The sequence below is a fragment of the Python bivittatus genome, unplaced genomic scaffold (genome assembly GCF_059951505.1).
Source record: "Python bivittatus isolate LINGU-HERP-01145 unplaced genomic scaffold, Pbiv_v1 ctg000330_np1212, whole genome shotgun sequence".
Taxonomy (NCBI): domain Eukaryota; kingdom Metazoa; phylum Chordata; class Lepidosauria; order Squamata; family Pythonidae; genus Python; species Python bivittatus.
This window is the reverse complement of record NW_028277058.1, coordinates 17,109,672-17,253,850: the sequence shown is the minus strand read 5'-3', so window position 1 is coordinate 17,253,850 and position 144,179 is coordinate 17,109,672. Positions and strand designations below refer to the sequence as shown.

The window sequence follows — 144,179 nt, the reverse complement described above, 5'->3', positions numbered from 1 at the left end:
TGAACTTTGACTGGAAAGGGACCCTTGTCAGGTGACAGATGTTACAATGTTCTTATAAAAGATCAAAATATAAGTGGTATATAGAGGATCCCAGAAACAATCAGATTTTTATTTTATTTTTTTACTGATGGTAGCATAACTGCCCGGCTTCCAAAATTCCCAGTTGATAAAATTGCCAGAGAATGGCTGATCTCAGTGGGGACGCAAACCCTTCTGCAGCCAGAGGCAAAGCTCCAGATGGTCTGCCCAGATTGGCAATTGTAGGATATCACAACTAAGGCAACAGCCTAACCTTAGGACAGAATATGTATCCTGCACTGCTCAGCCCACCAATATAGAGAATAAGGAGATCTCCAGAAGAACCATCTGAGGTGTTGCTGCCTATTATGAATCACCCAAGGGGGTAGGTCCAGTCTGCCCAAAGCAGTGTTTCTCAACCTCAGCAACTTTAAGATGTGTGGACTTCAACTCCCAGAATTCCCCAGCTGGCTGGGGAATTCTGGGAGTTGAAGTCCACACATCTTAAAGTTGCTGAGGTTGAGAAACACTGACCTAAAGAAGCAGACTCCTTAGAAAGTGCTTTGACTGACAACCTTCCCTAATTGGCTTAGATGGCTAATTCTTTAACAATTACACAGGAATTCCCTTACAAACAGTAATTCTCTACAGAGAACATTTTTTGCAGCTAGAGTACACATTTTTGTTTATTTTACTTCCTTTCTGAGGTGAAAAATAGGCATCACTGCAATGTGTTGTTTTGCCTCCAAACACTGAGAGCACACTCTCACAGGCACTAAGGAGGCATTGAGTTTCACCCATAGATTGCCCATCCCTGTCTTAGCTCTATTGTTATGAAGAGTAGTGATTTTATTGTCCTCAAACAGGAACATGCTATGTACATTTATTCAAACGTAAGTCACCCCATGTTGAACAGAATTTACTGTTGCACTTGTCCACCTGAAAGGCAGACTCTTGTGCCACCTACATCATTTAAGTATGGCTTGCCCCAGATAAGGTATTGGTAAACTTTGGCCTAAAGCTGTAGGATTGGATTTAAGATTTCCTTTGCTCGACTGCGTAATGTCTCAGTAGTTTTCCATCCGATGAAATAAAAACCCTTTGTCTTGAAAAGAACCACAATACTGGCAATTACAGATTCCTGTGTGACAAATACAGAGCAGCATAAATACGGCTGATAACAGCAGTTGCTATAACTTCAAATTAGACTAGTAAATCAAAGGAAATCTAAAACAATTTCATTTGAGGAAAAGTAGCAAATAAGCAAATAGGTCTTGAGAGTTAACAGTTCATAGGGGAAAAATGTGGAATTTGTCACATCTGATTTCCTTAAAAAGACTTTTAGGAAGGTTGCCATTGATTTATCACAATGTCTTTAAACAGCTCATGGTGCATTTGTCAAATAACTATAATAAAAGATGTCACTTGTATTTGTAAATACACTCTGTCTTTTACAATAGTCCTAATAGTAACCTTGAGATTCCTGCTGTCAGTTGATACATGGAAAATTCTACCACTTGCTACATGTAAAGATGCAGTTAAGCATGCAGTTTTATGTGAATAAAGGTAATACCTTAATAAATGTGGCCATTCAGACAAAATACAGTGTATGAACAGAGGTATGATGCCATCCTACTAGGAATATACTGAAGTCATTTACTCCACTCAGTTTGGGAGGACAGGCAAGAGGAGAAAAAAGCCAGAAGGTCAAACAGTTAAGAGGAGGATTCAAACCTCTGACCTGTTCAGATGTCAAACTAGTAAATCTTTATAGGTGTTAAATGATAAAACTTGACCCACTCTATCATTGTCAGCAGGTTCCCTTTTTGTTAAGTTCAAAGATCAAAGTAGTTTTAGATAGATTGAATTCTTAGTTACAGCTAGTAACATCCCATCCAAAGAATTATTTGAGTTAAAATTGCATCCTGCTGGTAGTAGGATATGGGATTGGAGCTGTATCACAGATCCTGACCCATTTATCTTAATGGGCGTCTAACTAGTTACTTGTAAAATCTTTGCATTATATTAATATTTTACAGCTTTACATATACGATATGATTTGTCTGAGTATGTTACAATATTGGTTGCATTGTTTTCAAGGGTGATTCTAGAATTCCATTTCTCATTTGTCCAATGAGGCACGTGGAACTGCCATCTTTATTTTTCAAAAAGCATTGTGTTTGGTAAAAGAAATGGTTAGAAATGCTCAGATATTATCAGTTATATGGACTCAAGTATTTGGCTTGTCAGTGTTGACTGGAACATCAGACTTTAACACTCTAGTAGATAATAAGCCGTCCTATGTTTGTTTTTAACGGGAAGATGAAATGTGCTATAAAATAAACTAATACAGCCCTATCAACTGAAATCTTCCCAGTTAAGACTAGTCAGGAATGCTTTGCAAATGAAACCTATGGTGTGGATAAACTTATTTTATCATCTGTATTTATAAATATCTCCCAAAGCTATGATGAAAAGATGTCGTGGTACTGAGGAGCCTTCTCGCCCCCATTATATCAGCCTGCCCCACTCAGTCTGGCAGAAGGGGCATGTTGTGGATCCCACGAGTCAAGGAATTTCAACTGGTGGTGTCTAGGAAGAGGGCCTTTTCTGCCAGGGCCCCTGCTCTGTGGAACAACTTACCACCTGAGGTGTGGTGTGCCCCCACTCTCGTGGCCTTCAGGAAGAGTGTGAAATCTTGGCTATGCCAGATGGCCTGGGGCTGGGTGGGGGCTCACACCAGTGGAAGTGGCTTGTGGAGTAATTGATTTTACCCCCACCAGTCATCTTGAATGTTTTTAGTTTTTTTTATGTATAGGGTTTGTTTTATATAGCCTGACTTTTAATTAATTAATGTGGATATTTATATTTTTAACTCTTTTGGGGTTTTATTTTAATTGTGAGCCACTAAAAGTCATCCTCCAGGGGAGGTGGGCGGCATATAAATTTAATAAATAAATACTACCTCTGTATTAGACATTGTATTAACATTCTTTCTTGTTATCTAATTTTAAATAAATACAATAATTAAAGCAGAGTGATTTGGTGGGGGTAAAAACATCCCATCTTTCTTCTTATATATGGAACTGATAGTTGGTTGGAAAAAAATTTCTATATGTGATATATTTGAGGGCAAAGATGACAGAAGCAGCTTTATATTACATTCAATGGCATGGCTATAACACAATAACTCTTGAAAACTGCATCAGAAAATCTTCCTTATATTTGCTTTTTCACCTCATTACAGATCAGAAGTGACTTCAGGTCAAACATATAAGAAGTATTAAAATTTGTGAATTGGCTTGAGCACACTGTCCTCTTAGTATGCCTGTATAGGGCAGGCATTATACACCTGTTCTATGAAACCCAAATTATTCACCCCCAATACAAGGAAGGACAAAACATTTTGGCATAACTCCCTCTGAGGGGCTGTAGGGCCACTGAAGATATGCTGGCCTAGAGGCTTCCTTTTTTAAATATGGTATTATCCTTTTTTCCCTAAAACAATAGGGTAATACTATATTAACTCACAACATAGCAGCCAGTCACAAAATATCAAAAATAAAATAAAATAAAATCAGACTCTAAATACCATTCAAATCATATCATCTTAACAACCACTTTTTTTTACACCTCAGTTCTTATATGTCCAAGCCTATCTGTAGTGAATGGATTTAATAAGCAGATAGGGTAGCTTAGCAGCTGCCATTGTGGTGGAATTATTATCTCAAGCTGTGTAAGAAGATGACATAATGTAGCTGCAAGTATTTATTATGATACAGTTATCCATTTGGTAAGAGTTGTTCTCTGTAAGATTCACAAAAATAAACAGGATACATTAAAATAAACAAAACTGCTATAAATTAAAAAAAAATGCAATAACATGCTTGAAAACAGGTGAAGAAAATATCCAGCACTGAACCCATTAAACTAAAGAGCAAAAAAAGAAAAATTCTAAAGGAATAGAAAGCTGTAAATAAGTTTTTAAAAGCTTCGGAGAAATGAAATATTGCTTTGTTACATATGAACATCCAAGTCAGCTTCAGGAGAACTTCTCTATTGTGATTTTCTATCAGGTCTCCGTTGGTAAGGCATTCAAAGATTTGAGTTGGTATACATTAATGTATTTATTTACGAATTTTAGACTTATATCCTGCTTTCCTTTCTAGAAAGGCAACTTATATAATACTTTATAATTCAGTATTAGTCCCACAATATCCTGTGATGAACAGTGAGCTAAGGATGATCCAAAGTCACTTACTTAGTTCCCATTGTTAAGAGTAGACTTAAATTTGGGTTTCTCAGTCCTAGTCCAACTGGTAGAGCTCATCTGCATTTACTGCTTGCTCTAGTGCAGTGTTGTCCAAACTTGGCCACTTTAAGATGAGTGGACTTCAACTCCCAGAATTCCCCAGCCAGCATGCTCTAGTGGGAGAGCGTTGTACTAACACATCCACAATGCCATCCTCAATCCACTCCCATGGCAACCTCCACATCAAAAGAGGTGTTTTCTGGCTTCTGCTGGTCCAAGCCACGGTCATAGTCCAACTAGCACGTGTCATTCCATTGCAGGCAATACTTACCTCCAATCGATTAGAATGTGGTGTGGTGGGAACACCCTCTCTCTGCAGTCCTGGGTAGGTGCCCTCCATGGCCATTTCATACTGAGTTGCTGGGCTTCATGCTAAGTAGACTGGTAAACCTTTGCTTGTTGTTGTCTTTTTCCTCTTCTAGCTTTATTTCAGCAGTAAAACAGCACATCTTGATTTTCTTTCTCCACTGGCCCACTGATGCAGTGATGAAAAACTGGATATTTGCTTCTTTCTTCTTGTTTTTAACAAGGGAATGAATGCTGAATTTGTTTTCTTTAACATATCCGGCAGGGGAAAGGTGAAACAGTGGACTTTCCTTTTTCTTTTTACCAGGTGAACTTAACAAGAGTTCTGCCAGTTTCCCATTTTAGCCCAAGTTCAGGAAGAAAAATAAAACTGTGGTCCAGTCTGGTGTTTAACCCTTTCAACAAGAGAAGAGTGAAATGGTCAGCCTTTCTTTTTCTTTTTGCTAGTAAAAATTCACTTTCTAGACAGAATAGTTTCCAAGCAGCCCCAAATAACAAAGGTATTTGAGCTAGCAAATTTGAAGCAGAAATGACATCCTGCTTAAAATGTTTAAACTTTCTTAAATTTTTGGCACCGTTTTCACTGTATAAGTATGCTACAGTAATGCTGTAGGCAGCTTATTTGTTAAAATTTATAGAATTCTGTGCATGTCTATTCAGAAGTGGGTCTCACTGAATTATGTAGATCAGGCCCATTCAAAGTATGGTTTAATAGTTGAAGTGATCAGAAGAATCTGTCCTTTTCGTTCAAGGCCAATTAAAATACATTTCCAAGAGTGATTCAGTATTTTGTGGTATGCCAATAGATCAATGCATTACCCATGTATTGAAAACATGGGGAGGGAAAGTAACATTGACAATGGATTTAACGAGAGTAATTTGTGTGGGGAGGGGGGCTCGATGGATATTTCGTTACTGAGTGTCTCAAGATTTCAGATGTATACAAGGTTATAATCAGATTAAATCAGACTAAAGGCAAAAGTCTTAAGAGATCTTTAGGGTAGCAAAGTCAACCAAACAGAAAATGCAATGTTATATTTAAATTTAAAATAGGAGGCACAAATAAATCCCTCCTCACAGATTACTAAAACATTTAAGATAATTTCCCTAATCAAGCATGCTGCATTTTCTTCTGCAAGTGAAAAGTGGCAACTTAGAAACCAGCATCTCTTCTCAGCACGGTTCTAACCTTCTGAGCTATGAGCAATTAATTATGTGTTTTGCTCTGGCACTAAGGCACCATTTTTTGCTAGGGAGGAATATAGAGGTGCTGTTTCTGGATGTACAAACTGAGCAACAAATTGCCCAGTGGAATTCAGTGAGACATTCCTGGCATCCAGAGAAGACCTTTGATTGCTGGTGGATGTTACCCATATTCTGCTTGTGTCTGCCAGCGCTCCTCCTCCTCTTCAATCTGCTTATGGTGCTTCCTGCTTTTCTCCCACTGCTTTTCCAGTCTTGCACAAAAGCTGCCAAGCTTCTGCCTGAGACGAGGAGGAACCTGGCACACTATGAAGGAGAGACATATCTAATCCTGATTTAGGAAGCAGATTGCTGCAATGAATCTAGAAACAACCAAGAGGAAGTATGGTGTTATGGCAACAAGCCTGAACGAAGGCATGACTTGACCATATACATGGTGAAGAAATGCTGTTGAATTAGTCTGAGAAGCAGAATTCACATTTTTTTCTCAGTTAAAAACCACAAATTAACAGATAAACAACAGAATTAGAACAATGTTATGTAGGCTTGCTCAGCATTAATTCTGCATTCAGTGGAGTTTATTGTCAGCTAAGTAACCTAGCACACTCACCCATCATTCTATCCACACATGTAGTCTTGTCTTTGAGTCAGATCAGTTCAGCTCATCAAATTGATCAATGGTTTGAATCAAATCTTGTGTGACTGGCAAATATCTATTAATAGCAATTCTGTCACCAAGCAGCTTCTTGGCCCTAGACATAGTGCCAGTATTTTCCTTTAAAGCCAACAAAGGCAGTGTAATGGAGTCAAAGGCTATGTTCTCAGCTGCACCTAATAAGGGTACAATTGTTCCTTAATAACTGCAACTTCTACCCTTATTCTCATGATATTGCCTTTTCCTCATCCTCATCCTGTTAGTGAGACAGCCTTGTCATTAGTATCTTACTCCTTATTCTAACACCAAGGATAGAATCATGATATGTAAAATTGTTAGGCTTCTTCACCAATTATCTTACAGGGAAGTGGATTGACTGACTTTGATGGGAACCACAGAGGCCAGATAGGATCTGTAGTAGAAACAGCAGGTTTCATGTTGTTTATTGTTTTCTGCTGACTCAAGGCTAGGAAGATAGAATTTCAATATAGTTGTAGAGAAAGACTCTAAGCAATGGCCACAAGAATAATATAAAGGCTAATTATACTTTAACAGAAAGCCAACATGTCTGAACATTTCAGTAACAAACTTCAGGAATTAATTCCTATTTAATGTTTGGTCCACATGCATATGCATTCTTCAGTTTTTATCCCACATAAACAATTTTAAAGGAATAAAGTCCATTGCATTTGTTTCCATTTTCTCTGTTGAGGTTCTTGTTAAACCATAACTTTAAAAATATGGAGGAGAAGTTTACCAATAACAAAAACTTAAAAATAGTAAATCTGGAAACTATTTACTTAAGGTTTAAATTCAAGTGCTTATTTAAAGAAAGCATAAACAGTTTACAATATAGACAAATATCAGGTGTGGAAATGCAGTCTGATTGTGACTTGGGTTCCACTTAAAGTTTCAAATGATCAATATTCAGATCTAACCAACATATACCAGAAAAGGAAACAGTGGTAGTGCTGGCGGTGATAATGATGAACTTGTTAGAGAGATCCTGTTGTTTTGTTTAAAAAAAATGATTCTAAGACAAAGCAAAGGACTTATGGACAGCATAGTAGCTTCTTTCATCCCAACAGAATGCTAAGAATGCTTCACAAATCCATACCCTTGGGGAGGGGGGGAACCTTTAGGCATAATACTAATCAAGCTTTTTGTGCGCAGGTTGCCAAAGCAATTTTTAATTGTTAGACCATTGCAGATCTTCCATGGTGCAGTTAAGCTTTCTCTGTTTGTCAACAAGTGGATTCTAAAAGGAACAATTTTGACTCTTAAGCTCTGCAAAAAAGGGCCAAATTATTTGAGTCCAGCTGTTTTGGCACCACAAAAGAGATGCTGAGTGGGCTGCCTAAGGCTCATGTGCTATACCTTTTGCACCACTGTCCTACGTATCAGGGGATGGAACAGACAAGGTTTCTGTTATAGATGTATGAATTGACCAAAAATACCATGACATGGTGCTTTGCCTCATGGAGTTACATCACTGCACTTTGACAAAGACTTGAAGGCAGAATAGTGAATGAAACGAACACTCCAGCTTGATGAAGAAAGTAGGATCCTGCTTCCCTTCAGAGCTTCCTTTCAATGACACAAAGAACCCTTTGAAGACATGCCCAGCTCTGGTTTCTATAAGTACCATGAATGTATACAGTGCAAGTGATCCCTCTTTGAAGATCTATTGATAGATTAACCAGATGAACCAAATCAATGTGGGAAATAAAAGTGCATGACTAATGAATAAATAGCATGAAATCTTAATTTATATAGGTATGATTCATAAGCCACAATTAATGGATTGGATTATATGTGGTCTATTGGATCCAGCTTCAGATGCTCTGCCTGATATTCCATTGTTAATCAGGAATTAGGCATGCAGTGTCAGAAGCTGGAAGAGAATCCAGAGCTGGAAGATGTGCAATTCCCTGATTTCCTCCCAACTGATTAACAATAGTATAATTGTTAATAACAATAGTATATCTACCCAGCTTTTGGCCAGTAGTCTTTTTTATTTTGTAATAATTTTATTAAAGTTTACAAATACAAAGATAAAAGACTAATACAAACTAAGACAAATATAAAACATGAAGAAAAGAAAAAGTACAGAGATAGGAAAGGAAAGGAAAGGAAAGGAAAGGAAAGGAAAGGAAAGGAAAGGAAAGGAAAGGAAAGGAAAGGAAAGGAAAGGAAAGGAAAGGAAAGGAAAGGAAAGGAAAGGAAAGGAAAGGAAAGGAAAAAATAAGAAAAGAAATATAAAAAAATGACTCCCCCTCCCTCCAGACAAGTATAAATAACTTGAGTAACTTAAACCTTTTCTAGTATTTCAATAATAATAATATTAATCATCATCATCATCATCATCATCATCATCTCTTCTTCCTGTATCTCATCTCTTATCAGTAAACAAATTGTAAAAACTCATTATTCAGTCCTATTCCGCAAAATCCATTAAGAGCTATCAGAATAATAATGTACACACGCGCGCGCACACACACACACACACAGTATGTATGTATATATATATATATATATATATATATATATATAATCAAATAAATCCATTTTGTATTCCAACTTATCAGTTTCTCTGAAGAATAAAGCAAAAGATTTCTCTCCCCATTTATAAACAAATCTTTAAAGCCACTTTGCCAAGAAAAAATTCCATTAATAGCTATTTGAAACTACAGAATATACATACATACATACAAACCCTGATCAAATTAATTCACTTTACAGCCCTTCCTTGGACTATAATCCCCTGAAATAATATCCCTCAAGTGATTTCTTATCATTTTCTCCTCTAAGGAACAGCTTCAGTAGTTTAACATGTCCGTTTTGTAAATCCAAGATAAGAAAGCTATCCAAGTCACTCTTCTGATTTACTATTTGTATGTCACCTTTAGGTATTAAAACATTGGCCATTTTCATTTGTAAATCCATTTTGTCATCTTTTTTCATATCATTCTTATAATCTGTCATTTTCAAATTCGTTTTCAAATCCATATTATCTTTTTCCATATCACTCTTGTAGCCTGGCATTTTTTAAAAATCCATTTTCAAATCCACATTCAAGTCAGCCTCAGTCTCTATTTTGTCCAGTAGTATCTGTTCCTTTTCTGTAGCCTCTGTTAGATCCATTTTTATAGTGGCAGACAGCTTTGAAAGTAATTTCTGAATACATTGTTTTAAGACAGCCCTAATTTCTTCTATAGTCAAATAATATTGCTCCGTTGTATTAATAGATCTCTTCTGCTTTAATTATAATCCTTAGTTCTCTCTGGTTCCCTCTAAGTCCCTCTTATCATATGTTTATTTTTTCAATCAGCAAAACATTCCCACAGGAGGATTTCTTACAGTTAATTTCAAAATCTTCAAATATACTTTTATAAAAGTGTAAACAACCCACAGGAAATATTCTTTCAAGTCCATCTGGTCCCTTAACTTTCCAAAATTAACATTCTAGTCACTCTTTTGATGCTTCCCAAAAATTAAAAATTATCTTTTAAATCCTTAAACTTACATGAAACTTATTTCATCCCAGGATAGAAGAAAGCTCTCCCAGCATAATGAAACTTGCCCTTCAGAAGGTTCTTAACATCCAAAAAATTAATATCAAGCAATTTCCTAAGGTAGCAAAGAGAGGAGGTGGGCAAACCCAGTGTCTGTTTGAAGGAGCTGAACCATGGCATAGGCAGGATGATTTTCCCCTGGCTCCCAGAGCTCTCCAACCTACTGGAGTTCACTAGTCTGCAATCTCTTCACTGGTGAGCCTCTGTATGGAGCAAACTTGTGAGTGATCCTAATCCTCTCCTTGATCTAGAGAGGGGTTCCAAGGAGCTGATCCATTCACTGGCTCTGCTTTTCTCCACAGCCATCGGCTCTGCTCTTGCGGAGCTATATGCAGTCTACCATTACTTCCCCAGAAGTGAGCTTTTGGCCAGTAGTCTTGAAAATGTATCATACAGCAGGACTGCCCTAACCAGTGGACAAACTCAGGCAACCACCCTAGGTAGCAGATACAATGAAAGATCAGCCTCTTCCAAGTTATACATCAACAGTTCTGATACCTACAGGCTGCTGGATTGAACTGAAGAGTAGCTGTCTTTGCTAGTGAAAAAAAGGTAGAGAGAAAAGTGAGCTACTGATGGCCAAGTGCTGGGCAGTGAGACTGAATATGAAGTCTGTCCCCTAAGAACATATTTTATTTACTCTACATGGAAAATGTGGGAAAACATCTTATTTTTCATGCCAGGCAGCAATTGTCTTAAGCTATCCCTAACACACGTGACCAATATTCCCTAGAACATATCAAGTGATTTGGGCTATGATTGTTAGCACTAATTTTGTTTTGTTTTTGTGGCCCCTAATTTGGAGGAAAGTGTCCTGTTTCTCTACAATAAAATCTTGTTCCTTTTCTTTGCCTGACAATTCACACATGTTTTTCTCCCTAAACATTGCCTCATTTGGCTTAAGTTGTTCATTATAGCCTTTGAAAGCATTGTGACTGGAAAAACACAGCTGTTAGCAAGATTTCCTAAAATGTCCATGAAACTCTTTTCCCAGGCATTTCTCCCAAGGACCCTGATGTATCTAATGGGGAGATTATGCCAAAAGGCATTTCAGTGCAGCTAAATACAGAAAAAACTGTAGCTATCCATATGTACAGTTGTACATGTTGTTATTCCAGATGTGGATTGTATATGCTGTATCTAAATAAGAAAATCAGAGGCAAAAGTACTAATGAGTATTAATAAACCATATCCATGGATTCTTAAGGATACTGGTTCTATATGTCATCTTATAGAACAATCTTGTTCTTTAGTTACTCAGGATATCTCTCATTGAGTTCCCTGTGGCTTTCCTTTGAGAAATTATGCATAGGATTGCAGGTCTTAGTTATTCTGACACATACTAAATTATGCTCTCATTCTGATTCTCGATTGGGGAATAGCAGCAATTTGCTGCTATTCATGTGTATTTCTAGAATGAGAAGCAAATGCTTATTCTTGATTCAGCTTATATATCTTAGTTAAAAGATCCATAATCTGCCTTTTAGCAAATTACACACAGATGATAGTACTAAATTAAGGACAGATGATAGTACTAAAATGTATAATCAATAAAATAATCTAATAGTAAACATCCGAAGACAGCAGTAGTGAAGAAAAAACACACACAAGAATAGAATCAGCCACCCTTTCCAAGGTTTGAAAGAACAAAAACATGTTGATATGAGATTCAAAAACCATAAGAAGGTGCCAGCTAAATATTTCTAGGTGCATATTCCACAATTTGAAATACCACTGAAAGGGTCTGCTTGTTAGCTGTCACTGGTATGAAAGTGGTGACACTTGCAAGTGGACCCTCTACCACAATCTAAAGATTGAGTAGTAACGTGTGTGTATTCTAGCAAAGTTCAGTTGCATGCTCAAATTTAAATAATTAACTTGGAAGCTGATCTGTTATGTGTGTGTGTGTATATATGTGTGATATGCGCATATGTACACATATATATTATATAGTCCCCTCTCACCCCTATGGGTGGTATGTGTTTTTGTCAATCTCGAGTCCTCTACCAGAGGCCTGGGAGTTTGAGGGTTCTGCTGAGTATCTTAGCTGTTCCTAGCACTGCACTCTTCTGCACAGAGAGCTCTGATGTTGTTCCTGGGATCTGTTGGAGCCACTCACCCAGCTTAGGAGTTACAGCCTCAAGTGCTCCTACTAGGACTACTTTGGCCTTTACTTTCCACATCCTCTCTAGTTCTTCCTTCAGGCCCTGGTACTTCTCCAGCTTCTCATACTCCTTCTTCCTGATGTTGCTGTCACTTGGCACTGCAACATCTATCACTACTGCTGTCTTCTGGTCTTTGTCTACTACCACGATGTCTGGTTGACTGGCCAGTACCTGCCTGTCTGTCTGAATCTGGAAGTCCTACAGGATCTTAGCCCTGTTATTCTCTACGACCTTCTATGGAATCTTGCATCTGAACCTGGGAGAGTCTAGCCCATAGGCTGTGCAGATGTTCCTGTACACAATACCAGCTACTTGGTTGTGCTATTCAATGTATTCAGTGGTTCTTGCCTGAATCTTATACCCTGCCATTATGCATTGGACTGTCTCTGAGGCCTCTCTGCACAGTCTGCACCTTGGGTCCTGTCTAGTGTGGTAGACTCCTGCTTCTATGGATCTGGTGCTTAGTGCCTGTTCTTGTGCTGCTATGATCAGTGCCTCAGTGCTGTCTTTTAGTTCAGCCCTTTCCAGCCACTGATAGGATTTCCCAATGTCAGCCACCTTAGCTATCTGTCAATGGTACATCCCATGCAGGGGCTTGTCTTGCCATGGCACTTCCTCTGCTTGAAGTTCTTCCCATGTCTGGTGCTGCCTCAGGCATTCTCTTAGGAGCTCATCTTTGGGTGCCATCTTACTGAGGTACTTCCAGATGTTCTGGGTTTTGTCCAGGAGCTTCCAGGTCTTCACATCAGCAGCCTCCATGTCCTCCTTTGGCCAGCTCATTATACTGGCAGGGTATCTGATGACTGGGAGGGCATACATGTTGATGGCATGGATCTTGTTCTTCCCATTGACCTGCCTTATGCTTTGGTGGTGCTTGGATGTTGCTGTCTTCCTTGCCTCCTCACTGGTTCCCATGTGACTGTGGGATACCAAGGTACTTGTAGCTGGTCTGTATATCTACTAAGTGGCCCACTGGTAGTTCCACCCCATCAATATTAACTACCTTCCCTCCGTTTACTACCATCTGGCCACACTTCTCTAGTCTGAATGACATCCCAGTGTCCTCACTGTAGATCCATGTCAGGTGGATCAGCGAGTCAATGTCTCATTCACTCTTAGCATATGAGCTTGATGCCATCCATGTAGAGGAGGAGGCTGATGGTAAGTTCATTCTTGAGCTTGTATCCTTAAGCAGTCCTTGTGATTATCTGGCTGACGTGTTCAAGCCTATGCAGAACAGCAGTGGGGACAGTGCATCACCTTGGTATATGCTGCACTTGATGGCCACTTGGACAAGCTGTCTTGAGTTGATTTTGTGTTGTCCTCCACAGCTCTATTGAGTTCTTGAGGAAGGTCTTTAATGTCCTGTTGACTTTGTATAGTGTTCAGGCATTCACAGATCCATGTGTGTGGCATTGAGTTGTAGGCTTTCCTGTAGTCAGTCCAGGCTATGCTCAGATTGGTCAGTCTAGACCTTGAGACAATGTTGTGGGGAGGCAGGTTATTGGCCAGTAGTTGGATGATGCTGTTCCCTTGTGGGGGGTCTTTCATGATCAGCATGGTCCTTCCTTGTGCTAGCCAGTCTAGGTGAGAGCCTGCTGCTAGCAGCTGGTTCATCTGTGCTGCTAGGCGTTCATGCACTGCTGTTAGTTTCTTTAGCCAGTACATGTGGATTATGTCCTGGCCAGGTGCTGTCCAGCTCTTCATGTTCTTGACCCACTGTTGGATGTCTGCTACTCCGATGGTGACCGGTTCCTGTTCTGGGAGATTGCTGTGGTTTGCTCTCAGGTCCTGCAGCCACTTTGCCCTGGTGTTACATGTCTTCTCTTTCTCCCATATGTTCTTCCAGTACTGTTCAGTTTCTGTTGTTGGTGGCTGTGCTGTTACTGTGTTGTTGCACTGCAGTTGTGAGTACACCTTGGATGGTTCTTTGGAGAACGGGGCATTTATCTTCTTGGCTTCTGCTTCTTTAGTGTATCTAGAGTGCTATGAGCCTTTGTTTAGCAGTCTCTAGAGATTCAGATGGAGTCAAGCCCTTGTATTTTTTCAGTAGCTGAGTCTTCTTAATCTCCACACCCTTCTGTAGTTCCACCGGCTGACTAACTTCTCTACACAGAGAGAGAGACAAACACAGACACACATAGACACATACACAAATATACAAACACAAGGCAGTCATTAAAAAAAAAATGTATGTATGTATGTATGTATGTATGTATGTATGTATGTATGAGATCATTCTTGGGACCTTATAGGTCTGGCTTAGATCTACCACAAATAAGGTGCATTATACATGCGGAATGTTGTGAAGTTTATCCAATATTTTTTTAAGTGTTAAAACTAGAACACAGTCCTCACTGTGTTTAATCAAATAAACTTAGATGTGGTAATAAATAGTGTTGCGTTCACTTAAATCAGCTTAAAAGAATAGGAATATATGTATGTCATTATTATGAGAACTCATGTGGACAAACACATTGGTCTTAGTGACAAATTTATTGTGCTAAATTAGTGACACAAAACCCTTCCTACATCAAAGATCTTTCTTGCTTCTGAACTTGCAAGAGAAAACTTCAGATGTTAATTATGTCTTCTTTATTTTGTTGCATAACTATTTTTTTCAAAATATGTTTATTTTATTTTATTTATTTTATTTTTGGTGAACTCAAGGCAAGGCAAGGCAAGGAACCTACAAGTTCCAGAATTGCTTGTGTTAATTTAGCATCTCTGTAATTGCAGACCCAACACCAGTGGAGGGGACCAGGATGGAGAAGATCAGCAAAAGCATTGTAAGTGCTGCAGACAGGGCCGTGGGCTTGGATAACTCCACATGGGGTCCATATATGTACCAAAGAAGTTCACCCATAAAACCTTTTGACCTATGAGGGGTTGCCAGAGGCTGTACTCCAAAAGGTACTACATAAGGCTGGAGCAAAAGCCAAATTTTATTTTATTGCTGTTATATTTAAAATTAGATACCATTAATATGATTATTCTCCATTGTATATTTAATAATGTTTTCCATAATGTTGGGAATGTCGGTCTGGTAACAGCTTTTGTGGCTCTCTGGACTACAGTCAAGGCTTTTGGGGCTGCAGGTGGACCTGTCTTCAGGTTGTACATCTCTCCCCATATGATGTGAGGAAGTACAAGAAGCTGCAACTGGGGTTGCCGTTGGGGAAGCAAGTGTGAATTAATGGCTAATATCATAGGGTTAGATTCAAGCTAGGAATTCAAAAGTAAATGGGAAGAAAATAATAGTGGTAATTTTCAATAATCCTGTATCATTCACCGTCCCCGCTTTTAAAAAAACAAAAAAATAAACCTGGGACATAGCTCAGTGCTTCAGTGAAGCATGCAGCTGACTTCTTTGGAAACTGAGCAGTTCAGGGCTGACTAGCACATGGATGGGACATAGTCAGGGAGTACCAGGGCTACAGGCTGAACTGAAAAGTTAAATAAACTTAACAAAGAAAAATCCCAGAAGGCCATTCAAACTACTTCCATATTGTTGCAAACAAAACTGCATGATCATGTCCATGATCTAGAATTGTGCTCAACTTTACTTTCTTTCTTTTTAAACTGTAGCTCATTCTCACTTTTCTGTGTGTAATTTGCAACCAATCTTTAAATCATGTCTTATACTATGTATTAATATCATTATTCATGTAATGACTGCGTTAAGTAACCATGGATATCACCTGTAGAGTGTCTGTGGATTGGTGTTCAACTTATGAGGAAGAGCCCACAGATTTTTTATTATTATTTTCTTACAGAACAAAATAATCTGATCTGCCAATGTAGATTTTATTTTATCCAGAATAGTATATAATTGGGGAAAGTGATATAAGAAAGCATATATTATTGACAGAAAGGGGAAATAATACATTACAGGAAGTTGGGTACAAACAAGCCTATTTTAGAGATAATTGTATTAAAATAATGTATATTTAGAAAGTTTATATAAAACATCTATGCTAAGAAAATAAAGCTGTGTAAGAAACAAATGCAGATTTTTTTACACAGATGACAGAATGTTAGAATACATTAACCATGTAAAATCTTATTAAATCAATGGAAAAGTATCATGACAAGTGAGAAAAGTGCCAACATAGACTGGCCAAGCTTTGATGGATTGGTTAAGCATGGTTGGAAGTTATAAAGAGAATGGGAACTGTTTTCCTTGGAAACCATTATGTAGAATGACATATACATAGAGTGAAGGACCTGCCTCAGCTCTTCTGGAATTGAAATTTAGCCTGGCTAGCTAGATTTTGATTTGGGTAGGTATACATTGGTAGGTGAATATCTGTGTAAAATGAATAGTCTGCTGAGACACCAGATACTGACATGATGCTGGTTAGTACTTGGATTCTATTGCACTGAATCTGATGAAATATTGCCTGAACATTGTAATGAATGAAATGCATTTCTGAAGTATTACAATTACTGTTCTATGTGAGGAGCGTAGTTTAATTGGTCAAGTGGACATCTCTATGATAAGTTTCACTTTCAATTGCCTTTGTTCCTTTTGTATAGGATTCATTTTTTACTTGTTCATGAGTTTATAAATTCAACAGACTTTATCCCATCAACATTCAATTATTTTAAGTACCGTATTAATGAAATCATATGCATCTGTGTGCCTTTCCATATCATTAAAGCCTGATACATATGATATGTGTGTATGCGTGTCTTTAATTGAAATACTAACACTGAGACATTCAGATGGCTGCTTTCTCTATATATTTTCATTTGTTGTTGTTGACTGACTGTTTTTACTTTTAGCTATTGATATTTGTGGTTGGCGATTTTTTTCCCTTTAAAATCTTAATTAAAAATTTGGCCTTGTCACATCATATATCCCGATTCTTTGTTTTGATTGATAAGAATCTTTGAAGCAGTTATTCTAACCTTGGATCATTTTGCTTCCGATTCATCCCCAGAAGGAGTTAAAATAGAACACAACAAAAGGAGATTAATTCACAACTTCTCTGATGCTCATATCTTCAGAGGATTAGCTTTCATGGTGAAGTCAATCAATTTACTACATTTACAGTATTTCTTTATTTACATTTGACAACCAGATGTACTTTTTTCTTTGACCAATGAAATCTCTTCCATCAGTCATGCTTCTTTCATTCTGTAGACCAATCAACAAGATTGTTTATGCTCCAAGTGTCTAGAAGTAATTTAATTTCAATCATTCTTTGTCTTGTTTTGTTTTGTTTTCATTGTTAGGTATTGGTACTTTAATTATCTGGACAAGTGTTTTACCTTTTATTCTCCTGCTATTAAAACCTATGGGTTGTGTTGGCTCAAATAAATAGCTAATTCATTAACAAGAGGATTTACAAGCCTTTGCAAGCCTTATGGTTCAAAATGACATGTTGTCAGTTGTCAGTCAGTTTACCCATTCTTACTTTGTATCTTATTCCCTAACAATTTTGGAGGCTGAATTTCTACCAGGCATTTTTAAAATCAGAATATATTAAAAAAAACAGCCTTGGGACTGCCAACAGCTACAGTATAGGGTTTTTTACATACCTGAGAACTTAAATGATTTTCAGTGGATATTTTGTCCAAGCAAGATGTTTTGTTCCTATACTAGGAGTTGGCGAAAAGGTCTTCCTAGCGTATCACAGAGGTAAAGAGCTTATTGTCATGGTTCTGTATGTATCTATTAAAATCAACAAAGATAACACAGAGATAACAAGTCAAAAGCTATCCTGAACAGTTTATTAGGGCTGTGTAAAGCTTCTAGTGGGTAATTCAATTTAACAAAGTTTTGGTTCAACCATGCCTTCAAAACAGATTTGTGAACTAAAGTGAAGATTCTTTCAAAGCAACAAACCAAACTGGGTGGCTTCAAAGTGCTTTCAATCCATCCACAGCACTTTAGAGATTTCTTGGGGGTTTTGCTGCTTCTGGGATGATGACAGACAATATATAGCATTATGTAACTTCAATTTGGTACATGGAGAAAGCTGAGGGGGAGTTTGAGTGGTATGATGGCTTCTCTGACAATGACACGAGTAAACAGGCAATGAGATTTATCACCGCATTAAACTCTCTGCCTTTCAGAGCAATTTTGGGGTGGCAAGGTTAACATCACTTTGGACTTCATTCACTTTTTCAGCTCTCACCTTCAGTTTCCTGATGATCTGCAGGAATGTGAGGATATCAAGCCAACACCTAAAAACTATAAACAACATTTATGTATGCTTGGATTTTTACTGTTTTCTTATTGCTTAGAATCTTTTTACAAAAAACCCTGAAATGGTTATTTGGGGGCCAAACATGCTCAGAAGCATTTTCCTGATAAAGATTCCTAAATCACCTGATTCTTATCAGAGAGATGACAACAGATATTCTAAGGTGCTGTTTCAATATTAAAAAACCAGACACCTGTTCAACTTTATAAAGAAAAAAAAAACATTGATGAAGAGGACTTTGGTCAAAATTTCTTCTTAATAAGAAGTTTCCCAGTTGGGTAACTGGCATATGCAGAAGCTGAAATGTTTCAGTGAAGGTTCCAGGATTTTGAAAGCAGAAGCTGATATTCCATGGTGATTTATTTATTGTTCAATTTTCTCTGTGCGATAGCCATTACAATATAACTTAGCACTTAGACATGATTTGCTTCACACCACAGAAGTGCAAAGTTAAGGTCATGCTGACCCTTTTTACCTATCATTGTGGTAGACCCATGTAGTATGTGAATGGCTAATTGATAAGATAGCCAAGTAATTGTGGTAGCCACTTGGAATGAAAACAATAATTTCTCCTCATGGGATACAGATGGAATGTGCAACCCAGGGCCTGTGGACAAAAAGCATTGTCCCCCAAATCTTCATCCTGTATTTCATCCTCCTTCAGAGGTTCATGTAGCCTTTCCTAGGACGGTAGAAGAAATGAGGATCTCCTCTTTCCTCCCAGCATAACAGCTGGAAATACCTATTATTCTGTGATTTATAACAGCAAGACTGCAGCAACTTCCCTTTAGTTTAGCAGCCATGGAAGAAAGGGAAAATCAAATGGCTTTCTCTCCTCCCAGAAAATGGGCTGAAAATCATTGCATTTTTCTCAGAAATCTCTCTCTCCTTCACTGGGACAAAACCGGAAGCAGGTGAAAATGACCGTTTGCATGAGTGAAGGAAGTGTGTGTGTTTGAAGAGGCAATTGTGTGCATTTATGAGTGTGGTGCATGCATATGGAAGATAGATTGCATGTGCCCATGCATATAGACTCATGTTTAGAGAAGATAGGAAAGGGCGAGGGAAAGTGGGGCAGGGACACTGTTGGAAACAGCAGGAACATAAATAATGTAACAATTCTCTGAGGAAATAAAGTGAATTTAACATATTGATCTCATTGGGGTTTTGATGTAATTTTATTAACTGTAATAATTTTGCTTTAAAACTGACTGTATTTCTTTTGCCTTGCTCAGAATGGAGTGACAAACACCTCCCTAGACATTATATTTATATTGCAATGATTATTTGTAGGTAAAGAAAAACAATGCTTGATTTTCTCCCTCCCTCCCTCCCTCCCTCCCTCCGGGTGGTCCCATAGTATGGTTGCTTCGTGAAAAAGAAGAACATTTTCTCAGGGCTCCTAATTATCTGCAATGCATGTTTTCATTTTAAAAACAAGTTTGTAATGAGAGATCCTCAGCAGGAACAATGGGGAAATGCAAATTAGGTTTAGATTTAATTTAAATGACAAATGCAAAGTCTGAAAATGACTTTGTTAGAATGTGCAATCCTCACTATAAGTAGATGCTGAATAACCCTATTTCATTCTTCAATACCAGTTGTATAAAATGGCTTCCAAAAATTCACTGATCCAACTTAACCTGGACCATTACAAACATAGAAGCTGCATTCACACAACATGGTATATGAACACATCCAGTGTGTCAGCCAACTGATGTGTGATCAACATCAGTCTGTACACATGGATGATTTCATCCACTGAACAGTTTACCATTCATTGTATACTAGATGTAAATACAGCTAGGATGTGATTGTGTGTCAATTTCTGTGGGGTAGGAGTCGGAACTGCTGAGGCATATTGAATACTTCTTGCACCATGATGATATATATATTCAGTCTAAACTTTTTCATTCCAAACCTGGGAATGGATATAGTTTTATGACATCTTTTCCTCAACAGATTCCTAGGCACCTTGAATCCAGTGTGAGCTTTCTCCAGTTTTTTCCCGTTTCCTTGGGCTGCATACAAAATGGGGAAATGTTTTCAAGCATTCTTCAGAAAGATCTGAACACTCCTCTCTTGCCTGTTTCCTTATTTTGCTCCCAGCAATGGCATCTGCAGCAAAGCACAACGATGCCAAAATGATGACATTCACATTGTTAAGTTGTCATGCAAATTCTACCATTATGAGCTTGGCTCCTGATGTTTAATGCAAATGCTTAAGTCACAACGTTGTTATGATGATGACATCATGCTTTTTCATTATTGCCCATCCACCCCACCCTTCCTTCAGATACCCATGGCCACAAGCCTCTTCTCTTTGCCTATGGAGAGGGGATAACTGGCAGCAATCAGTCTGACAAATACTGTAGGTATCAATCTAAAGGCCCAAATTCACATGACAATGGATGTTTAAATCAGACAAGTTTTGAATTTGAACTTACATTTAAATGTATTATTGGATTCAAACCATCAATCCAATTTGATTTGATTTGTATTTTGATCTGCTAAAAGTATGCATTTATATGTGCAACTGCTTCAAGTAAGAATTGCAGTGGAACCTGAGAAGTATGCCTTCAGGAGGAGTGCAAAGAATGACCAGGTAGATCACGTTTTCTAAGGATAGGACGTGCTATTTGAAGAATCATCCAGAAATCCACATGCCAACAATGGTTCATAACCTGTTTGAGAAATATACTGGGTATGGGAGCACAGCATTAGCACTGATGGGTGCTGGGATGTCCCATACCATAGTTTGGAAAAAGTCAGAAGAGTTCAAATAATCCAAAATGGAAAAAGAAAATTGAAAGTGCTAAAAGCAGTGGTAGTTGCAAAAAAGGGTACCTCTAGCCTACTCTTTGTCGTTCTGGTACAGGGGACAGTTGTAAGAACTTAAGATTAGGTAACAATGGATCAGAGATAGGAGGCATCATGTATCTACTGTTCAGGATGCCTGAGTAAAATAGTTTTCTGTCTATTACGCCTTGGGATCTTTCCCATTAAGAAATCCCAACTGAGATGTCATCGTCATGGCCCCCTGTAACACGGCTATCGAGTCTTTCTTATCCCTGCCAATATGAAACAAGTTCTCTTTGTCTTTCACCTTATTCTGCATAGCCCCCCAGGTTTAATTGACCTGACTCTCAATTAAATGGCAGCACATTAGGGCTCCAGACAGAATTTCTTTCAAATATGACATTTACACTAATAATTCCGAATCATGGCATGTGACAGTAGCTGAATTAATGACAGTGATCACTGTCTTAAGGCACACAAACTATCTATCCATTTTCACTTCTACCTTCATTTAAGGATTTTTATTCTTAACAATTGATTGTTTGGTTTACTGTTGTGAACAGCTTCCAACAGAAAGGATATAACTTGGAGGCTAGAGTGGTCTGTTTTTTCCATGTATTGTGGTTGAACCCAATAAAAGCAGATTTTTTTTAACCAGCCAAAATTTATAATGCTCGCCTTGGCAGCACATATAATAAAATTGGAATGATATAGAGAATATTAGCATGGCCCCTGCATGGGGATCACACACAAATTCATGAAGCCTTCCATAACTTTACCAAATTTGTGACTATTTTATTCAGAATTTCATATCCCAGTTATACCCATATCTTACTGCCTGAATTTATTGGTCATTCTTAGGTGCTTTTGAAAGTGTTTCAAATGTAATCCTTTCAGTATACAGTATAACTGAGTTTGTAATGCTGTAAATCACCATGGGAAACCTACATATAATTATATGTAAGCTGCAAGATCCAGGGAGTCCACAACTAAGATACGATAACACTTATGGCTTTTTGGATATAAATCTGAGGTCCCCAGTGTGGCATCTAGGAGGCCAACCTTCCCACAGACACAACTCTTTCTTGCAGTTCTCTGCTAAGCTAAGCTCCCTGTCTCATCAGACCTTTAATACGTTTAAAAGATATATTTAATGAACAATATCTATTTATCTATCATCATCATTATAATCCATCCATCCATCCATCCAGAATCCCAGCAGTGAGATGGGCAGCTATATAAAATACACACATGCGTGCACACACATTCGCATGAATCCCAGCAATATTCTTAAGGCAAGTAGCTGAAGTTCAGCCATTTGTTTGGAAGTGTGCCTCTTCCAAACTAGGGTAGTAGAGAACATCTCATGGGACTAAAGGGAGACCTGTGGTAACTGGCTGAATTTTAATTGACCACCATGCTACCCATTATATGACTTGCCATGTCTACCATGACAGCCAGTCTTTTAGGGCACTTACAACATGCATTTGAAATTCCAGACATGCCCCTTGGTTCAGTGACCTGAAAAAGATTGGGTAGTTCTGGTAAATATGACATTCTACAGAGATTGCATGTTTGGCTTTACATTTAGAAGTTCCCTCATTCAATTGTTTATTTATGCATTTATGTAATTATGCACTGATGTATATTTTTATTTTTTTAATTCTTTTTATTACTTTGATTCTACACAGTGATAGGAATTTTCCGCTCAATTATAGCTAAAAGGAATTAATGCCATTGAGGCTTAAGACTGGGATCACCTTGGGCTGGAAATGTTGACTGTATAAGGTCATCTTTATCACCAGCTATTACTGTTGGGCAAACATTTGAGGGGGTCTTGTATTAGAGTCACGTCCCACCTTTCCTTTAGGACAGTGTTGTGCAAACTTGGCCACTTTAAGATGAGTGGACTTCAACTCCCAGAATTCCCCAGCCAGGATGGCTGGCTGGGGAATTCTGGGAGTTGAAGTCCACTCATCTTAAAGTGGCCAAGTTTGGACAACACTGCTTTAGGAGCTCAAGGCAGCGAGGCTAATACGATGCATTCCTTCAAAGCATGTATTCCTTATGCACTTCTGGAAGTGAAGTGGCCATATTGCTTGCCATTTTGCTTCACTGGTGGTTCCAACAAAATGTTTTCTATGCCAGCACATTTACATGCACATGCAGGCACCAAGCATTTAAAAGGGGTGCTTTGCATGCCCTCACTGGCATTGTGCAAGGAAAAACTTAAGCTATAGGTATGGTGACCATATTTTCTTGGAAAAAATAAAGGACAAACCTGAAGAAAGGGCAAATCTGAAAGAAGATAAAGGATTGTTTATATTTATAACTTTGCTTTATAAAGGAAAATTCAAGAGAAAAATCAAGAAAAACTTTACAAAAATACATATTCTAATAAAAATATCTAAAATCAAACAGTACATGAAAATTTATATAAAAAGACAATTCAATTTTCATGTTTCACATGAATATGAATTTCATTTTCATATGAATATGAAAGACTGTGCATTATGTGGTACCACGTGTACAGTAAAAGTTGAATGACCAAAATAAAGGATAAAAGTGAGTTTGGGGAAATGAATAAATCTAAAGGATGACTTTCTGAAATAAAAGACTGTCCTTTATAACAAGTGACCATACAGTATGGTCACTGTAGCCATAGGAGTTGCTCTATGAGGCCTCAAAGCCCTGATGAGATCAGTTTTGTTACCTTCATGGCATGAAGCATCTCACTGAGACAAAACTTGGCATATTGCTGTATGCATCAAGTCTTCTGATACTCAGGCTTATCTGAGATTCTGATATCAAGTAGAGAGAAAGCTACACAGATTTTATACTGTAAGGCATTTTCTGACTTCCACTGTAGGGGAAACATGGATCATTGTCTGCCATGGCTACTTAAATATGTAAGCTTCAGTCATACGTTCCAATCTCTCCCTCTGTCCCTCTCTCCTTCCCTCCCCTCTCTCCCTGTCTTACACATTCAACTGCATCCAAGCACATTATTCCTGTTCCTAAAAAGTTATAGACTGAACATTTAACAGATGTGTAAGGTTACACATTTCTATTTTAAGGCAGTACAGTTGACATATGTCCAGTAGTTTAATACTGCACGGAAGACCTGAAAATAACTCTATGTTGGCCTTCCGTGGTAGCCTTTCCAAACCCTTTATTTATTTGTTTGTTTGTTCAGATAAATGCTGTTATTCTTAGTTTCTTCATGCTGTTTTAAAAGGAGATAGAATGATGTGTATCTAAGTAAAAATACTTGGCTGTTTTGTTTTTTAAGGTAAAACAAGAGAAGGAACCAAAGATGGGGAGAGAAAGAAATAGGAAAACCATTTGCGATGAATACTTCTTTTCAGAGTTCATGCACATAATTGAACTTGGCACTAAAACTGTTCTTAATTCAATCCATCTGCACCCTACCCATAGCATTTCTCAGTGCCAGCATTCAGCAGGAACAGAATAGAAATTGTACCTTGACTTTGGAAGAAATGTGGGAGCCTCAGATGCATTCCTTAATGAAATATTCAGTCTCTACTAGGTAAACAAATAATTTCAACTACCTCAGGTTTTAAATGTCTTGCCACATACCTCCTCTTTAGGAAATAGTAGCTGTAGATTCCATAAGATCATAATTTTATGCAGTAGTGTCATAACTTTATGATGAGAATGCTGACTTTGTAAGAGTAGGATTTCTGACAAATTTATTTTAAAAATAACTTCAGTCATTATAGCCTGTCTCCAAGCTAACCTCCAAATTTTCTAGAAGATAGTCTTCCTCAGATGGTTTGACTCAGAAGGACATGTATATATTTTGATTTGTTTTGTTTTCTCTTGACACAGTGCAGAAGTTATTTGACATTGCTTTCTTCTGGGGTGTTTTCCAACTTCCCAGTCTAACCTACAACTTTGTATTTTTTGGTGGTCTTCCAAGAACTAACCAGTTTTGACCCTGCTTAGCTTTACTGGGATTGGTCAAGCTTAGCTAGATGCTGCCACCTGCTGTGATCCTATCTTTTTAGCTATATTAAAAACAAACAAACAAGCAATGACCTTCCAGGAAAATTAAGATATTTTCAATCTCACTTTTTTATTTTCATATCTCAAATTCTTTCTGGCCTGTTAATTGGCAAATTTTAGATAAATCTTTATTTTATAACATTGAATCAAACATAAATCATACTCATCTCTAGTCAAATAATTATTCATAAGTCTAGCCAGTGCAATGTAGTAATTAAGGTGATGGACTAGGAATGGGGAAACCCAGATTCTAGTCCATCCCCAGCCATGGAAACTCATTGAGGGACTGTTGGCCAGTCATTCTGTCTCAGCCCATCCACCTCACAGGGCTGTTGATGTGGGGAAAATTAATTAATTAAATTAATCAAAACTAAGTTTTATTAAAAATTAATTAAATTAATTTTTAAACATTAAAATCATACACTACTTTGAGCTTGAAAGGCAGGCTATCAGTCTAATAAATAAATGAACAAACAAATGCATAAATAAAATTGCAATAGGGCAAGGTTATGCTAATGGAAGGATTGTATATAATGAGGAAACTGGAGAGATTATGATTAGACATGGTACAAGTAAAGTGATTTTAAGACAGAGTTTTGTGTAACTAGTAGAAACAAATTGAACTGAGAATGTTTAGCATTGAGCATCTTGTTTATGTGTCATATCAGTTCAACAAGATGATAATTTTTGGGGAGGGGGCCATGTGTAATTTTTTTGTGAAAGTATTTCCAAATGTAGTGAAAGAAACATGGGCACTTATTTTTGAAGGTCTATTCAGGAATATATTTCTACTATTGGGGGACTTCCAGTGAAGAAATGGCAGACTGAAGATGGCTCTGTGAAAAGTGGAGCTGAGGACCATGGAGGAATGAAGAGCCAGTGAATAGACCAACTCTTCAATAATTTCTTTCCAGAAGAGGAGAGGACTTGACATCACCCACAAGTGTTCCAGACAGCTGCTCCTCATGAGAGACCACAAGACAGTGGTCTACAGCAGGTTTAGAATTCTAGGAGACAAGGGAACCATCTTGCTCAAGCCACAGTTAGCCCCTTTGAAAGGATACTAAGTTTGCATACTTCTTTTTCTAATCATTTTCAGAAAATGCTTGTTAACTGCTTTTCAGCTATTAGAATTCTTTGGATCAACAAGTCTGATAGCACCAGATGAGTTTCCTTCAATCCTTAGCAAAAGAAGTTTAAACTACAAATTTAAGAACTTAAAAAAATGGAATAAACAGCAAAAGAGTGATTAAAACTTTGATTTTAGAAAGTTACAAACAGACTAAGGGTCCAGAGAAATTTGAAATAAGATTTTGGAATTAATTATAAAGAATCCTTACTATGGGAAAATGCTTTTGTTTTGAATTAAAAAAAAAAAAGAAACATAACAAGATCAGATTTAAAAATTGTACAGTAGAGGGAACTAAAGATTACAATTAAAGGAAAAGAATGCTCAAACTCGACTTACAATTATAGAATGAAGCAAAATATTTTAACATTGGACATATTGAAGGACATTTTTGAACAATGGACCCAGAAGCTAATTTGACAGTGTCTGCCTTAATAGATAAGCTGTGTCTAAAATATGTTATGGAAGAGGAACAAGTTTTACCTGACAATATTGAGGCTGAGTTGAAAATGGATTTAAAAATGACAGGCTAGAATGACATAGAAAAAGATTGTACATACAGAAGAAATTGGCTGATGTCTTAATTAAAAGTGATATACAAACAACAAACCAAGAGAGTGACCTGGATAATTTTCCTATATGGGATTTACAAAAGAGGCTTGGTAAAGTTTTGAACAATTTTGTGACAAGGAAGGAAGGAAGGAAGGAAGGAAGGAAGGAAGGAAGGAAGGAAAAGAAAGAAGAAATCAAATGCCTCTATGATAATATTTGAAAGGACTAAAGATTAAGATTGTTAGAAGTAACAAGAAAGAATATAAAGTTGGTTTATAAGTTCAAGGGTTAAAATAGATATGTTGTTATCTCTGGTAACCCTTAATGGACTTTTGCTGACCTCAGGACTGAAATGACGATGCTTTATGGATTTGTTTATAGATAAGAGATGGGATATGGGAAGAAGAGTTCATTTGTTGTATTTTAAGAGAAGGTGATAAGTTACTAAAGTTACTACTCATACTTGTTGTAATGAAGGTGGGAAGTCACTTCTTTATATATTTCTTTTCTTTTCTCTATACACACACACACAGTGTCACGGTCTAGGCTCAGGACTCAGATTCTGAATCTGACGCTGAAGAAGCTGCACCAGCTGAGCCTGTGGAATGTCCGCCTCAGTAGAAACAAAGCCAGGACTCACATGAGGCTGATCAATCACAGGCACCACCTGAGCAGCTGAAGAAGTCAGATGAGGATGATGTAAGGCCTTCCTGCCCCCGCACCCAGCAAGAAGATTGCAGAGCGGCAAAGGTCTATTAGGCTTCTCACCAAGCAAGGGAATAAATCTCCTGATTAGTGACAGCTGGCTGCAGCCTTATTTAAGAAGCAGCTCTGACCTATGCTCTCTTTGCTGGAAACAGCATGTGACTTTCAGCTGTTGTGTAACTTTCCTGCAAATCCTGTTTGTGTTGAAACCTTGAACCTCTGAGCTCTGGACTGGCTGACAACCTTGATCTGACTCTCAGAACCCTGGATTTGGATTTAGATTACTCTTCTGGGCACTCCTATTTAGAAAGCAAACTCTTCAGGAAACCCTCAGTTTTGCTTATGATCCTTTGTTTGTTTATGATCCTTTGACCTCTTTAGCCTTGGAGTAAAATTGCTAAACTCCATCAGCAACTCTGTGTGAGTATGCATAGTTGAAATCTGAATCAGGATATACAGGTAGTCCCCAGTTTAAGGATGAATTCTGTTCCCAAGGTCTGACCTTAAGTCAGATTTGTATGTAAGTTGGAACAGTATTATTGTATAATATTGTATAAGTAATATTGTGTAATGAACTTGAACCATTGTGTTTTTAACATGAATCACTGTGTATTTAACTTGAATTTTGCTATAGTAGATTCTGTTAACTATGGGCTGTGTATCACCTGGGTGTTCTTAACCTGGGGACTACCTGTAGGGCTGTGTGTGTGTGTATATATATATATACACACACACACATTTTCTCTTGCACTGCATCTTTCTCAAATGAACATATGAATGAACACATGGTAGTATTTCTGTCTGGTTATGCTGACCTTGATAATACCTTGCTGCTGGGAGAGTTAAACATATGCTTATAACCTATTTAAACAGTATCAAAACATTTGAACTTGCTGCAGAATGCCTAGAAATATGTTCAATCTCAAGTCTTTAGGGAATATCTCCAAGGAGGGTATGTGGGGGAAGAAAACACTTTACCCCTCATGAAGCTCTTAATCCTAATCTTTTATTCTGACCATCAGTTTACAATATATAACAACATATCAAGAAAACATAATTTGTGACTCATGTTGCATGCATGATGCCCTCATACATTTCTCTGTTCTACTTCTATACATTGCTAGAACAAAATATAAGTTCCACAGGTCTTATATGCAACAAGAATAGCCAGTGAACATTGCAGATGGGAGGCAATTGTCAGGTTGTGCTTCACTGAGATAAAGATGTTGACCTGACCCTAGGAAGAGCCAGCCTCAAATCCATCCTCAGTCACAGACCCTCAATGAGTGACTTTGGGCCAGTTGCTCTCTATAGGGAAACATGGAGCAAGGAGCACTATGAGCACCATATTAAGCTCCTAATCAAAAGGTGGGGAATATAAATCTAATCTCTCTCTCCCTTGCAGCTCTTATAAATAAGGCAACTTAATGCTGTCTAATAGAGAGACTAGATCAGTTTATACTATAAATGATCTTTTTGATCACTAGCAGCTTACAAGATATTTTTGTATGTATGTATTTGGTTTTATTGTATTTTTATACTATTTTTATTGTATTTTAATTAATATTTGTTTTCATTGTAAACTTCCCAGAGTTACTTCCTTGTGAGATGGGTGGTGTCCAAATTTGAAATATAAATAAAAATAAAGAACAAACATGAAGCACCATTTCATCCAATGCAATTGTCCGCAGAATTGCTTGGAAATGACGTCTCTCTAAAACAGATTTATTTGAAATCTAGGTGAATGACTTAAAATTGTCCAATAGGCTTCCTAGAGAGATGAACCTGAGTCCCAGTCCCATGTCAGTACTTACCTTTTCTAACAATACAGTCTTTATCTCCCTTTCTACCCCTCTCTCTCCCCACCTCTCTCCAAATAGAGGGCAAATAGATAATTCCAGCTAGCTATGTGTTCTACTGGTTGAAATACATTCTTTAATATCCAGAATTCATATATGAATTTCTGTACTTGTACATCCAGCTTGCACAACTCATCCATTACTAAAACAGGATAATGTAATAAACAGTGGATTAGCTATTAATTTTTTTAGAAGACTGGTTCTGTTCGGAACTCAAGGCCAGCCTATGATCAAACTAATAACATTGTCATAATTAAAGCTGATTTATCTTTTGAAACAAATACGTTTTACATTGTTCTATTACAAAGTCAGTATGGATTTGTTCTATTAGAAGAGATGTCCCAAAGGCAGTTCTCTACTTTTCACTTGAATTCTGAACCATCTCCAGGAAGTACTGTTATTTCTCAATGCTTGTTCATTTTCTGACCTATGATTAACTACAGGTAAAAAAATACAAGGAAAAACTTTTCATAGCACTCATTATCTTGTACCATTATTCCTACCCCTGCCCCAGACCCTTAAGTAAATGCTTAGTTCATAGGGCTATTTATTTTATTGTCAGTGATTAATGCGCCTGCTTGATTACATTTGGTAAGTGTTTTGTAATTAGCTATTATGTTTTAAGACTTATTAAATAAGGATGCTCCCCTGTTTTTTCCCCAAAACTCTAAGGATTTTGTCTTTGCTGAGGGACCATAGCATTTTTTTTCAGAAGTCAGTTTAGTATTAGATTAATAAAAACATATTTATGATTAACTCTTTTCTTCCTTGTTTTGTATTTTGTATTTTGCAAGATCAAAATGTTGCATTTAGCCAAAGAAAGAAACCCTGAATTTAAAACAAACCAGCCCCATATGAAGATTAGATAGAAACACGGATTATAATCACATTATACGCAGTCCGGCTTTTCTACTTTGTCATCAAAGACTGCCAACTACCACTGAAACCAAACCTGGACTTTTTTTTCTTCCTCAAATTGTGCATGCAGTACATTTGTATATGTATGTGTGTATGTATGTGTGTATGAATGGATACTTATGACTCTACTTTGGACAGTTATTCTAGCCTAGCATTACTTGGCCTGAGTTTTGGCAACAGATTGCAATGAGCCAGGAATTAAGCATCAGGACCAATGTCAGGACATAAAAGGGGAGGGAGATTGGCTGAAGCCAGCACGGAGTGAGGGCGAAGAATAAACCAGAACATAATATAGCATTGTCTTTTGAAAAGTGGATTATATGATTTAACTCAATGCATTTTTATGTTGCATTTAATTCTTTGCTTTAAATACCACTTGGAAGCATTTGCATCATAGGTAGACTAAAATGGTTTTAAAAAGACATGAACCTTACCAAGTCACAAAAATGAGTGCCCCTTTAATTCCATTCTTCATTTTCAATAAATTTGATTTGCCTTGGAGAAATCTGGCTAGATCGCCTTAGTTCTGTACAGAACAATTCTCATGCATATTTTTTCCTACCAGTTTGATGAAAGAGACTTTGCTTTTCCACGTTCTTTCAAAGAGAAGAGAATGTTGGTGAAATTCTCAAGAGAGGGGTGGCGTCTTCTTATACTTATTTAGTTACAAGACGGTCAAGGGGTGTGTGCATGTGTATCAATATCTTGTTTGTCATGGCATAATCCTTTCACAAAGATCCTGTTCCTCTCAAGGAAAGACTTCATGAGGGAACTCCTCCCATTTTTATTGTAGAGTGGAACGTATGGGCAGCCAAGAAGTGACGGAAGATTATAAAAGAAATTAATAGCAGCAGCACTAGCACTCCCAGCTCAACAATAAAATAGGTTTGAAAATACTACCAACATAAATGCAGTTCTTAGCAATAATAAATAAATGCAATTCTGACAATAAAATGGAAAAGCAGAAGTGTCTTGGACAGGCAAAGAAAACTTTTTGAAAGTAAGGAAGTTTTGGGCTCAGTAGTAGATCCCACAGAAGCAAGACTTCTCCCAATGAGATGAAACAGATTCAATAAGACCTCTTTTGGGTTGCAAATATAAAAATGGTTGGAGATGCTACCATCTTATTCTCTGTACTGTTTTCAAACAGAGCTCATTTGTCTGTGTGTGTCCATGTATGCAAGCATGTGTTTTTTCTCTGTGTTTCCTTATCCCATTTCTTATTTGCAGCTCAAGCATTCCAGTTTCTACTTCTGCCTGTTACCCTGTTCACATCTGAAGTCAAAAGACCACCACAGTGAACAATTAAATTTGGAAAACAATTGAGACATTTTTGCAAGCAAGATACTATGACTATCAGTGTAGACATGCATGCTCACTCTTCTCCATTAGGCTCCCATGGTGCCATTTCCATCTTGTATTATTCTGACATTTGAGCGGAAATTAATCTGCATTAATGTTTTCTAAATGGGAAGACAGCAGGAGATCAGAAAATGTAGACGTACTCCAATATAAAATTGCACTGCACCCTGTTCCATTGATGATTCATCTACAAAAGGAATTTTTTTCATGTATTCCATTCTTCCACACAGAATCGAATGCATCTCCATGGAAAAGTGTTTTTATGTTTTAGTTAGCAATATGAAATAGGGTTGCTTTCGGTCCCGTCATCCTGACCTAGTCTGCATATTTAGGGCGAGGATTACATGCACAAAGGACCTGTTTTGCTTACCTGGCAAAATAGTTCAAGAATTTCCATGCTGTTGAAATTAGAGGCATTAAAGCAGCAGCTTTCTGCCTGCGGACATCTTCCTTGTCAAGATAAAGGCTTCTAATACCCATTTTGTTCAAGTGTCTTTGATATAGGATTAAAAACAGGGGACATGGTGTCCTTGGGTGTCAATAGACTGCAGATGCCTCATTTGGCATCCGTGCAGCTTTTGGCTTTATTTGCTTTTTTCATTTTTAAACCCTATTTTAATGAATGATCATGAAATGGGGAAGTGACATGCTGCAAAGCAAAGCACAGCACCAATCTTTAGCATCATTTTATTTTCAAGAATGCTTCTGGGTTATTTATTAACCCGATAGACATTCCTAGAAAATAAAAATGAAAGTGTACTTGTGTGTCCAGAAAATACTAAGTTCATCTGGAGTTGTAGAAAATATTCTGGGAACCTAAGATCTATGTTGTGAAAATACCCATTGCCTGCTCTAAAACTGCAAATGTGTCCACTGTATCCCAAAGATTGTTTCTTTATATATTAAGTTATGGTCTCTTACATTTCTCCCTAATGGAATGGACATATCAGGCATGTATTCAATCATAAACATCCCCCTCCCATTTTTGCAATTAAAACACACAAGCACATTCATACTGCAATTTATATGCAATTTTCTTTAACATGATTTTTGTAAACTGTACATATTACACATATTCATATGATTTCAGGGAGCTATATTGCTCACGTATGCATGTTAATTCTGCTGTCGCTCATGCTGTAACACTGAAGCTAGTCCAGGGTTCAAGAAGCGATTTTCCTTGAAATCTCCTAAAGAGGAATTTCTTGCAGCCCCTCTGTATTTTATTTTAAAGAAGCCTGCTGTCCAACTTCAGCAGGAAGCTCTAGGCAGTGATTTCCCACACTTCTGGGGCATTCAGAAAAACATAAACCTTTAGTTAGGAGCAGTCTTGAGCTTTCTATTTGCATGATATGAACAGCAACCATATAGATATACAAACAGTATCACAGACACAGAAATAACTTTAAGCAACTCTAAGCTATTGAATATATGGGATAAACCTTGTCCTGAGAGCGTACATACAACACTTTTCTGCATACAACAGAGCAATCTCCTTAAACAGGATTCCTCAACCTTGGCAACCTTAAGACGGGTGGACTTCAAGTTGCCAAAGTTGAGGAACCCTGTCCTTAAAGATTCAGTACATATTAAAACAAACAAATTCTCCCTTCTTCCTTCTTCCTTCCAATTCTCCTCATTTCAACAGGTGTCCTGCAAAAAGTCTTAGGTAGGCAGCATTCTGGCTGCTTGATCCCTTCTTCTCACTCAGGTCTCCAATCTGCTGTTCCTTTTCTCAGTTCTCCAAGCTGATTCACTGGGTGATTTCTTCAGTGACAAAACTGCCAACCTCTCTCTGGGCTGGCTGAGCATGTCAATCAATCTCCAAAATCCTCTATATCCTGTTTCTCCATTTCCTTGTTGGCTGCAGGGAATGGAATTCCAGCTGGACCATGTGCTGTCGGGAGAAAAGCCTCATGCTTCCTTCCTTTTACCTCTTGCTGGCATGGTCATATCAGCCGGGAATTTTTGTAGTTACACTCCCCAAAGAGCAGAACATTAAACCTAGGCTGCATGGGCATCTGTAGCAAACCACAACACCAACATGATGACATACATATATATATAAAATGATGTATCACATGACTGCTGAGACTTATGTTCTTCTCCATGCAAGCATGTGATTGTAGCATTTGTGTGATTTATTCGTTACATGTGTCCTGTCATCTTGCTTCTGACATCTCTGTGGCCAGGATGATCATTGTGATGTCCATGATTGCAGTATTACATTGTGGGTCTTTCAGGTTGTAAAGCCACTATGGATGAATCTGATATAATTTCTAGTTCCTACGTTGCATGGTTCCTTCCTTCCTTCCTTCCTTCCTTCCTTCCTTCCTTCCTTCCTTCCTTCCTTCCTTCCTTCCTGAAAAGTTGTAGGGCTTTTACCTGCTTTCAATAGGTTCTAAACCAGCATTTTCTGACGGAGGACTTTTTTATACATGAACAAATGAAACAATTATGTGTGTTTAGACCAGACTGCCCATTAACCTACTCAATTGAGTAGCAGCCCAAAGGAGTCTTGGCACTGAATGTGAACATCTGAAGCCAGAGCACTTAACTACTTCCCCCTCTTCAACAGGATTATTATTTCCCCAGAAAGACCAAGGATACAAAGAGCTCATACAAGCTTCTTTGGCTTCACGATAGCTTTGCTTTGCTGCCTGGCTTCAGAGTTCAGGTCTGATTCATTTTGCATTAAGATGGGAAAGGGCGTTTTTCACTCCCAATCGGGCCAATAGCTCTCTAGGTGCAGGCTCATTCTCTATGCCTTCCTCAGCAATCTGTGCTTGCTCATTTGGACTATTGACTCTGTAATCAAATTTTCACAGTTTATTTGTCCTCTTCTTGAGCATTAGAAGGCTTTCCAATTTGTCTTATGGCATGTGGTAGAATCCAGTGCCTTATTGAACAGGTAGGCTATTAGATTCTAAGGCAGCAGGTGCAAAAGATCCAATGTTTTTCTGGGCAGAGATGTATGTCAACAATCCCAAACCACTTGGCTTCAAGGCCATGCAGTTCAGGGTAAAGAGCCTGATGCAATATGCGAAAAATAGGAAGAAGCTTTAGATGTAAGTTGCTATGGATATAGAAGGGGAACTGAATCTAACACTGACTTAAGGCAACCAACTATTCAGTATGATGCCATTCTAGATTTTTAGTAAAGAATATTATTTGTTGCATCTTGTTGCATACCTGAGAGACTTCAGCCAAGCCCAAGCCTAGAGGCCATGTGAAGTTGGGGGACTGAGATTTATTGCTACATCCTGGTCTGTGGAGTCTGAGAACGAATGGAATTCATTGACAGGCTACAACTCCCAACTAGTTTCACCACTGATCACACTGACTGAGGCTGCTAGGAGCCTAGCAAAATCTGGAAAGATATATATTCCTCATCTAACAATCTCTCTTCTAAGACTATTTTGTAGTAAGTCCCATTTAAATTAAGGAGACCTGTTCCAGGCAAAAATATTCAGAGTTCAGATAGATATTTTTGGTCTAAGCTGTAAATTTTTAAAAAATAGACTACATGCAAATGCAAACAGTGATGTTTTGCTCCTTCAAAAAAATATTTGAAACATAATTTACAGGGCTTTAAGGCCACGCATTTATTTAAGAGGATTATGAGATTTTAAGAAGTTTGTGCATTTCAGATGGATTATAACACACATACACACACACATTTATTTATTTATTTGGTTATTTATTTATTTATGGGGAAATATTTCGCCTGTTCTGATATGGACCATCAGCTTCTTCTAAGCCCAACCTGTTTCAAACTGGTTCAGTCTATGATCTAATACTTTAAGCCATGAAACAAAATAAACAAGAGTGATAGAAAACATGCCCAGGCAAACTATTTCAGGCTGTGAAGGCATGAGCATAAGAAATGACTAACAAAGGATTCAATTTGAAGGCTTGGGGGAATTAAATTAGAAAAGCAATGAAAACATTTCTTCGTAAGAAATAAACCACCCATATGAAACACACACACACACACACACACACATTGTAGATGGAAAAAGTTTAGTTATTCAAGACTAACTAAATAAGATACAAATGGGAAGTATGAGCAAGAGTTTAGCACTGATGACTTATTCACAGATGTACAAAGGTCTGTATACTCAAGGGCTCCCCTTCTGATTCTTTGTCAAGGAACACTTGGCCATCTAGTGTCTATCTTTCCTCAATCATATCATCTTCAAATATAATACTTGCAACATTTCACTATAAAAGTAAATATTACTTGTATTGGGGCAGGCTAACTTGCCCCCTGTCCCTAGGTCAGGAAGTTTCTTAGCTCAAATTACAGGTCTCTATGTGGTAGCCCTGCTTTTTTTAGGTTTAAAGGCCTTGAGCTCTTAACTGGTCCACCATCCCAAGCTGATTATTGGACGCTCCTGCACTAGAAGGACAATGAGAGCATCATTTTCTGCAGGTTTCTGTACCCAAGAGAAAGGAGAAACCATCACAAATAAACAAAAACATTGGAGTAGAGAAAATCATTCTAAGGATCCTCTTTCCAGAGAGGATTTTCCCTCTGAAGCAAACTATCATTTTTGGCTAAAGTATTTTCCTTCTATTGAAGTGAGTGAAGCAAATCAAAGCTCCAAGCATATTCAAGTATAGATACAGTCATTGACCTACACAGTCTCAAATGCATGCCTCCATTCACCCACACAAATTACTCCTGTTACTCCTCTCACATACGTACATACATCTGAAGTGTTGAAAGATATTTTTTCTTATCAATTATTTTAATCCAGCCCAATCTGGTTTCAGACCCTTTTAAAAATAGAAACAGTAATGGTTAACCAGTTGGATGATTTATTCTAGCAAATGTCTGAGAAGAACTCAAACTTCTGTTTCCACCTACTCATTCTAGAAAGGCTACAGAACTCTGAGATCAGAATCAGAAATCCTATTAGTATGATAGGATGTTTTCATTAACAGTCATTTCCCTTTCTTCCAAAAGATGGTTGCCAGGTCCCATTACCTCAGACATAAAATAGGTCATAAAGTTTCACTGTCTACCGTGACCTATAAATGAATTAGAACTTTACTGGAATTATGGTCTATGGTTTAATTTGGCTTTTTATTAGTAAATAAAAATGAATAGAGTGATTCATGGCTGCTTTTTTCTCTTTCATAGCTTTTGCCAGATCCATTGATCAGTGGTGCCATTACAGTAGAACTTCAGACACAGAGTTCACCCTTAGCAGAACAGAACAGAAGGTCCCCAAATTCAATAGGCTGGCATATCATTATTTTGAAAGAAGTGAAATGGTGGGTCTAAGAAAATTGAATACAGTAACTAAAATTATCTGATTTTACCATTGCCCCAGATTGAGCTGGGTGGCCTGGGAGAGGTCTCCAAATGAAACTGCCTTCATGAAGTCATCTTTAGAGCAACCTTTGTCAAAAGAAAGGGAAGAACAAACTATTCTGTTTGCTTCTCTGTGCCCTTCAGATTTTCTGCTTGTTTGGAGCAAATTATCCTCCTGGTAAAGGCAGAAAATTAAAGCAGAAGCACACAGACGTGCCGCTCCCTCGTGAGGACTGGCTTCAGGCTGTTGTTTTAAAGCCTTTGAATAATTAAAACAACAATAAAATATTTTCCGTGACTTAACAAAAGGAGGAATTATACTTGTAGCTGGATAGTGATATCAAACAAGATGCAATCTAAACGGCACTTCCACAGATCAGTGGGTGTGCGTGTCTGTGCATAGTAGCATAGCTGAATTAGCTGCCATTCATTAATATGACACTTTTAAAGCCATACAATGAAAAAAAGTTGTGCTGCTCCATTATGCTAAACAGTCAGAAAAAGAGTCATGCTGACCTATCTCAGTTATTTATATATAATATGGGCAGACAGTCTGGTACAGATTGCACTTCAGAGGGTTGGAAACTCAGGCTACTGTTTGCATACTGTGTGGTGTATGCGTGACCCTTTCAAGCTGGGCAAATTCACTGAGCCAAGCACTAGTGGAATAGTCAGGGGTACTGAAGACAGTGGAGTCTCAAGATGATGGCTGCATCCATGTAGTCAAAGCCCACCTTTTTTTACATGTATTGTGTGTGTGATGTACATAAAACTGGAAGGGGCTTCAATCATATGGTTGTGTCCCCATCTTGACTTTCTTGGCCCATCCTACAGCTACCTACAGCCCTAGCTACAGCTAGGAAAGTGTTAGTCCTAGGTTCCTGGACTGCTATCTATGAAGAGAACCACATTTATATAAATGGTAGTTTCATAGTACCCATAAATGGTAGTTTCATACTACCCAGTTCCTTGAAAACAGCTTGATCTGCCAGCAACAAAAAGCAAAGAATCATTTCCCTGGCCTAAGGGGACACAATAACAAAAATCTGCTGTGTGTAAATGATGAAGAAAATTTACTTCATATGGTGTGTGTATGCCTGTTTATATGCAAAAATCCTGGTCAGTCCTATGATGGAGGTGCTGAAAAAGCGTCATGCTACTTTTCCCTTTACCTGAAGCTCAAGAGCTGAGAGCATGGTGAGACAGGAATTCTTGAGAAAAAAGCTGCAGTTTCAACTCAGCTGGAAATTAATTAGCTCAGCTTTCAAATGCTGTTTGCCCTATGGGATCACAAAGTTTTGAAGCCCAAAGAATTTATAATAGGTAGATGACTACAAGGGTAGTTTTTGTTTCTCCATTTACAGAGTTACAAAAGTACACTTCCCATCTTGTTTGTCTTCAAAATAAGCATGTCTGAGCTTTTTCTTGCAAAGGAAACTGTCAGGTTCAGCCCAAAGAACTCCAAGAGACAATACAGTTCTGTTGCGTTTATTAGCTACAACTTCCAGACAGAAAATCTCCCCAGACTGAACCCTAGTTCCCAAGCCAGCCAGCCACAACACCGTGAATTCCTTAGGGAACTGCCAGCCTCATCTTCTTGAACTTCCCACACTTCTGCTGGGGGCTAAGAACACGCTTATCTCCCTGAGCCTGGCCTTCATAAGTCCATTCCATCACAGAAACTTCATCCAGGCTTTATTGTTGAATCCCTTGGAGATCTCTTCTTTGCTTTTTGTTTTCCTACATGTTTGTTTTCTTCCTGTTCTTTTACATGCATTTGTGTTGCCTCTTGTATCCTACAGGTGTCTTGATACATTACCTGTAGGACAGTGCAAAGTAGCCAGGATCTTATCTGAATTTGTAATTTAATTCAAAGTGTTACTCACTAAACGAATGTCCACACATTCTCAGAAGTCCATTGGGTCTTTAAATGGATCAAGGGCATCTGATTTGCCTCAAAACAAGTTGACAATTAGATTCCAAGATTCAATTTGGTCAAATCACATATGAATGGAAATGTCAATTAGAAGTTTTAAGGAGGCCTAATTTGGAGCTGTTCTTACATCATAGGCTTCCTCTGTGCAGGTTTAAATCTTTATTACTTGTTTTGGGGGGATGGGGGAATCGAAATTTAAAAAGCTGAAAGGCAGAGTGGATATATGTATGTGTGTGTCCATGTGTAGGTATATATGTATGTATATGTATCCGCTCTGCCTTTCATCTTTTTAATTTCCATTACTTAGTTTGCCTCTTATCTTTATGTTAGACTAGATATAGGGATATATTACAAGTAAACAAATAAGTTGCTTTCTTTTTTAAAAATATTTTTTATTGAAGAAAACTTTAACTAAGTAAAAACCATAAAAGAAAATACAGATAATAAAGAAAAATAGCAAATAGTGAAAAAAGAAAAAGAAAAAAGAAGGAAAAGGAAAAGAAAGTTTATGAAGGAGTGGCTTCTGATCTTCTTGACAGTGGTTATAAATACATTTATATTTTGCCCTCTCTCTCTAAAGTTACATTATAATTTCCTTCTTTCCATAAGCTACCCTTTCTAATCTTCAAATTCATAAATCACAAGTTCATTTCCTCTTTTTTCCGCAAAAAGTCCATAAGGGGTTTTCAGTCACTGATAAATGTTCTTTGTATCATTATATGTATTTGAACCCAGAAATTTTTGGCTTTTTTACAAGTCTACCAGGCATGATAAAATTACCCTTCACGTTGTCCACAATTCCAACATAAATTTGGAGTACCTTTATACATTATAGACACTTTTTCTGGAGTCATATACCAACAGTACATCATTTTATAAGAATTCTCATTTAGATTATAACATAATGTAAATTTTAATCTTTTTAACCACATATTTTCTCACTGTTCCATCAGAACTTTGCAGCCAAAGTTCTTAGCCCATTTTATCATACAATCTTTCACTTGTTCTTTTTCTGTTTCAAATTTCAGTAAAAGTTTATACATTTTAGCAATTACAGGTTCATCATTTGTACATAGTTCAACTTCAAATTCTGTCTTCTCCTGCTTAATTCCAAATGTCGTATTATGTACCTTAAATCTTAACTGTGCCTACAAAAACCATTGAAAACTAAATCCCTCTGCAGCCAATTGTTCTTTTGTTTTCATCTTATATTCTCCCTGTTCCTGTTCCAACTTCTGGGTGAGGTTCTATGGCAGACTTGATGTCTCCGAAATAGCAGAGATGGTGCAACAAAGTGAATGCTGGCCAGTGGTGATTTCTGGCTAGTGAAAGTCTTTCTGGATAAAGGAGAGAATGAAAGATCACCCACCTGTGCCCTGAATAGCTTCTCCTTGGGAGGAGAGTGTGGGATGGAAGTCTTGCAGTTTTCTTGTGAGTAGAGCAGCTGGGGGTCACAAGAGAAACATCTTGCTCACACTCACAACACACAGCCTTTTAAAAGACACTAAGTTCAATCTTCACTTTCTAAATCACTTTGGGATATAATCAATTTACATTTGAAAAGAGGTCTTTGAAAACAGCAGGATAAAGAAAACTTCTCAGTGAACCAACCTTCCTTCTGAAATAAAGAAAGTAAAATAAAGAGGAAAGAGCTTAATCAAGTTTTAACTAAGAAAGTTATAAATGGATAAAGGGGACAATATTAATTTGAAAAATAAAGATTTTGGCCAAAGTCCTTTTGGCATTACATGGAATTGATTTATTTTACTTTTGGATTATAAATTTAAAAAATGGCGACCATCAGAAAAGCTGCAAAGCAGGGTGAAGGAAGAAGAGATTTGTTAGAGTAACTGACGGAAAAGGGAATTACTCCAGAAACATTACAAAAATTATTTGAAAAGATGGAAAAGCAGGTATCTGAATCTGTCAAATCTGTTAAAAGTGAGCTGGATTTGTTTGAAGGGAGAATGAAAAAAAGGTTTGTAAAGATGAAAGAGGAAATGAAAGAAGTTACCAAAAAATTGAAGCATCTATAAGACACCTTACAGGAGAAGTTAAACAAATTAATGACAAAATGGAAATTTTAGAAAGTAAAACAGAAATAATAGACAGATGCAAAAGAACTCAGACCATCTGGCATTACTGGAATTGAGAAAAAAAGAATTCAACTTGAGGCTTAGAGCAGTTCTAGAGGATCCTGGAGAAGACACTAGAGAAAAGGTTGTTCAGTCTTTAACAAATTTTCTGGAATGGGATGAAGATGACATGGAGGGAGAAACTAATAAAGTTTATAGAATTAATATGTAATTTGCAAAATTAAGAAATGTACTGTACCAGGGGTTATTCTTGTGTACTTTGTCAGAAAGAAGACCAGAGATCAAGTTTTGCAGCAGCACTTTACTACCAGACTGCATTACTGCACAATGCAGATGTGATTGTACTTCAAGAAATTCCAATTAGAATACTGTGCAAACGGAAAGAGGATTTCTTTTTGATTGAGAAACTTAAACAGAAAAAGATACTATTTCAATAGGATAAATTGGAAGGAATGATCTTTACTTTTAAACAATAGAGGTTCAGACTGAACTCAGTCCAAAAAGTAAGAGAATTTTTAGAAAAGGTTAAAGGGGAACTGGAAGAAATGCAAGTGAAAATGACAAAGGGCCCTTGTGCACTGGACTCTGAACAGCTACAATAAGAAACTTAGGAGGAGATCACCATGCTAGGTGCTACAGGAATTGACTTTTCTAAGTTTTGGCATAATATGGATTATAAATGTCTCACATGGAATCTAAATGGAGCAAATGCTCCTCAAAAAAGAAGAATATTATTTCACAGTTTAAAAAAATATCAACAAGATGTAGTCTGTTTGCAAGAAACACGTATTAGAAAAAAGGATGTAAAATATTTGATTTGCAAAAATTTGGGTGAAGAATTTTTTCAGCGGAATTTAAAAAGAGAAATGGAGTTATTTTGTATCTAAACCCCCAGTTATAACCAGAACTGATACTGACTGATGATTATGGTAGATATGTGGGGATGGAAGCTACTTTGCATGGGGCCAAGACTTTGATAATGGGAATTTATCCTACAAATGAAGACAAAGTTACTTTATAAAAATGACTTATAGATAAATTAATGGACTTACCATATGAAAATTGGTGTTTAATGGGAGACTGGAACTGAGTAATCTGTCCACAAAATGACAGAGCCTCTGAGAAAGATATTAAAACAATACAAGGGAAATTACCATAAGTTGATTTTTTTTTTTTTTTGACATGATGGACAATTTAGAGCTGGTAGATGCATGGAGATCCAAAAATGGTGATGCAAAAGAATATACTTATTTTTTTGAAAGACACAGATCTTTTCCAAGAATTTATATATTTTGGATATCTAAGAATTTGGCTACTAATGTTCACAAAGTGGAGATATCGCCAGACATTTTCAGACCACAATCCAGTAACTTTAGTATATAAAAGGAAAATCAGTTCCTTCAGATGGAGGTTAAACAAGACATTGTTGCAGAAAGAAACAGTAATGGAAGACTATACAAAGAAATAGGTTGCTTTAAATCACTCTTTCATTCTACTCCATTTCTGCACCAGTCTGCCATTTTTTTTCCAAAAGTAACCTGATTATTTATTTGCATTTTTGTTCACTTTTCTTCTAGCATGCATATTTTTTGTTCATCTTATGTGTACTTTTGTATATACTTTTTTTGCAATTTTTTTTCTTTTTTTTGGCAAACAATATTTACAAATATGCATAATGTTGCCCTGAACATGTGTAATGGAAACTGCTTTGCAAATTTCTGAAAACGTAAATACTAACGTATGATTGGGGGATTCATTATGTTTGTCTTCAAGGACAATTATATTCTCTGAAGAGATCTGGCAGGCACTCACAAGATTTCAAGTGAACTCCAGTCTAACCCATTCTCAATACCACCCTGTAGTCATTCGAATATTTTACTGGAATTTGTAAGCCGTTGTCATTTATTTTGAAAGAATATGCAACATAATAATAATGCATATACCATGAGATTAGAGTGTAATTTTTAAATTGTAAAGTAAGTACCAGAAAGTATGAGACAAGGAAAGTGCTTTATAGATTAAGATCAGTCCTAACATCTAGGTAAAAGCAATTTTATCTATTTTCTTTTTTCTTCTTAAGTATTAGAAATTGTCCCATCTTTTAAAAATTTAGGAGTTGCATCCTTCGGACAGGCTTGAACAAATGTCCAGCAAAGTTACTGAAAAAAATAAAAGTCTTGTCAAAAATCTGAGGTGTCCCAAAGAAAAAGATTCTGTATACAAAAGACAAGAATTATAAATAGGTCCATACGTTTAGAGGCTTCTACAGGGTTCAGAGTCAAAAAAAGTCAAGATAGTGTCAATGAAAGTGTGATTGAAGCCTTCGCACATACTTGAAGCAAATAAAAAAGAGGTAGGGCTTCAAAATTGAAGGCAAAAGGAGAAGAGGATGGCAGAGAATGAGATGGTTAGATAGCATCACTGAAGCAATGAGCATGAAACTGAGCAAACTCAGGGAGGCAGTGAAGGACAGGAAGGCCTGGCGCAATATGGTTCATGGGGTCACGAAGAGTCAGACACGACTTAACGACTGAACAACAACAACAAAGGGCTTCAAATGCAGGGTTGCAACCACCATCCTGACTTTTTGGCACCCCTCTCCCCACTGCAGATGTCCCTGTTACAGTATGATTCAAAATTATCCTGTAATGGTATGTGAGGATGATTTTGGGAGACAGGACGAAGAGTCACAGAATAGACAACTGTCATGCAAAAGATAGCTGACAGAAGCAGAGGAGATATGGGAAGTGTTTCAGAAGGGACCCTCCCTAGTTTTCTAGAAAGTAAAAGTAAAAAAGGGGAGAAATACTTTCAGACTTGCAAGATTCTGTTACTGTAACCTTACAATAAAGATAGAGCTAATACTCATAGTTGTGCTTCTTGTCTGGAGTACCTTGAAAAACTAACAAATCCTGAGGCCTGGGACTGAATGAACTCTTGTTCAAACATTTCTGCTTGCTTGAATAATGGAGCTTGCAGGCTTAGTAGAATTTCAAAACTGCAGAATTAAATATTACAGATTTAATAATTGAAAACCAGCCACTTCGACCCATAACTCCCTCCATCTTTAAAAGCAACTTTAGCATTATGGTAATCCCTCAGCACCTCTAAAAGCCATCAATCCTCTTTGTTCCATGCAGTATGAAAATCACCCAAATGAGGAGTTAAAACGATTGACTTTTGGTAAGGTCTATGTTTTAAATCTAAAATAGTTGGAAGATCCTTGGGAGTAATTTTTATGTTGTTGATATTAGTAACTATAAAGTTATTTAAATAAGAAATACAAGCCTGGCATCCATAAAAACTTACAGATAAAAATTTAAATGTCTAATTTCAGTCAAAATTAGTTTGATTTAGTATAAAATGATACTATGGACTATCACCTTGAAGTTGGGATATTACATAATCAAAATGGAATTCTCATTAAGTTGTTCAAAATAGTTGTGTAAAACAGAAACGTAAGAGATATTCTTTGTTAATTAGCAGATGCCAACATTTAGCCAACATTGTCTGGGCTTTGAAGCTAAGCAGGGTTGGCCAAGTAAGTATTTGGATGGGGAACTTCTAAGACATATCAGGGCTAGAATGGGAATTTGGGGGAACAGAAAACAACATCTTTTTTTCTGAAAGAAGGCAATGGCAAACTACTTTTGTATTATTACCAAGAGAACTACATGTCCTCGTAGTGACTCAACTTGCAGAGACTTTACCTTTTCATTAAAGCTGTAGCCAAATAACTGTTCAACTGTATTTCATGAATCTTTGCACTCTTGTGCCCTTCACAAATGACCCCTGACACATTCCAAAGCTTATATAAGGCCCTCAATCCCCCAAAATCTGTGCACTTGTGCCCTTGAGATTGGATTTAGAATGAAAAAGCTAACTATTGTTTTAACAAAAACTAACAAAAATCTGAAATGAAGACATTCCTGGGCCAGGGGAAAATCCAGATTTTTTTACTACCTTCAAAGAACCAAAATAGTAGAGAGGAAGAGGCTATATTAGGAAAGCTAGAATTTCTGAACATTCAGATATGAAATCTGGATACAATGATAAACATTCAAATGGATTTGAAAAACTGAAAAGGAAAACTGGATTTACATTTTCTCGTGAGATTTTCAGAATACCCTACATCTACCATAATAACAGATTCTTTCACATAAAGTTGGCACTTTCATGATGTCACTGCATGTTGGAACATCAGAACAGCTTGGATTTCATTCAAGATCTGAGGAAACATTTGGACCACATTTCCTTTTGTTAGAGGTGCTTTTCCCCTATCAGTGCACTACAAGCAGATGTTCTTGTAAAACCCTGAACTATGTTGTCATCTCTGAAGTAATAATTGTTTAAGCCATTTCTCAGTCACTGCACATTGTTGTTTGGGAGCCAATCTAATGTTTCATATCCGTTCCCTTTTGGTTTCTTCCAAGCATCTTCTGTTTATGAAGATTTTTTTTTTTCTGGGTGAATTTCTTTTTAATGCTTTCCAAGCACAATCTACCACAATATTATCTATCTGTAAAACTGTATCTATTTCAAATTTTAAAAAAAAAATCAGGAAAGAAAGGCCGGCAATGAAATCATTGTCATGTCTACTATGCATAAGCTCCATTGCTTCCTTTCAGAAAAATGCAGCTTAAGAATGTTTCTAAAGCAGTGGTAAATTTTTTGATGGTGGAGATTACAATAAAATAAGTTTGTTTGAAGAGAAGTTGAGATCCACAGTGGATGAAGCAAGGATGCAAAGAGGACAGAACTGTGTTACACATATGAGCAAGGCTGGAATTTTGTTTAGGTTTTCTTTTTTTTTTCAATTTTGGGGGTGGGGGATAGAAGTGGGGGTTTTCTTTGCTTTTAAACACCATGTTAAGCCTATTTTAACAATGCGATTTGCCAAAATAAAATGCATCATGACCAAAACAAGCACAGAGTTTAGATAACTGCATTCATTGGAAAACATTTGGGCAATGTTGTGTACAAAACCGCATATATTCGAGAAAACGGGTACACGATGCACATTCCAGGAATAGATGTGCATGAAAACCAATGTGAATTTATATATCTTTTTAAAAATTGAACAGAGCAAGCTGAAAACTGAATACAAATGAGGCTATACATAAGCAATAGGAAGTCATGCACACACACATAACTATCACCTCCTCTAAAACTCTAGGTAGATTGCAAGTGGTGAGACCACGTTTCCCCACTGACTAACTTTGAAGCCCAGAGCTACAGTGGACTGTTAAAGGAGTTCTATGGGAGCTCTGTGCAGATATAAACATGTCGGTTGTGAGGTAGCTGGACAAAGGAAAGCAAGTCTAGACAGCAGCAGGCACAGGGAAGCTGAGAAAATGTCTCAAATCTCCTTTTCTCCTCTCCTTGAAACAGCAAAAGCTAGTGGACATCATCTTATTTGGAAATATTTTCTATATGTTCAGGAGTGTCCACAGGGAATGTCAAAAACCTCAAGATGGCCACCACAATCATGCAATCAAAGCCCTGACCCTTTTATACGTGTGCCACCATTCTTGTCTTTTTTGACCCCCTCCTCGCAGAGACCCCTTCTATATGTTTTGGTGCTGGTCGTCAATTCCTCCCACAATTTTAGTTTCAGGAAGCATCAAGGTGATGCAACATGGTGGTCAAGGTGTTGATGTTCCTTCTCCCACTTGCAGCGCCATAAAAAGGGAATAACAATGACAAACCTGCCCTAGGGAGAATGCTGGAGAACATATTGCTGTGTTAAGTATTTGAAATGTCTTCACAAATAGGATACAGAGTTCTGAGATTCTCAGATGCTCTTTGCTAAACCCCTTCTCTGTAATAAAGTCCTCTGAAGATAATTGGCAATAGTGGCTCACCAAAATATTGGTTAATTGGAAGCATCATAACCACACTGTTTGGGAAATGAATGTGATGGGCAAATCATCAGTATGTAAAAAATGCCAGCCCAAGCAAAGGATATTAAGAGAGGACTATTAAGAAGAGATATTTTCTTAAGGAAGTGAATATAAGTTCTTGGCTCATTGTTTTCCTGTCCACACATGGTCCATTTGGTTGGGGACAGATCAAAGAAACTGAGTAATTTTCTCCCTCCATATAGAGACAGACTTTGTCAATTGAAGCATGTATGAGAAACCATTACTTCACAAACTGGCCAATAGCATATAAAGATCTGATTTCAAACATACCCAATTCTAAATGGGTAAAAACAGAGCCAAGGGATAACTAGTTCCAGTGCCTACAAGAATTTTGTTTCTTCCATATTTTAAAGAAAAGTGATGTATTCTCTGATTAATACTGCAATGCCATTTTTGGCTCAAAACTGCATATAGATCCCACCCCAAGTTAGTCTTTCCCCCCTGAACTAGATAAGTAGTATGTGTTTCCATATTTCCATCTCTGTGAGGATTTAAAATAGCATCAAGTTTGAAAGCAGGCCTTGAACAAAGAAGTTTTAATGAGGCAATGCTAGCATTTCTTCAGTAAATATGGTTCTGAATGCTCAGATATTTGATAGTATCTCATGTATCTGAAGAGATATTCAAATATACAGTGAAATATTCTAATTCTATCCTATGTAGTAAGTGTGGTGGGACTTGTTATGTACTAGATAAACATCTTTTTGGTTTTGATTTTATTTTCATGTGCAATCATTCACTTTTAATATCTCTGGACTTCTTAGTTTTCATGCACCTACATGTTAGACTCTTGTTATGTTAACAAATCATTTCTTACCCTCTGTTTGATTCAATCTACAGAAAATATTAAGTCCAATTATTAATCAGCTTGTAACTACATTGAAGAATATATTAAGTTATATTTTTAGCAGGGCAGGCTTATGACAAAAATAATTGATTGCAAGTTTTTTTCTCATGCCAAGAGGCCTGGAAATATTCTGTGATATTGATTAAAAACTCAGCTTTCCTATGTGCAAGGGAGATTGTCTGGCAACTTGCCAGCACAGAGTGCCAGGGGCTCAAGATAAACTAACAAGTTTATTTTTAAAATTAAATATTTTATTGATTTGTATTTTTTATTACATTTATCACAGTGAGTTGGAAGCAGGCTGCTCCATGTTTTTCTTCCACTGGGGAGGAAAAAACCCTCTTGCTTAATATGTTATTTGAAATAAATAAGTAACTAACCACACACAAACACACACACAAACATACACTCAACAGTTAATAGAACCATATGAATATGCTAGCATTTGTTAATTTTCAGGATGCAAACAAAATAGATGCATAAACATTGCCACTGTAATTCTGAAATAAAACCTTTACCATTTTGGAATAAGATAAACTCTCCTGAGGAATCTGCAGGAGAACTATTCATGTTTAACAAGTCTCAGCCCTGTTCTTCCTCATTTCAAGACAATTTAATTTTGTTTTTCCTTCTATAGTTGCATTTAAACCTCCCACCTTAATTACATCATAATTACTGGGGGAGGGGGGAGAGGGAAGAGTTCTGCAACATTTACCTTTCTGTTTTGTCAATTGATCACACTGACCTGGGGAGCCAAACAAGTAGTATCAATCTTCTAAGGATGTGAACTAAATGTTCTCATTGTCCAATATGGAAACTTTTCCTTTGATTTGGCCTTCTTCCTGTATCACTCAGGTTCAATCAAAGTTGGCTTCTTTGGAAAATAATTTTTTTAACACAATATAGTCCTGATCTGTAGAGAACCATAGAGATGATCTTGGAGAAACTAATGGGGTTGGTAAAGCAAAAACATGCTTTAAGCTCAGGAAACAAAGAAAATATTAGGAAAAAATTCAGACTGGTTCCACTCTAATTCCCTGGGGTATAAGAGGGAGGGTAGAGAAAAAGCAGTCACACTTTCAAGACTCTGTTACTATAGCCCAGTGTTGTGCAAACTTGGCTACTTTAAGATGAGTGGACTTCAACTCCCAGAATTCCCCAGCCAGTATGGGGGATGGCTGGCTGGAGAATTCTTGGAGTTGAAGTCCACTCATCTTAAAGTGGCCAAGTTTGGACAACACTGCTGTAGCCTATATCAATAAAATATAGTTCCAGTCAAATGTGGGGACTCAGTTTCATGATCTGACCCACCTCAAAGGGCTGACTGAATCTCATAGTCTCTCAATAAATATTTTACCCTAATATTTGTCCATTGTATTACTAAACAACCCAAGCCACTGCAGTGATACAAATTATGTTTAATTAGAAATTATTTCTTATTTAAAAATTAAATTGAAAGCTGGCACCCAATCACCTTCCTCTCACATCATCTTTATTGACAAAAATGACTCTGGCATCAAAGCATTCGCTCCACAGGCCTTCTTAGGCTGCCTGCAGGGGATGGCAGAAAACCTTTTGGGTAGCTAGAGGATACATAGTGAGAAATATCACCATTTACTTGCTAAATTCTACCCAGGTGATACAAGCAGTTGTTGAATTCCTCACACAAACCATCTGTTTTTCCTCTATAAGTCACACTCTGATTCATCAAAAATATAATGCAACTACACACATATCTAGACAAGAATGATGTAGGTAGTTTCCTTGAGTTGTACTATTTGAAGGTTTCCATGAGGATCAAACCTAAGCATGAAACATAAGCTTCAATGGCTTATGAGCCATTAGATTTATATACATGCCTTGTTTAATTGTGACTACAACAGCAGGTGTTGTATGTGGTTATCATTGAAAAATGTGTAGAAACTCCCATTTGTGCAAAGTGCAGCAGTTAGTCTCCTAATCCGGGCACATTACAGCATAACATGTTAAAGAGTCCATGTTAAAAGATCTACACTGATTTCTTTGTTCATTTTACTATGTGTATGCCACTCTTCCAAATACGTGGTTAACAATACCTTAAAATCACAATTTGTTTTAATAACAACAATTCAATTTAAAACACGCAGGTAAGGAAACCAATTAATCAAAATAACAATAGTAAGCAAAGCTAGAGTAGCTGGCAGTTGTTTCCCGGGCACAGTTGAAGATTTTGGTATTCATCTTTAAAGTCCTAGGTAATCTAGGTCATGTACATGAGGGACTACATTTCTGTCACTTTCCTTGAGCATTTAATGCAAACAGAAATTCAGAATATAAATAGAAGGAAACCATACAGGCAGTTAAAGCACCAGGGGAAAATAGGAAGAAAATATATATTGCTGTTGTAATATTAAAACTGGGTCAAAAGATGGAATTTGATTGTCAATAGGAAAAATAGACAAAAGAAAGTTTCTCTCCATTCAGGTCTACAGGGGCAAGCTGAAACACTATGCTCCATGATGGCCCAAAATTCTTTTTTTTGTCACCTTCATGTCCCCTCCAATCACAAATGCCCAAAGTTGGTGGCATGGTGCCTGCCATTCTGTGGTGAAAAACAAACAAAAACTGAAGCTCAAGTCCTAAAATAAGATTTAAAAGCAAAACCAAACCCCAAACTCCTCTCCCCAATTCCAGAGAAAAAGAAAGCCCCGGCCCATCTCATATACCTATCCATATATTTACTTTAGATTCTCCCCTCCTGTTCTCTTGTTCCCAAAAGGTTATCCATTTTGGTAAAAAAAAAAAAAAAAGTATTTTGAATTTGTAACCCCTTTAGCAAATTATTAAATAGGTTATAGAAAGAGTTCCAATAAAACTTCCAAAGAAAATGACGTCATTCAAGAAATAGTTCTTTTGCTGTTACATTTGACTACAATTTTTCTTGATCAAACTGAGTCCTGAAGAAACAGATCTAAAGTAGATAAAACCCCTTTAATCTCTAGCAGAAAGATGGATAAAACATTTTTATTTTCTGAAATATACCTGTGAGTTAACTACTATTGGAGAAACGATAATAAGATTTTTAATTATTTCCCATCTTTTAATTAATCAGCTATTCAGAATGGCTAGTTTCTATAATAATTTTATCTTGTATTTCTTAGAAGACTGCCTAGATAGATAGATAGACAGATATCAATATAGATAGATGCCCACTGGTTTTATGATGTACAGGCAATTTCAAAATTCAGGAAAATCATAAAGTATGAATCTCATTGGGTATTACCATTTCAGGATAAGTAGTAGAACATGGGAGATGGACATTTTCTTGCACATGCAAAAGATGATGGAGAATTCATTTTAAAAAAATATATTGTCATAGAACTTATTTCAAACAATTATTGTCACTGGAGATGGCCCAGATTGTACTACAGGTCCTATTGAACATTTAATGGATCTACTCAAAACTTATTTTTCTTTGCATACTTATCCTTGATATCACAGCCTCAGAAGTTATAATATGCATAAATTGTGTGCTATCTAAAGGAAATACCAAAGTATATCAGTGTTTTTCCCAGGCTTTCGGAATACTTCCATCACAGACGGCTAGTTATATAGATATGTGATCAATACTGTTTTTTTTTTAATTTTTAGATAAAAAACAGGGTGAGACGTGCAAACTAGATGTGATATTGCTTGCATGGTGGAAGGGAAATATAATTCTCCCACATCTGAAATGGAAAATGATCATTTTGGAAAATTGAAATATATGAAGAAATAATAATTTTAATACCTTTAATAGATATAAAGTCACTGTGATATTTTATAAAATATATTATGCACAACTTTGGTTGCTCATAAACATATGTTTGAGGTATAAGATTGAAAAGTATATTTGTTCAGGTAACAATTATGAATCTATTAGCTGACTTTACTTTAACATGCTCTTAAACTTGACATATAGGTTTTACCTTTCAAATGTATTTTTTTTAAATGTGGTGTTTTTCCAAACATAAAAACTGTATCTATTATATGTTTCATTTGAAAAGAAATTATAACTTATTTCTTTCTCTCTTTCTTTCTTTCTTTCTTTCTTTCTTTCTTTCTTTCTTTCTTTCTTTCTTTCTTTCTCTCTTTCTCTCTTTCTCTCTTTCTTTCTTTCTTTCTTTCTTTCTTTCTTTCTTTCTTTCTTTCTTTCTTTCTTTCTTTCTTTTTTGCATTTTCTTCTGCAGAAGTGGGGACAAAAAGTCCTTGGAAGAAAACAGAGAAAAGTCAACAAAGTGAAAACTCTCAAGTATTTTCATTTATTTCCTGGGCCTTCACTAAGTATGTAACAGAAAGAACTGGGAATTTTGGTAGGCCTTCTAACATATTCTAATTTATGCATCAACTGCAGTTAAAATGCCGACACAGTATCACATTTCCTCACAGGCTAATAAGATTCAGCAGCAGTAAACCAGAGCAAGCTATAACCTTATTTCAAGCAAACTGACATTTCTTGATATTTTATGTGTCTTTGAAACTATGGAAGCACGTTCAGCAGTAAGGACATGAAGCAAAATAAAATCTATATAATCTTATTCAGTTTTTCTGAGCACTCTTCAGGAAGACAAGAAGAGCCTCAGGTGACACAACCTAGGCCAATTGTTTCACTTATCAAAACCAGATAATATAAGCCCTAAACAAATCTGGCTGTGTGGTTATTTTGACCTCTTATTGAGCTGTTGTCAATTGTCACTTCGACTCACATTTTTATATGAAGAAGTCTAGACATTATTGCATTGCAAGTGGAGGTTTATAAGGCTAAATGTCCCATATGTCAGCCTTTAGATTACTGTACAATATCTGGAACACAGAACTTCTCTAGTTAATTATCAAATGGAAATATAGTCCATATGCAGGAGAGTAATATATCATGAACTTTTTTTGTGTTGTCAAAAGTGGGAAGATTTATTTATCTGGAATACTTATAGCAACTTCTTTTTAAAAACAATTCATTAAACCCTTACATAAAATAATTAAACTTACCCTCAGACAAGAATTGAGGGCAAGATCTTTCTAGGTTCAGTAGTAGATTCCTGCAAAACCACACTCCCTAAGAAGAGCTGCTGGCACCCTAGCTGGCCCCATGCCCATTAGAATTTGTTTAAAAGCAAATAAAATTGTGTGAAATTTTACAATAGTTTAGTAATGCCCCATAATGCCTTGAGCTCTCAAATTAGAATGCTGAATGCAACCTTTAATGAATATATCAACATTCATGTATGTCATGTAAAAACACCAACTTGCCCAGTGTAAGGGCTGAGCCTGGTGAGGCAGGAAGTTCTCAACTTCCTACTTTCTCAACTCAGATAGAATCATTACAGTCTACTTTTATCAACAAGGTTGCAATCCTGCTAATTTCTCATATTTTCTTTAAAAAGTGTAGAAATTCACCAGATTACTTGGGGATAGGATAAATGTTGCATTTAATTTTAAGGTTTATAATCTGAGTATAGAGTCCATTCTAAGTAATCAGCAGAGCCAGACATTTTGAAGAGTGTAGCCATTGTTTCAGTACTTCTTAAAATGGCCATATGGCTACACATCTAATCGTTTTACCGTAAAATGCCTTATATCTTTTTACCCATCTTTTCATTACTAAATATTAAATGTTTAATGATAGCCTGGGATACAGTAGAGGGATAATCTAGATTTAGGTCATGAAATGAGAGATGAATTTATTAAAACCTGACCAAAGAAATCATCTTGCTTAGCCTGGAAAAAATGAATAACAACGTGATCTATGAAGAGCTGAAGGTTTGACTGCCAGAATATGATTAATCTAAGATATACAGGAGAGACAGGCCCAGTCCTGCAGTTAGGTTAACTGAGATAGTAAACTTAGCTGGTACCTGCTAGAGGTAGAGACTGGAGAATTTGGAAGATGGAAGAGATATGTAACTCTAAAACTAGCCTTATGGTTTCTGGTGCAGTGGGGGACACTGCCCCATTGCCATTATTTACTGATCCAGTACAAGAAATCGGATTGCCATTTTTGCCTTTTGCCTCTGGCAGCATAGGATCTTGGACCAATCCTAACTGGAGACAAATCTTGATAAATGGAAAGGAACAGTTGTTACTCAGATGAATAGTTGTATATAAGAAATGGGGAAGCTATTTCTCCTGTAAGCAAACACCAAACTTAAGCCAAGTGCACTTCATGTATATTAGGAGAAAGCAATTACAAACAGATCTGTGATTTTAAATTGTTAAAGCATAGTCATGTGCTGTTTGCATTCACTGCTGGCACTGTATTTTAAATGTAATTATACTTCAAAAATACCACCATACAGCTGCTTTTGCTGTCTGAGCTACATTTTTACAATTCTTTCCATCCAGTTCAATGTTTATTCCGGGAGACGTGTAAATCCTGAAATCACACTTGTGCTGGAAAATGACTAACAGTAAATAAAACTTTTTTTGAGGGCAGGGAGAATAATGTGTGCTTTTGCTAGCTCCAAGAAAGATTCATTTAACCAATGCTATGACATAAAATAAGAGAGCCACCAGCCTAGTTAAATTGGTGGCTGGAGGATAGGCCTAGATGGAGGCTGCGGCTTTGATTCTCTGCCATCGCTGAGCAACAGAAAATCTCAGAAATACCTGTTGCCCAAGTGAGAAATTTGCAAGTGTTTGAGTGCCATCTACTGCCTAGATCCTTTCAAGATACGCCATTTGTTTAATGAATTCACAAAACGTAAGGACATATTTCTTGGTGGAAGGAAGGAAGGTAATGTTCCTCATCCAGTGTGCTTTAACATAAAGGGTTGACATGCCAGTAAATGCAAACTGTTTTTACAGAATGGTTTGCTATGGTAAACTGGTTTCATTTATCAAAAAAGAAAAATGATCTCACACAGAAATGCCCTATTACATGTAGGAGCCTATCTGCAGAAACACATTCCAGGAGCTTCTACCAGGAATATTATATTTCTTAATCCAAATATATAAATCTGATATTTGGGACATCTCATAATTTGATAGAGGAATAAAGACCAATGCTATGTTTGTACCAAAAGGGCTTAGGGATTTGATCATATTCCAAACATTATCCCGAAAGCTAGTCCTGTTAGTTTCTTGCAGCGAAAACAAGAACATTTCTTTTAGGCAGTTTTGAGACTGCATGGTTTTCATAGCCTATTGTGGACAATAGTTCATTTCATCAGATGCATGCTGTAGATTTTATTCAAAATGAACATATACAAAGTATGGTGTGCACAAGAAGTGCTCAAGGCCTGCTTCTCTTCCCTTTCTCCAGGATTTTAAAAAAATACTTTGGGGAAGATAAACAGGAAGCAAAAGTAATATCTTCTGGTCTCAGGGTTTATTTGTTTGCTTCCTGTTAGGACCTGAGACATAGAACAATCCTTTTGTCCTGTTCACTTTGTTCCTGTTCATGAATGTTTAGAAAATGATGTCTTCCTGAGAAGTGTCTCTTCTCAGACATTGGAACATCTGAACATCCCTATATTGGGCTGCTTGCATTAATACTAGGGATATTTGTTTGTGTAACGTCTAAGGCCCTTACGCCAGGAATCCTCAATTCTTTTTGCTAGAGCTGACCTTTGAAATTTCATGAGTGTATTGTGGCTATGGTGGCGGCCATGTTTGCTTCATCCATTAACGAAATGATAGGTATACTGGGTGTGACCACGCAAAAAAGAAATCAGATGGGGCAGAGAGGCTGGTGTACTCCCAGCTATGTATAGGTTTAGTATATCCACAGATACCATATTAAGGGCTTTCACCCTAAGCTGTCAGTGATTCTTATTATTTGTGAAACAATGAAGAGAGGAGAAGGACAAGACTCTGTATAATCTTATCTATGTTCAGATGTTTTTAAAATAGGAATTTAGCAGAATGTTAAATGGAATATTCCTTTTTTTTTTTCCCCATAAATGGGATGAGATGGACTTGAGCTTTTTAAAAAAATTAATGAAACCCTCAGTTTGTTTATGTAGACAGTCTGGTAACCAGTCTCCTACCAAACTGCCATTAAATTTCACCCTTCTGCCAGTGAACTCCAGCCACTTAATTGCGGATGATAGCTCCCAATTATGGGCTGATTAGAATCACTCACAAGCCAGCCAGCACTTCATCTTGACCACATCATAGCAAAGTCATCTTGGGTTCTTTAAGTGACATAGAACTCTTCCCTGCTTTCCCCCAAATCTTCTTGCCCTTGAAAAGGTGTATTGTTCCCAATAAGTAGTGCCATATAATCTACATTCTTTTTATTATGTCAATCTATTCCTTCAACTCATTGTTTATCCTTTTGGTGATCAGCAACCACTAGTACCACTTTTATCTGATTCATAGGGACAGTAACTTGCTATACAGATTTCAAAGTCTCTGTTTTAATCCCTGAGATCTGAAAGAATCCCATTTGTCTTGTTGCCTGTATGGAATATATGGCTGTCATGGGACATCAAACTCCACTGGGTTTTTCAGATCTTGCAAGGTGGCACTACAGTTCTCCTTCATAACATCACTTATGGGGATAGTCATTATTGTTGTGTAAGCTTTTGGAAATATCATGATAGGGACTTTAATAACCCCAGCAGCTAAGTCTATATCACCATAATCTACAATTTTTCCATCAGTTTGCCCCCCTCTGTCTGCTTCCTCTTCTATTTTGCCAACTGGAGCTTTTGTGTCCCTTTTAGCTAGTTATTAAGTTTCCTGTCACAAAGGCAGTCATGCTACCCTTCTCCTGGCAATGGATGCTGCTGGCAGTCTTATAATCATGGTGTCCCAGAGGTTCAGATCACTGACTTTCTTCCATCTCTTATTTTCTGAATGTTGAATAATAAGTGCCCCAATATTAACTTCCTGCCCAGTGTAGAAATTCACAAAAATTGGAAATTTGATGAATGTCCATATTCACCATGTACTGTAGTTTGGGTGTTAATTTTTAATCAGACTTTAATCACTTTAAGCTTGTAGGCATGATACTTTTCAAATTCTGTCTAATACTAATTATAATAGAAAATTACCATCCAGTTTGATGTACTGGATCAAACAGGTTTTTAAAACAGGTTTCCAGAGAACCTTGTATCTTGAAAGCTTGTCAGGAATTTCTTAATAGGAAGATCAATAATAGCAGATCAACTTTTCCAAACTACAGCTTTTTAGACTAGTAATTTTCCTTTGTATCACATGGAAGTATGCTGTTGTTTACACATTAATACATTCTCAATAAAGCATGTAGCTTGCACAGAGCTGGCTAACAAAACAAATCGATGTGGGAAAGATTCAGTCTTACGCAGGCAGTAATCACCTGCAACTCACTTTTTGAGATAGATAGCCCTGCCCCCAGTATTCCAACGTGCCCAGCTGCCTACAAAACCTTTGCTTTGAACATGAAAATCTTCTCAGGGATCTGTGAGTATGTTTTGACTAATGTGCTTACGATTTCTGCCATCAGGATGTCTGCTTCATTAGGATTTCTTATTGCAGGAAGTCAGTGGGTAGATTCAGCCAAAGACTTTACAGAACCCTCTGTCTATTCCTGCATTCAATAGTCGAAGATCAAAACCTATAGATAGAAGATAGAGCCGGGAAGGATTTGGAGTGGTGTTTACATGTATACTCACATCCCTCCCCCATCTAGTTAACAGTATTTGCCTCCACAGAAATACAGAAAAATCTAAAAACATTTACTTATTAGCCACTAGCTATCATAACTGTCAAATATTAAATACTGACAAACACAGATACTGAATACTCAGTGGTTATTTTTAATTCAGAATCACACGCGATGACAACATTTACAAAGGATATATTTTTTAACAAGAATTGTAGAGGGGGAGAAGGATTACTTCAGTTCTGAAATTCTATAGGTTCTAAAGTAAGATCTGCTCTGCAGTTTCTTAGACCTGTAAGATTATTCCTTGCACAAGTGCATTTCACCCAGATTGTGATAAAATGAACCAATTATGGCATGCTGTTAAGTGCAGCTACAGAGAACATTTATGGCTATATTCAGAGAGCAATCTTTTATTCAGTCAGTAAAAATGTCAGGGAATTGTTATAATAATTTGTAACTCCCAGGTATATGCATACGATTATGCTGGATATTTAGAACAAGTTTATAGTATGAGAATAGGGAAATAACCTTTGTTCCAGTGAAAAGTCATTAATGTTATATCTACGGAATAAAGTCTGAAAGTCCTTCTTCTCCACAATGAGATCAACTTGTATAGAGTGTCCTGAGAGATAGAGATTTCCAAATAATCTCTTTCTCAGTGCCTTGCCTATTTATGTGCTAAGCAGAATGCTCTTAGTGCTCTGATTTTCTTCCAATGTATTTGTCAAGGCATTTTTGAAGACTGGGTCCTTTTTTTACTTTTTTATAGTTTCTAATCTTCTAAATCAAAGGTAAAGTGGAGAGAAGCAGCAAGGGCCAAGGTTTCTGATATCGCTAGTGGTAGAGATATATCCTGCTTTTGGGTAAACTCTGTGAAACCAGTTGTCAATATTTCCCTTCACTCTAGCTGCTACACGGAAAGACCATGAAGTGGAGTGGCAACTGATGGTTTTCTTCAATTCCAAAGCACTTTAATCATATTCACAATACTGTACTTTTTCATCATGGCAGGAGATGACAGAATGTTGTGACAATTCTAGGAAATGTTTTCTGATAGCCCTTTCTATAAATTATGAATGTTTCACAAAGTATAAAACTAAGCACAGTTGTCTTGCTTTGCTCATTGTCAACTGTTAGTTAGCTATTAGAGTCTTTGATTCTGACCTGATCTTATTATAAACTTTAAAACAGAATACTTATGACCTAAGAATGCAAATTTGATTCAAACTGAAACAAAGCATAATAATAATAATAATAATAATAATAATAATAAAAATTCAAACAGCCAAGCACTTGCCACACACCCCATGCTTAACAACTGATGATAAGAAAGACAGAAAAATCTGGATAGTGGACATTGCAATACCTGGAGACAGCAGAATAGAAGAGAAAGAACTGGAGGAAATCACAAAATACAAAGACCTACAAACAGAAATAGAATGACTATGACAAAAGAAACCAAAGATAGTACCAATAATAATAGGCGCCTTGGGTGCAATCCCAAAACATCTGGAGCACCGCTTGAACACCATTGGCATTGACAAAATCACTATCAGTCAATTGCAAAAGGCAGCTTTACATGGAACAGCTTATATCCTCTACGATACCTTTAACATCATCAAACAACAACATCTGCCTATCCCAGGTCCTTAGAATGGACTCGATAGGACATAAATGCCAAATCCAGTCTAAACATCTGGCTGTGTAACCAACCATAATAAATCTACCCTTATGCCTACTTAAGATCTATGGCAAAATGCATTTTCTCTGGATTGTCTTGCTAGATTTAATAGATGTCTGTCACACTGTGAAAGGTGTTTTCGGGAGCAGGGCCACTGACCCATCTTTTGCTTTGTTTGAATCTTTTGATATTAAAGCGACCAGCAGGGGGTCCATGGTGGGGAGAATCAAAAAAATTAAGATAACATTTGTCTATGCAGTAGAAGCCCCCACTCATTTTTTAATGTGTGTTGATTTTTTAAACGGCCCCTCTCCTCTGTAGATGTCCCTGGCCACCAGTGACATAACTTTTAGTGACTCCAAGTGACAAAGTGAACTAAATGAACCTCCTTTTTATGCTCATATCTGAATATTCATGCATAACTAGATGTATACTTACAACATTAGCAATCAGCACAGGTAGTAGTGATACTTATCCAAATGTTATAACTGTGAATTGTAGTATGAAAGGCCATAGAAGGCCAAAAATGGACACACACAAACCCCAGAAAAAAATCCTTTAAAGTATCTAGTTCAGCTTCTACCTCCTGGCTCCCTTTTGATAAGTTATGCCTACTTTTAATCAGTCAATAAAGTAAGCTTTATTTGAACATGATTTTCATTCAATATTGCTTTCTTAATCTTAATTTGAATTTCAGTTGTTTACTTTATAAATCATAGTTCTTGTTGCAGTATATTTGCTTATTATCTTTGTATTATAACTTTGTTATTATTGTGATAATATATTTTTCATTCATTGTGAACAACCCTTCAATTCTTTATGATATATAGTATAACTATACTTAATACAAAAACAGATGCATAAACAGTACAAGGGAAAGCATTCTTTCCTCCCTATCTCCTCCAAGGCCTGACCAAAATAAATTCAGACTATAATCAGCTATTAACATCTCTCTTTCTCTCTCCCCACCCCCCAAAAATGGTGGTGGCATGGTTGGAATCATACCTTTTTACAGCCATGGCATTACACTGTTTTAACTCTATCCCTAATAGAGTTTGCATCCTCTGCATACTGGAATTTTGGTTCTGATTTCCTTATCAAAATTGCATGTATCTATTAAAATAAATAAAGGTAAACATCAGGAGTGCCCACCTTCTTGCCAGGCTAAAGGCCACATTGGGCTTTCAGTTGTATATAGGGGGTTGCAATCTCATAGATGGGGCTAAGACAAAGAAATAGGTAGAGGTATGACAAAATTTGATTTAATTTAATTTCAATTAAAATGAATTACATACTGTCGATAAATTTACTCCCCATGTAACTAATAATTTTCTCCTTTTGTCCAAAAATTAAAAATTATAGTTTGGTGGTAAGATCTGGAGAGACTCAGCTTGTGCCAATCCTGTTGCAAGATTCTGTTAATGTAGTTGAAATAGAATTAGCTTATCTGATTGTGTTTCCTATCTGGTCTACCTAGTAAGGCTGACATCAATCTTGTGAGCCTGACAGTACAATTCTCCCACTGTCTCCTTTACAGCCCAAGAAAGTAGGGAGGATCCCTTCTGAGCCTCTTGCCCTGCCCACTATCCAGCTGCAGGCTATGATGTCTCTCATTCGTTCCCTAGGCAGCATCTCTTCACCCTGTCTCCCAAGGTCTTTCCCATTACAGTGCATTCATATATGTATGTGTTATGTTTTGTGTTTATGTGTGTCTGTGCACTTATGTGTTTGTATATATGGACATGGTTTAAATAAAGACTCCCTAATGCTTATTGCACCCCAACCACCCAAAACAGATGAGATACTTATGTTGGGTTATGCTGATTGTAGGTGGTGCCCCAAAGCAAAGTAGCTGACTGTAAATACAGTGATAGTTATGAGTAAATGGTGGAGCTCATGCTAGCCAGGTGGAGAAAGAGGATGTAGATGAAAATCTGAGGATTACATCACAAAAGCACACCTTTGATGCCACAACAGAATTTGTAAAGAAAAGTAAAGTTCTGACCTAGTCTACACACAAAAATGCTCCTTTCAATCTACTGTTTTCTGCTCTCACTCCCAGCCAATAGAATCCTCCTGCAAAGAAAGGCAAACAGAGGCAAAGCAGGAAGTAACTCTTTGATTGAGACCTTGGATGCAACCAAGGATAACAAACACTTTATGAACACTTCTTAAAACTCATCACAGGTAGTCCTTGTTTTGTAACTGCCTCAGACAGTGACCATTTGCAGTTACAACAGTGATGAAAAAGTAACTTTGCAACCATTACCCGCATTTACAACCTTTGCAGTGTCTCTTAGTCACCTGTTCACCATTACAGTCAGTTAGTAGCTTTGTCCTGTGCCTGACTTTATTTTTCTTTTTTCCCCCCTTGCAGAGTGAAAAAATTGCCTAAACAAGCTATCACTTTCTGAGCTGCTTTTCTCCACAGCGTAACACATCCTAAAAAGTGCTAGCTGCAAGTTAACAAGCTCAGCTCTGTGACCTTAATTAGTTAATTAGAACCCTCAAGACCCTAATCAGTTTCACACTGAAGGCTTTTGTTTGTCTCCTAAGGAGAGCTGAAGTGCAATCATAAGCATGGGCATGGTCACTGATTTTCACTTAGCAACCACTCAGCTTAACAACCACACTACCAGAATCAATTACAGTCACTAAACAAGGACTACCTGTAATAGGAAAAGCAAAAAGCCAAGTTAGTTGACCAAGCTTTTGAGGGATGAATAGTTTATTTATTTGTTTGTTTGTTTATTATTACATTTATAGGCTATCCCAATCTGTACAACTCTGGGCAACTTACAAGATACAACAGTAAAACAATAAAAATAGGATATATAATGCACAAAGAAGGTCTGGAGAAAAACAATCAATTAGCAACCAAACCACCCCACAAAGATCCTATCACCCATTATAACCCAGGGCCTATGGATAGAGCTAGGTTTTTAAGGGCTTGTGTAAACCAGGACAGGGTGAGGGCTGGATGAATCTCAGCAGAATTAAGTTCCAGAAGGAGCATGTTGGTGTGCCTTAGTATGTCAACCAGTAAGAACAGAGGAAAAGAAAGTATAAAATATAGTAAGTGCTAGAAATCAATGGAAGGAAATAAATTAATAGAAAATAAGGGGGGGACCTATATTTGTAATGTATTTGCACATCTATTTTTATTTTTATTTTATTATTTTTTATTTTATTTATTACATTTCTCACCCGCCCATCTCCCCCCGATGGGGGAACTCTGGGCAAGTCACAACAAACATTAAAACATAAATATATATAAATACATAAAACTTCAGTTAAAAATTTCCTTGTTTCTCACCAAACTTTGGGGTGGACTGTTTTGTTTCTCCCTCCTTTGGTTTGAACATGTAACAATTGCTTGAGTCTCTACAAAGAAAATATGCACAAATACATTACCTCTCTCTTTTTCGTTCTCTCCTCCCTTTTTCCTAATAAAATAAGACTTTATCCTCTACTGCTGTGCTGAGTGAATGTTCTGTGTCTCATGTTTTAGACCAGCCTCTTCAGTCTTTTAGAAGATTTCTATTGCACAAACCCTGGGATACTTTAAAAAAAAGTGTCTGGATTTGTGGTGGTCTGATTGGTTGAAGACACCAACAAGGATGAAAATGGAGAATTAGGAAGAACCTTCTTTACAGACAATCTGCCAAAGTTAATGTCTAGGAGACAGAATTAAGTTTTGGAAAGATCCTGAGCATTCACAGCAGAACAGAATTTTCCTTGAATACGCTTTCAGATGGATTCTTCCATTCTTGATCAACCATACAGGCCCTAAAGTCTTGACTTCATTTAAACAGGCCATAAAAATCTGTTTCTTCCCCCAGAGCTAGGGTGTATAGTGGACCTCTAATGGAAATGTTTTGTGTTAAACTTTGTATTTTATTTTTTTCTGTCTGGACATTTATCATTCTTTCCTATTATTAATAGTTTTGAACTATTTGTAATATTGTACTCTGCCAGAGTCATTACAGAGTCAAAGAAAAATAGATAAACAATAAGCACTTTTCTGTGTACAACTTTCCCAAGTATATATTCCTTTTTGGATACAGGTTCTCAGGTTTACAGTACTTTGTGTGAATTTTTGAACAAACAGTGATAGATTTTAGAAGGCATTATTCACTGCTCACCTGTGTGATGGTATCTATTTCTGTGCATTGCACAATTTTAATCCCATTGATATCTATAGCAGGTTGGTTTAAACATCTCAAGCTGTCCATTCAAAGGCCGGACGGAATGTGGGGTGTCAACATTCCCACAGCAGGCACTTCAGAATAACTCAAAGTATATTGAGTTATTATAACATACAAAGCATCACATGTTCAAACAAGTGGAAACTAAAAATAAAAATGACTTTCTTTCTTAAAGCAACCACCAAAATGAGATTGCCAGAAGTCTCCAAATGATGCTGTATTCTTTAATCAAATTCATACTGCCCTGCAGGGATTAGCTGAGGTGCCACAACTACAAAAACATTTTTACACCAGTAAACATGGCTTGAAGAGCAGATGTAAAAAATCCTGCTGATTGTCGTGCATTTAGGCCCTCATTCATAAGAGCGATTGCTACTGTGCTGGTGTGGGACCAAAAGCTTTTGCTCTGCCCAAACTGAATTGTCATGCTGTTGAATTTATGCATGTCCTGCTGCTCCTCAGAAACGCTTGTCTGAACGTGCAGGCAGGGGGAGAGGCATTCTCTGTGGAAAATGCTTGTCTTCTCTTCAAGTCAAAAGGTCTGACTGGTATTTCAGTCCCTGTTCAGTGGTAATTTGTTGCCCCTATTTGCTTTATCTGTGGGAGGGCGAGGGGGGTGGTAGCATTCAGCAGAAAAGATTGTAGAACTAATTTTTACTCAGGAAGACTATGAGGAACATGTTAATACAAATGGAATAGAGGGATAAAAACAAAGAAAATAAAACCAAAGCTTCACCAAGATAAATGCAACATCCTTCCTTACCCTTAGGAAATGAAATTATTCTGACAGGGTCGGGAGGATTCTGCTTGGCAAACCATCTTAAATTAATTACCTTCTTGACATTTTAAAGGAAGGTTTCAGATTGTAAATTTAACCCAGACAAAGCATTCTTTTTAATCTTGTCAGTATGCAAACTACTTGCCACTGCAGTCCCTGAATTATTTATCAGAGAAACGACCCCAAAGGGTAAAAAGCAAAATCATGAGTATTTGATCTACAATTCCACAGCCTGATGTCATTTTCAGCCTTAGGTATGTACCTGTTGCAATGGCTTAATTTTTTTTTCTTTAAACAGACATGCCAGGTCTTTCATCCTTGCAATTTTTTCTCAGAATTCCACTTGTGTTGCTTTGTGGAGGTTTAACTTACATTAATGCAGATTTCTCAAACAGATATGACCAAATATACTGGGGGTCATTTTTGATCTTGATGCAGTTGTATATCTGATCTAAATCTGGGCGTATGCATTTTGTTTGTCTTATTTTTGCCTTGAAACATGGTGAAGACGTTCTAAATTAACACATCCAGGTACAAAGGAAGTGTTACCATTTTTCACCTATTACGTAGCCTCTAAGACCAGATGGCTTGTAATTACTAAAAGGAAATTGGGAATCAGGAAAAAAGAAAACTGAGTTCAAATTCCAAAACATTCATAGATTATTTCTTTGGGGTTATGATATTTCCCACATCAGTGTCATAATAGTTCTTTTCTAGCAAGCTACCTGCTAAGATTTACAAGGTTACACAAATACAAATGCAGGTTATATTAGTCTTCTTCCTATATTTTAAGCCCAAGGCTCAGAACATTAAATAATTTTTTGGAAATATTTATTTATGTTTGCTTAAAAAGTCTGGGATGTACACATGCAAAAAATCCCTGTCCATATTCAGTATGAACTCATGTATTCATTTAAAAGAGTTCTAGACTGCTGTTAAAGACCGAAGTCTAGCTAATGCAGCTAAGCAACAGCATTTTTTTCAATACACCAGCAAAAATTGGTAAAATCCACAAATCCAAACAAAGAGACAACTCTAGAATATGAAACACAATGCATCTGAAACTAAAAGGAGTCCAATAATTTTTTTTTAAAAAAGCCAAAAGCTTGGGGATTTCCAAAGTATTTACCATGATGGAATCTGAGCTGTGTTTGTGCAAATATAAAGGTTATTATTGTTATTTGGAGCCATGGTTGGCATTCTGTTCATGACCACAGAGTACCTTTTCCCTGCTCACCAAAGTTCAGAAGTTGGTATTTCATAATTCCTTCTTCCCCAGTGTCCTTCTCTTTTTGACCAAAACAAAAAAAAATCTGTTCTAGAGTAATGTGAGTTCTGTAGAACAACCTGAGCAATAGTACAGAGGTTGAAGGGGGGAGAAAAAAAGAGGTGTAAATTGTTTTTTCTAATTCCATGAGTGAATCTTCTTAAGGATAGGCACATCTTGTGAACATAAAATTTAGATCATTTACAGAAAGTCTTTACTAGATTCAACCAATCTCTATCGTTGAGCTCTTTTTTTTTAACGTATAACAAGTATAACTTATGGTCTTTAGTCTGACCTTAGCCCTGATTAAACATATTCATGGGATATAAGAATTAATGGAATTCTTTTGATCCAGAGAAACCTTTCCACTGCATTTCAAGGTCAAGTTTGTAGTATAAATACATCAATCAGAATTATACTACTTTATGCTGCCATTTCTCTTGAAATCTTTGGTGAACATCGAAACGACCTTTTTTTAAAAAAAAATTGATTTATTATATTACTATAAGACATACATGTCACATTATATTATTTCAATACAGTGTATCTATACAGTATTGACTAGAGATTATTAACACTCTGACAATTAAACCTCTAAAGGTAGAAAAAAAAAGAAAAGGTATATCAGTGTTAACTATGATTTGAAATGTCGATATTTATAAACATAAAACTGTTTAAATTTTTACATCTAAAGCTGAATATGACGTTAATAAACGGCTGAAAATTACATCAAAATATTTGTTTTACAATAAAGGTTTCTGTCTTAAGCTGAATACTGAATACTAAGGTCTCCACTCCATTTACTTATTATTGGTTGTGCATGTTGAGAAAAAGATATTACATAGACAAAGCAAAATAGGATCCAAACAATCTTTGAGATGATAGATATAGATATAAAGACATATACACATTTCTTTTTGTGATGAATCCAGTGGTTTGAGCTGGGGAGGAGGCAGGGGAAGTTCCTTTGACAGCACATATCACACTTTCACAGTTCCCTGTTTGGATTCTTCTTTTCTCATTTTACCTGTTTTTATGGCTTTTAGTTCTGTAACATCTGTGTTGACTTAGAAACTTATAGCTATGGTAATTAGTAGCAGGTGGCTAAAAACCTGCAAACAATTTATCTGCTTTTTAGAAGTGTTCCTATTAAGTGGACCTTTCTCCCTCTCTGTCTGACTTTAAATTACAAGTAATTTGTCCCTGCTATGCTGTATTTATTATCACATAAGGCTGGCCTGAAGATTCAATTAGCATAGGTATTCAAGCCACTGTAGGTTAGAGGGAAATAGCTGCAACTACAATAGCCATTATGTCTTTCATTCTGCTCAAAGAATTACAGTTTCTGGTATCACTTCTCAATCAGTTAGCAGCCAATAAGGTTTTTGCACCTTAAATAGGGTAGTCCTAAGACCCATCTTATGGTGCTCACACCCTGTTCAGTTATTTTTACAAACCTTGAAAAATTATTTCAATTTTAAAAAAAAATAGAAAGCTGTGAAGTGCTTGCAAAGTGCCTGTCTTCAGCTCTGCCTTAATATTCAAGAATACTCAAATGGACCTCATAACCTTGAATGGCTGGTTATAGCCCAGTGCTTTCTTTGGTAGATGTGCTCACCTACTCAGGAATAAAGCAGGGATTAGCATGAGTGGCAGAGAGAAGACTGCAGGAGCATCCTAGTATTGCATTTACTCCAAAGGAAGACAGTGTTGCACTTAAGGCAATCCCTTCAACAAAGAAATATTAGACAGAAAAAGAATTATAAATGTTCAAAAACCCAGTGGAATGTCCAGCTTCCCCATATGGTCAACCTAGGGTTGCCATCTTAACCTGAAACTGTAAGATTGACTTAGACAATCAGTGGGCAGAGCAGTAAATGTCTGTATATAATGAATCATATATAGCCATGCATTTATGAAAGGACATAAATATATTGACTAGAAATCACAATGCAATAAATATTAACTGAATAACTGTTTAAAATTAATTGCCTGTAATTAATTGATTCCCCATCTGTATGGCGCTCATCAAACCACTTTTTCTCTTGCATGGAGAATCACATAAGTGTATACACATTGGACTTTAGAAGTGAGACTTTTTTTTTTTCCTCCCAAGATTTACGTTTGTTCCTTGAAATTTGCTATGGATTTTTTGATAGAGGTAGAAAGTGTTTTCTTCCACTCTTCCTGTTCAGCCCTGCCCAGTAGGCAGGTACAGACAAATCACTTTGGCAGACATCTAGTTAATTATTTGCAAGTTGAAATTAGGTTAGAACTATATGAAATTAGATCAAAGGATACAGATTGCCCAGTCTGATCCAGATGTTGGTTGTTGTACTGTAAGTACATTTTTATGAATATACTTACAGTAAATAATTAATTCTGTAACAAAAATATCAACACTTTTATAAGCAATGCTATGGTAATATATCAGATTCAATTTCCAAAGCAGATATTGCAGTTTCTCTGGTATGGACAAATAGCCCAGACCTTCCTGTGTCCAGTTTGAGTTGAATTCAGGATATATACAGGTGGCTAGAGACCCATTCATGCATGACATCTTGCACAAGCTGAGATAGCTCAAGGACTGCAAAGAGCGAGAAGGAATCTATGAAACTTTCCCACCACCATTGCAATACGTTTGGAGAAACAGCAGAAATGGAAATGTAGAATTGATAAGGACTTTCAAATCCCTAGTTAATCTCACACCTTTGCTGAAAGAGCTCCTCTGACTCAAACAAACCTGAGTTACCGGGAAGGGCTATATATATAGGAGTTGAGGTATTTAAGCTTTTCTCCTCTGGTTACAAAAATTAGTCTCACTCCACCCTAACATGCAATGCTACTATTTGCATTAGGGAAAAACTAATGCTAGTTCAAAGTGTAAATTCCCACTAAGTGCAAATAACATCATTGATAGTGTTGTTGGGAATTGGAATTTTCATTGGATTGATATAGAATGATTAAATATGGCTCAATCTTGTTTCTTCTATTTTTAAGTGTATGTTGAATCAATAAAACACTTAATTCACTTCAGCCCCATTGAAAAGATGGAAAGAAAGCTTGTCAGATTTTCTGCTTGCATAGCAGTATAAATAATATGAGAGGTATTGTTTTCTTTCATTTCTCAACCTTATACCACTATGCTATGTTTCTATTGCTCTGTGTATTGTCCCAGGGTCTTTCAAGAGAAGATGATGATGACAACAATGACAATGATGTAATATAATGGACATCATAGAAGCCATCAAAACTTCTAAAACTGTGTTCCTTTTGGTGTATTCAGGAGCAATCACCTGGAGTCACTGTTTGTGAGTTGGGCAGCCATATAAATTTTCTAAATAAATAAATAAATAAATAAATGAATCACCTTATCTGTCACAGAATGGCCATCATAAGTTAAATCAGATTGTCAGCTTGTTCAGGCTATTCTGTCTACATTTCAACTTTAGAGAGAGAGGTTAAAATATAATTGTACTTGCAACTGGTATGAAGAATATCGGAAGCCACTTCTTTATGTCTTTATGTCTTTATATTTTCTTTTCTTTTCTATTTTCCTCTATTTTCTTTTCTTATTGCACTTTTAGCTTTTTATGTTATTTCTGTTTTTTATATATATATATATATATATATATATATATATATATATATATCTGAATGAATGCTTTCAGGTGAACTTGGGAGCACTGATGGATATATGGATACATGGATACATTCCCTAAATAATTTACAACAGGAAGTAATTGCTATTTTAAAAAGCCCAGAGATTGGGCAAATTAAAATAATTCTCAGCCATTTTGGCCCACCAAGTGCAATATATGTGACCTCCAATGATTTTTCAACAATATTTTCAGATAACTGGGATGTTTTTAGATCTACCAAATGGCATTATGTAGATTTTCTACCTTTTTCTCCTTGAAAACTGTATATTAAAACTGAATATTGGAATGTTTCTGTTACCTAAAATTTAACTCAGTTATTTTTATACCAGAGAGGCCCAAAGCGATCTATTCAGTTAATAACATGAAATAATTTCAAAACTGCATGAAGATAATTAATTAAGAATAATAGAGAAGCAAAAGCATAAAGAGCTAATTTATTTTCAAATGTACCACTTTTCAGGCTAAAAAAGTATCATATGCTCCCTGATGGTATCAGCAAGAGATTTCAAAGTTATGTAAAAAAGTGGAGAATATGCAGCATTTCTGCCTAAGTCCACAATATATTTTAAATCAGGACATTATATCAAATCTTGTGTCCAATAGCATATTGTGTTTGGAGACCAAAGTAGCAAGCAATGCCCGACAGATTCTATTCCTTATCAGATCTCTTTACTACTAAAATTCTCATGTCTGTAACCTTCAACTGGGTGAAACGGTGCATCATAGGATAACAATTTTTGAACCAAGGTACCTCAAATTGGCTAACTTACAGAATCCATGCAAAGTCTCGGACCCATTCCTCCTGAAATTTGTGGCTGCTTCAGCACTGTTGTGCTATTGCACTGCTGTCCAGGTCATGTGATCGTCATGGGCATACCCCCGACCTCTTTCCCACCTCCTTTGTCCCCTGTGCCCAATCAGCTGGTGGCAAAGCCTGTCAGGCGAGTGGCGAGTGGCTACTTTGGAAATGAGGCAAAAAATAAAATCTCTTAATGGCTTTGGGCATTGAGGGAAGGATGAGGGAGCAACTTAGTTGCCTCCTGGTTAGGTAGGGCTGGCTGGAGGCACCAGTGGTTGGTGGGGGGAGCCCTCTTCCTCCCTCAAGGGAGGGGCCCTTGGAGACATGCCAGAATGGGGAGTGGGGGTGCAGTTTTCCTCATGGTCCACAGCTCCCTTTGTTCCACCTCCCCCCAGCAAAGTGGCAGGCAGTTCCGTGGGTCAGTTGAAGAGTAGGAGGAGGCTTCACCAGGGCTCTCCTGAGGGTCATCGGGATGGGGGTGGGGCAAATGGCACAAGCCTATATTATATGTGGGAAGGAAGGAAGGAAGGAAGGAAGGAAGGAAGGAAGGAAGGAAGGAAGGAAGGAAGGAAGGAAGGAAGGAAGGAAGGAAGGATTTGTAATGCTCCCTGCCGCTTCCCACAAGCAAAGCCAGCAGCAAGTCGCAAGTTGCTCACACTCCCACTGCTTTTTTGCCCTTGGTCATTCTGTTTCTCTGTTTAGGTAAGGAAATATCTCTGAAACAATGACCCAACAGGCCATGGGTTGTCTAGTAAAGCGCTATGAGAACAGGAGGTTTTGTTTGGCATAAGACATGAAGATACAATTAGGTTGAATTGAGTATGACATGTTGTTAAGAGCAATGTCTGTTATTGTAGAAATTATCTAAATATCCATCTGAATAAGATATATTGGTGTATAATGCACAAAATAATATGGGGCATTATGAAGTATATGCAATACTGATGCATTATTATTATTATTATTATTATTATTATTATTATTATTGCCAAATAGCATTGACAAAAAGAAGAAAATATTGGAAATTAATATCCTGATAATGGATGTTTTAATTGTCTATTTCGCACTTACATTAGTGGGAAGTTTTAGGATATTCTTGCTATACTTCAGGCACTCGGGAGCAGATGGAATAGCACCTTTACATAAACCTAAGAAAAACATTTCCAATGGAACTCATATCTCTCTCTGTGGAATCTTCAGAATCTTTAAATAAACTATAATAAGGTACTGCAGATATTTTTTTGAAAGAATAATATTAAAAATCTTTTAAGTCTATAGGATGACAATTTTTCCAGATCCAGAGGAATGACTAGGTACAAGGCACTTGTCTTTGAGTTTGAAAATGAGTTGCTCCTAACCTAACATCTCATATTATGCATTTCTTGAATTCTGAACCACGTATTTCGTCCCGCAGCCTCAGCCTATTTGCTTAAGAAGTTGTGACCTATTGAAAAAAAAAAATAGAGAGAGAGTAGTAGAGCATAATGGCATACTTACTCTGATTTTTTTAAAGATCTACAAAGCTTTGAAGAAAGACCAGATAGCTGAAATAAATTGTTTGTTGAGTGAGTCAACACAAATGTGCCTATATAAGCATCAGGCTGCTAACATCTCAGAAAGCAAATACCACTAACCTGAAGGAATAATAATATTTACCTGGTAGACCTGCTTCAATGCTCAGAGAACTATATTGTTTCAGCTTCTTTGTCAGACTTGCTTGTTGCCTTACTTTATTTGGATTTACCAATGAGAAGAGCACACGGATCTCTTCTACCTTCCACTGAAGGCATCTTTTCAGAATTCCACAATATTTAGAAAACTGCACTTAGAAAATACAGCTAAGCAAGAAGCCAAAATAATGTATCGTTTAATGGTAATCTTATTAAAGATTATAATTACAACAATAAAAACTAATACAAACTTAAAGAGTAGAAGGTGCAGAAAAGAAAAAAAGGAAAAATAGAAAAAGAAATAGAAATAGAAAAGTAAGAAAAGTAAGAATATAGTAAAGAAAAAGAAAAGAAATATATAAGGAAGTGACTGACCATCTTAATCACAAGTATAAACAATTTTAATAACTTATCATCTCCTCTTAAAATACAACAAATGATCTCTTCTTCCCATATCCCATCTCTTATCTGTAAACAAATCCATAAAGCATCGTCATTTCATTCCTTGGGTCAGCAAAAGTCCATTAAGGGATACCAGAGATAACAACATATCTATTTTAACCTTGATCAAATATACCAACGTTATATTCCTTCCATTTATGTCTAACAATCTTAGTCCCTTCAAATAATGTCCTAGAACTTGATTTCTTTTCTTTTTCCTTTGTCCCTTCTCACAAGATTCTTCAGAACTTTAACAAGCCTCTTTTGTAAATCCAATATAGGAAAATTATCCAGGTCACTCTCATGGTTTATTGTTTGTATATCATTTTTAATTATTAAGACATTAGCCAATTTCTTTTGTATATCCAATGTAACATCTTTTTCCATGTCATTCTTATAGCCTATCATTTGTAAATTCACTTTCAACTCAGTCTCGATCTTGTCACGGATCTTGTTCCTCGTCCGTTACATCTTTTAGACACAGTCTCTCCATAGAATCAGATGTCTCTGCTGATACTATTAATATTACTTCTGAATCCATTTTTCAAAAATATCCTTCAGTATGGCCAATATTTTGCTCCATTCTGTAATTGTAAGTCAAGTTTATGTGTTCTTCTCCTTTAATTGTAACCTTTAGTTCCGTCTAGTGTCCAATTTTTAAAATATCATTATGTTTTTTAGCAAAAAATTCAAAACATTATGTTATGTTTCTTTTTTTTTTTTTCCAGAACAAAAGCATTTTCCCACAGGAAGGATTCTTTATAATTAATTCCAAAATCTTATTTCAAATTTATCTAGACTCTTAGTCCATTTGTAACTTTCTAAAATCAAAGTTTTAATCACACTTTTGCTGTTTATTATAATTTGTTTTTTGATTCTTAAACTTACAGTTAAAATTTTCTTTCACTAAGGATTGAAGGATTTACCCTGTGCTGTAAAATGTGTCAGTTCACAGGTTCCTATTAACTGAAAAGCAGTTAACAAGCAATTTCTGAAAATGATTAGAAAAGGAAGTATGCAAACCCAGTATCCCTTCAAAGGGGCTGACCATAGTTTGAGCAAGATGGCTATTCCCTTGTCTCCCAGAGTTTGAAAACTGCTGGAGACGACTGTCTTGCGATCTCCTAGTGAGGAGCAGCTGTCTGGAGCACTTGTGGGCAATATGAAGTCCTCTCTTTGTCCAGAGAGTTTCGAAGAGCCAGTCTACTTGCTGGCTCTTCATTCTTTGCCGCGGTTGTCAGTTCCACTTTTTGTGGAGCATTCTTCAGTCCGCCATTTCTTCCGGAAGTCCATATTCTGTTAAAATCCTTAATGTTCTTTGAATATAGTAATTTTTCATAGCAATTCTTCTTTGCCAGGGCAGCCTGTACGCTCTCTATTTTGCTTATAGAAAAACTGTAAAGGTGACTTGATCAATCTAAACTATAAAATGTAAACAATAATTAAACATTAGCATTACTATTGCAAATGCCTGCTATTATTAAATATAAATTACTAAAACTATATAGAAGAAACAATATTGCAATATAAAACATGAAATAAAATGTTGTAAATATTAAGTGACTTAGACCAGTGTTTCTCAGCTTCAGTTGCTTTAAGATGTATGGACTTCAACTCCCAGGATTCTAGGAGTTGAAGTCCACACATCTTAAAGTGGCTGAGTTTGGGAAACACTGACTTAGACAAAGGCACACAGATGTAAAAGCAGAATCATGGGTACAGGGTCTATCTGATCTACTAATCTACTGACTCTCTTGCTGGCAGTCAATTCTCAGTGGGTTTTACACAATGCAGCATAAAAGCAATTTTATATGTTATAGTAGAATTATAGTCTAAGAGTAATAAATGGGCATTAGGCTTGAGCTATACAATCTGGAAATCTTTAAGTAATAGGGATATAAGAGCATCTCTATCAAATGAACACTGAAGAAAGACATGTTCAAGAGACTCAACTTTCCCATATAACAGGGCATCACACCATATCAGAGTCAAGGCCTGTCACTGTATTTTGGATACTAATTTCATAAGGCAGGCTACAAACTTCACTGCTGATGATAAGGAGATTTGAATCCTAGTTAGATAAACCTGCTTCACTGCTCCAGCACAGAGGTGACCTAATTAAATCCAAGGGTCAGCAAATAGAATGGATAGAGCCCTTGAGAATCTAATTTCATCATCAGACTGGAATCTATCTTCCAAAGATAGATAAGAGAGAGAGTTTTAGCTAGTAATTTAGTATAGATAGCCATGTATAGGGTCTACTTTTATTATACCAGCCTCTAGATACAGGCCAACATTTGGGTTACAGCAAGGGGCCTAGAATGCTGATCATAAAAATATACATTGGACTTACTCCAGCAAGCCAAAGTCAAGCACTGTAGAGCATTTGGGTAATGTTTTTGCTTTAAAGCAGGTATAGATTCAGTTCTCACCCCACCCCACATTTTTTTTCTTTTTAAAAAAATGAAAAGGATAGCAGATATAGTCCTTTGATTACTTGGGCAGAATAGAAGGTATGAGATCTCTCACTACTGGAAATATGAAAAACCAGCCAGAAATATTTAAGTGCCCATCTGTATACAGTCCTGACTCTTATGTCTCCTGAAAAAACTCATTGTTTTCTTCTTTTGATTATTAATTTAAATTTATCTTCCTTGCAGATTTGTCTAAGGGCCTTCAGTGTTGTTCTGAAACCTATTGTAATACTGGATAATAGAATCATATCAAGTACACATAATATAATGGAAACTAATTTCTCTCTTGACAAGAGGGTGAAAGTCCAAATGTGTAAGGTAATCTACCAAGTCATTTGTATAGAAGTTAAACAATAAATGGGGCTATGGTACGTCCCATTTAACTTTCTTTATTGTTGGTACAGCAGATGTTAAATGACTATGGGATTTACATCTGACCTTCAGCTTTGTATCTTTTTTGAAGATTACAAATTAGAAGTAGCAGACATCAGTCAGTTGGGAGGGTTGCAACTTCTACCACAATTTATCTTGACAAATAGTGTCAAATGTTGATTTAAAATCAATAAAAGCTGCATACTGGGAAATTGTAGGAGAGGTAGACTATTTCTCTATTATATGCTAGAGGACTGGCCCTTGGTCATAGTAGACTGGTCCTCCTTGAAGCCAGCCTGTCTCTCCACTAGAAGATTATCCTGGTTTAGCCAAGTCCTCAGTTTCAAGTATGTATGTACAGAATGTCTAGGTAGAGCTTGGTTATCATGTTAAGCAAACTAATAGGCTACAATTTATTGGGATATCTATCCCCCATTTTTTTGAAAAGGGGAACTAGGCCCCTATCCCTAGGGGGCCTAATTATAGATGTCATCAATGCCACCAAGGTAGATGTCTACGAGACAGGGTTATTATTAATTAATTCATGATATACTAAACCATTGTCAGTAGTCTTCCCTAAACTTAATTGGGTAATTAACTCTTTAATGTTTAATGTAATGGAGGCCAAACTGGTAGATCTAATGGAGGCCAAACTGGTAGAATATCAAAGCATTTTTTGATCTGCTGCATGATAGTTGTACAATTTTCTAATATACTTTTCAGGTGGAATACAACTATTCATAGAGTACAGGCCATTTTTAGGTTGGTCTGCTGTTATGGCCAAAATAAAGACAAGTTCTTATTTCTTTGTGCTTGTGCAAGACATGCATAGATATTTTTAATAGCAGTGTTTGTCTTATATTTGAGATGTTATTTATAAAGCTGTTTTTACTTTAGAAACTCTTTACTGACATTACACTTGTGTTATCTCTAGGAGCCTTATAATACACAATAAACATTTTTGGTTTCCATTCATTCTTTATCAGACCACAGCTTAGAGTGATACTTGTATTATTTAGATCAGCCAATATTTTACCGGGGTAATAATTTTTGTAAAATTGGCCCTGTTTATCATAAGGCTCTAAGATTAATTTAGGAAACTGCAGATAAAAAAAAAGAGATACTAACTTGAAATCACTCTAAGAAGTATTGCTGTATTATTACCCTGTCCTGCTGGAGAAATCACTTAATATGACATAATCACCCCCCTGGAAAATCACGTGGGTGATATAAATCTTCCACATAAAATTGAAGAACAATAAATTTTAAACAGAAAAAGAGTGGAAGTGATCACACTCTCAAATTGAGAAATAATTACAGAGTGAAGCAAGTTACCTGAGAAGATACTGAGTGAAGCAAGTTACCTGAGATGCTTTTGATCCCTGCCCAGCAAGTATATTCTGCTGGATGATCATTTTGAAAAGAACTATTTAAAATGTGTAGATAAAGGGTAGTGACCCTCATAATTTGCCAACCTGTCCTTTAATTTATGAATCAAGGAGAGAGCATCTGCTTTAAGATTAAGTGGGCAAGCCTGATATCTAACATTTAAGTATTGTCATCTGGATCTAGCCTGCTCTGAAATCACCTGAAATATTTGAGAAGCATTATTAGATCCAATATTAATAACCATAATATTAGCTAGAACAATATTGCAGGTCAACTGTTTTATGACAAAAACAAACAGATTCAGACATGTGTCCTGCTCCTGTTTCTGCATATTCAGCCTAAAGTGCTATTAATATTAATTGCTTTCTGGAAAACAAAATAGGCATTAGTAGGATGGCCAATCATACAGAATTGCAGTAGACAGTGCAGTTTTATTAAATGTTGTCATTTATCCAACTCCACCCTTTGGTAGGCTTGTCTTTTTATAGAGCTACCATATCTAGGTTGCAAAAATCTGGACAAGAAAGAGTTAAGAATTGTCTGTATCTAGGGATTTTTGCAGTCCAGACTGAGGAACCCACTTCTCCTAACGTGATCAGAGGATGAGACTGTAAGGCAGCAAAAGAACACACAGTTACAGGACTGGCTTGGCTGGTCTCCAAAGGGGCATATGGTGGTGAAATAGAACAGGTGACCGAAAAGGAAATGGGTGAAACAAAACAAATGGTTGAGGTATGAAGCAGCTTCAAAGCCCTTCTTCATTGTCTTAGTGCAATTTTTAACAGTTTATTACCAGAACAGGTGAAGATGCCATGATCAGATAATAGAAAAGCCAAAAATCCCATATGCATGTATAAAGGAGAGAAGAGGGGCAGTGAAAGTGTTTATGTGACAAGTATATGTATGTTGGAGGGGTGGTCAGGGAAGAAGTTCTATAGATTTGGTGATCTATACACATTTAACATAATTACTGGATATATATTTAGTTGGGAAAAATAAAGTATCTTTTCTCTCATCATGTCCTCTGTTCTTAGACTATTTTAATGGCCATGAACAGTGCTAACAAAATACTAGCCATGCCATTTTCTTCTGGAAACTCAGAAGCTAGCAGCTATTTAAACAAAGATGGTAAGTCAGTTTTCATTTTTATTTTTATTGAACAGTCACAATATCCAGACATAAACTTTAACAGAAATCAAAATTACAAAAATAAACCAGAAACAAAAACAATCAAATAGAAAAAAGATGTTAATGTTGTTACCTCAGGAATATACAATTTTTAATATTGGTACAATTGAAGAGAATATATACGATTAAAACTCAGTGTTTAATATATTTATCCAAAATGACATCTGGGCTAATGGGGAAATCTATCAGCAAAAGTTTATTAATGTAATTAATATTTGATGTCCACATGTTCATTCGAGGACATTCCAAACTATTTTGTTGCTCAGCTAATTTTTCTGCCAATTCAATTTCCCTCAGTTTAGAAAACTGTTGAGACAATGACTCATGTGCTTTCATTTTCCAATTCTTTTCAATAACAAATCTGGCTGCTAACAATAAAAATTGAATTGGATTCATGCAACACTTTTTAATTCATTGTATGAAATACAGACAATAATCCCCTTGTAGGACGTTCCAATTCCAAAGAAGGGCAACGCCAAAGAATGCTCAAACTATCGCACAATTGCACTCATTTCACATGCTAGCAAGGTTATGCTCAAAATCCTACAAGCTAGGCTTCAGCAATATATGAACCGAGAACTACCGGATGTACAAGCTGGGTTTCGAAGAGGCAGAGGAACTAGAGATCAAATCGCCAACATTCGCTGGATCATGGAGAAAGCACGAGAGTTCCAGAAAAATATCTACTTCTGCTTCATTGACTATGCAAAAGCCTTTGATTGTGTGGATCACAACAAACTGTGGCAAATTCTTAAAGAGATGGGAATACCAGACCACCTTACCTGTCTCCTGAGAAATCTGTATGCGGGCCAAGAAGCAACAGTTAGAACCGGTCATGGAACAACCGATTGGTTCAAAATAGGGAAAGGTGTACGACAAGGCTGTATACTGTCACCCTGCTTATTTAACCTATATGCAGAGTACATCATGAGAAATGCCAGGCTGGAAGAATCACAAGCCGGAATTAAGATTGCAGGGAGAATCATCAACAACCTCAGATATGCGGACGATACCACCCTAATGGCAGAAAGTGAAGAAGAACTAAAGAGCCTCTTGATGAGGGTGAAAGAGGAGAGTGCAAAAGCTGGCTTGAAACTCAACATTAAAAAAACTAAGATCATGGCATCTGGACCCATCAATTCCTGGCAAATAGAAGGGGTAGAAATGGAAGCAGTAACAGACTTCATTTATTTGGGCTCCAAGATCACCGCAGACGGAGACTGCAGCCATGAAATTAAAAGACGCTTGCTCCTTGGGAGGAAAGCTATGGCAAGCCTAGATAGCATATTAAAAAGCAGAGACGTCACCTTGCCGACAAAGATCCGCATAGTCAAAGCTATGGTTTTTCCAGTAGTAATGTATGGCTGTGAGAGCTGGACCATAAAAAAGGCCGAGTGCCGAAGAATTGATGCCTTTGAACTGTGGTGCTGGAGAAGACTCTTGAGAGTCCCCTGGACTGCTAGGAGGTCAAACCAGTCAATCTTAAAGGAAATCAACCCTGATTGCTCATTGGAAGGATCGATAATGAAGCTCAAGCTCAGATATTTTGGCCACCTAATGCGAAGAGAGATCTCTTTGGAGAAGACCCTGATGCTGGGAAAGATTGAAGGCAAAAGGAGAAGAGGACGACAGAGGATGAGATGGTTAGATAGCATCACTGAAGCAATGAGCATGAAACTGAGCAAACTCAGGGAGGCAGTGAAGGACAGGAAGGCCTGGCGCAATATGGTTCATGGGGTCACGAAGAGTCGGACACGACTTAACGACTAAACAACAACAACAACAACAACAAGGACTTGTTTTAAATCTTGTATGATTTAATCAAGTTCATGAAAAACCTTTGACTAAAACTTTGGCTAACTGGACATTCCACCAGGGATGAAAGTATGAGCCAATTTGCTTATAACCTTGCCACTGAAATTTAAAAAGAAAATTATGAATATAATTTTAATGGAGTACAATTCCAGTGACTTTTTTTATTGTCATTTCCTATGAACGCTGAAATAAATTTAAAAGTTTTTCATGGAGATTCATCAAGACCATAACTTAAATCCTTTCCCCAGTTTTTATGGGAGCAGCAAGAGGAAGTAATAAAACATGTGGTACAATATTGCAACAAATCCAACCTCTGCACATATTTCCATGTGACTTTGCAATGCAAGCATGAAAGGGTAGAACTTGCATTGTGCGGTCTCAAGGCACATTTCGCCATGATATGTCCCCAACCTGGCCCTTCAATTCTTATATGATGCATACATCGTCACTGTAATTTAGCCCACCCACTTTGCTGCTGATCATCCTCTTCTCTTTCCTTCCACTTTTCCCAGCCTTACGGACTTCTCAAGGGACCTGGGTCTTCACATAACATGTCCAAAATATGATAACTGAGCCTGATCATTTGTGTCATGAGTGAAAACTTTGGGTTGATTTGTTCTATGATCCACTTCTTGGCTATCCATGGTTTTCTCAGGAGTCTTCTCCAACACTAAAGTTCAATAGAGTCAATATCCATTCCATCCTGCTTCTTCAGAGACCAACTTTCACTTCCATAGGGTATTACATGAAAAACCAGAAGAAAGGAAGGATATCACTTGTTTTATTTTGGGTTTGTTTCTACTGCCACCACAATATATATTCAGTAGTGACAATTTTATTATCTATGGTTACATCACTATCTTGATAAGTCCTCTATATTCCCCTTCCTTGAATTAGCTCATACTCCAATATTGGATGGCCAAGAAATGAGATAAAAGAAGTCCAGTTATAGATCATTATATGATTCCATCTTATTACAGTTACAATAAAACAGTTATAACTAAGGAAAGTTATAAATATAGGTTAACAATTGCTTTTATAAGAGGCTGAAATGTCTGTTCATTTGATGCTTGTTCTAAAAGTATGAATGAATTGTCTCATTAGAGATTTATTAGCATACTCTTTCATCTCTAATATTGTAGACCTCCATTTTGCTTTTGTTTATAATGCAAGCTTGTCTGATTTGACATTTTTATACTTATAATATGAAAGACCATTGCTTTATCCTATTAAGCCAATTAGTGGGCATTTATATTAGGAGATTTTTTAAATAGAAACAAAATTATTTGAATAACAGTCATTTTAAACATTGCTATCCTTCCAAATAATAATATATGATGCCATGTTTTTAATTCAGTCTTGATTTTGTGTAACTGAGGTTCATAACTGCATTTTTTATTTGTTGCCTGTCCTTTGTAATAATTATTCCTAAATATTTAAATCCACTGGGGCTAATATGCTACACAGTATTTTTTTTCTGAACTTACCACTTTAATGCTCTTATCAGTGTTAATTAACTTGATAGATGATTTTTCAATATTTCTTTCTAGTAATGTGACTTCATAGCATAATGCAGCTCAATTTCAGCCAGAATATTTCTCTCTTTGGATTCTTAAATAAAAATAAGCATAACATCTGTGAACAAATTAATTACATGATGATATGTTGCTATCTTAAGACCCCAAATATTCTTTTTCCCAATATTTTGTGTTAATACCTCTGTAATCAAAATAAGTTAAAATAGTTTGGTCCTTTTAATTTTTAATGTTCATAAATGTTATGAGGCAGGAATATAATATATTAATATAAACAAAACACCATTATACAATAATACATTGCAGCAATTCATCTTAGAACCTAGCTGAAAGTCTTAGCTTTATCTGAAACATTCATACGTGGACATAATGATTTCATCTGATGATCACTAAAATATTTCATGAGGTTGCATAAAAAATCTTGATGACAAGTTCATAACTGTCAGCAGTGATTTTAGAACATGATAAAATTGGAATTAAGAATTAGAAAATAATTGCCCCTGATAATTCCATATTCCTCAGCATATAGCTTTATTAAAATCTTATACTTGAAAGTTATAAGGATTGCTAAGAAATATCCAGTGAGATTAACAGTGCCTGTATGGGTCAGTTCAGAAGAAAACTGTGTTAAACTCAATGAAAATTACTTCAGGGTTGTAAGTGCAGGACTATAGCCTAAGGCAAAAAGCACTGCCCGCCATTCCTTGAGAAAATTATAACGTTTGTTGCCATAAGTGCCAAGCTCTAGCCTGCCACAGTCACAACACCAGTGACGGGTGCTGTCCTCACTGCTGTAGAGTGGGATGAGCTAAGAAAAGCCATTGGTGGATTTCCGGGCTTCATTTCTTCTTGAACAAGATGTCTGCCACATGCTAATGGGAAAACAACCCCAATATTTTCCTTGATGGGATGGGATGGGATGGGATGGGATGGGATGGGATGGGATGGGAAACTAGGGGCAGGCAAGTGTTTGAAATCCCTTGTTTGTCCAATTGTCCAGTTGCCTAACAGAAGGTTTTCAGATGTGGTGCTCTGTGCCTGGGCCCTGTTGGGGTATTCCTGAAGAGACAGCTAGGGCTCTAGAGGCAGGCCTGAAGAGAAGCAGAACAACCAATAAAAACAGATGACTGCAATGTACAGAGAGAGAGGCAACCAGGCAACTTATATTAAACATTCTTGCTAGACTTTAGGAACAGCATTTCTGATGTCAAGAACATGGATGAAAACCTTGGCCTACAAGTACCAGCAGCTACACCTTTACGCATTTTTTTAAATACTTTTCCACTTCTTAACTTTAGACAATAGTGGAGATACTGGAATTAGTTAGGGATAAAGAGAAGGGTTTAGGCAATACCATCATTTTTATAAAAGCTAATATGCCCAATACAGAAACATGCAGTGTTTTTTTTATGTTTCTGAAGTCTGCTCTAGCTATTAAATTATTAAATTGTTGTCAAGATCAATCAGCCTAGTCCTGGATGGAATCAGTTCAGACTGACTGAAACATGGAATTTTTTCCTTGTTATCTTCAAGTTATTGTTTTTCAACTTATTTCACACACACACACACTGCTATTCTTCAACTAAGAATAATAACAAATAAAAGTATATGAGATTGTTTGCAACCGATTCTTAACTAGGGCCAGGGATTATTCTGAGTTTCTGAATAGAATAAATGAATGTGTAGAATTCATTTATTTAATTTATTTATTTAATGTGTAGCCCCACGCTTCTTTACTTCTTTTTCCCAATCTAATCCTTATTCAAATTAAAATTCCCATTTTGGCTTCTTTGCCATTTTCCATTTCTAATTCTTGTTTCTTATTTTCATAACTGTTCTTTCAGTACCAAAAAGTGGGTGCTTTTTGAAGAGAGAACCAATCGTCTTTCCTCTGTCATTAATTCTTTCATTGATAAGAATGTATAAGTATTCTAACTGTCACTACTTTTTTCTTTTTTTGGTAAACCTGACTTTAATCTTGATAATATATATATGGCATGTTAATATTTTAGGTTTCAAATATTAATAAAAATCTTCTAAATGGATTATAAGTGAATACATCTTAGCATTTTTTTCTGGAATATCATTACCATTCTATGACTTCCTATGGAAACATGCCTGGAATAAATATATTATGGAATCATCTGAGTTAGGGTGGCCCACTCTGGTCCATATAAATTTAATTATTTATAGAACATCTATTTTTTAGACTTGGTTTTTGTTTTGAGGATGTCAAATTTTCTTTAGTTCATGCTTTTCATTCTGTGTATTCTGATTGTATGGACCTTGAAAACCAAGAAACCTTTTTTTTTTTTTAATATAAGCTCCATCAATGACGAGAACACCTCCAGAACTACTTACTGAACTTCATTTGCTATTCCCCAGCAAGCAGAGAATGAATTCTAAGCTGGGTGTTTTGTCATCTGGCACCCAAACTCATCTAAATGCCCATTGGTTGGTGAGACTTGCATGTTATATACCAGTGGAAGGTTATAATGAAAAATCTAGGAATTAATTCTGGAGAAAGTTGTGCAACATGAATGCATGGGATCTGGAGGGAGAGGGTTAGAGTTATTTTGTTAGGTGCTGTGAGTGGATGGATGGGAATAAAAAAATACAGGGGAAAAAAGTGTAAATGGGATATTAGGAGATCCAAGAATGAATGAGAAGGGTGATTGTTCACTTATTATCTGCTTAGAAAAAGGTTTGTTTTGAATACCTGGTTTAACATAAATTTATTCATGCATATATATGGCAAAGACATCTAATCTAAAAATATGATGGATTTAATTATGATGACAGATTAAGAGAATTAGAAATATACCAAGGTGATAAGCTGTTCTTGGTTTTAGTTCTTGGTTTTCGTTTCATTTTTATGATTTTATGGTTTTATGGTTGGTAGTTTTATTACTGTTGTGAAGCACCTAGAGTTGTGTTTTAAGATGAGCAGCCATACAAATCTTTTAAATAAATAAATATTAGGAAATGCTGCAACAGATTAAGATAAGAGAAAGATACATATAATGTGTCTAAAGAGAACAAGTTGCTACGAAGTTAATCAGAGGGAAGAACAGTTACTGTTAAAGAGGCAGAGACTATGCAAGAGGAGATTTTGATGGAAATTTAAAAAATAGTTTCAGAAGTAGGTGAAAAGGGCTAAACAAAGGTCCCCCAGCAGAGTGAATGGGATTAAGAATAAAAGTGATGGAATGATTTGGGATGAAATTGAAATGAGAGAATGTAGGAAGCAGTATTTTAGAGATTTGCTTACAAATTATCGTGATATGCTAAAGAGTAGAACTGAAATGAATGAGCATCGTTGTCTAAAAAAAAAAGAAAGTGGAAAAGAAGTCCTCAATACTGTGAGAATGCTGAAAAATGGTAAGATTGAAGGTGTAGATGATGTAATTGGAGGAATGTTAAAACATGATGTGGCTTGCTTATGGAATGGCTGTGAAAATAGTATATAACATCTGTGAAGACTGCATCTGTGCCTAGCAATTGAAAGACTGTGGTTATTGTTCCCTTATTCAGAAGGAATGAAAGAAGAGTAAATAAAGGGGGATTAGATTGCTAAGCATGACTGGGAAGGTATTTGACACAATTCTGATTGAAAAGGATATAAGAGGTGACAATGAACAAAAATTGGGATGTGTAATGTTGGGTAGAAGATGTGCAGGCTAAATTTTTTGCTCCTCAGCATATCAAAAGCGAAGTTTATTGTATATTTGTTGATTCAGAGAAACAGTGTGATAAAGCAAATAGGCTTGAATTATGTAATGTTTTGTGTAAATAAGGGGTTGAAAGTTGGTTGCTGAAGGCAGTAAAAGAAGTGATGGCCATAAAACATGAGTGACAATAAATCCAAAGCTTAGCGAATAATTGAACAGGGGAGTACAGCAAGCCTACATGATGTTCCTTTGGTCGAAAAAGAGAGACATAAGAAATATAAAGAATGAAATGAAATATATGAATCACTGTACAGATGTTGTGCAAGTATGGTTTGCAATATAGAAAACTATGATATGGTGTTGGTGCAGAATAGATTTCACTGTATTTCCTCTTCTCTTACTTCATGCTTTCTTTTTTTTTTTTTTTTTTTTGGCTATTTCTTTCTTCTTTTTTGGCCTTTGCATAATTTGGCTTACCCCAAAAGGAAGAGTATCATTCATCTATATGTATGTATGTGTTCATTCTTGTCTTCTAATACCTTCTTAATACTTTAGTAGCTATTTGGAATTCTGGCAACAGAATCATATAACTATAATAGGAAATCACTCAAAACAAAATTATTTACAATGGGCTTGTAATGGATAGTTTGTGCCTTCAACAAGTCCCTGCAGTTTTCTTGGCAATAGTTTTGGAACTGGTTTGCCGTTGCCTTCTTTGTAGACCTGAGAGAGAATGATAACCCCAAAGTCACCCAGGTAGCTTCCTGTCTAAGGCAGGACTAAAATGTACTGTCTCCCGATTTTTAGCTTAATGACCACTATGCCCATCTAGCTGTCTGCAATGGATGTTACCATCTGTTTATTTATTTGTTGTGTTTTCTGGCTGTTCTTATGGTTTTTATTTGACTATATTTTATTGTGGTTCCAATGATATTTTCTGATATTTTAGATTTATGTTTTATACAATATATGTTTTATTGAAATTTGATTACTGTAACCAGCCAAGAATCTATCAATTGCACCAGAAGTAAATTGAACAAATAAATAAATGTGTAAGGAAAAAAGCTCCCCCTCCCCAAATAATTACTTTTAAATAGCAGATACTATTTAAAATCAGCTGCAAAGACACTACCTCTTGCCTTTAATTTCTTTGGCTCCCTACTTTTCACTCATAGTGCTTTGCATAACACTGGTTAGTCTGAAAATGAATAGTGTGATAAGCACATATGTAGGTCTTAGTGGATTTCCACTGCTGTTTCAAATATATTTGGAAAGGTAAATTTGGATTTAGGACTAGCTGAGAAGATCCTTTTAACTTCAGTTTTTATCTTATTAATGTGCTACTAAATTCAGTTTTAAAAACTGCTGGCTGGGGAATTCTGGGAGTTGAAGTCCATGCATATTAAAGTTGCTGAGGTTGAGAAACACTGCTATATTTAATTAAGAAGAAATTATTTGATACCTTTGCAAATTTGACTAACTTGAAGAGCCTTTTCTTGGATAAGTTAACCAAACGTAATAAACTGAAAGCTAATAATAAGCAGTGGTGGTCTGTTGTTCTGTTTCTGTGGTCTGTTTTTTAATAGGTCCTTCCTGGAATTGATCTGGCTCTACTGATTTGTGTATTAATCTTGTTGGGTGGGTAGTGCAGTCTCCTGAATGCCTGGTTTAATTCCATTAGTTGAGCATCTCTGTCATGGGTCAGAACAAATGCAGTTGTAATAGAGGCCTTGGCTATCATTGATAGATTTGATGCTGTCTTCTGGGTGGAAGCTGGAATCATGCAGATATGCATGGCAATCTGTAAATTTTCTGTATAATGTGTCACACAGTCTGGTGGCAAGGCATGTTGTTTTGGCATCAGTGATGATGTACATGATGGCTTGAAGTCCATGTAGGTGGGAGTTGATATATAATACCTCAATATCTATGGCAGCTAAAATGGTGTTGTAGGAAATTGTTTATGGAGTTCAGTTTTCTTAGGAAGTATGTGATGCCTCTGTGATGCCTTCACATGTGATGTGAAGTAGGTGGGAGTGCTATTGGTGTAAGGTCTGAGCACAGAATCCTCAGTGATCCAAGGACTCTTGAACCTTGGCCTCCTAATCCCTAATCCAATCTACATCACATGATGCTGATGTAATTTCATAGAAAGTTGTTCTCTGTGTATCAGAACATTTGTCCATCTGGCTCATCGCATCTGGTTTCCTATAGCAAACGTGGAGAAACTTTGGCCATGCAAATGAAACTGGGCTGGCAAGCCACTCAACTGGTCCATGAGGTTTGAGTAAAATATTTGATAACCCTGCCCTTTCCATGACATCCTGTGAAAAACTGTGGCTGAAGGTACTGACCATGCCTTAGATATCTTGCTTCATGCATTGGTAAGTCTTGAACCAGGCAGAGTATCCCTCCTAGATCTCCCCCAAATGTAAAAAGTAGAAGGGAGGGGAGGTATTGGTCTGGCCATATAGAAACAAATCCAAACACACACACAGACATGAAAGAAGTATCAATTTACTAAGGGGAAGTTTCTGGTTTAGAGAATATAATTAAAAACCTCCTAAACGGTGGGAGGAATCCACATCCTAATACTACCCTAAGATGAATGAGCTAGCTCAGTGGGCTCAAGTTGATAACAAATTGTTGGGTGGGGGAAAAAATGAAAGAGGTAAACGAAGCAAACTATGTCCTGAACAGAAATACTGTTTATTATTTTGTCACACTGAAAGATTTTGTTGCAGGTCATAGTTCCACAATATATTCTATATCACAATCTTTTACATGTTTGGAATGCATGCAATGGCCTGAAAAAGGGGAAATGCATTTTTTTTACCTTCCTGTTACAGATATTTTTATTGCTTGATTGTTTCTACCATAAACAGAAAAACTGTTGGATATATTTGCCTTATGGCATGACCAAACACTGCCGATGATAAACGTTTGCATTTCAAGTAAAGAGGGCTTCATTAAAGTGAATGGAAACAGATTACCAGAGGTAAATTGAAGGAAAGAAAATCCTAGAGTAATATTAGCTGAATATGCAAATGGAAGAATTCCCCTTTTTCTTCAGATACAGAAGTATGCTATCTCCTTCCTGTTATTTTCCAAATTTTTCAAATTTATACATGGCCTATTGCTGGGGGACCCAATTAAAAGGCATATTTTCATTCCCAAAAGATCTTTCCTCCCTCCTTCTGACAACTTAGCTAATATCCATCATTCTCCTTGTTGGGAATAGACAACTATAGTCATTTGGCCAAGGAAAACTTATGGACCTGTGTTAATATTTCTGAAGACCTTTTTCTATATGAGACAGTCCCAACCCAACTGATCAATACTCTATAGCAGTGTCTCTCAACCTCAGCAACTTTAAGATGTGTGAACTTCAACTCCCAGAATTCCCAAGCCAGCATGAGTTGAAGTCCACACATCTTAAAGTTGCCAAGGTTAAGAAACACTGCCCTAGAGAAATGGCACGTTTCCCCCAAAGTATCCTGTACATAGTCCAAACGTCACAAGCAAAACAGATCAAACATAGACAGTTGCTATGAGGAGGCAACCAACCCAGAATTTAAGAGGTAAGCTGGAATAGAATCCCTTCCCATTCCTGTAACAGCAGCTAACACTGGTTCTATAGCAATCTACACCAACATAGCAATTTAATGCACACAGTACACTGGCATGTAGTATGGTCACACAGGTGAAGACAATTGACTAATCCACACTTCCTTCTTGTCAAAGCTTGAGGACAGCCCACCGACATCCTTAGCCTGCCACTAGCCTGCTGGGAAGTTGACTTCAATCTGAGTTTTCTGGGTCCACATCAAAAGTAATGTTTTTTCCTCTCTGCTAGGGGAAGCAGGGCAGTGCAGTCCACTGGATATGCTTCATTTCATAATATAAATGTCTCCATTCCACCTGGCTGGTGTTGCTTTAGTGGCTCCCATCTCCCCCAGTGCCTTCAACAATAATTTTGTGCTGGGTTGCTAATAATCATGTACTGCCTACCATGAACAGCTGGACCTTTCAGGTTCAGTAGTAGAGCGTATAATACCCGCTGTTCTTCTTCCTCTCTTTTTTTCTTTTTTTCCTGGATGAAATTGACAAGAGTTTTGCTCAGTTCCCCCTTCTAGACCAGGTGACAGGAAGATATGTAAAACTCTGACATTTTTTCTTACCAGTTCTCCAAAGATGTGACTACAGAAGTGAAAGCAACTGTGCTTGCCTTCCTAGTATGGATGGGAGGTGAAAAGAAGCAGGGATATCTACCTTATCACCGTGGCCAACGTGAAGGAAGGGTTTGAAATTTGGAAAGGAATTTATTTTAAGCCACGCTCATTTCCAGCTGGATTACATATAGGAGACAAGCAACTGAAGGCTGCAGTGTGGAAAAGTCTGGAGAATCAAAAGAAAGTGGTTCTCACTTTGGTCTGTTTAAGTCAAGTCTGTATTCTTCCCTCCCAGATGCTTTGTAATGGCTGAAAAGGGAGTCACATCCATATCCACTCAATGCAGTCATAAAAAATGCCTTCTTGTTTAAGCAGGGTTGTTGTTGCTATTATTGTATTGAACAGCTGTTTCTTTTCACTGGATTTGATAGGTGCTGAAAGTAGGTTACAGAATATATTTCCTGTAGGATGAAACAGGGATCCTCCTTAGCAGTGGTGACTCTATCAATTCTAGAGGCTCCCAGTTTCTCTTTTTGCAAATATTTCAAGTTTGGTTCAAGTTTCAACTTGAGATTGGTTAGTTGGTTAAATGACCAGGCTCAAATTATTCTACTTTGGACACATTATGTAAAGGCCTAGCTCTCTGGAGAAGGCTTTAATGCTGGGAAAGGTGGAAGGAAAGATAAAGAAGAGGATGACTGCAGCAAGGTGGATAGATTCAGTTACGGTAGAGATGAGTGCATTATTTGAAGAACTGAAGGATCAGATTAGGGACAGATCATCATGGAGAAAATCTATCTATGTGGTCGCTAAGAGTCAGCAATGACTGATGGCACATAATCGTCATCATAAAAATTAAAATGTAAACTAAACAACTTTCTCATCTATCCCTAATGCTGATGGCTTCTAAAGGAAGAAGCCCAGAGCTGCTGGTAACAGTAGTAGGTGATCGCTTCTGGATGTCTCCTTCTTATATTCCTCAAAAGATGTTGGCTAATCAGTAGCTTATGATTGAAAGCAAGACTAAGGGAAGAGAACATTTCGTTTTCCTGCTTCTTCTTTTACACTGAACATTTGATTAGCATGGTTATAACTTCCCCAATAAAGATTTGTGTGTGTAATTTTGGCAGCTATGCAGCCACACAATTGGATGGGAATAAATGTCTTTTACATTGATGTTAGCTTATTGTCAACTCATGCAATCAATTCATAGTAGTTTGAGTGCTAAAAATAATTGAAGCAATAACTGGGTAAAGTATTTTTAATATTATTTTAGTATTATTGCTGGATGCTGAACTAAACAACACTGAGATTAAAATATTCCTGCCCTATATTGCAGTTCATCCATGGATAATAAACAGCATCATTTTATATGCAAATTTTCATGAGATATAATCTAGAAAAGGCAATGAATGGCAAATCCTAGATGAAATCTCAATTCTTTACTACACTCTTAAAAAAATTGTACTAAGACCATTATATTATTACCAAACTATAAAACTTTGACATATATACATATGCATATACATACACATTGATAGAATCTAATGGCATTCTATTTAGCCAAACAAGTGTGTATAGAATGAAATTTAGTCTACAGAGGAAAGTGATGTGTCTGAAATAGAAGGATTAAGTTGTAATGCAATTTCATTAGAATGTTTGTAAAGATAAATTGCCTAAGGGTTCATATAATACAGAAATTCTTAATAGATAATATGTGTGGGTCTCCTAATAGAAAACAACTGGAAATCGAACTCATTGGGAAACAGTATCAAAATAACATTGATCAGTGGAAGATAAGCAACTGGTACATTAAGAAGGAAGTGCAAAAAATTTAAAAAGTCAGAATAGAAGCTGCAAGATTCAGCTGAGAGCTCACCTTATCAGCATTAAATATATTTAAGTTTATTGATTTTAGTTGGAAATACTTTATTGAATAAGGAAAAATGTCACTTTTTAATGAGCAATATGCCTTATTTTGTTTTCTGCATAACTTGGAAAATACATAATTTAGCCTTTCAGGAGTAGCTTTGGAATTGTACAACTGGATGAAGATAAGTATCTGGAAGACACCCTATGGACTGGATGTTCTGGATGGGGGCAGGGAGATTGGGCAAACAATACCCCTCCCTCCCTATGCCACTCCAATGACAGCTGACTCTGAGTGGAGTTCAACCAGAAGACAAAGTTGGAAGTTAACATCCACACTGGAATTCCCAGTGAGATTGTGGATAAAATAATAAAGTTAGGGTGTGGTATATTTATATTATTCAATAATTCAGGCCATGAAAAAGTAGGGATGGCTTAAGAAAAATGGTACATTGTAATTTGTTGCAATACTATAGTGTATGACTAAACAAACAGAGATAAGATGACATCTTCTCCATCCAACACAGGAGGAGAGCCATGTTAGTTTATGGAGGCAAAAAATCAGGAGTCTGGTTATTTAACAAATGGCAAGCTAAAAAACTATACAAACCAGGCAACCCAGGCCATCCCATTGTCTCTAGCATTGGAACTTCCCGTGTGGAATAATATCTCATAAGTTCACTAGTGGGAAAATTGGAAAGGTAAGTGTTATGTATGAGGAAGGAAGGAAGGAAGGAAGGAAGGAAGGAAGGAAGGAAGGAAGGAAGGAAGGAAGGAAGGAAGGAAGGGAGGGAGGGAGGGAGGGAGGGAGGGAGGGAGGAAGGAAGGAAGGAAGGAAGGAAGGAAGGAAGGAAGGAAGGAAGGAAGGAAGGAAGGAAGGAAGGAAGGAAGGAAGCAGCATCACAGTTCCATTTGCAAAACTTAATGAGCGATGTGGTTAGTGAAGTCAGGAAAGCCAAATTTCTCCCTAAGGTTTCTCATTCCAGGTCACTAAAGAAGAGTGAAGATTAGTAATGAATTATATACTGTTAATGCTCAGTTATGCTGCTAATTTATAAATGAAGGAATAGATACAGACTTTAAATTGTCATATAATTGCAAATCATAATCTTTCACAATATTGAAAAAGCTAGCTACTATTAATGTGTTTATATAAAGGTAGAAAGAGATGGGGAACCCATTCCTTTCTGATCCAAAATAAAAATATCTATTAAATAGGCAACTCATGACAGAATATAGTGAGATTCAAAATTCATTGAGTTTGTGCTTAAGCTGAGCTTGCAGCAAAGCTTCACTGGTTTTATAGCATAAAAATGAATAATATCAAAAGGAAGAAAATTGAATTTCTCACCATGGGAAAGCAAATCAAATATTGACTTGTTCCAGAGTATGGTGGAAATATACAGTATGCTGCTGTTTGTACTCTCTCTAGTTGGTGTAAATGTATTTGGCAGTCCTTTAATTTTTTAGTGAATGTTTAACAAATGTCCTTTTCCATTCCAAATAGATAATTTAAAAACATTTTTTAGAAAACCCAAAGCCTAATTTTGAATGTTTATCCATGCAAGCCTGTTGTACTTGTTATCCAATTTATACAACAAGAAGTGCAGTGGCAGAGGATTAAGCATAGAATACTGTGTACTGATGGATTTGAATCACAAAAATAATCATTTCTTGTATAGATTGACTCTTCTAACAACTATTGAGAATGATATGTGTGGTAGATCAAAAATATCACACACGGAACATGTACAGCACCAGCAGTGAAGAATTATTTGGAAGGCTATTGGGCGTTCACCTCCGTCAAGGATACACATTATAAAAAATAAGAAATTAGAAAATTGGGTGCATCAGCTTTATTCACATTCTTAGCTATGTCATTGTTTTATATCATTATGAAATGTATAAATAGCCTGTACAGTGCATCCAATAGCTAGCAATGTTAGATTTTAATATTACAAGGTCAAAAGTTAAAAGCATGACATTTACATATTATTAAAGGTCAAGGCTAGTGTATCTAAGTACAAGTGCATAACAGGAAATTTAAAGGTATTATTCTGTGACTCTTCTGACAATTACAAAGGCACTTAAAAGACAAGAAAGTGTTTTGGTATTTACAGCCTATGTACAGTCGTAGTGCAGCAAAATAAATATTATAATATAATATAATAATATATTTTGAAAATGGAAGTGGAATTTAGAGCAGCACATGAGAAAAATCATGATCAGGTCTGGAGACTGGAGTATGTTAGTGGATGGTCAACTGAGTGACCTAGTAATTCCTAACAAAGCAAAGAGAGATTTCGTTGAATAACAAGTATTGTTATGTTAGATAGATGTGGAATGCATAGCAATCAAAGCCCATTGAGACTTTTTGTATTAAGTTCCTAGGTAGGACAACTGCAAGCAAAGCTGTTTGGAGTTCCATAACAGATTATATGGAAAGGCAACAAGATGCTTTTCTTTGTTCTATATGAAATACATTGTCATTAAGGCAACATATTTTCTTGTTCTCTGAATTCAAAACTTACACCATCAACATAATCCTGAGGACTGGAGGATACCCACAGACCATAAAATCATTGGGTGTGGCCAACAAAACCCCTCCCTAAGTAATTTTTAATGTGATAATGAAATTATTAAATACATGACATTATTAATACAACTCAACAATATGAAAAATTTAATTTCCATTCTGACCAATCAGTAGCTCCTCTTTGGAGTGCAGTTCCTGAAATATCCCCCAAAAGCCAGTGAAGACTTTTGCATTCTCCCCCAAAATCTGTGTATCTCTACCATAATGGAACAGGGAAAGTTTTTAAAACAACAACAATTGCTTTATGCTTCCCTGTCAATCATTGTGCCTTGGTCTTTCTTGACCTCAAGTGATGGTGATATCAGATTGCCTCACAGAGTATTGGTTATGGATCGTCCAGATCTCTCTATATTACTTGGTCCCACAGCCTCCCAGCCCTCCACCATGCTGCCAATGGAAAGGAAAGCTTATTTGTTTTTGTTTTAAATAACATTAGAAGTCAAAATTTGGCATCTGCAGGTCACCTGTATTACAACTTTCCAAAATTGAAATATGGAGTCCTTGGGGTTCTCTGAGCTTGGCTGTTTTTTTTTGCAGACGTTTCATTGCCCAGCTAGGTAACATCTTCAGTGCTTAGAATGGACTGGGGTTTGGTCTCTGTTTATATGCAATGGCTTGCCCTGCCAGTGGGGGGGCGGGTGGGTTTTTTTTTTTCCCTGGTGGTTTCTTGATTAGGGTATTATTTACTGCTTGATTGTTTGTGTGGCGTTACTCTTGATGTTAATCTCTGCTTATCTGGGTGATGATTGCTGGCAAGGAGATGTTCTGTTCTTTTTGTTTCCTTTTTATTGTCTCTTTTGAATAGTGTGTAAATGTTGTTTATCTCTATGTGCCTGTTGATGGCTGCCTTGTCTGAATACCAAGCTTCCAGGAATTTTATTTGAAGATGCCTGGCTTTTACATATAGATTGACTCTTGATTCTGAACTCTGCCAATAAAGAAAATAGTAGGCTAAAATCTATTCAGTTCTTCACTCAGAATTATGTAATTATTCCATTATCTTGCAAAAGAAAATCCCTGCTGATTTCTTCATACATGTTTATGTAAAGACACTCTCTATAAATACTTGGCTATAAAAGGATTAATGATAAAATCCTATTTTGATATCACCATTCAGTGAAGTACTTATACCGCATACATGCTCTGCTATTTACTGCATTGAAAGTAGTAATAAAATACATTTTTGCAATACAATGGAGAAACTTTTCATCAAAAAATAAATTATAAATTCAAAGATGAAAAAAGAAACATGAAATGTACATTTATTATAATCAGTATTTACTATGTTCCAGTAGTAATGTATGGCTGTGAGAGCTGGACCATAAAAAAGGCCGAGCGCCGAAGAATTGATGCCTTTGAACTGTGGTGCTGGAGAAGACTCTTTTTTTTTTTTTTTTTTTTTTTTATAATGTTTTTTTTATTTTTACAACAAACACAAGACAAACATAAACAAACAAAAACATAAAAAGGCATAAAAAAGCATCTTCCATTTTATACCGTGTGTCAACCAGTTAAACTCGTTGGTGCCCCTTTCATAATCTTAAATTCTCATATCATCTATTCAAAATATACTTGTATACTTATCAATTAACAATTGTTAATCATTCATAGCTAATCTATAAAATCATATATTACAAAAAATTTTAACTTTCAATAGGATTAGTAATACATCTCCATCTATCTATTATATGTGTATATATATAATAATTAATATCAAATTTCTATTATAAAATTTCCTAATCTATTACATTACTATATTTTCTCATCTAATCATTAATAAAAACAAATCCCGTGTCATATAAAATTGCTTATCTTCTTACTCTAATTTCAAATCTCAATTTAACTCATCTCTGCACATTCCATAATTTTGAATAACTTCCTCCTGCATAAGTACTTTTTAATTTTTCCAATTCTTAAGAGTTACAATTCTAACCAATATCAGTTACAATATCAATTACAATTCTAACCAAGTTACAGTTCTAACCAGATTTCACTACATGTTATACAATTTTTAACTATATATCTCAAATTTATACTTTATTCCAGCGCTTGCATAATTTTGAGTTCACCCTTTTCATTCAATATCCCAAAATATCTGGCTGTTCATTCCTTTTTTCTATATTATTGGATAAGAAAAGCAATAATAAGTGTCCTTTTGAACATTCTGTTTTTGGAAGCTTCTGTCAGTTCCATCATTGTTATATTCCCCTGATTTTCTCTTTAAACATCTGCAATAGTTTCTTTCAATATTGTTTTACTTCTTCTTTTTGTACATTCTCTTAGTACGATTTTCCATTATAATCTTGTATAATCTTTTTCTCACCCTCAGTGCCAAGAACAAATCTGTCTCTCTTCATTTATCAGTTGATTAACCCTTTTAATTCTCAGTTTATAGGCCTCACAATAATTCCGTTTAATGTTTCTGATTTCTTGTACTATTTCTTCCTTTTCCAATGATCCCGTTTTATGTTTAATTAAGTCCATTTTAGCTTTAATATCTTTTTTCTTTTTCTTTTTTTTTTTTTTTTTGAGAATTTCTGCAGCTCTTCTTCCAATTTTTTATAGTCATCCTCAATAGTTTAAAGATCTTTTTCTGCATTGTGTTTCTCATTATAGTCTATTATCTTGATAAACCTTCATTGAGTCAAAGGATTCTTTATCTTTGTTCTTGCCAAAAATAAGAAAAAAAGAAGCAAAAGGAGAGAAAAAAAAAGAAGGAAAAATAAAAGAAAAGGAAAGAAGGAAAGGCTAAACCTCTTTAAAAAAAAAATCCATCTGGGGGGGGAATAGAGAGCAAAGCAGAGCTTCTAGCAGAAAAAAGAGCTACTGCCACTAATCAAGGCTCTTGTGACTGGCTCAAACTTTCCATCTTAATGTTTTCAAAGTCGCTTTCAACTCCACTTTCTTGTTTATAGTTACGGATGGCACCTGTATAAACATGCACATCCCACTATCTTTTTAGAAAGCACAGGGTCTTTGAGCGTGCGTCACAATGAAAAAAAAAAGCACTAAGTCGCGCCTCTAAATGGCAGTGCAACTTTCTTTCATTTACTTTCTCTTAACTCCACTTTCCCCATTTCAAAGTCAAAAAGATATAAATTTCTTATAACAATAAATAAATCTTAGTAAAAAAAAAAAGGCTTAAAATAAAGAGTTATTGAGTATTAAAAAGAGAAAGCCAATCCAGTTAAAAATATATTTTTTTTTAAAAGAAAAACATAATGTCAATTACACATAAAAGGGAAAGTTGAAAAGAAAAATTTTCTCCCCCTTCTTTTTTTAATAGGGTTCAATCTCGCCGCTTAATCCACTTTTCTTCACTTTTAAAAATCTCTTTAAGTTACTTAAGGTGTTCTCTAAGAATAGTTGAATAGTAAAAGTCCATCTCACCCAGTTGACACCCTTCTCTTCCATCTTCCTTTGGAGCTGTCCCGGCTTTCGCAGCCATTTTTGGCTGCCTCTCCTCCGCCGGCTTCAAGAGCTTCTCCCCGGATCGATCTGGGACTTGCGGCGTCCCTGAGATCCGCGGGACGCGCCCTTTGCGTTCGCCATCTCTACGGGACGGCTTAGGTCCATCGGGACCGTCCGGGAGAGGAGATATCGGCTGCCATCCTGGGAGCCCAGGATCGCCCGCCGTATCGCCGCGACGCCAGCTCCGCCCTCCGGTGCTGGAGAAGACTCTTGAGAGTCCCCTGGACTGCTAGGAGGTCAAACCAGTCAATCTTAAAGGAAATCAACCCTGATTGCTCATTGGAAGGATCGATAATGAAGCTCAAGCTCAGATATTTTGGTCACCTAATGCGAAGAGAGATCTCTTTGGAGAAGACCCTGATGCTGGGAAAGATTGAAGGCAAAAGGAGAAGAGGACGGCAGAGGATGAGATGGTTAGATAGCATCACTGAAGCAATGAGCATGAAACTGAGCAAACTCAGGGAGGCAGTGAAGGACAGGAAGGCCTGGCGCAATATGGTTCATGGGGTCACGAAGAGTCGGACACGACTTAACGACTAAACAACAAATTTACTATGTAGCCTTATCAATAGCAACATCCCATTTTCTATATGTTTACTACACAATGAAAATGAATCCATTTTCTATTACAAAATAAGGTAGCAATATGATTTCTGTTTACAGCAGAAAATTACTGAACTACAATAAGCCTCTAAAAAACCATAATTCTGAAATAATACTGCAGGTTTGACTAACTATACTCTGTAAACTATAGAGGTATGCATGCAGTAAAGTATACTCTGCAGGCTAGATTAGCTATTCCCACAGAAAAATGAAAAATATTTAGAAGTATGAATATAGCTCACTCTAAATCATAACTCCCTAGAATGCATACTAGAATAGCAATACTTTCCAATATATAGCAATACAATACAATAGGATTCCATGTCTAGTAAAAAAAGATGTTTGACTATCCCAAACTCCTTCCTTGCTTACAGCATTTTACTGAAAGCATTGGACTGTATTTTTGGAAAGGATGGAAAAGATCATTTCACATCGTTGAATAAAATTAGGAAAGTTTCTTTTAAAAAAATAAGTATTATGTAATGATATTTGACACTCTGTTTAAGCCATGGTGATTTTGATATATTATTCTGAGGTTGATGTCGTTGGTTCCTTTCAGCATGACCTTTCTTACCCTTATTTGAAAACAATCAGTCACACAGGAATTAAAACTTCAAAATAATTGGGGTGTATTTCAGTTTTCCATATCGTACGATCAATCCCTTCTATTCATGAGGGAATGAAGAAACAGTGTTGGCTTCCTTTTTGGGAATGGGGACAAACCAATGATTTTGTCCTCCTCATCTTTGGGCATTACAACCTACGTAACATCAGAGGGTCAAGTCAGCTGAGGGGGCCCAGACTAGAGAGGTGGAAATAAGGAATATAGAGCTAGGCAGAGCAGTTGTTTAAATGGTAGAAAGCCACTTCTATCTGGCTCTTATTCTTCAGTGTAGCAGAGTGTTCAGGACTTCCAACAGTGACAAAATGTTTTGTTCTTTTCTTTAATGACAAATCAGCAATTAATACCTGAAGAGAGGCAAAAGCTGGACATTTTCAGGTGTCTCAAAAGCCACGTGTAGGGTTCAGTTTAAGAGATGTCTATTTGGAGTGTTATTTAAACAGTCCAATAACATTCTTATGAAATATGAACAACTGAGACCAGAGTTTTAATAAAACCCACTCCTCTGTAATTCAAGTCCTATTCTCAGGGGAGAATAAGATTGGTTGCTTAATACTGCAGAAGCCAAGTTACATTAAAAATGTGTATTTTCCATCTACAGAGAGAGTTTTCAAATTAAAGCAAAGCAGAGAACTCAAGTAAAAGATAACGCATATGTTGACAGAGCCTGGAGGCTTCCGTAACTCTAATGTATATTTTTATGCACATATTACTCTCATATTTAATAAAAATATTGTTGAAGGAAACTACTTTGTAAAGCAGTCATACATAAATAGATTTATCCCATAATATATCATACTGCAAAAGGAATGTTAAATTTCTGGCACATTTAAATTTTGTCTGGAAGTCCAAAGATCTCTTAAGTTTTTTCTCTGGAAACGCTGACTGGCACCGTATCAGAAAATAATGAAATGCAACTCTTAGTTAAAACAAATTATGTCCCAAAGACTGTTTCTGGGACTTAACTTAAAATATGAGGGCAAACCATACATAGTTAGACATAACAAATGTTGCACTGAAGTCATCTAGAATAAAGTGTACATTGTTCAAGGCTGCAGTCTAACTTATTTCAAAGGGAGTTGATCTTAAGCAGATTTATGCATTATATCCCATGGATGCCAATAATACTTATTTCCAGAAGAGTGAATCTGGTAGCCTGTCCCATGCAGATCATTGAAGCATGAGCCATAACTCATATCCTTATATTTAAATAACCTCTTGTTTTGCAGCACAATGTTGGGCATTTTTAATGGTGACTATGTAGCATGTACATAGTCCTTCCCTCTCCATAGAGATGAGTAGTAGTATATCAGAGCTTACAGGGACACAAGTGTTCAAATTTAGCTTTGTATGAACAACTACTTGCACCTATTGACTGCTTGGGGCAACACATATAGAGCGAGCTAGCAGAGAGATTCTGCATGTTTATATTTCCTTATCTAAAGATTTACTTTCTATGAAACATGCCTCCTGTTGGCTAAACTTATATTCTCTCAATTCAACTCTCACTTCTGTCTCTAACCTGTGAAGTTCAGGTTCCTTCTTGACTCATTTTCTCTCCACAGTGGAGGAGTGCATACTACAAGCCCTTAGCTGTAGGTAGACTTAAGTAACTCTGAATTTCCTAACACAAAGTTATTTCCTTGGTCAAGTTTATTTTGTTTCAGTCAGGCCCCATCGTCAAGAACAGTTCCTTACAAAAGTTATAGTCCCAACTTTTAGTGTTTCCCTCAACATGCATTCTTTCCATTGTGTAATACATCCTGCTGTCTAACAACGACAACAACATCAAGCCACATCATCCATAACATCAATCCACACAAAGAGTATCTGGAAAGCAACATTGGAGTCCGCAAAGTATAATCAGTGTCAGCTGGCAGGCTGAAAGAGTACAAGAAGGCAGTCCCAGAACATTAGGTCAAGCAGCTTGATAGCAAAACCAGACAGAAGCGAAGGAGTTGCGACAAAGAATCCTCTGACACCTAAAATATTAGCCCATTTTGAAGATTAAAGGGCACTTCATCACAGGCATGACATATTAGTCTGCGATCAGAATGAGTATGTTTATGTTTATGTGATCATAAATAAGCTAATATTCATGAGGCCACAAAATCTTTTGCTTTTGCTGCAACAAACGGACACATCTATCCCCTGGAAGCATTAGGGTTATTGCCGTGAAGCTAAATAAAACAGATCTTCCTCCTAGATTCCCTTGTCAGAATGTTTAGCCTGTTCACAGAAGAGCTGAAAGTGGGGAAATAAAACATGGGAATCCTGTTCCAAAATCCTTAGAGCCTCAGTCTGATTTTTCCCATATGAAGTGCAGAAGCTGAAATGGGCTCCACCTTGTATTTCCTAGAGTATAAGTAGAAGTCTGTGCATGACTGGAAGGACTGGCCTACCATTGGAAGCATAAGCTGAATGCTTCAGGTGCTGAGAGGTATAATGAAGTGATGCGGTGGAGAATACTGTATCACACCACTGATCTGGCACCACTTTAATTAGCCTGTTGCTTTCTAGTAAAAATGGAAGTGCTATTCCAAATGCATTATTGAAGAAAGATTCAACTGGAAATCAATTTGCATGAGAAATGAAAGGGAGCGTGTAAAGGAATGTAGAGCTGACCTTAGCAATAGGGAAGGAATGAGCAAACCATTAAGGGGGCACTTGCAGAAAACATTGCACAGTCCTGAGAAAGAGGGAAGTGTGACAGAATAACTCAGCATAACTCCACTTGATTTTGTTATTACAAGATGGGACAGAAAGAAACCTGGAGAGGCTTTCAAGATTGATGTCAGCCCTTTAAGGTAAGTCAGGTCCAGAAACAGGAATGTTCTTTTTTTGTAATATGCCAGAAAAAACAAATCTTGAAAGTCTATTCTTTCTTATATTCTTTAATTTATTTATTTATATATTAATTTCAATTTATATGGCCACCCCTCTCTCCAAAGCGACTCTGGGTGGCAAACAAAATGTAAAAATGGAAACGACAATAAAAAATAACTATGGACACAAGATGCAATCACCACAGAATAAAACCTCGGAATAAGCAACTATCTGGCCTCACTAACTTCTTAACCCCTGTGCCTGAGCAAATAGCCAGATCTTGAGCACTTTCCAAAAGGTCAACGGGGTTAGTTGAAGTATATAAGTTGATTAGTACCTGGTGATAAGTAGTTGATATACCTGAACTAGTGAATAAAATACAGCTATGAAAGATACCAGAATTTTTTAAAAAGTTTTTCAAATGGAGAACACTGTGTTTTGAAACATTGTGACAGAACAGCATACAATATAAAAGTGTTCTATTTCCTGGTATCAGTAGGAGCCGATTTTAACAGGGTGCTAAGACACAGTATTGATTGTTCTGTTCCTAGCAGATTATATATCTGATTTGAATCCTAACCATAGTGTCTGCCTGTTTATAGTAAATTATACATTTATGATGCATCTGAGGCAAACGACTGAAGAATGCAAAGCTACCCAAGGCAAATTCTTTATCAGCTGAAATACCATAACCAAGAACTCTTATATAGTCTAAGTGCTGTAATTCAATACACATACTGTATGAAAACTACAGTATATAAAATTAGGATCCATCTGGCATTTCCCTACTATTTGTGACTTAGATTCACTTACCCTGTCTTTCCAATCCTAATGGAATTATTCTTGATTTATTTATTTATTTAAGATTTGTATGGCTGGCCATATTATATAAAATAACTTTGGGTAGTTAACCACAATTAAACAAATATCAAAAGACAATAAATTTAAAAATTCTTTCAAGCCACCAAACACCAAACAAACCCATTAAAACCCAAAAATGTCAGGCTTATCTCCCCTCCTGACTTAGTACCTGATGGAAGGACCAGGTCTTATTGGTCTTCTGGGAGGCAAGGAGGGTATGGAATTGACTGACTGGGGGACAAGAACTTTTGATCAGAACTTTGTTCAAGCCATCCACATCCAATTATATGTGACTTTTGGGGTTCTGGAGGGCCCCAGAATGATGTAACTTGATGTTCTTTTCCAGCACTTTTAGATGTCTCTCCAACCTTAACAGATGGTTGTGGCAGCTCCATCTCTATCTAAAAGCTCCTTGACCACATTTTAAAATAGCTAGGAGATCCAGATAATGCCAGCATTTAGCATCTCATTTTGGATTTCCTGTGTGAACTGACTAATCAGCAGCAGTTACCAGTTTTGGATAACAAAGCATGTTTACACATTTTTAGAAACTAGACACTGAGGTACACATAACTTATGGGTTTAAAACGTTAAAAAAAAGCAGTGAATACTTTATATTTGGGATCATATGGTATCATTAAGAGTAGCTTTCATAATTTTCAATGCTTCACTCCAATTAGACATTAGCCGCAAAGTATAATTGAAATATTACATCAATATGAGAAGAAAGATCATTTTGTCAAGTGAGCAGCACATATGTCTACATCCCCCTTAGAAAAAAAAAGGAAACCACAACCAGATTTTCAGTATATCATATTGTAAATTGCAACTTGCTGATACTCTTGAACTGACTTTTGTTTCTCTACATATTTACACATATTTACACAACTTCTTCCTATCTGTTCAATAGAACCAAGTTTTTGCTAACATAAAGTAGCATATGTAAGTTAGAAATAATAATCCAATGTAGTTAAGTACGTCAACTTGTCTCTGAGAAAAGCAATACAGTAGCCACATCCACCCATTTAAAGAAAACAAAATAATAAACTGGGCCAGTGATACTCAGAAAGGTGGAAAGAGATCTATTCATTTACAGCAGTTTGTATGCTGCTACTCCTATGACTCACCAGAATTTTAGCATTGGAAGTATTGTAGATGTCATCTAGTTCAACACATTGCTCAGTACAGGGTCAACTGGAACAATCAGCCTCTGTCTGAAGACCTCTAGCAAAGGAACACTCATCTCATCTGGTAGCCTGTTCTACTAGCCGATAGCTCCTATAGTTAGGAAATTGTATGTATGTATGTATGTATGTATGTACTTTTCAAATTTATATATGCCACCGATCTCACTATACAAGTGACTCTAGACAAATTTCTTTTGATGTCTAGCTTTTTAGTTTGGATTTCATCCTGATCTCTGCTCCCTTTTCTGTGTGACAGCCCTTCAGATATTTGAGGTCTGCTATTTTATTTCCCCTTTGTTTCTTTTCAGTAGGCTAAAGATATCCAGTTGCCTTTACCATCTTGGTACCTCTCCTCTGAACATGCCCCAATTTATCAGTGTCCTTTTGAATTGTGGTGCTAGACCTGGATACGATACTCCAAATGAGTCTCTCTTAGGTTGCATTTATTCTAAAAAAGAAAAGGAAATGGAACTGGGGCAATCCTTGTTATTTACTAGTAAGCTGGAAATTGTACCCTGCCAGCAATGAAAGATATCTCATACCTGGAACAGTCTTCTCCCAGAAATCTGGAGGGCGAAATCTGGTGTTCCAGAAGGCCTTGAAGACCTAAATATTTCTGCAAGCACTGGGCCAAGATGAGATCTGAGCCCATCTCATGTATTCTTGGAATGGGAGTACTATGGCACTTTAGCTGTATGTGAAGATTTTAATCTCGTGAAGGTTATGTTGTTGTTAGCTGCTGAGGGTTATATCATATAAAATAGATAGACATATAAATCAAATAATACAGATCCTAAAGGCCTTAAGGAAACACGGATGACATATTCAATCCATATTATTTCAGCACCCATACATTATTATCCTTATCTCTTTACTTTACCATACATAATTCTGAAGAAACCCATTACCACTGCATTCAATTTATTCTATGTTTCTCCTGACGTACCCAAATCTCATATCCACTTGGCTTATACATATCCAATTTTCACGTCCAGTGGTTATGTGTACTCTTATACACAGGTTTTTTTTTTTACTTCCTTTGACAAACATCCATTCCTTATAGTAGACTATATAGTACCTACCACCCTTTTTTCAGCTTTTGTACAACTTTTCCTGATTTATTTTCCAATCCTTAGTAAACATTCTACCAGAGAACACAAAGTGATCTACTTGATCCAGTTTTTAACCTTCCTGTATAACTTGTAATTGTTCACTCATTTTTCCTTGGAAAAGACAACTATCTTGCTACATTACTTTTTAGATCCATATTCCTTGTTGCATCATATAATGTATCTAACATTCGCTGCAAATCTTTCAGGTCCTCAGCCAAAAACATGGTATCATCTGCATACAAAAGTATATATATATATATATATATATATATATATATATATACACACACACACACACACACACACACACACACTAAGTCCCAATTAATACAACTTTAATATTACCACAAGCAGTTCTTGTACATCTATCCATAAATACTATACATCAGAAAAACAAGAAGACATCGCTCATGTTTCTTGCCCAATACTGAATTATTTGCCAAGCATTCCATATTTTAATGTATGCTTTATTTCTATCATATATGCCAACTTTAGCACATTCAGCAACCAACCCTCAACCCATATTCAAGCAAAATGTTTCATAATTCAAGCTTACTCATATGCTTTCTTTAAATCATTATGTAATAAACTTTCTTGCATTCATACAAGATAAAAGTATCCGGCAACCAACAACGCTTTTTTTTTTTTTTGCAAATCTTTACTTCCATTGAATACATATCATTTAAATATTAACAACTCTTTTTCAGATTAATGATGCAAATCTAGCCACAATAGATTTTTTTAAGGGAATTACAGTCTAGACAGTAGTATGCTTCCTTGGGAAGTGGGGTGGGGGACGGTGATTGATTATGACCACTTAAGTCATTATGACTGTACATTCACTTACAGACAAGAGCTAAAATACTCTGTAGCATACTTTCAGCAATCATACTGAAAATCCTTAACTAAAGCAAATTCCAACTTTACCCTTTTTCAAATTTATATATTCATTCATCCATGTAGCTCATCTACACATAATTCTAGATAGACTTCCACAGATACCAGCTCTTTTTACATTAATAACATTTATCCACTGTATATCTAAAAATTGAGGGTGAAGAACCTAACACCACCTAGATGTTGTTGAACTACAATTGTCATCAGCCTTAACCTGTTTGGATGATGGTGAGGGATGCTGGGAATTATAACTCAGCAACTTTTGGAAGGTCGGATTTCACAGTCATAGTCTCTTGACCATGGAACCATTTAGAGTAGTTGGATCCACATTCGGCTTCTCCATGTGGTGGAGCAATATAATTTCAATACGGTTTGAACAGTTCAGTCTTCTTGAACTATTATGTATTCCCATCCTTGGTTTTGCTTTAATCCTGCTTTTGGCTTGCTTCTTGACTGTGATTGTTAATGCTGATTTGCCTTCTGATTCCAATGACTAACTAGTCTGATGTCTTTTTCTCCTCTGCTTATGACTCACTTTGGTTTCCGCTGTCTGGCACTAGACCTTGAAATTCAGACACAGAGAAACAAAGAAAAAGCTAAAATGTTGTGGCACTCCAGAAGCTATTCTGGCACAAGTATCCTCAGCTTTCCAATAAAATAAATGGAGTGTGCTGAAGAAGCTTTGTACAAACTTTTCAGGCTGAGGATCATACCAGGCTTTTGAGTACCTGCCTACTACATTCCAACAAACAGATAGAGCCAAGATAGATATTTATTTGTTTCTATACTCACTCCTAGCATCATTTTTTATGCTATATAGGAAGATTCCCATCAAACCTGGCTGGACAAGTAAAGGAGACAACCCTCACTAAAATTTGTGCAGGTTTTAGATAGCATATCAGGAGCAATCCCAAGATAGAGGAGGTAGGTTGGAAGTTGTGTACAAGGAGACCCTCACAATTGTGACGGACTTTTTCCACAGGTAGCTGAGTGTGAGAGTGTACTTATCACATTGAGCCAGAGATATAAACTGTGATGCTGCTACTATACCATCCTCCCAGATGCGTAGCCTGAGCTATTTGATCTCATTGTGGGGATGATTTATAGATTTGCAGGAATCCAGGGCAATTTAAAGTTCTCTCTTTAGATTCAGAGGGATCTCAAGAATTTATGGCTGTCATTATAACCATGGGCTTGCCCCATGTCTTCGTGGGTCAAAGCACACAGCCAGACAGACATTAGACTTGGCCTTGATGTTGGAGAAAATGAAACATGATAACCTTTCAGGCGACATTTTTACCATTGTCTTGTCATGGACAGATAACTTTCTTGTGACTTTGAGTTAACTTGAGCCATCAGCCTCCATAGTGAAGATGGGCTGACACTGATGGCCCAGTCCAGACACCTACTGGATACAAAAGGGCTTCCAGACAGCACTTAGAGGATAGTTCTGTTGAATGAGTTGTTAGCCTCTGGAATTTAGGGGCAGTCAGGGAGTGAGATGGGATTGCTTCTCAGTGGCTTCTCCACATCTGTTGATCTCAGGAGGCTTCATGGTTTTCTGAGGAGATCTGGGAAGTGAAATGGGTGAAGACATAGCTAAAGTGACTGTGACAAAGGGTGAGCAGTGAAAAAGACTGGATGCAAATATAAGCTCATATTCTGTCAGGCCTAGCCCAAGGAACTCCAGGAGACCATGCAGATTCAGTTCAACAATGTTTATTAGCTACAATCTCTAGCAAGAATCTTCCCAGACTGAAACTCAGTTCCCAAAGTCAGCCAGTCAAAACAGAGTGAATTCCTCAGGGAGGTGCCAGCCTCATCCTCTTATCTCTTCCTCACCCTCAGGAGACAAAAGAGCATGTTTCCCTCCCTGAGTCTGGCCTTCATAATTCCATTCCATCACATATTCAAACCTACTCTGTAGAAATAAGGACAATGAAGAATTACTGCTTCTTGCATCCTTGGAATGTCACTCAGCTGATTTTTAGAATTACTGGGTCCCTAACTGGAAAAGATGAACTAGAAAATTCAGTGCATACAATTGAGACTGTCTAGCTGATCATATCATGATAAAATCATTTGCATTCTCTATGAGTTGGATATTGGTTGATGAGAAGCTGAGGTACCATCTCATGTACCTTGAGCCTGTGGACTCTGAGAAGGTAAACTTTGTTGTTGTTGTTGTTGTTAACTTAGTTCCACCACTTGTAGGATAGAATTCTGTCCTCTTTGGTTAATTAAAGCAGCCAAGGAGGAGGATCCAGGCTATAGTCATAACCACTAAGAAAGGAGAGGTCCCAGTGGCCTTGAAAGAGGTATTGGTTCACAACCTCTTCAAAAGGTCCAGATTGAATTCCCTACTAGTGGGCAATTATCCCTTTGATGGGAAAGGGGTGGAGAAAAGGGGTGGCTCAAGAACTACAAAGAACTGAAAAAGAAGTGGATTATCAGTCCAGAGCAAGGGACTGAAACTGCATTGGTCACCCTCATGGATTATTGTGGAGCAAGCATGGCCATCTTCATCTTGCTGTACCTCTCAGCTGCTTTTGATCCTGTCAACCACCATCTGGACCATCTGTGAAAGTTGGGAATTGGAGGCAATACATTACAATGATTTTGTTCCTTCCTAAATAGGCAGGTCCAGTCAGTAGTTGCACAGAGGAAAGATATCTGGTCCTTATGCACCCCATCATGGGGTGCCCCAGTGCTCAGTCTTCTGTTCCATCTTATCTAACATCTATAAATTGAACTGGTTTAAAAATAAATAAATAAGTTTTAGAAAGAAGATTTAGCTCTCAATAGCTAAATTTTGAAAAATATCCCAAAAGCTACAATGTTGATAAAGCATCAATATAAATTTTAAGAGACATTTTAAGTCTCTTTGCTGGTGATTATTAGAACCTGGAATAGTACTAAGAGATTGATATACTTCTTCTGTAGCAAAAAGTTATTTTGTAAAAGAATTTAATTTTAGCATCAAAGATAGGAAGAATGAACTACCAAACTATATTTGGCTGCTCTGCATAAGCAGGATTTATAGGTTGAAGTGCAACATTGTCCCCTAGTGGGCAAATACCTTTTTATTTTGGAAACTTTAACATCACTCTGTCCACCTAATGAATTGTGGATTATTCAGGATACCTGCTGCCCCAATAAATGCTAGATGCATTCTTTGTTTTTTTTAAAAAAAAACACTACTGAGAAATTCTGCATGTGCTTACTAAAAGACATACTTTTAAACATAAACTATAATAATTTCATTTCACAGGAAATTACATTTTTACCCAAGAGATTGAAATTGTCAATAAATGCTGTAGAATGCTTGTTGTTCCTTCAAGTCAGCGTTGACTCCTGATGGCTGCCTGGACAAGTCTCTGACGTTTTCTTGGCAAGATTTCAGAAGTGGTTTGCCATTGCTTGCTTCCTAGGGCTGAGAGAGAGTGACTGGCCCAAAGTCACCCACCTGGCTTTGTGCCTAAGTCAGAACTAGAACTCCCAGTCTCCCAGTTACTACCCTAGTGCCTTCACCACTACACCAAACTGGCTCTCTATAAAATGCTAGTAGGGTGTAAATACATAGTGAATCAGCACTACTAGTTAGTACTTTGGGGACTTGATTCAGTGCTTCAACAAGCTCAATGGCACATTGCATAAATGGAAATATTTTGTAAGCATACAGACTGTCTGCTGATAGGTCCATATCCAATCCATACAGCAGATTTCAGACAAATCTCCCCAAGTACTCAAAAATGTATCCAAGATTTCAGCAGGCCATGTGACTTAGCTTCTTTCTTGACATAGCCAGCAGGCATACTGTGGCTATTCTAACATACCAAGCTATAGGGAAAGAGTTTCCACATTGGAAAGACACTTTCTAATTGATCCACCGTCCTCTATTGTTACCACCATAAAAACATAAACTGAGCATGCAAATATGCTGGACTAAGCTCAAGTAGGATCATATAGTTTGTAGTTCAGTAAGTTCTGGGAACTCAGTAATTGTCCTGGCATGTTACGTAAAACAGCATGCTAATTAAGCTATAGTATGATAATATGACTACAGCAATAATGATTGTTAATCCAGGTGTAGGATTGGCCGTGTTGTATGAACGCAACCATGGAGTTGTCAGAAATGATCATGGTCATCTAGTTTGACCCCTTGCCAATATAGAACATCCACAACCAAAACTTCCATGAAAGATGGTAATCCATCCTGCTTAAAAACTTCGTGATGGATTGTCCGCTGTCTTCAAATATAGTCTATTCTACTCTCATACAGCTTTACCTGTCCAGATGTTCTTCCTAATGTTTAGCCTAATTCTTATTTTTGTATCTGAATTTTGACCCCATTGGTCTGGAACCTATTTTTTTTAAATAACAAAAAATAAATGTAATGTATTATAAGTATACATGTATGAAGCCTTCTAATATGCAGTAAGAATATCAACAGTGGGTGAAAGGGAGACATGGGCAGGGCCTACAGTTGTTGTTCCCCTTAGATGTTCCTGTGAACAGCCTTGCAGAGCAGCTACAATCTGAGATCTCTATACACCAAATCAGTGAGATCAGATGCTGTAGGTTATCAGAAATGTTGTACAGCAGGATCTCCAGTGGAACAACAATCTAGCCCTATTTTTTCTAAAAGTTATTTTATTTATTGAATTTCATATGATTATTGACTTGTGGGATCAATACTGTGAATTGAAAGTATGCTTTTAGCATTGTAGATACTCACTGATGTAAATATAGGCATGGTTTTCCACTGTAGAGATGTATGTAAGGGGGATGAATCCATGTCAACCAGTCCTCCTGTAATATCCCTGTCTCTGTCTTCCCTCTGGTGAATAGGGAAACCTCTATTCATTTGAACACAAATAAGTGAACCAGGATTACTTGCCAACTATATGCTTCTACTGTACTTATATTCAAGTGAACATACATGAAAACACCCTCCATACCTCTTTGCTCAACAGGAAGAGACTGGAGAGATGGAGAACTGGAGATCATTTCCAGCTTATCCAAGGATATTAGGGGATGATACAATGTATGAAACCCTTTACCTTTTCCATAAGGAGAGCTGTACAGTAGAGATGGGCAACAGGTGACCTTTGAATGGCTTTTTGTAACCACCAGAGCCCTCATCAACCTGGATAACTAGTGTACATGGTGACATGATTACTAGCCACTTTAAGGTGGGAAACACCCAGATATAGTAATGCAAATAACTTCTGCTGGCTATAATATTTATAAATATTTATAGTTAAGGTCCCATGAGAAGAAAATCGCCTTTGGGCTTGTAAGACCTGGCTTCAACTCTATTAATTGGTGGGGCAGCCCTGAAAAATCTCCATGGGAATATGACAGTATAAACATTTAGATTATTTTTCAGAAAACGTCAGCTAGAATTTTGTCACCTGGACCTTATTCCAAAATTAAACAAATCTTATTCAAAATTCTTCTGTATTATGTTTTAGGGTTATATTTCAAAGTACTGTTTCCGTTATTCTTTAGATTTGATGTGAACAAAACCTTTAGTGCAGCAATGGGCAACATTTGGTGGTCTGAGGCTACATTTCATATTTTCTTTCTTCATGGGCTGAGGCCAGGGAAGGCAGTTGAGCACGATCTTCTGTTTGCTCCTTCTCAATTTTCAAAGGACCTGGAGGAGAGGAAGAACTTTTTAAGATGGTTTTAGGGTTTGCATTACTATATCTGGGTGTTTCCAGATATATATATATCCCATCAAGTTCAAGCCTAACAAAGGCTCACAGCACTGGCTGCAAGGCTAAGGAGATACACTAGAGAAGCAGAGGCCAAGAAGATAAATGCCCTGTTCTCCAAAGAACCATCCAAAGTGTACTCCCAACTGCAGTGCAACCACACAGTAACAGCAGAACCACCAGCAGCAGAAACGGAACAGCACTGGAAAAATATATGAGAGAAAGAGAAGACACATAACACCAGTGCAAATTGGCTGCAGGACCTGAAAGTAGACCACAGCAGTCTCCCAGAACAGGCACCAGTCACCATCACAGTAGCAGACATCCAACAGTGGGTCAAGAACATGAAAAGCTGGACAGCACCTGGCCCAGACATGATCCATACCTACTGGCTAAAGAAACTAACAGCAGTGCATGAACAAGGAAGGACAGTGCTGATCATGAAAGACCCCCACAAGGGAACAGCATCATCCAACTACCAGCCAATAACCTGCCTCCCCACAACATGGAAAGTCCTATCAGGTATCATAGCTGCCAAGCTACAAGACCATATGGGCCAGTACATGAGCACAGCTCAGAAGGGCATTGGGAACAACACCAGAGGCTCAAAACACCAGTTACTCATACCGAGACCCAAGGTCTAGGCAGACCGTTCTGAGCACAGCCTGGATTGACTACAGGAAAGCCTATGACTCAATGCCACACACATGGATCTGTGAATGCCTGGCGCTATACAGAGTCAACAGGACACTAAGGACCTTCCTCAAGAACTCAGTGGGACTGTGGAAGACAACACTGGAAGTCAACTCAAGACAGCTTGAACAAGTGGCCATCAAGTGCAGTATATACCAAGGTGATGCACTGTCCCCGCTGTTGTTCTGCATAGGCTTAAACCCCCTCAGCCAGATAATCACAAGGACTGGATATGGATTGAAAAGTAGAACTACCATCAGCCACCTGCTGTACATGGATGACATCAAGCTGTATGCTAAGAGTGAACGAGACATCAACTCACTGATCCACCTGACACGGATCTACAGCGAGGACATTGGGATGTCATTTGGACTGCAGAAGTGTGGCAGGATGATAGTAAAGAGAGGGAAGATAGTTAAGACCGATGGAGTGGAACTACTTATGGGCCACATAGCAGTCATAGAGACCAGCTATAAATACCCACAGTCACATGGGAACCAGGATGAGGAGGCAAGAAAGACAGCAACATCCAAGTACAACCAAAGCATAAGGCAGGTCAATGGGAAGAACAAGATCCATGCCATCAACCTGTATGCCCTGCCAGTCATCAGATATCCTGCCAGTATAGTGAGCTGGCCAAAGGAAGACATGGAGGCTGCCGATGTGAAGACCCGGAAGTTCCTCACAATGTACGGAGGTTTCCACCCCAAGTCCAACACCCAGAGATTGTACACTAGCCTCAAAGAGGGTGGGCGGGGTCTGATGAGTGCCAAAGCCACTGTCCTGAATGAAACCCAGAGCATCCAGGAGTACATCAGTAAGATGGCACCCAAAGATGAGCTCCTGAGAGAATGCCTCAGGCAGCAGCAGACATGGGAGGAAGTTCAAGTGGAGGAAATACCATGGCAAGACAAGCCCCTGCATGGGATGTACCATCAATAGATAGCCGAGGTGGCTGACATTGGGAAATCCTATCAGTGGCTGGAAAGGGCTGGACTAAAAGACAGCACTGATCATAGCAGCACAAGAACAGGCACTAAGCACCAGTTCCATAGAAGCAGGGGTCTACGACACTAGACAGGACCCAAGGTGCAGATTGTGCAAAGAGGCCTCAGAGAGAGTCCCACACATAGTGGCAGGGTTTAAGATGCAGGCAGGAACAGCATATACTGAACAACACAACCAAGTAGCTGGCATTGTGTACAGGAACATATGCACAGTGTATGGGCTAGACCTCCCCAAGTCCAGATGGGAGATTCCACAGAAGGTCATGGAGAATAACAGGGCTAAGATCCTGTGGGACTTCCAGATCCAGACAGACAGGCAGGTACTGGCCAATCAACTAGACATTGTGGTAGTAGACAAAGACCAGAAGACAGCAGTAGTGATAGATGTAGCAGTGCCAAGTGACAGCAACATCAGGAAGAAGGAGCATGAGAAGCTGGAGAAGTAGCAGGGCCTGAAGGAGGAAATAGAGAGGATGTGGAAAGTAAAGGCCAAAGTGGTCCCAGTGGTGGTAGGAGCACTTGGGGCCATGACTCCTAAGCTGGGAGAGTGGCTCCAGCAGATCCCAGGAACAACATCAGAGCTCTCTGTGCAGAAGAGTGCAGTGCTAGGAACAGCTAAGATACTGTGCAGAACCCTCAAACTCCCAGCCCTCTGGTAGAGGACCCAAGACTGAGGAAGACACATACCACCGATAGGGTGAGAGGGGAATTTTATTTATTTATTTATATAAGCTGGAGAAGTAGCAGGGCCTGAAGGAGGAAATAGAGAGGATGTGGAAAGTAAAGGCCAAAGTGGTCCCAGTGGTGGTAGGAGCACTTGGGGCCATGACTCCTAAGCTGGGAGAGTGGCTCCAGCAGATCCCAGGAACAACATCAGAGCTCTCTGTGCAGAAGAGTGCAGTGCTAGGAACAGCTAAGATACTGTGCAGAACCCTCAAACTCCCAGCCCTCTGGTAGAGGACCCAAGATTGAGGAAGACACATACCACCGATAGGGTGAGAGGGGAATTTTATTTATTTATTTATATATATACATATGTATACACACACACACACACACACATACACTTAACACTTTTAAATGTTAAATTGGTCTGAAACTGCATCAATCTAGCATAAGTTTTTTTTTCAGCCACCTGTTTGAAATGTTTTAAACATCACATGATCTCATCTCTCATGATCTAATTGTTACAAATTAGTAATGCTGCAATACTGCAGTTGCAAATCTGCAGTATTGATATGCAATTCGGGGGGGTCTCCTGGTCACACTTGGCACTGCATGGTATATTAGGAGCTGCATTCAAAATAGGAGGCAGGGGCAAGAAGAAAAGAAATTTTTTTTAAAAAGCTACACACACAGAGATAGAAAAATGTTTATTTTTAAAGTTAAAATGGGTACAGATTCTAAACATCACTTTACTGCTAAATTTCAGCTACATAAGACAAGGGATATATAAGAATTACATCAATCGTACGTTGGTTATCAGTTGGCTTCCAGATACTGGTTGCCAATTATTAAATCCTTCAATCTCAGGGCCTGGACCCCTAAGGACCACTTTTTCCATTACCTGTTGGGTAATATCTGGCAGGTCAGCATGTTTCAGCTCTCATTAGTAAAACAATGTCAGCTAGAGAATGGGCCTTCTCTGAGGCTGCCCTCACTCCCTTGAAAGAGCATTTGATGTCAATATGGACGTGTTTCCCTGATGCTGGGCTCTTACTATTTTCACTGTTATTATTTTTCCTCTTTTTGTTATTGATCTGAATTACATTTATGATATTGTTGTACTCTGCCTAGAGTTGCTGTGGTAACTGAGTGGCTTATATATTAAATAAAGAAACCAATAAGGCTTCCGCATGTCTTGTAGAGCTGACTATTTATTCAGGTGCCTACAAATATACTAGTTGCTGCATTCAGAAATGTGATTGTCTCTTGTCCCCATACTCATAATCTTCATAGGCTTATGCAGAGACTTGTATTCTTTGAAAAGTCTTAAAGCCACAAGTCTCTAGTTTGCTATGGCTTAATTGACTGTGAAATTACAGCTTAAATAGCAAAAATCTCTTTAATGCGTTAGAACTGTAAACATGGTGCCAAAGTCAGAGTTTCATTGTTTCAAATACAGAAAGAGATGTTCAACTTTTCTTCTAAATGTAGAGATAACCTTTTTGAAATGTAAAAAACAAAAAAATCAATGCAAGGCAAGATAGAGGTTTCAGTTCCAGGAGAGGAATGCTTATGTTATAAATAATTTGGGAATGACAGAAGTGTCTTCTATCAGATTTTTATTTTTAATTAATTATGGTCTGTCAATATGCAAGAAAGAGCCATTTGGTCTGAAAAACAAAGTCCATTTCTTGCTTTTTTATGTTGTATTCTAGTTGAATTGATCTATAATCCTCATTTCTTCAAACAGCTTTGGTTGATGTTGTCTTCACAACAGTTTTTCCTAAACAAAATTTAGAGCAGCTTGATAATATAACTATAATCTCAAATATCTAATTACTTCCAGATAATTCATTGCTCAATAAACCTAAGTGTACATTTTGCTTAATTATTGCTAATTGGATTGAAACTTAACAGATATACCTGTAACACAAATTTCTCTCCTCTCTATCAATTACTACCTTTTGGCTCCATTATTGTTGCTGTTTTAAAACATTGAACTGCGTCAGATGTTTTTCTGTTTCTGTGCTAGTTAGCAGATGGGATGGTTGTTTTTCTTATTAAACATTCCTTAACTTGATGCCTTTCATATGTATTGGGTCTTCAATTAACACAACTGAGGATCTCTTTCCCAATACATCTAGAATGTGCTAGGTTAAAGAAGGTTGTTCTAATAGATTCTGCCTCAGATGTCTCCATGATGGAACACACACATTGGAAGCTATGCTAGATACAATCTTAAATGTATTTTTATTTGAATAAGTAATTTTTTCAAAGTCAAGTGCCATTGGATGGATGGGGGATGAGGAAATCAATAACAAACATAATCTTTAGGGAAACTAATACCAGCTAAAGAAGCAGGGAGCGAGATGAAAGAGAAAAAAATAAACAAAAGAGAAACCAATCTACTTAAGAACATGCACATCTAATGTATATGTACACATGCAAATTTAGAAATAATTGCCTTTATTTTCATGGAAATACAGTGTGTCTTGCTATGACTGGGAAGATAGTCACCAAAAGACCTGGTTGCTTGCTCTTTTAGTGCTAAACAGTGGTGAGGAAATTTAAGCCATACTCCACCTTTTCATTTTGGCCAGACTGCCCTTAAAATACAAAGAGTCTTCAGACAGAAGTGTCCCCAATGGCCTTTCAAAAAGAAGGCTTTCTTCTGTAAAGTAGGACATAAAGCCACATGGAAGAAAGATTTTGTTTAAACTAGCAGCAGAACATCATGATGGTGACGCCCTAAACGGTGCACCACCAATGATCTCCAAATCTGTAAAAGAGGCTAAACTCATTAGAAGAGCACCATTGGTGTTCCCCAAGTATAGAGCTTGTACCTGGGGAAGCTGCTCTCTTGTTCTTCTCAGTCCTTTTTAGGTCTCTGCTAACCTGACCTCTTTAAATGATGGGAAGCAGTTAGCAGCAAGGGCGGAAACTGCTTCATGCTCTGGTTCCATTACTATTTAGACCTATGAGAGGTAACTTGGATTAGTCTGCATACAAGGATATCTCCCATGGAAGAGGCAAGATAGTTCTTAATGAGATCAAGGTATAATATGATTTGTTTCAATGAGGCATTTTGTATTGCTTGGAAGCTTCAATTTAGTGTTTCAACAAGAAGCTTCTTCTGACACCTCCAGGTCCATAAGCCAACCACCGGAAATACTAATACGTTTCACCCATGTATAATGCAGACACAGAAGCCTTTTCCAGGTATGGAGCTACCAGGAGAAGTTAAGCTAAGTGAAGGAGCCCAGCCACTTGTTGTTAGAAATGGGGTGGCCAAGTCACATTATTTCGGGCAGCAGCACAAAGCAAAATCTCCCTCCAAGCTTTGCTTAGCTATATTACTTAGCACAACTCACATCTGGTATGGTTTTCCCTCCATAAGAGGCTTTCTTTTTTCCTTCCTCATTCTCAGGATATTTTAGGATTTCTTTTGGTGGTGTCTGTAAACTTTATTTTTGTAAGGTGGTGAAGGATATTGCTTTTGCCAGAAAGGGAATTTCATCATGAAAATTTGCTGGGGAATTAACTGAGTTGTGACAAGCCAGGAAAGCTGTAATTTGAAAACTCCTACTAGAAGTTTTCTGAGAAGCAGTCTGCTCATGAATCAAGATCACCGGTTCACTCTGCCCATTTAATTCAGTCATCAAATAGTGGACATTTCAGTATTTGAATGGTAGTAATACAAGGCTGGCAGAGAGTTTTATCTGAGTAATGATTTTGGAAAACCAGGAAAAAGAATATTTATTTAGAAGCTGACAGGGATTAGCTAGAGACCATTGTGAAGGTTTTGATCAAATAAATTAAAAAAAAAGTTCTTGAATTCAAAAGCTCTTTGCCTTGTCACTGCACAATCATTTCCCATTTATTGTGATCCATTCATTTGAACAAAAGAGGAGGTCCTAACCTGCCTTTGTTTGTCGCAACCAAGATGATAGCAGTCGTATCTATATTCCATCCAGTTTTCAGCATCAATTATTTTGACTTTAAAATGCTTTCCTAGTGTGGGAGGATTCTTTTTGTTTCCCTTGATGAAAAATAAAATGACTCTTTTAAAAAGAGTCTGGTTGGTCTTGTTTTTCTTAAGCCTCAGCAGTAGGGAGTTTGTAATTGAAAAAGTTGTGAACAATGGAACTCAGAACTTGCTCATCTTTTCTGGAGAGACGAAAAATTACTTTGAAAGACTAACTTGGCTATATAAACTATTGCACCGTACTGAAATCATTAGATATTCTCCCTCCTGCTTTTTTCTTTTCTTTTCTTTTCTTTTTCTTTTCTTTTTGATACATCTCTTCTCTTGAAGTCAGCTTCTCACGATTATTGATTATGGGGTTTATTTGCTCTGTTCTTCCTGTATGACAGGATAGATTCACTTTCTATGTTATATTTGAAATGCAATTATAAGAACCATGGAGGTTGAGAGACAACATTTAAACACTGCTGAAACTGCCGTGTATTGTGCCCTTCTCAGAAGAAAAAGGTATATGTAGTAAAGCTGTTGATGACAGTCTTCCCACCCAAGCAATAAACTGACCAACACTGTAATGAACAAGGATAGTTATGTTTGTTTGCAGACAAAAGGTAATCTAGATTCCACTGCAAACCTAGTTCCTTTGTAAGTAATATAGAAATTGGCATGTTGTCTAAGGTATGGTGGGCTGATAAGGAATTCACACAATAACCCCATAGATAGTTCAAGATGATGAGACATCAAGCCACATCAGAATCTAAAACCTGAGTTTAAGCCTGGGATTTCAGTGAGCAAGTATACTGAGGAACAGCTAGGTCAGTAGTTTATAAATAGACTTAGGCTGGACTTAAATATCACAGAAGCAATAATACTTTTTCCTTTTCATTTCCACTTAGTATACTGTGTAAATCCAGCCAATTGTAGTCTATTCAAGAAACCAAGTTTAAACATGCGATTACTTAGCACAATGTGTTAAGGCCTCTTTTTTACATGCACCTTCATGCTTGGCCTAAATCAATAAATGCCTGCATCCTTTAAGGTGTAGAGAACACCTTCTTTTATTTCCTGTGCTTCCCCTGCATTTCTTTCTAAGTTGAATAGTATAAATTACAGGCACTGAAGTCCAACACTTTGGGGGTTACAAAATTGTGGAAATCTGATGTAAGGCATTAGTGGTTGAGATATGTTTGAAGCAACAGAACTTCTCAACTGGTAACTTCTAGATGTAGGTGAAAGCATATTTAGAAAAACAGAATAACTGCATGTTTCTCAAGGCTATGAATAGCATCTTTAAAGTAAGTTGGCTGCTAAATGACAGCCTGGAGAATCTGAATGAGAATGAAGCTAGCTGAAAATGCTTCTTTTTGTTCTTCTGGCTGGTGCTAACAGATGTAGTATAACTCAGCTATGAGAGTTAAGGGATTTGTGCTGGGAAGTAGGTGAAGATGAGTGAGATTAATTCTCCTCCCAACATCTTTGTTTTTCTTTATTACTTAAGAGCAAGCATGCTAAATATTGTAGACCAAAGCTTCAGGAGATCATGCCCAATGTGACAAAAGTAGTAAGAACCATTCTGCACACAATCTGTGGAAAATCAAGGCAATGGAGAAGATTTCTAGAAGCTTCACTTTATAGAAACCAGTGTACTCCTGCCTCACTGAACTATATTTTAAAAAAGAAGGCACCGTAATTACATCATTTAATGGAGTACTCTTGTTTTTCTCTCCAGGTTTTCCAAGGATCCTGACTTGATCCCAGGAGTCCTAAAAGCCTGCTTTCCTTAAGGTTTTTTGGTGGGGTGATCTTATTTCAGTTCTGTAGGTTCCAACAAGAGATGCCAAAGAATCAACATGTGCTTTGAAACAAGCAAAATGGGATTCCACCACTGAGTTATGGTCCCTCCTTGAAGCAGATCAATCCTGTTGTATATCTAATTACAAAAAGCTATGGAATAGTCTTTCTTTCTGAATAAATAAACAATAAATAGTTGTTTATCGCATTTCTAAGACTGCCCAGCTCCATAAGAATTCTGGGTGGCAGAAAAGAATGATAAAGGGTGGGGTGGGGGGGAACCACGTAACTCTCAACACTACATATTTCCAAGAGGAATTCTAAAGGCCCTGGAAAAGTATGCATAAAATGCAAATATAGATTTGTATAAGTAAATAAAAAGAAGTTATAGGACATATATCTAGAATATGCTTTCTAATGAATAGAATTATTAAAGGCAAATTGCAAACAATGTTTAGTAGAAAACTTGGCAGAGTGTTTCTATCTGATTGTGAGAGTATCTGGATCTGTGATCTATGGCTCTTTTTCTTCCATAGAGAAGTGGCACATCTGAGCATGCCTTTTAAACCGCATAAATAACAGAAAGTGTAGTCTGGCTGTTTGCTTCTGTCTGATGCAATAATGCTGAATTATGGTTCCACAAAAACTGAAAAGATTATTTTCTGCAGGGTTTTGTACAATTTCATATTAGAAAATGTTTATAGTAATGTATCTTAAATGCAATTTAAGGGGAAAATTACCTTTACTTCCTATCTGAGAGGAGGAGGGGTGTTCTTATAATCGTTAGTCCAGAATTAAAAGGCACTTTCTGAAAAATTGGTCTTCTATCCCATTTCTTGCATTGTCTGTCCTAATAACCTGCGTCTTGGAGATAAATGAATGCATTAAAGATCTTAACTGCTCTTTGATGGACTACAAATGGACAAGGTAGAAGGGCAATATTTGAACAGTAATGATTTGTAAGCTGATGACAAAGGCTCCTAGACCACAGAGTAAATAGCTGAAGAGGTCATGAATCTTAATAGCTTCCAAATCAGAAAGATCTGCAACTTATAGGCTTTGACCAGGATGTGTATGGAATGTATAAATATTAATAGAATCGGCAATGACTTGGAATCCAAGAGCTGTCTAAAATTTCACAGTGGGAAAATTGAAGTTGCTGCATATGGAGAAGAAGTGTTCTCACCTGAAAATGAACTGCCAGCATATGTGTAAATAGTAAAATACCATTTTTCCCCTGAAACAATATTTAATATTTGGAGCCACCCTGGCACTCTGTGGCATTTGTTTCCACTTTATGTTACCAACAGGTCAGTCATTACAATGATCCTTAGAACATGCCACTTTCTAAATGCAAAGCTCATTAAAAAGCACATACTACTTTAAGAACTAAGCTGCCACCCTCCACTTTGCATGTTGTTGTTTGTGGGTGTGATGACTTCATAATGGGGTCTTCCATCCATCATGATGTAGATCTATATGTGGCTCTTATCCTAATTTCCAAAGCCTTCTGCAAGTGATTAATTCAGAAAGAGCAGTGTTTCCTATCTCCACGGTAGCCTAATGTTTGGAAGAGATGAAAAATGAGAGAAAAAGCAAAGAAGGTTCTCCGAAATAAAAGAAGGGGTTATTGGATAACATAAAACGGCTACTTTGGACTCTTCTATAACTTCATCCACTCTACAGCCTTCATCTGATTAACCCTAGAGAAATGCAACTCTTGACAGAGAAAGGGGTTCGTACCATGCTATACACCTCAGAAACATATAAATATTAATAGAGTAACTCTATTAATATTTACGCTTGCTCTGCCTCCACATCTAGGAGTCTCCTGAGGCTTCTTTGGGAATCAACCACTTCCTTCTTCCTAATGCTCATGCATTATTTCTTCCTTTTGCCTGGCTCCCTTTGGTCTTCTTGATCCAGATGTTACTCACTATTGGCTTTTATTTCAGCTGGCTTGTCTGTGTTCTAATTTGTTCATTAGCACTTTCATTCAAATGTATTAATGTTTAAATTAATATGTGAATCCACACTCATTTCATGCCTGAAATTTCACAGTTCTCAATTTTGTAATGCCCTTGCCAATTAAAAAAAAAAGAAAAGCCTATGAACCTGTATTTCTGTGCGTACAATTAGCATAACACACTGACACATATATATGAGAATATGGTATCAATAATATACTATAAAAGGATACATTTGTGGCAGACAAAACAATTATTAGGCAAAAATATTAACAAAAAATGAGTAATTAAAAGTATACATTTTGTCAATATTTAAAAAGAAATTCAAAACTAAGATAAAAATGGAATGAACCCAAGTTAAATTTGGAAAAAGTAACATAAACTAAAACTGACAAATTGATCTCTTCCTGTTGATACTCAGTTCTAATAAATTGTCATTACAGGGAGTACTGGGTACTATTAATTCATATATGCATTAATAATTCATTAAGGTGGGAGGAAAAGCAGTTGAAGAAAAATTATTAAACTTTTCAAAAGCAGATCAGAGATGAAAAATGTGAAGAGTGACTTTGCTAATACAGGTGGGGGCAGTAGCTTCAGGTTTTAATATTCTATTATTTAATAACCAGTGATGGCTGTCAGTGTTTATTCCCACAATGAATTCGGAATTGTATTCATGGCAAAACTACTATAACCTACTAGATGCAAATTGGAAATTTGGAAAATGCTGTCTTTGTCATCATTATATATCTGTGTCTGCAGAAAACAAAAATTAGGGTTACTTTGCAGCAAAATAAAATTGCACACATGGACACACAAACACACATCCACATAATATCAGAAGTTTCACACATTCTTTTGAATGAATTTTATGTGATGGTGACTTTACTCCAGCTGAAACACATTCCAGTTGTGCAAGAGAGGGCATTCTGTTTCCACCAATTCTCCCAGCTGGCTACAACATTCTGTGGCTACTTAGAAAGCTTACAGTTTGGCAGTTGCTGTAACAGTAGGCAATACAACACATAGGGTAAGATTACATTAGGGGGAAACCAGTCAAAATAGTGTAACTGCAACAGTAGAAAGGTTTTATGTTAATACAAAACACAGTTGGAAACTACATTCTGTTCAAGCTCTTAAAAATACTTTAATAATTGAAAGCAGATAATGTAGTCACCTGAAAAGGAAACTATGTTTTTTTTTCCCCCAAATAATTTTTATGTGATATGAGTGGGCTGTTTAAGTTTCACCAAGAAGATGGTAATGGAGTCAGACAAGAGATTTTTGGTTTCATTTTCCTTTTCAGAAAAGGGTGTGTGTCATCATCTTCCTTTTGAGTAACTATGTTGATTAAACCCTGATATCCATAAATCTTTCCTTTCTAAAAAAGGAGAAAACAAAAAATTGTATTTCACTGACAAAAATTATGAGGGGTTCTTCACACTCCCCACTCCAGGCTTGACAATTCACATACAGATACAACTTCCTTCCTTAATTCTTGTACTCTGTGTAGGTGTGCTTGTGTACCACTACAAGAGTGAAACAATGGCTACAGGTATTCACTGGATGTGGCTAAAAAAGTCAAGACAGTGATTACGGTAGTGAAATCAAAGATCTGCCTTTTTAAAATGTTTTTTATCATTGTGACTTTGTTTACCATTCCCTGTGGCCATCCCTGCTACATATGCAGGGACAAACATCTGCTCAATGCAATCTCTTCTTTCTAAGATCTGTAATTTTGTGTATGTATGTGTGTGCCTTCAAGTCCATGTTGACTCCTGGTGGCTGCCTGGACAAGTCCCTGCAGTTTTCTTGGCAAGATTTCAGAAGTGGTTTGCCCTTGCCTGCTTCTTAGGGCTGAGAGAGAGGGACTGGCCCAAGGTCCCCCAGCTGGCTTTGTGTATAAGGTGGGACTAGAATTCATGGTCTCCGGGTTTCTAGCCTTGTGTCTTAACTGCTACACCAAACTGGCTCTCAGATCTGTAATTATACCTCTTAAATATGTATTTGCCCTATTGTGGACATTTATATCTGTCCATCCTCAATATGCTGCAAAACACAGCATTAGACAAGTTACCAACAAGCAGGCAGGTCTCTGTCCCTAGGAGTTTAAAGGGGAAATTGGTCAAAGAGAAATCAGAAAAAGAAGGGGAGGCAGAGATAAAAATGAAGAAAAAAAAAAGGATGATTATTTTAGGATTAATTTATATGGTAAGTTATAACAGGTCATAAAAAGTCCATTAACCATGCAGGAATTCTCTCCAGTGTGGTATTTGTGTTATCAGAGCAGATCAAGGATCTTCAGTATGTTGATATAATATTTCTGTCTACAATTTTGCTCACTTCACTGACTTATGTATTGCTTCCATTCAGCAATACGTGTTTTGCTTCAAACTGACACCGTCATTTCATGACTTAAATATCACAACAATTACTAGGAAACATAATTTCTGACTCCATGGTGAAACTGAAGTAAGTTATGCTATTTCAGATCTATTTTCAGCTGTTCTTGCAAAGTCAAAACATACAGAATGACATTTGTATTGCTTTGTCCTGAGCCTGCCAAAAATATCAACGAAAGCATTCTCATTATTGCAATAATTAAAGAAAATTGGCATGACTTGCTCAAATAAGTGACCAGAATACTAATAGGTGGTGCTGGAAATATCCCTAAAAAGATCCAGCCTAGTTTCTTGCCTTCTTGCTTTCATCTCAGATATGGAAAGAGAAGACAAGTCAGTATTGCCATTAGTATACCGAAAAAGAGAGGAAAAGAGGAATATACTGCAGAATCAGCATCTCAAGAAGCACAGCATGGAGCAAAATCTTACTATGATGCCCATGTAGACTATTCTGAAGGTTTTCTGATACCATGCAGGGTTTCAGTTATTCACTGCTATGTTTAAATTATACATTGCACAGCAAGGAGGTTGGAAGGGGAGGAAGGAGTTTCACAGCATTCACTCCTTACCCAGAGCTCTGCTCTTTACATCTTTAGACTATGCTCTTCCATTGAGGGAGCTGTTTCCAATTTTACTGAAAGAAAAAGTGGGGTTTTTTTTCTTCTTTTTAGGTTAAGGGATGCTCAATTCAGTGCTAATTTAATTGCAAATTTTGGAGCACCTGTCATACCAATAGTTCCAGCCCCCAACTACCCTTCTCTGGACTCAAAAGCTAAGTAGAGTTGGTGAGGGGATGAAACACCAGGGCAATACAGGACTGTATGACAGACTGGAAAGTTGAACAAATATTCTGAAAGAAGACAGTAGCAAATCACTTTCACTCTGCTACCAAGAAAATCATATTGACATGTATGTGTAATCACCAGGAACCAAGCTCAACTCAACGACATCTTTAATTTTAAAAGCAAAGAATATCTTTCAAATATTCAAACATTTCACACATGTTCTTGTAAAAATGAGCTATTTTCTATCCTTTTTTTCCAACCCCAAGTGGAGCTGTATATCCCAAGTGGGGCTGTGTATGTACCAAGGATCAAATAAAACATGACATTGATTTTGTAGTTATCCCTGGGTTTGTTCGCCTTAGTTCATGGGCCAATGTGGGGATGTAAAAGATCATGGAGAGAAGAATTAGATTTGACTGGAATGCAAAAGATATGGACTCCATCTTGATTCATGGATCCTTGCTTAGAAGCTCTTAATCTAATGAATTCAGACTTTGGTTCAAGAATAGTCATGATTAAACATTAGATTTTAGTACCTCTGTCTCCAGCATTGCTGGAGAAATGAATCTGACCAATTCTTTGCATTTGAGTTGGAGTAAGAAGCCATACTTCTTATTACTGGAGATCTTGAACTCCTGTTTCTCATCCCCCAAATAAATGTTTCCCAAACATTTCCAAATGATGCTCAATGAAACTCTTCCAGATCTTCATTGCAAAGCTGCCTTGTCCTGACAATTTTATTATATTTCTACCATATTTCAAAGGGGAAATATGAAAACGTGTTCTCCATGATGCTATAACCTCAAGGATCACTCTATGTTAAGGATAGACCTTAATGCCATTGTCCTCCTCCTTTTCTAGCTGTGGTGTTTCCTGAAGCAGCTGAATTTCCTTTTTAGTGTAACTACCCAGTACATTTGTAGCATACCAGCATTCTGGAGCAACAAACTGGGGACACTCATGGAAGGTCTTGAATTGGAACAGCACAGGCTAGACCCACGTTCTTCGAAATGAAGATTTATCAGCATTAATGCTTTTTAAATCATTTCCACTAAACTGATAGACATAATGTGAATAAAACTCCTGTTCCCAAGCATGTATTATCCAAACTGCAAGCCAATATCCTCGTTAATTATTATGATTTAATTATGGGTTTTTTCTTATTGCAGGCCTATTTAGAAATCATTCTTCTGTGTAACCACAAGGAGCATTATTAGTACACATCAAAGAACACAGTAAAACTCTGAATGAATGTTAATGACCCATGCAAACCCAAGTAAAACATGAAATTACATGAAGAAGTAGATTTACTCATTAATCCCATTTAGTACATGATTATAGCTGGCTATGATTATTCTCTCAACCATGCTGGGTTGAACTTCATGACTTAATAGAAAAATTATGAAACTGAGTGCATTAGTGTAAAAATTACCGAACTTGGGGCCATGTCAGAGTACAATGGGATAGGAAGAATGAGCTTCTTGGGACAATTCAGAAGTGGAGATTTAATACAGTCAGTAAGCAAATGGAATCTAAATTCCATCAGCAGTTCAATTAATTAATTTGTTCTAGTCCATGAGAGACTTAGTGAGTGGTTTGGGGTTTTTTTTTACCAGATCACGGCTGTTTTCATGTTGTTTTACTGTGGAAAAAGAATCTCCCTGCTGACATCAAAGAATGCAATCAAAAGAAATGTTGTTGACATCTATTATTCTAATAATTCTGATTATTAGACTTATACTAAATAAAAGCAGGAAGTGTACAGAGAATGATTATATACTTTATAGATCAATTCTTAGAATAAAGAAGGACATTTCTCTCCAAACTCTCCTTATATGAAAGATGTCTGCATGGGAGAAAGAAAAGGTAGAAAGGAGGGATATAGTTTTGTGACTCACAACTTTAATTATATTGAATGTATTTTTTCAAGACTCATTACAGAGTTTTGAAGGAGTGGTATTGAAGTTATATATCAAAATAATATAACATGAGAGAGACCTAGCTTGACAATAGGTAGTGTGAAAAAGATCTCTGTGTTTTAGTAAATCTCAAGCTGAACATAAGCCAACCATGTCATGCAGCTAATCAAAAAGGCAAATATTAGTTTGGGATGTATGAATAGAAGCAGAGGGTTCAGGTCATGACAAGTAATCATTCCACTTTCTTCTGCCTTAGTCAGATTCCACTTGGAATACTGTGTCTTAGTTTAACACTATAAAGGAAGAAGAAACTCCATACAGTAGTAGGGTTGTTGCTGGTTTTTTTCCACAATTCATATAGTTTCAGGGACTCTTATGAAGTGTTTGATGGCAGGTGTTATTTGCACTGGTCACCTGTACATATGCTTGAGTTACTAAGGTCAGGCAACATATACATTTATCATCATCATCAGACAATATGATGCCAGTTTTCATTTATTTTATGGATGGAATTTAAGATTTGTCAGTCATGGTGACTCTTATGCATGTGACCTTGGTGGGTGGGTGGGTGGTTTTTAGGTGAACCTCAGCCCCGCCAGCAACAAAAGGTAGTCATAGCTTCTTTTGCAATGACTATGGCTGTGACATACATGAATTACTTTAAATATGTATCCAAATAACAGCTTCCACAAATGCATTGGATCTAAAGACTCTACTTCACCCATAAATTATGAACTAGATGATCTTTTATATTCCCTGTCTCAGTATTAGTCTGTGGATAAGAATACAGAATGGGCCCACCTACTATTCAGATAGCATGGAACTCCTAAGATTATCAGCACTGAACTACTTTCTGTGCCTAATCTAATCAAAATCACTCATTACATCTCTCCATCAATTGGTTAAAGAAAGCCTTCTGGTTGAACATGAATGTTCTGGAGAGTACCACAGAACTTGCAAGTCCAGATGCCTTTCTTTTGTAAAACAGTTGTGTAATTTGGATCAACTTGTAATACTCTTTTTAAGGTGAATGGATTGACACACTAACTTGTAACTTTCTTGGGTGAACAGAATTCTTCAGTGTTTCTCTTTCTCTCAAAATTTCTAGAATTCTCACTTCTTCTTCAAGTCTCCCTATATGTGATCTCCTTATAATCTATCAAGTGTATTTCTACTGGCAGACAATGTACCTGATTAGCTTTGGAAGTCTCTGCTTTCAGTCCTTCTTTTTTCAGTCCTTTTGGATTGACTCAAATGTCTTGCATCTTGCATACTACATAATACACAAAAGAAATATAGTAAATTTAACTCCATCTTTAACTTCTCTGCACTCTCCTTCCCTGAGCTCCTCTGAAGCCAAAAATCACAATGCAGAATCAAATTAATTATCCCCCTTTTCTTCCTCTTCTTCTCTTTGGAACACCTTCAGTGCTCCACTCTTCATCCACTGCTTGGACATATATCCTCCATAAACTCCTTTTCTGGAAAATCTCTAATCTTTTTTTGCTGTTGATTTCCACATACTTTATGAGGATGCTTTGCTACCTAGAGGAAAATCTAATTTATTAATTCTAATCTAGCTTATTTGTGTGTTGATTAGAATACTAGTTTCCTGCCCAGTCCTCTTGGACAGACAGCAGGTCTTTCCTCTGTCAGGTTCAAGCCAAAATCACAGTGGGAAATGGTGTGCAAAATCTTTCATCCTGCCATTTATATCCAGGAGACTGTAATATCTACCAAGAAAACTGCAGGGACTTGTCCAGGCAGTCACCAGGAGTTAACACGGACTCAAAAACATTCTCTCTCTCTCTTTTTCTCTCTCTCTCTTACTCTCTCTCCATATATAATATATCCTTGATGATACACACAATAATACTATAAAAAAGTGTAAGTATCCTACATTTTTCAGGATGTGCTGTTCTGATATACTGTGAAAAAAAAGTTTGGTGCTTTATAATTCAAAATAATCAAGAACTTTGGTCCAGGATTATGATACTGTATTTGCAATGTAAGACGATGAATTATAATAGGTTGACTTCTACTAACCTTAACACAAATCTGAGAATTATTAAATTACATCTCATTTAGATCCTGATTGTTTTCTGTCAGGCTGTGTTTGGATTATTGAAAAAAATAAAGTTATGCTTGTATAGATTTTGTTTGATTTAAAGGAAATCTGGGAACCAAAGAGGTTGAGCTGCATAATGAAAAATATCACACTCACATTTACTGCTCAGCTCCTTGACACTAAAGTAAGGACAAGAACTCCATGTGGCACTTCTCTTGAGTTGCAGGAGAAAGCTGTCAGACTGCATAAAAAATACTTAGCACAGCAAAATTTGAACCAGGGTAGTCTCCCTGAAGCCATCAAGACCACACAAATACTGAATTGATACTGTGCCTCTATGGATTATTAGGATCAATACATTATAGAATGAATCTTTTTCTTGTCAAGGCAGCAATCTGATGTGAAAGCCTTTGTATTTCTACATTGTTTCTGTAAAGAACCAGGAAATATTACATTTAGATTTGAAAGACACAAATAGAAGTATTTGGTGGCAGATGGGATATTTATGAACTGTTTGTCTCCATATACCAGTCTTGTTAAGGAGCAGTCGTTTTCTGCTTCATTACCCAAAGATAGCTCTGTTTAGGGTTCCACTCAGCTGTGAAATGACTTTAAAATTTCTGTAAGGAATAGAAATAGGATTTTTATAATAAAACGAATGCTGATAAAGTATACTAAAAGAGAAGGAAAATAGTCCAACATACTACTTTGGAGGGAAGAAAGGAGACCATAAATCAGTTGTATCTCATACTTAAACTTAATCTTTTAGTTGGTGGGTACAAAGGCATGCTTGAATACTACTATTATTTTACTAACCTGAAACAAGGGAAAGTTTGAAATCATCACATTGAAGATTGATTCCATATGTAGGTTTGAAATTCTCAGGGTGCTTTTATATTTCTTTCAATGATCTTTGAGTCTATTTAATTATTGCAAGAGGGAGAAAGAATGTGTTGTTGTCATCGTTGATAAATGCACTTTAACTACTCAAGCCACCTACACAGAAACACAGAACACCACTGGTTGTCACTTATGGCTCACAGCTTAAGCCACTTAAATGCATCATTAATAAGCTATAACCCATTCTGGACAATGGCCCTGAATTTTCCCAGGCATGTAGTGGCATACTTGCATAAAGACAATCACCTACCTGAAGCAGATTCTTACAAGCAACAAGAAACAACAGGATAATTATACCAATATGGAAACCAAACCCTGACACGAGCCCAGATGTCTACTTGCCCCCACATCTACACCAACAGTACCATCAAAGCCCCAACAACTTTACACACCAAGTTAGAAGTATCTTCACATGTTCTTCTCTAATGCAATACTTATATGCCATCCTCTGCTAGCAATGTCTCCTGGACTCTACTAGGACAAACAGGCCAGACATTGGGCAAAGGAATCAATGGACAGAAGTCTGACAGCAGGACTCAAAATAGGGATGAAGTAATAGCAAAGTAATTAATGTTTCATGACATTCCATTACAATTCTCAAATTTAGCAGTTTGGGAACAAGGAACTTTGCCAGCACAGTTGACTGAAAGACATCTGAGCTTACATACATCAAGCACTTTCAGGTTATCTCCAAAGGATTTAACAAACCCAACAGGTTCTAAATACATCACAACTGTTAATTTATAGGTGCTTGTAATCTACCGCCCAATGAAGCCCATCTAAATAATTACCTTGTCTTCTCCTTCCCCCCCCCCACCGCCTCATCCCAATGTACCCCACATCAGTCAAGCCACTCCATACATCTGATGAAGTGAGCTGTAGCCCACAAAAGCTTATGCCTTAAATAAAATTGTTAGTGTTAGAAGGGGCTACTAGACTCTTTCTGCCCTCTCCATTATTCTTCACTCTTCTGGCTGCCCCTGCTCCTTCATCTGAAAAACCATGTTTTTCATGTTCTTTCCTTCATTTAGGGAATGGTGTTATTGACATAACACTGACAATGCATCAGGGTGATACATTTGTGAAGTTGCATTGGGGGCTGCCTGTACAGGGAGATGCCACAGATACCTTATGATGTCTCATTTTGAGACCCTGTCAGAGCAACATGTATAGAGAAGGCTGCTATGTATTGTAAGATAATCCAGAGAGCATTGTACAAGAGGCTTGTCTATGTATCTGGGTAACCCATCAAGGGAGTTTGGCCTCTATAAACTACCAATCCTGGTGTGCCTTTCAAAAAGACTTTCACATATCAACTAAGGATATACAGGCACTGAACTTAGGCTTGCTCTCAAAACATGACACCATAGTTTGCAACTAGGTGTGAGTTGAGACAGTGATTTCTCAGTTATTATTCAGCTATTTATAAACCATTCGATATTCACTTTTAGTTTCTTTAGACTTTTTAACAGAATATTTCATAATTGATTGATGAGGTATTTGTTGCAAAAGTGAGAAATTGTGACATTTTAACATGTTTATATGATGATAGTTTTAAAAATCAGTTCATCACCGTGGCTATCAAAAGGCTATTCAGTGCAGTTAGGTAAGGGGATAGGCTATTGGGATATCCAGTAAATTCTTAAATGATTAGTCACAATACAGAGCATAAACTGGGTCCAATTTCTAATTGGTATCCTGTAGTTATTTGTTTAAGCTGTTTAATGCAGTCCTAAAAGAACATTGCCAAGAATTTTACATGCATATTTGGAAAAATGTTTTATTTTTAACAGTATGACCTGATTTTGTTTAAGCTTTTGGGAGATGAGGTGGGAGACAGTCTTTCTGAAAACCTTTAACAGAGAAATGAAAAAAAAAAATTGAGGTAGGATTAACAGGAGTCTTTATATTCTTATGGTTGACTGAAACAGCAATTACTGTTACCCCTCTGTTCGGAATTCTCCCTCTCTATTCCTTCGCTATCTTCTTCTTCATCTTTTTAAACAGGCCTTGTCTCGCAGCATTTTCCTCTCATTGTTTTGATGAGAAGGCTCCTTAGTGCACGTCCTGAGAAACATATACAGAAAAGAATACAAATAATACATCCAACCTTCCTTCACATTTCCTTGCTTATGGCTTTATGTTTGTGTTCAGCTTCATAGGAACACCCTCTGGGCCACTGGATTTGTCTGTCGTGTCTCCACTTCAAACATGTCCTTATGGCATGCCTTTGTGCGCTGTTCCCCTCAAGCTGAATGACTGTGATTGGTAATTATCCAAGACTTATGGATGTGCAGAGCTGTCATCATTGGAGTGTTATGCTCCTATCAAATGAAAATGTCTGCCTTCACTTTTCCCCATTTTATCAAATAGCACCTAGAAATTAAGACTAATGACAAGGAATTATCTTACAGCAACAAGCTTGTAAAAAATAATGTTTTTTCTGGCTTTTGGAAGGTAGAGCAGATATTAACAATGTAAATGAGGAGAGTGATGGAGTTGTGATGCATCTGACTAAAAAGAAGAAATGCCATCTCATTTGAAGTGCTTGTAAAATAATAATAATAGGCAGTCTAGAACTATAATGCTATTGATGGATATGCAGAGAACCTCAGTGGATGGCAGTACTGAACTGATTCTGACTGATGTGAGAAACTAATCAAATTCGATTCTATTAAGATTTGGATGGAGGATTACTAGAAACTCTGGGGTTTTGGCTAGGCTGAGAAGTTGAAAAAAATCTTGGCAGGAAGAAGCTACAGGGATGGAATCACCAGGGTTCAAGGTTGACTCCGAGTCTCTCATATACTGTGAAAAGTGTTAGGGATCATAAAGAGCAGCAGGGAAGGACACTTCTTTATTTGGGATCCTCAGTGTGGGGCCTATGGCACTGGCATGCCAAAAATCATCTCCCTTCTTACCTACCCCACCAAGCTCCCTGTACCCCCTATGTTTATTTTGTAATTGCCCATGTTCACTATGGCACCCATTGTTTGAACCTGAAAGGTGTCCCTTCTCTTCTTGGCTATTAAGCTTGTAACATACTCTTAAAAAGTTAGATGACCTCATCAGCCCAAAAGTTGGGACCTCTAGTATATATCATGGGCCTGCCACATTTGGGAGGAAGGCGGGTATCAAGATATGCATATGGATGCCGAGAAATGTGTTAGAAGCCACACACGAGTATAGCAAGAGAGAAAGTCATTATGGTCAAAGCAAAAATGTGGTACATCCACAGTAAAGTTACACTTGTTTCTTAAATCTTCTCCCCAACTATTCTCTTCTGTTTTAACTAGTCTTAAAAGTTAAATTAATTACAACTTTACATTAATCACAGTAGTGTTTCCCAAACTGTGGTCCAAGAAACCCTGGGGGTTCCCCTCGACCCTCTCAGGGGAATTAGTTGCCAGACTATGTTGAAAAATTATACAATATTAAAATCCCACCAAACAATTGTAAAAAGCAGCAGCAGAGGAACAGTGGAGCCCTGCCTGGACCTATCTGAGAGGTAGCAGCAGATTGGTGAGCTGGTTGCAGAGGGTGGCAACTTGGAATCAGAAGCCAACGGTTCCAATGGTGTGGAACAGCATGGCAGGCTGGTGGTGGAGCCTGGTGGGGTCACATATGGCTGTTTTTGGTGCAGCTGACTGGCAGTATTTGGCAGCCCTGAAGGTGCAGTGGTGAGGCAGAAGTTGAGTGGACCACTCCTGTTTTCTATCCTCCATTTCATGGGCCACTCTGGGAATAGGATGGCAGTGGGCTAGGTTGGCTAACTGCGGTGAAGTGGCTATGACTATAGCCCTGGGAGTAGGAGTCCTGGCTGACTGGAGGATACCCAGGTGGATAGTGAGAACAGGAGTGGGTAGTGATGCTACGGGAGAACCGACCTGCATCCTTTGGCTACCAACTGGCCAGCCACATGGTCCATCTTGGTAGCTTCTTCTTCCCTGTTTGGGGGATTCAGGACTTGGATGGACTGTTCTGATTTGATTGTGATGGCTGGCAGCCTGAAGGGAACACCTGGACCAGCGAGGATATTGTGGGTTTTGGACTGTTCCATTGGAGTGGGGCCAACAAAATGAAATGTGTCAACATTTAGAATATCTACAGAACTCAATGAACCAATATTTTCCAGATAATCAAAGCACTATATTACAAAATCATGCATGGGTAAAAAATCCATTTAAAATGCAAGACCACTGGGTGTTAATGTAACCAAATATGAAAAGTTCATTGATATTTCAGATTCCACATTCCAACCAACCTTTGAGAAATACCAGTTGATTAGTTTTGGTTTAGTATCAAAGAAGAATATTCACAATTATCTGAAAAGGCTATCAAAATATTTCTTTTCCAAATACATATCTGCATGAAGCCAGATTTTCTTTCTTTCTTTCTTTCTTTCTTTCTTTCTTTCTTTCTTTCTTTCTTTCTTTCTTTCTTTCTTTCTTTCTTTCTTTCTTTCTTTCTTTCTTTCTTAAATTTGTATGCCACCCATCTCCCCCAGAGGGTGACTCTGGTCGGCTCATTTCTTCACATGCTTCAACTAAAACAACATATCACAATAGATTAAATGCAGAACCAGATATGAAAATCCAACTATCTTCTATTAAGCCAGATATTGAAGATATTTGCAAAAATTTAAACAGTGTGACTTTTCTCATTAATTTCTTTATTCATTAAAAAATATAGGTTTTTCATTAAAAATATTTTATGTTAATATCTAATAGGCTTAATATTGTTATTTTTACTTGATTCAATAAATAAATATTCTACAACTGCATCAATTTTAATTTTTAATACAGTAGATATTGATAAACATAATCCATACAAGCAAAAGATCTTTTGGGGTCCTCCATAATTTTTAAAAGTGAGAAAGGGTCCTGTGAGAAAAAAAAGTTTAAGAAACACTGAATTACAGAAAATTGGTAGCAGTTGAGAAGAGAAATAAAGTAAGCACTCCTGGACAAATTAGCTTTAATTGGATTTGAACTAGAGATTTGAGTCTTGAGGACTGCATTATTCAATTCAAGATAAAAGGACAAAAAAAAAAGTTTGAATTGAGTCTCTTTGAGATTTGATTTTTTAAAAATTGTCCATTGACTATTACAAGGAAGCTCCCATCTAAGGCAGATGAGGATGAAAATAACAGGGATGGTTGACCTTTTGAGAAAATTATCTTTATCATCCTTCAGTTAGTTACCTTCAAGGTTTACCTTTTTGAAATATTCCACCCTACACTTCAGAGATAGAAGGAATGAGGAAAGGCTAGAACAGCAAACCCCAGATTTTCCAACACAAAGCCTAAGATATGCAGAAGAAAGCATCATACTCCAAATTAAAAATATAAACATTCAAAAATTATTTAAAAGTACTGACTTTACCACTTGCTTTTCTGGGACATCAGGTTTGAGAGGACACTGAAAAATAACCACTGCCTTTGACCTTGAAGCTGATGTGCTTTTCTGCCTCTGATCAGTGGGTTTCTCAGTGCCAAGAAGATTGACACAGCCAGTTGGGAAGCTTGGCCTCTCCTGGGAAAACAACTTTGTCACTGACTTCAGTTGGATGCCAAGCTGGGTAGGCACACTGGCAAAACTGGGTGTCTTTAAGGCAGCGCTCAGAAGAATGAGCACTGACTTGCCTTTACAGGAAGGTGTAGCTTGCTGTCTCTGATCACTGAGGTTTGGGGAGAGACTGATTGTTGGCATAGCTAGTTGGCAAGCTTTGCTCTTCCCAGGAAGGACTCTTTTGTAATTGGAAAAATGTAATTATGTTAAGGATGTGGACTGCTGCAATAGTCTGTATTAGCTGGTTCATTAGCCGAAGCAACAGAAGCATGTGGGCAGAGAGAGATATAAAGCCACAGAGATAGACAGGTGCCAGAAAAAGGAGGCTGGCACAAAAAAAGTGGCATTTGTAACCTTGCCATTCCTTTTGCCAGCACTTGTAAATGTGAATCTGGCACCGTACATTCATAGCCAAGCAACCTTAGCTGCCACACTCATGAATAATTTAAAAGTAAGGTTTGACTCACTGGTATGTACCAAACTGCTCAGCCTTAAGACCATATTTAGGTTGTTGAATGCTGGGCTTTGTTGGCAAGACCAGCATAGAAATGTATTTTTCCAGTATCATAAAAGAAAGCATTGTTAAGACTTGTGGCTGGCCAGCAGCGCTAAGAGTATGACTGGGCAATTCTTTAGATATGATGCCAAAAAACTGCTAAGGAGCACTCAGAGACATGAATGTAACTCCTTCTGCATCTCTTTAAATCAGCTGCTCCCTTTTCTGGGATCACACAACTACCTTCCACCACTTGGAGGGTAGCTTTAAATATGCAGCTGCTTTAAAGAGTTGAAGGCAGGCACCATGTTTATTAATTAAATTTATATCCTACCTAAAGCTCAAGGTGATATACCGAGTGTTTCCTTCTCCTATTTTTCTTCATAACAGCTACCTGTGAGGTAGACTGGGTTGAGGAAAAATGACTAGGCCAAAGTCACCCAGTGATATGCCACAGACTAGAACCTTAGTCTCCTCATTCTTAATTCGACACCTTAACATGTCACTGGCTCTCGGTCTTCGTGCCCTACAGCAGTGTTTCTCATCCTGGCTAGGGAATTCTGGGAGTTGAAGTCCACAGATCTTGAAGTTGCTAAGGATGAGAAACACTGCCCTACATTGTCTGAACACCTTTCTGGAATCAAATCCTATGTACTGCACAGAACAGAAAGAAATGGATGAAACCCAAAGTAATATTAGTGTTGCCCCTATAAAAGAGCTTCATTGGGCGTAGAATTAATGAGGAGATCACTGATTGCGCCTAGAAATGGTTGGTCTCAATAAAAGAGCGTTGGTGTTTCATTATTTTTTCCCATTAATATGGCTGATAAGTCCCATATAGAGATCAACTTTATTATTTCTCTTCAGAGTTTATGATTTGATTTGGTCAAAAGGAGACAAATAAAGTTATTAAAAAGGAAATATAGGATTCCAGTTTTCAGAGAGATCTAAATACTGTTCTTGATAGTATTGTGAATGGGTATGTAGAGCAACTTAATTTGGCCATATATATCTTTCACATGCTTTTGCTGAAACAGCTTCCCTTCTTTACACTTGCCAAGTTTAATGCTCTGTCCTCGATAATGTAAAAGTCTAATTATATGAATATATCACATGAGTAAGTATTATAGCACTGTGGCAGAGTGAAGTTGAGACAGTGGAACATATTTTGTGAAACTGTTCCCTATATAAAGAAATATGCCCTGCTTTTATTGCCCCCATTATTATGTGTATGTTAAATGGGGGGGGGGAGGAATGCTATCATTCTTTGTCTCCTAATAGGTCATTTTTCCAATGTTTCATTAAAAATAACTAAGCATTGTCTGGCTGCCAATGGAGAAGGCAATAGTTAGTTAATACGCTAAATGTATATCTATCTACCTAGTTTGCATATTCAGAATTAGAAGTTTATTCGTTTAATATTCCCATCAAAGAAATTATTGGTAGGGTGAAGAAATATAGCTGCAAAATGGTTCTTTTTACATTTTAAAACTTTTCTATGCTGCATAATTTAATGTATAGGTTTTTGACTACCAAGGTTTTTGATTTGTATTCTTATTACATTATCACTGAGCATTTGCTAATGAAAGAATAATAATAACAATAATTAAAATCTCTTTTAACTGAAGCTCAGTTCCTGAAGACCTCATGGACACATTTATGTAATTTTCTTTAGCAACAATATGGAAGCAATTTGCATTTATGTCTCCCAAGGTATTTTTATCAGCTTCCCAGTCTGGCCTACAGACTGATATTTCCTGGTGGACTATCACACAAAGAATAACGTTCCTACTTATCTTTCGGAGATCATCCAAGGCAGACTATAAGCAAACAAAAACTGTTTTATCCATATATATTATATTGATGTTTTTAAGGATTCCCCCTATGCAACTTATTTTAAGGCCTCGTTCTAAGCATTTAAAACAGCTTTTTACAAAACACATAATAAATTATTGCAATGTTATATAGATGGCCTAAGCACCCATTGAGCAGTATTTAGGATGAATTAGAGGATAGTATTGTATTAATATATTTTGGTGAGAGAGCCTGTTTGGTGTAGTGGCTAAAGTACATGGCTAGAAACTGGGAAACCTTGAGTTCTAGTCCCACCTGAGGCACAAAACCATCTGGGTAATCTTGGGCTAGTCACTCTTTCTCAGCCCTAGGAAGGAGGCAATGGCAAACCACTTCTGAAAAACTTTGCGAAGAAAACTGCAGGGACTATGTATATCTTTCAAAATAGTAATGGATAATATTATTTTAAAATAAATAAAATACAGCTCCAGGACTTGGAAAGGTGCATCGGCTTCTTTGAGTTGGATGCATTATAATCCAAAGAGGAGATGGATACCAGGAATATGTTTTCATGTTCTATTATTGACATGCTTGTCAACTTAAGTCAGTTTCACAATTAAAAAAAAATCATATGTATTACATTTGCTTTCATGAATTGATTAAGTGAAGTATGATCATGGACCTTTTAAAAACAATCAGAATGGGCATATTTTACCACTTCCGTTTTGATATGATCAAGACAAAGTGATCGTTTGTTTTTGAGCAACAAACACTGAGCTATTTTCACTAATCAGGCAATGCACAACATGTGCACATCTTCAAGTGACTGGAAGTGACTGAAATTGTTACCCTTTTGTAGCTTTAAGGACAGAGAAATCAGTGTCCAAATCAAATCAACACTGGTCAAGAAAAGCCCACAATCGAAGGGATTAAATACAGACTTGTGACACTTGAGTTAATTAAACTGGTATGAATTAAGCCAGATTTGATTTGAATAATCTGATCAGTCCTATTTGAATTATCAAATCACCATACATGTCGCATATATTTGACTCTTTTTATCAATTTGATAGATGAATTAGATCAGTTCAATTACAGTTCTTAATTACTTCTCTCCAGGAAGAATTTGTTAGCCAGGAATGATGAGATTTGTAACAGATCTGGAGGGCACCACATTAACCACAGATAGCCAACTTCCTGGTATCAGGCAAACCATACTTTTAGCTATTATCTCAGAAGCACTAAAGCAACAACTTGCACAAGGTTTAGATTACAGAGACAGAAGTGAAGATCGCTCATAGCTAAGGTTTTTATCTTACGTTTACACCATATGTTTAAACACTGTTCTTACTCTTAACTTTTCTTTTCTGTTCAATAGGCATTAGCTATTTTATCTATCTGTAGAAGAAAAAGAAAGAGAAAGGTCATTCCACAGACTCAGCTGAAAGACCAACCAGCAATTTTTTATTTCCATTCTCTGTAATCATGATAAAAAAATACCAACATTATTCACTGTAAGAACTTTATGATATTAGATCCTGTTTTCTTTTTACTTGTTTTATATTTCTTTCAACATCTCCTTTTCCTATCATATGTCTTTCAGCTTGTGTACCTGAATACTGGAATTTTATTTGTACCAACCATGCTGGCTGGGGAATTCTGGGAGCTGAAGTCGACACATCTTAAAGTTGCCAAGTTTGAAAAACTGATTAAATACTTTAGATGTTATTATAATCATTGCTTTTCTGTTTTATATATAGAGATGTATGCAACAGTTCTATTATTGGATATTTTACCGTATCTGGCCTTATGGCTGTAATAAACAATTTGATTTGATTTGCTTAAAATAAATATTGATAATAAAACACTGCCCCACCCCCATCCCCCTGGAAACAATGTAGGTAAACATTTATGGGGCTGAAAGATTTGAATTATTTATTTGCTGTCGCTTCATCATTTCGAAGTGTAAACTCCTTCTAAACGTATGGATCATCTTTGTATATTTATCTCCCCCTCCCCTCTTCTTATTCTCTCAGGCTTTTACATGTAAATTTCCATCCCAATTTTTTAATTTAGCTTTGGCCTTGCACAGGCACATTTTGCAAACTTGATTGGTTTGTTTTTCCATACATGGTGCTTTTTTATGGATGTACAATTTTCTTCTCTCCAAAGTGAAATGTTTTTCTGTAAAGTCCTGTGAAGCTGTTTTGACATAACTTCCTAGGATTTGAAAGCTTTTCATTTCCTCCCCACTGTGAGTAGCAATGATCATGTATCAAATACTGAGCGATCAGGAGAGGTGCACTTGGGGTCTTGGCAGTTTTCACATTAGGTATTTGCATACTTCAGTGCTGCAATCAGACACATAATGAGTTAGAACTGAACTTCTGATGTATTCCTCATTAGAAAGAGACTGAAAAATAATTCATACTAATCAAACAGCACCAAAAAGTCTTTATTTTTCTCCTTCCCTCTTAGAATTTGAGAACAATAATAACACGTAAAGTGTTTTTCATCATACCATAAGTATTTCATGACTTTTAACTGAAATAGCACATTATTCAATAGGAAAGCCCTGAACACTTTAAAAGTAAGTACAGGAGTGTAGAAGTTTATTTAAACAGACATGTCTGGCTCTACAGTTTCAGGTTGTCAAAACCCATAAAAATCCAGCTGAACATGAGTAAACTGCAGCCTAGAACCAAGGCAGACATTTGCTTTAAATATTTCTGGTCCACAAGAAGAACAGGCACTGAAATGAGCAGGTCACTTCAGGGGTGGAATTTGGAAGGATGGATTCAATTAAGAACCTTCAATTTTGGGAAGGATGTTGAGACAATGGTGTCAGATCAACCATAAAGCATCCTAGATGGAGTGTTTATCTGGACCCTTTTTAGCCAGAGTTCAGGACTGAGTTTGATACACACACACACACACACACTCACACAGTGTGAGATCATCAGACACACCAGTTTGGGGTGTGGTATCATCTGCAATTTCACATCATCAATCTGGGCTGTAGGGATGGTGCTTCTGATGTTGTTTCCCAGTGCTTGGAAGCAGTCAGGGTCTGGATAGGGCAGAACAGGCTGAATGGAGGTACTGTTTGTCCATCAAAACCACTCCATAAACACCACTATTATCTCTGGATGGGCAAGCATTACCCCTGAAGGAGCAAGTTCAGGATTTGGGGATCCTTCTAGACTTGAAGCTCCTGTTAGTGCAGCAGTAGAAGCTGTGGCTAGAGGGCCTCTGCTCAGCTTTGGCTGGTGTACCAGTTGCAGCTTCACCTGGTGCAAGGCAAACTCAGTACGGTGATCCATGCCCTTATTATCACCCAGTTACAATTTCTGCAATGTGCTTCACATGGAGCTGCCTCAAAAGACCACTCACATGCAGCAGTAAGTCCAAAATACAGTAGTCTGTGCAATGGCACCTGCTGTTGACTGCATATTACACCTACACCCTGCCTACCAGTTAGCATCCAGGTGCTAATTAAAGTGCTGGGTTTGATCTACAAAGCTTATGACTTGGTAGCTGGATACCTATCGGACCACTTGATCCAACCAGAATTAGCCAAACCTTTTGGGTTATCAAGAGAGAAACTGTTCCTAGTGCCCCACCTTAGGGAACTAAAGAAAGTTGAGACCAGGAAGCACTGCTTCTTGATAGCAGTGATGGTTTGCTGGAACAGTCTCCTTGTCAAGATCAGGCTGGCTCTTTCTTGACTGCATTCAGAAAGATCTAAAAAGAGAACTGTTCCAGAAGGCATTCTAGCCACATTGGGCCATCTCTACTTTTATTTTTGAGCTGTTTTATATTTGAATTATTATGCTATTGTTATTCAGTTTTTATGACCACCATGAATGTTTTAAATCCTTTTTCTGTATATCTTGTTAACCGCCAAGAGTCATTTGATTAAGATGGGGTACAAATTCAAGAAATAAATAGATAAATAAATAGTTTTGTGACAGCAAGTGTGCAGAAAGACATTCATTGATTTACATTGCCTCAAAAAAAAAAATGCTTTCTTTAGTTTACATCTAATTCATTGCAATCAAAGTGATAAAACATTGCACATGGGCAAGCATTGTGATGAATCACACACATCTTCAGATAAATGTTGACTCCTCCCAGAGACTCATTTGAGTTTCTTCTATTTTTATTATCACTGAGAACCAAAAGTAAGTAACATATATTGGTCCATACTGGTATCTGTGGTGGGATGGGATGGTTTTAAAAAGGCAAGGTGGCAGTCATGGCCATACAGTGTAACTGAAACCGCATCACCTTTGTACATACATTGCCACAGGCATGTGCAAAGGAGCAAGCCTTCAATTACCTTGCTGTGATTTCCCATCTTGTCTTTTCTGGCCTTCCCTGTGGACACTGTTGCTGGTAGATCCATGTATTGATCTGGTAAGTGCAAATTAAGTTAACATGTTGAAATTACCTACCTCATAAAATTCTACAATATCCTGAATCATGTAGCAGAGTTGTAAGGCTCAGAGAGATTGTCTATCAAAAAGGCCTGCTTAGCAGGGAAAAAGATGCCATCAGCTGCTTCTAATGCAGGATTCAGTAAGATTAGATCTTCTTCACTTATGTCACAAGGCAGCCCTTTATTAGATGAGTGTTTGGCTTAATTCCTCAGGTTTGTGTCTAACACGTATATTGACTGTTCAACTTTCAGAATTCTAATGGGTGCCTGGTTAAGACATGCTGCATTCAGCGGTGTTATGCATGTAACTAACAATTACAGCTTTTATTAATACTGTTAAATATTAACTAAAAATGTGATTCCTATTAATCTAATGACAAGTATCCTACCTTTTTATTCTAGTTCTACACAGGAATACTTTGTCTCTGTACCTTCACACTACTCTTAAGACTACAATATTCCCTTTTGACTGACAAGTGAAAATGCTTAATGCAGATCTAGTGAATATTTCTCTCTTGTGGTTTCCAGAGGTTTTAGGTTGGTTTTACTAGCAATGGTAACATTTGACCCATATTTTCACAAGTCTATAATATACAACCTGTGTAGTGCTTTTTGATGCTATTTCCAGCTCAGCTGGAATTCTACTATAGCAGAATGTGTAAGGACTTTCTAGGAAATCTGGAACAGAAATTCACAGCAAACGACACATCTATTTTTTTTTCAATCAATTGTTTAATTTGGAATACCATAATTCTTCATTAAGTGTCATGTGAAATATACAAGTCATGGCTTGAAAAATGTTAATAACTGGACAAGACAGAATACTTCAATAGGCAATACATCTGGATTGCAATATTCAGGTATTCATTAGATCTCTACCATGTCCTATATATTTTGAAGTATTCATGAAGGGCATACAGATTGTCAGTGCTCATAGCAGCCAATTCACATATAATCTAAACTGCCCTCAGCAGTTTACAAAATATTTCCAAAAGTCTTTTTTGACAAATTCTTCTGTTTATCAGTTTCCACTAACTGAAATGATAAGTTGCCTTGCTATTTTAGAGTGACATTATTGTACTTGAATCTGTACGGTATGGAATTACGGAATCATTTTTAATGCTAGCGAGGAACTCTGTCTTGTCAGCAGACCTTCCTGCAGAATTCCATAATGCTGCATTGCCTCCTTTCATCAGCAGACAGCCTCTATGTCGCTTATTACTTAAAGGTGAGGCATATTCTAAAAGGCACATCTTCCTGTTATGGCAGTAATTCAAGATGTTATGCTATGTATGGTTGCTTGATAATGAATTCAAATTAGCTCAATTTACTACTCCTAAGTAAATTGAGTTATAATTTGGTGAGAAAAGAGATGTAAATGAGCCATAGGCCATTGGTGGCCACTACACCCCACCATCCCCTGCCAGTTATGCTACCAACATTTGGTAACAGTTCATCAAAAAGAAGAGGTATGATTTCATAGAAATTTCTGTAATACAATTTTTAAACCTTTGCATAGGGGTAGAACACCTAAAACGAATAAAAGCCAAAAAATCAGAACTACTACAAATTGAAACATAACAGATACAGCCTTGCCAATTTGAATGACATGATGTCATTGGCCTGCCCTTGGACCCCAGTGAAAACATCTGTGGCCCCAAAATGTGTATTTTTAGAAAAAACATTTATGGCTTTTGAAAATTAATTCATGTTCCTACAGCATAGAAGTTAAGATTCCTCTCTTTAATTGTGTGAATTATAAGTAATAAAGAAACTCTTGTGCTTCTTTTCACCTTTGCCCCCACTGTGCTATTCCATCCAGTTGAGAATAATCCTTCATCTGAGATCTTGCATCTTGGGTTGGGAAGAATAGGAAGAAGAATAACTGCAGGATGTGGAGAAAGAGATAAGGCTAAAGCATCTGGACACTGAAATAAATATCTCAATTGTTTTGGCACAGCTAGATGCCAGAGTACTGTTTGTGGCAGAAGTATGAAAATAGATGTGCATGAACAGATTAGGTCTAAGCAGACAGATGGAAGACTTTATGAAAAGAATATTAAATCACTATAGTCTCATTATAATTTTGGCTATTCCAGATCTCTCCTTGTTGTTCCACTATAATATTCACAATGGAGGTTAGCAATCTGCAGTTTTCGAATAATGTTGAGCCAAAACTCCCAGAATCCTATACTATTGGTCATGCTGGTTGGAGCTCCTGGGACTTCTACTTCAATAACATCTGGAGGACCATACGTTCTCCACCTCTGCTTTGCAGCCACTACAGAGGAACTTCAAATGACAACAAGATTTATTACCAAATGGACATCATTTTTGCTTCCGTCTATTTCAGTCGACATTCTATGTGATGACCTTCAAAACAAAAACAACAGCTTGCAAAACATTTACACAGTAGCTCTGAAGTCATCTCAGTGTTGCTCCCAGCACTGTTGGGAGCAACAACCTGCAGAAAATTGCTGTACAATTCTGTAATTTACAAGAAAGAGCATATTTTATTTATATATTTATTTTTCAAATTTATATATGCTGTCCATGTTACTATACAAGTGACTCTAGGCGGTATCACAAATACATCCTCACAGACACATTCTGTGTAAATCACCCAACAATTGTACACTGCCCAGAGTCACTGGGAGTCAGGCAACATATAAATTTAATAAATTATCATCATCATCATCATCATCATCATCATCATCCTAACTCCAATGAGGGTACAACATCATCCTAAGAACAATGAAGGTACAACAGACTCTGCCCCAAGCCAACACAGGGTCATTAATTTCCAGAAAGAAGAGAAAAATTCCAAAAAGCCCTAGATCAAATTTCCACTTTTCTTGAAACAAATCATTTTGAGAAGTCAGAATTGGGTGGCAGTTTTTTCCCCCCAAGTTTTTTCAAGGAAGAGTCTTCAGAAGAATAAGGGCAGTATGCAATACACCTCTCCCTTTCACCCAAGATCTAGTTTACAGCATTTTAAGTGTCTGAAGTAGAATCAATCACAGAAGCAGTGTTTGATATTTGACTGGGTAAGGAAGAATTACAATGTGTCAATTTTACTGTTTTTTTATAATAATTTTGAAGTATATTGAGCATGTAAATACCCTAAGTAGCAACGGCATTCTGAAATGAAAGTTGGCTCGGTTATGTCATATTTACTGACCATCTGCACTTGCTGTCAGAAATCCATAGCCAAGATAACCACAGATGCTTCGATGCTGTGCTGCATCCTATTTATATGTGACCTCTGCATCAA

At 37.0% G+C, this 144,179-nt stretch overlaps 1 long non-coding RNA gene, 1 other non-coding gene and 1 pseudogene across 4 annotated transcripts; all 3 read left to right on the top strand.

The window, feature by feature from the left end:
* The first annotated feature begins 21,918 nt into the window (after nt 1-21,918).
* Nucleotides 21,919-22,025, top strand: LOC112540738 (U6 spliceosomal RNA). The gene has a single exon (XR_003084821.1). It is a non-coding gene; the product is annotated as a U6 spliceosomal RNA (small nuclear RNA).
* Nucleotides 22,026-55,854: 33,829 nt separating this feature from the next.
* On the top strand, nt 55,855-56,690 carry LOC148215904 (transmembrane protein 184A-like; annotated as a pseudogene).
* Nucleotides 56,691-57,257: 567 nt separating this feature from the next.
* On the top strand, nt 57,258-138,428 carry LOC112540737 (uncharacterized). 3 transcript variants are annotated; one of them, XR_015796315.1, is made up of 7 exons: nt 57,258-57,330; nt 68,648-68,780; nt 71,041-71,154; nt 74,702-74,833; nt 77,311-77,404; nt 83,139-83,268; nt 138,068-138,428. It is a non-coding gene; the product is annotated as an uncharacterized LOC112540737 (long non-coding RNA). The 3 variants fall into 3 exon arrangements; XR_015796314.1 differs by lacking the exon at nt 138,068-138,428 and having other exon boundaries at nt 83,139-86,688; XR_003084818.2 differs by lacking the exons at nt 71,041-71,154; nt 138,068-138,428 and having other exon boundaries at nt 83,139-86,688.
* The last annotated feature ends 5,751 nt before the right edge of the window (nt 138,429-144,179 follow it).